We start from the raw sequence: 144,179 nt of genomic DNA on the forward strand, positions 1-144,179 counted from the left end.
TGAATGTACGTTAAGGCTTAAATCGCCTAAAAGTGCAAAAGAACTAATGCAGTTTGGCTTTATTTGTTAATCTGCCTGTGATTATAAAGCCCATGTCAAGAGTTTGAAAGTTAAATCAGGTTCTTTCGAACTGTTGCTTGTCGGGCAATTCAGACAGCATTCCTTTGTGGGGCAAAGCACTGTATACAGCCATATAGGTCAGAAAAAAATGTTTAGAAAACATTGAAAGAACTATATTCCCAAGTATCCTTTCAGCCCTAAAACACAGAAATGCCATCAAAAACTGTCTACATTGTATGGGAATAAAACCCTAACCCTAGCTTCGGGTTTTGCTAGTTAGGGTTACGGTTCACATATTTCTCAAAGACACTTTTCTCAATATTCCACTCATTTGACTGGAAGATTGGCTTCTCTGAATCAAGATATCAGTCTGAAAAGACAATACAGCACCGCCAAAACCAATAGAGTGTGTCAGGAATGGTCAACTTCATTTTTGAAAGGTATTCTTTCATTGGAAAGTTTGAGTTGAATGGGGTGCTAAATGAATGTACGTTAAGGCTTAAATCGCCTAAAAGTGCAAAAGAACTAATGCTGTTTGGCTTTATTTGTTAATCTGCCAGTGATTATAAAGCCCATGGCAAGAGTTTGAAAGTTAAATCAGGTTCTTTCGAACTGTTGCTTGTCGGGCAATTCAGACAGCATTCCTTTGTGGGGCCAAGCACTGTATACAGCCATATAGGTCAGAAAAAATGTTTAGAAAACATTGAAAGAACTATATTCCGAAGTATCCTTTCAGCCCTAAAACACAGAAATGCCATCAAAAACTGTCTACATTGTATGGGAATAAAACCCTAACCCTAGCTTCGGGTTTTGCTAGTTAGGGTTACGGTTCACATATTTCTCAAAGACACTTTTCTCAATATTCCACTCATTTGACTGGAAGATTGGCTTCTCTGAATCAAGATATCAGTCTGAAAAGACAATACAGCACTGCCAAAACCAAAAGAGTGTGTCAAGAATGGTCAAATTAATTTTTGAAAGGTATTCTTTCATTGGAAAGTTTGAGTTGAATGGGGTGCTAAATGAATGTACGTTAAGGCTTAAATCGCCTAAAAGTGCAAAAGAACTAATGCAGTTTGGCTTTATTTGTTAATCTGCCTGTGATTATAAAGCCCATGGCAAGAGTTTGAAAGTTAAATCAGGTTCTTTCGAACTGTTGCTTGTCGGGCAATTCAGACAGCATTCCTTTGTGGGGCAAAGCACTGTATACAGCCATATAGGTCAGAAACAAATGTTTAGAAAACATTGAAAGAACTATATTCCCAAGTATCCTTTCAGCCCTAAAACACAGCCATGCCATCAAAAACTGTCTACATTGTATGGGAATAAAACCCTAACCCTAGCTTCGGGTTTTGCTAGTTAGGGTTACGGTTCACATATTTCTAGAAGTCAATTTTCTCAATATTCCACTCATTTGACTGGAAGATTTGCTTCTCTAAATCAAGATATCAGTCTGAAAAGACAATACAACACTGCCAAAACCAAAAGAGTGTGTCAGGAATGGTCAAATTAATTTTTGAAAGGTATTCTTTCATTGGAAAGTTTGAGTTGAATGGGGTGCTAAATGAATGTACGTTAAGGCTTAAACCGCCTAAAAGTGCAAAAGAACTAATGCTGTTTGGCTTTATTTGTTAATCTGCGTGTGATTATAAAGCCCATGGCAAGAGTTTGAAAGATAAATCAGGTTCTTTCCAACTGTTGCTTGTCGGGCAATTCACACAGCATTCCTTTGTGGGGAAAAGCACTGTATACAGCCATATAGGTCAGAAAAAAATGTTTAGAAAACATTGAAAGAACTATATTCCCAAGTATCCTTTCAGCCCTAAAACACAGCCATGCCATCAAAAACTATCTACATTGTATGGGAATAAAACCCTAACCCTAGCTTCGGGTTTTGCTAGTTAGGGTTACGGTTCACATATTTCTCAAAGACACTTTTCTCAATATTCCACTCATTTGACTGGAAGATTGGCTTCTCTGAATCAAGATATCAGTCTGAAAAGACAATACAACACTGCCAAAACCAAAAGAGTGTGTCAGGAATGGTCCAATTAATTTTTGAAAGGTATTCTTTCATTGGAAAGTTTGAGTTGAATGGGGTGCTAAATGAATGTACGTTAAGGCTTAAATCGCCTAAAAGTGCAAAAGAACTAATGCAGTTTGGCTTTATTTGTTAATCTGCTGTGATTATAAAGCCCATGGCAAGAGTTTGAAAGTTAAATCAGGTTCTTTCGAACTGTTGCTTGTCGGGCAATTCAGACAGCATTCCTTTGTGGGGCAAAGCACTGTATACAGCCATATAGGTCAGAAACAAATGTTTAGAAAACATTGAAAGAACTATATTCCCAAGTATCCTTTCAGCCCTAAAACACAGCCATGCCATCAAAAACTGTCTACATTGTATGGGAATAAAACCCTAACCCTAGCTTCAGGTTTTGCTAGTTAGGATTACGGTTCACATATTTCTCAAAGACACTTTTCTCAATATTCCACTCATTGACTGGAAGATTGGCTTCTCTGAATCAAGATATCAGTCTGAAAAGACAATACAGCACTGCCAAAACCAAAAGAGTGAGTCAGGAATGGTCAAATTAATTTTTGAAAGGTATTCTTTCATTGGAAAGTTTGAGTTGAATGGGGTGCTAAATGAATGTACGTTAAGGCTTAAATCGCCTAAAAGTGCAAAAGAACTAATGCTGTTTGGCTTTATTTGTTAATCTGCCTGTGATTATAAAGCCCATGGCAAGAGTTTGAAAGTTAAATCAGGTTCTTTCGAATTGTTGCTTGTCGGGCAATTCAGACAGCATTCCTTTGTGGGGCAAACCACTGTATACAGCCATATAGGTCAGAAAAAAACATTTAGAAAACATTGAAAGAACTATATTCCCAAGTATCCTTTCAGCCCTAAAACACAGCCATGCCATCAAAAACTGTCTACATTGTATGGGAATAAAACCCTAACCCTAGCTTCGGGTTTTGCTAGTTAGGGTTACGGTTCACATATTTCTCAAAGACACTTTTCTCAATATTCCACTCATTTGACTGGAAGATTGGCTTCTCTGAATCAAGATATCAGTCTGAAAAGACAATACAGCACTGCCAAAACCAAAAGAGTGTGTCAGGAATGGTCAACTTCATTTTTGAAAGGTATTCTTACATTGGAAAGTTTGAGTTGAATGGGGTGCTAAATGAATGTACGTTAAGGCTTAAATCGCCTAAAAGTGCAACAGAACTAATGCTGTTTGGCTTTATTTGTTAATCTGCCTGTGATTATAAAGCCCATGGCAAGAGTTTGAAAGTTAAATCAGGTTCTTTCGAACTGTTGCTTGTCGGGCAATTCAGACAGCATTCCTTTGTGGGGCAAAGCACTGTATACAGCCATATAGGTCAGAAACAAATGTTTAGAAAACATTGAAAGAACTATATTCCCAAGTATCCTTTCAGCCCTAAAACACAGAAATGCCATCAAAAACTGTCTACATTGTATGGGAATAAAACCCTAACCCTAGCTTCGGGTTTTGCTAGTTAGGGTTACGGTTCACATATTTCTCAAAGACACTTTTCTCAATATTCCACTCATTTGACTGGAAGATTGGCTTCTCTGAATCAAGATATCAGTCTGAAAAGACAATACAGCACTGCCAAAACCAAAAGAGTGTGTCAAGAATGGTCAAATTAATTTTTGAAAGGTATTCTTTCATTGGAAAGTTTGAGTTGAATGGGGTGCTAAATGAATGCACGTTAAGGCTCAAATCGCCTAAAAGTGCAAAAGAACTAATGCTGTTTGGCTTTATTTGTTAATCTGCCTGTGATTATAAAGCCCATGGCAAGAGTTTGAAAGTTAAATCAGGTTCTTTCGAACTGTTGCTTGTCGGGCAATTCAGACAGCATTCCTTTGTGGGGCAAAGCACTGTATACAGCCATATAGGTCAGAAACAAATGTTTAGAAAACATTGAAAGAACTATATTCCCAAGTATCCTTTCAGCCCTAAAACACAGCCATGCCATCAAAAACTGTCTACATTGTATGGGAATAAAACCCTAACCCTAGCTTCGGGTTTTGCTAGTTAGGGTTACGGTTCACATATTTCTAGAAGTCAATTTTCTCAATATTCCACTCATTTGACTGGAAGATTTGCTTCTCTGAATCAAGATATCAGTCTGAAAAGACAAGACAACACTGCCAAAACCAAAAGAGTGTGTCAGGAATGGTCAAATTCATTTTTGAAAGGTATTCTTTCATTGGAAAGTTTGAGTTGAATGGGGTGCTAAATGAATGTACGTTAAGGCTTAAATCGCCTAAAAGTGCAAAAGAACTAATGCTGTTTGGCTTTATTTGTTAATCTGCCTGTGATTGTAAAGCCCATGGCAAGAGTTTGAAAGTCAAATCAGGTTCTTTCGAAATGTTGCTTATCGGGTAATTCAGATAGCATTCCTTTGTGGGGCAAAGCACTGTATACAGCCATATAGGTTAGAAAAAAATGTTTAGAAAACATTGAAAGAACTATATTCCCAAGTATCCTTTCAGCCCTAAAACACAGCCATGCCATCAAAAACTGTCTACATTGTATGGGAATAAAACCCTAACCCTAGCTTCGGGTTTTGCTAGTTAGGGTTACGGTTCACATATTTCTAGAAGTCAATTTTCTCAATATTCCACTCATTTGACTGGAAGATTTGCCTCTCTGAATCAAGATATCAGTCTGAAAAGACAATACAACACTGCCAAAACCAAAAGAGTGTGTCAGGAATGGTCAAATTAATTTTTGAAAGGTATTCTTTCATTGGAAAGTTTGAGTTGAATGGGGTGCTAAATGAATGTACGTTAAGGCTTAAACCACCTAAAAGTGCAAAAGAACTAATGTTGTTTGGCTTTATTTGTTAATCTGCCTGTGATTATAAAGCCCATGGCAAGAGTTTGAAAGTCAAATCAGGTTCTTTCGAACTGTTGCTTGTCGGGCAATTCAGACAGCATTCCTTTGTGGGGCAAAGCACTGTATACAGCCATATAGGTCAGAAAAAAATGTTTAGAAAACATTGAAAGAACTATAGTCCCAAGTATCCTTTCAGCCCTAAAACACAGCCATGCCATCAAAAACTGTCTACATTGTATGGGAATAAAACCCTAACCCTAGCTTCGGGTTTTGCTAGTTAGGGTTACGGTTCACATATTTCTCAAAGACACTTTTCTCAATATTCCACTCATTTGACTGGAAGACTGGCTTCTCTGAATCAAGATATCAGTCTGAAAAGACAATACAGCACTGCCAAAACCAAAAGAGTGTGTCAAGAATGGTCAAATTAATTGTTGAAAGGTATTCTTTCATTGGAAAGTTTGAGTTGAATGGGGTGCTAAATGAATGTTCGTTAAGGCTTAAACCGCCTAAAAGTGCAAAAGAACTAATGTTGTTTGGCTTTATTTGTTAATCTGCCTGTGATTATAAAGCCCATGGCAAGAGTTTGAAAGTTAAATCAGGTTCTTTCGAACTGTTGCTTGTCGGGCAATTCAGACAGCATTCCTTTGTGGGGCAAAGCACTGTATACAGCCATATAGGTCAGAAAAAAATGTTTAGAAAACATTGAAAGAACTATATTCCCAAGTATCCTTTCAGCCCTAAAACACAGCCATGCCATCAAAAACTGTCTACATTGTATGGGAATAAAACCCTAACCCTAGCTTCGGGTTTTGCTAGTTAGGGTTACGGTTCACATATTTCTCAAAGACACTTTTCTCAATATTCCACTCATTTGACTGGAAGATTGGCTTCTCTGAATCAAGATATCAGTCTGAAAAGACAATACAGCACTGCCAAAACCAAAAGAGTGTGTCAGGAATGGTCAACTTCATTTTAGAAAGGTATTCTTACATTGGAAAGTTTGAGTTGAATGGGGTGCTAAATGAATGTACGTTAAGGCTTAAACCGCCTAAAAGTGCAAAAGAACTAATGTTGTTTGGCTTTATTTGTTAATCTGCCTGTGACTATAAAGCCCATGGCAAGAGTTTAAAAGTTAAATCAGGTTCTTTCGAACTGTTGCTTGTCGGGCAATTCAGACAGCATTCCTTTGTGGGGCAAAGCACTGTATACAGCCATATAGGTCAGAAACAAATGTTTAGAAAACATTGAAAGAACTATATTCCCAAGTATCCTTTCAGCCCAAAAACACAGCCATGCCATCAAAAACTGTCTACATTGTATGGGAATAAAACCCTAACCCTAGCTTCGTGTTTTGCTAGTTAGGGTTACGGTTCACATATTTCTAGAAGTCAATTTTCTCAATATTCCACTCATTTGACTGGAAGATTTGCTTCTCTGAATCAAGATATCAGTCTGAAAAGACAATACAACACTGCCAACACCAAAAGAGTGTGTCAGGAATGGTCAAATTCATTTTTGAAAGGTATTCTTTCATTGGAAAGTTTGAGTTGAATGGGGTGCTAAATGAATGTACGTTAAGGCTTAAATCGCCTAAAAGTGCAAAAGAACTAATGCTGTTTGGCTTTATTTGTTAATCTGCCTGTGATTATAAAGCCCATGGCAAGAGTTTGAAAGTTAAATCAGGTTCTTTCGAACTGTTGCTTGTCGGGCAATTCAGACAGCATTCCTTTGTGGGGCAAAGCACTGTATACAGCCATATAGGTCAGAAACAAATGTTTAGAAAACATTGAAAGAACTATATTCCCAAGTATCCTTTCAGCCCTAAAACACAGAAATGCCATCAAAAACTGTCTACATTGTATGGGAATAAAACCCTAACCCTAGCTTCGGGTTTTGCTAGTTAGGGTTACGGTTCACATATTTCTCAAAGACACTTTTCTCAATATTCCACTCATTTGACTGGAAGATTGGCTTCTCTGAATCAAGATATCAGTCTGAAAAGACAATACAGCACTGCCAAAACCAAAAGAGTGTGTCAAGAATGGTCAAATTAATTTTTGAAAGGTATTCTTTCATTGGAAAGTTTGAGTTGAATGGGGTGCTAAATGAATGCACGTTAAGGCTCAAATCGCCTAAAAGTGCAAAAGAACTAATGCTGTTTGGCTTTATTTGTTAATCTGCCTGTGATTATAAAGCCCATGGCAAGAGTTTGAAAGTTAAATCAGGTTCTTTCGAACTGTTGCTTGTCGGGCAATTCAGACAGCATTCCTTTGTGGGGCAAAGCACTGTATACAGCCATATAGGTCAGAAACAAATGTTTAGAAAACATTGAAAGAACTATATTCCCAAGTATCCTTTCAGCCCTAAAACACAGCCATGCCATCAAAAACTGTCTACATTGTATGGGAATAAAACCCTAACCCTAGCTTCGGGTTTTGCTAGTTAGGGTTACGGTTCACATATTTCTAGAAGTCAATTTTCTCAATATTCCACTCATTTGACTGGAAGATTTGCTTCTCTGAATCAAGATATCAGTCTGAAAAGACAAGACAACACTGCCAAAACCAAAAGAGTGTGTCAGGAATGGTCAAATTCATTTTTGAAAGGTATTCTTTCATTGGAAAGTTTGAGTTGAATGGGGTGCTAAATGAATGTACGTTAAGGCTTAAATCGCCTAAAAGTGCAAAAGAACTAATGCTGTTTGGCTTTATTTGTTAATCTGCCTGTGATTGTAAAGCCCATGGCAAGAGTTTGAAAGTCAAATCAGGTTCTTTCGAAATGTTGCTTATCGGGTAATTCAGATAGCATTCCTTTGTGGGGCAAAGCACTGTATACAGCCATATAGGTTAGAAAAAAATGTTTAGAAAACATTGAAAGAACTATATTCCCAAGTATCCTTTCAGCCCTAAAACACAGCCATGCCATCAAAAACTGTCTACATTGTATGGGAAAAAAACCCTAACCCTAGCTTCGGGTTTTGCTAGTTAGGGTTACGGTTCACATATTTCTCAAAGACACTTTTCTCAATATTCCACTCATTTGACTGGAAGATTGGCTTCTCTGAATCAAGATATTAGTCTGAAAAGACAATACAGCACTGCCAAAACCAAAAGAGTGTCAGGAATGGTCAAATTAATTTCTGAAAGGTATTCTTTCATTGGAAAGTTTGAGTTGAATGGGGTGCTAAATGAATGTACGTTGAGGCTTAAATCGCCTAAAAGTGCAAAGGATCTAATGCAGTTTGGCTTTATTTGTTAATCTGCCTGTGATTATAAAGCCCATGGCAAGAGTTTGAAAGTCAAATCAGGTTCTTTAGAACTGTTGCTTGTCGGGCAATTCAGACAGCATTCCTTTGTGGGGCAAAGCACTGTATACAGCCATATAGGTCAGAAAAAAATGTTTAAAAAACATTGAAAGAACTATATTCCCAAGTATCACTTCAGCCCTAAAAGACAGCCATGCCATCAAAAACTGTCTACATTGTATGGGAATAAAACCTTAACCCTAGCTTCAGGTTTTGCTAGTTAGGGTTACGGTTCACATTTTTCTAGAAGTCAATTTTCTCAATATTCCACTCATTTGACTGGAAGATTGGCTTCTCTGAATCAAGATATTAGTCTGAAAAGACAATACAGCACTGCCAAAACCAAAAGAGTGTGTCAGGAATGGTCAAATTAATTTCTGAAAGGTATTCTTTCATTGGAAAGCTTGAGTTGAATGGGGTGCTAAATGAATGTACGTTGAGGCTTAAATCGCCTAAAAGTGCAAAAGATCTAATGCAGTTTGGCTTTATTTGTTAATCTGCCTGTGATTGTAGAGCCCATGGCAAGAGTTTGAAAGTTAAATCAGGTTCTTTCGAACTGTTGCTTGTCGGGCAATTCAGACAGCATTTCTTTGTGGGGCAAAGCACTGTATACAGCCATATAGGTCAGAAAAAAATGTTTAGAAAACATTGAAAGAACTATATTCCCAAGTATCCTTTCAGCCCTAAAACACAGCCATGCCATCAAAAACTGTCTACATTGTATGGGAATAAAACCCTAACCCTAGCTTCGGGTTTTGCTAGTTAGGGTTACGGTTCACACATTTCTCAAAGACACTTTTCTCAATATTCCACTCATTTGACTGGAAGATTGGCTTCTCTGAATCAAGATATCAGTCTGAAAAGACAATACAACACTGCCAAAACCAAAAGAGTGTGTCAGGAATGGTCAAATTAATTTTTGAAAGGTATTCTTTCATTGGAAAGTTTGAGTTGAATGGGGTGCTAAATGAATGTACGTTAAGGCTTAAATCGCCTAAAAGTGCAAAAGAACTAATGCAGTTTGGCTTTATTTGTTAATCTGCCTGTGATTATAAAAGCCCATGGCAAGAGTTTGAAAGTTAAATCAGGTTCTTTCGAACTGTTGCTTGTCGGGCAATTCAGACAACATTCCTTTGTGGGGTAAAGCACTGTATACAGCCATATAGGTCTGAAAAAAATGTTTAGAAAACATTGAAAGAACTATATTCCCAAGTATCCTTTCAGCCCTAAAACACAGCCATGCCATCAAAAACTGTCTACATTGTATGGGAATAAAACCCTAACCCTAGCTTCGGGTTTTGCTAGTTAGGGTTACAGTTCACATATTTCCAGAAGTCAATTTTCTCAATATTCCACTCATTTGACTGGAAGATTGGCTTCTCTGAATCAAGATATCAGTCTGAAAAGACAATACAGCACTGCCAAAACCAAAAGAGTGTCAGGAATGGTCAAATTAATTTCTGAAAGGTATTCTTTCATTGGAAAGTTTGAGTTGAATGGGGTGCTAAATGAATGTACGTTGAGGCTTAAATCGCCTAAAAGTGCTAAGGATCTAATGCAGTTTGGCTTTATTTGTTAATCTGCCTGTGATTATAAAGCCCATGGCAAGAGTTTGAAAGTCAAATCAGGTTCTTTCGAACTGTTGCTTGTCGGGCAATTCAGACAGCATTCCTTTGTGGGGCAAAGCACTGTATACAGCCATATAGGTCAGAAAAAAATGTTTAAAAAACATTGAAAGAACTATATTCTCAAGTATCACTTCAGGCCTAAAAGACAGCCATGCCATCAAAAACTGTCTACATTGTATGGGAATAAAACCTTAACCCTAGCTTCAGGTTTTGCTAGTTAGGGTTACGGTTCACATTTTTCTAGAAGTCAATTTTCTCAATATTCCACTCATTTGACTGGAAGATTGGCTTCTCTGAATCAAGATATCAGTCTGAAAAGACAAGACAACACTGCCAAAACCAAAAGAGTGTGTCAGGAATGGTCAAATTCATTTTTGAAAGGTATTCTTTCATTGGAAAGTTTGAGTTGAATGGGGTGCTAAATGAATGTACGTTGAGGCTTAAATCGCCTAAAAGTGCAAAAGATCTAATGCAGTTTGGCTTTATTTGTTAATCTGCCTGTGATTGTAGAGCCCATGGCAAGAGTTTGAAAGTTAAATCAGGTTCTTTCGAACTGTTGCTTGTCGGGCAATTCAGACAGCATTTCTTTGTGGGGCAAAGCACTGTATACAGCCATATAGGTCAGAAAAAAATGTTTAGAAAACATTGAAAGAACTATATTCCCAAGTATCCTTTCAGCCCTAAAACACAGCCATGCCATCAAAAACTGTCTACATTGTATGGGAATAAAACCCTAACCCTAGCTTCGGGTTTTGCTAGTTAGGGTTACGGTTCACATATTTCTCAAAGACACTCTTCTCAATATTCCACTCATTTGACTGGAAGATTGGCTTCTCTGAATCAAGATATTAGTCTGAAAAGACAATACAGCACTGCCAAAACCAAAAGAGTGTCAGGAATGGTCAAATTAATTTCTGAAATGTATTCTTTCATTGGAAAGTTTGAGTTGAATGGGGTGCTAAATGAATGTACGTTGAGGCTTAAATCGCCTAAAAGTGCAAAAGATCTAATGCAGTTTGGCTTTATTTGTTAATCTGCCTGTGATTGTAGAGCCCATGGCAAGAGTTTGAAAGTTAAATCAGGTTCTTTCGAACTGTTGCTTGTCGGGCAATTCAGACAGCATTCCTTTGTGGGGCAAAGCACTGTATACAGCCATATAGGTCAGAAAAAAATGTTTAGAAAACATTGAAAGAACTATATTCCCAAGTATCCTTTCAGCCCTAAAACACAGCCATGCCATCAAAAACTGTCTACATTGTATGGGAATAAAACCCTAACCCTAGCTTCGGGTTTTGCTACTTAGGGTTACGGTTCACATTTTTCTAGAAGTCAATTTTCTCAATATTCCACTCATTTGACTGGAAGACTGGCTTCTCTGAATCAACATATTAGTCTGAAAAGACAATACAGCACTGCCAAAACCAAAAGAGTGTGTCAGGAATGGTCAAATTAATTTCTGAAAGGTATTCTTTCATTGGAAAGTTTGAGTTGAATGGGGTGCTAAATGAATGTACGTTAAGGCTTAAATCGCCTAAAAGTGCAAAAGAACTAATGCAGTTTGGCTTTATTTGTTAATCTGCCTGTGATTGTAGAGCCCATGGCAAGAGTTTGAAAGTTAAATCAGGTTCTTTCAAACTGTTGCTTGTCAGGCAATTCAGACAGCATTCCTTTGTGGGGCAAAGCACTGTATACAGCCATATAGGTCAGAAAAAAATGTTTAGAAAACATTGAAAGAACTATATTCCCCAAGTATCCTTTCAGCCCTAAAACACAGCCATGCCAACAAAAACTGTCTACATTGTATGGGAATAAAACCCTAACCCTAGCTTCGGGTTTTGCTAGTTAGGGTTACGGTTCACATTTTTCTTGAAGTCAATTTCCTCAATATTCCACTCATTTGACTGGAAGATTGGCTTCTCTGAATCAAGATATTAGTCTGAAAAGACAATACAGCACTGCCAAAACCAAAAGAGTGTGTGAGGAATGGTCAAATTAATTTTTGAAAGGTATTCTTTCATTGGAAAGTTTGAGTTGAATGGGGTGCTAAATGAATGTACGTTAAGCCTTAAATCGCCTAAAAGTGCAAAAGAACTAATGCTGTTTGGCTTTATTTGTTAATCTGCCTGTGATTATAAAGCCCATGGCAAGAGTTTGAAAATTAAATCAGGTTCTTTCGAACTGTTGCTTGTCGGGCAATTCAGACAGCATTCCTTTGTGGGGCAAAGCACTGTATACAGCCATATAGGTCAGAAAAAAATGTTTAGAAAACATTGAAAGAACTATATTCCCAAGTATCCTTTCAGCCCTAAAACACAGTCATGCCATCAAACACTGTCTACATTGTATGGGAATAAAACCCTAACCCTAGCTTCGGGTTTTGCTAGTTAGGGTTACGGTTCACATTCTTCTAGAAGTCAATTTTCTCAATATTCCACTCATTTGACTGGAAGATTGGCTTCTCTGAATCAAGATATCAGTCTGAAAAGACAATACAGCACTGCCAAAACCAAAAGAGTGTGTCAGGAATGGTCAAATTAATTTCTGAAAGGTATTCTTTCATTGGAAAGTTTGAGTTGAATGGGGTGCTAAATGAATGTACGTTGAGGCTTAAATCGCCTAAAAGTGCAAAAGAACTAATGCAGTTTGGCTTTATTTGTTAATCTGCCTGTGATTATAAAGCCCATGGCAAGAGTTTGAAAGTTAAATCAGGTTCTTTCGAACTGTTGCTTGTCGGGCAATTCAGACAGCATTCCTTTGTGGGGCAAAGCACTGTATACAGCCATATAGGTCAGAAAAAAATGTTTAGAAAACATTGAAAGAACTATATTCCCAAGTATCCTTTCAGCCCTAAAACACAGCCATGCCATCAAACACTGTCTACATTGTATGGGAATAAAACCCTAACCCTAGCTTCGGGTTTTGCTAGTTAGGGTTACGGTTCACATTCTTCTAGAAGTCAATTTTCTCAATATTCCACTCATTTGACTGGAAGATTGGCTTCTCTGAATCAAGATATCAGTCTGAAAAGACAATACAGCACTGCCACAACCAAAAGAGTGTGTCAGGAATGGTCAAATTAATGTTTGAAAGGTATTCTTTCATTGGAAAGTTTGAGTTGAATGGGGTGCTAAATGAATGTACGTTGAGGCTTAAATCGCCTAAAAGTGCAAAAGATCTAATGCAGTTTGGCTTTATTTGTTAATCTGCCTGTGATTGTAGAGCCCATGGCAAGAGTTTGAAAGTTAAATCAGGTTCTTTCGAACTGTTGCTTGTCGGGCAATTCAGACAGCATTCCTTTTTGGGGCAAAGCACTGTATACAGCTATATAGGTCAGAAAAAAATGTTTAGAAAACATTGAAAGAACTATATTCCCGAATATCCTTTCAACCCTAAAACACAGCCATACCATCAAAAACTGTCTACATTGTATGGGAATAAAACCCTAACCCTAGCTTCGGGTTTTGCTAGTTAGGGTTACGGTTCACACATTTCTCCAAGACACTGTTCTCAATATTCCACTCATTTGACTGGAAGATTGGCTTCTCTGAATCAAGATATCAGTCTGAAAAGACAATACAACACTGCCAAAACCAAAAGAGTGTGTCAGGAATGGTCAAATTAATTTTTGAAAGGTATTCTTTCATTGGAAAGTTTGAGTTGAATGGGGTGCTAAATGAATGTACGTTAAGGCTTAAATCGCCTAAAAGTGCAAAAGAACTAATGCAGTTTGGCTTTATTTGTTAATCTGCCTGTGATTATAAAGCCCATGGCAAGAGTTTGAAAGTCAAATCAGGTTATTTCGAACTGTTGCTTGTCGGGCAATTCAGACAGCATTCCTTTGTGGGCCAAAGCAGTGTATACAGCCATATAGGTCAGAAAAAAATGTTTAGAAAACATTGAAAGAACTATATTCCCAAGTATCCTTTCAGCCCTAAAACACAGCCATGCCATCAAAAACTGTCTACATTGTATGGGAATAAAACCCTAACCCTAGCTTCGGGTTTTGCTAGTTAGGGTTACGGTTCACATATTTCTCAAAGACACTTTTCTCAATATTCCACTCATTTGACTGGAAGATTGGCTTCTCTGAATCAAGATATCAGTCTGAAAAGACAATACAACACTGCCAAAACCAAAAGAGTGTGTCAGGAATGGTCAAATTAATTTCTGAAAGGTATTCTTTCATTGGAAAGTTTGAGTTGAATGGGGTGCTAAATGAATGTACGTTGAGGCTTAAATCGCCTAAAACTGCAAAAGATCTAATGCAGTTTGGCTTTATTTGTTAATCTGCCTGTGATTGTAGAGCCCATGGCAAGAGTTTGAAAGTTAAATCAGGTTCTTTCGAACTGTTGCTTGTCGGGCAATTCAGACAGCATTCCTTTTTGGGGCAAAGCACTGTATACAGCCATATAGGTCAGAAAAAAATGTTTAGAAAACATTGAAAGAACTATGTTCCCAAGTATCCTTTCAGCGCTAAAACACAGCCATGCCATCAAACACTGTCTACATTGTATGGGAATAAAACCCTAACCCTAGCTTCGGCTTTTGCTAGTTAGGGTTACGGTTCACATTTTTCTACAAGTCAATTTTCTCAATATTCCACTCATTTGACTGGAAGATTGGCTTCTCTGAATCAAGATATTAGTCTGAAAAGACAATACAGCACTGCCACAACCAAAAGAGTGTGTCAGAAATGGTCAAATTAATGTTTGAAAGCTATTCTTTCATTGGAAAGTTTGAGTTGAATGGGGTGCTAAATGAATGTACGTTGAGGCTTAAATCGCCTAAAAGTGCAAAAGATCTAATGCAGTTTGGCTTTATTTGTTAATCTGCCTGTGATTGTAGAGCCCATGGCAAGAGTTTGAAAGTTAAATCAGGTTCTTTCGAACTGTTGCTTGTCGGGCAATTCAGACAGCATTCCTTTTTGGGGCAAAGCACTGTATACAGCTATATAGGTCAGAAAAAAATGTTTAGAAAACATTGAAAGAACTATATTCCAGAATATCCTTTCAACCCTAAAACACAGCCATACCATCAAAAACTGTCTACATTGTATGGGAATAAAACCCTAACCCTAGCTTCGGGTTTTGCTAGTTAGGGTTACGGTTCACATATTTCTCCAAGACACTTTTCTCAATATTCCACTCATTTGACTGGAAGATTGGCTTCTCTGAATCAAGATATCAGTCTGAAAAGACAATACAGCACTGCCAAAACCAAAAGAGTGTGTCAGGAATGGTCAAATTCATTTTTGAAAGGTATTCTTTCATTGAAAAGTTTGAGTTGAATGGGGTGCTAAATGAATGTACGTTAAGGCTTAAATTGCCTAAAAGTGCAAAAGAACTAATGCAGTTTGGCTGTATTTGTTAATCTGCCTGTGATTATAAAGCCCATGGCAAGAGTTTGAAAGTCAAATCAGGTTCTTTCGAACTGTTGCTTGTCGGGCAATTCAGACAGCATTCCTTTGTGGGGCAAAGCACTGTATACAGCCATATAGGTCAGAAAAAAATGTTTAGAAAACATTGAAAGAACTATATTCCCAAGTATCCTTTCAGCCCTAAAACACAGCCATGCCATCAAAAACTGTCTACATTGTATGGGAATAAAACCCTAACCCTAGCTTCAGGTTTTGCTAGTTAGGGTTACGGTTCACATATTTCTAGAAGTCAATTTTCTCAATATTCCACTCATTTGACTGGAAGATTGGCTTCTCTGAATCAAGATATTAGTCTGAAAAGACAATACAGCACTGCCAAAACCAAAAGAGTGTCAGAAATGGTCAAATTAATTTCTGAAATGTATTCTTTCATTGGAAAGTTTGAGTTGAATGGGGTGCTAAATGAATGTACGTTGAGGCTTAAATCGCCTAAAAGTGCAAAAGATCTAATGCAGTTTGGCTTTATTTGTTAATCTGCCTGTGATTGTAGAGCCCATGGCAAGAGTTTGAAAGTTAAATCAGGTTCTTTCGAACTGTTGCTTGTCGGGCAATTCAGACAGCATTCCTTTGTGGGGCAAAGCACTGTATACAGCCATATAGGTCAGAAAAAAATGTTTAGAAAACATTGAAAGAACTATATTCCCAAGTATCCTTTCAGCCCTAAAACACAGCCATGCCATCAAAAACTGTCTACATTGTATGGGAATAAAACCCTAACCCTAGCTTCGGGTTTTGCTAGTTAGGGTTACGGTTCACATATTTCTATAAGTCAATTTTCTCAATATTCCACTCATTTGACTGGAAGATTGGCTTCTCTGAATCAAGATATCAGTCTGAAAAGACAATACAGCACTGCCAAAACCAAAAGAGTGTGTCAGGAATGGTCAAATTAATTTCTGAAAGGTATTCTTTCATTGGAAAGTTTGAGTTGAATGGGGTGCTAAATGAATGTACGTTGAGGCTTAAATCGCCTAAAAGTGCAAAAGAACTAATGCAGTTTGGCTTTATTTGTTAATCTGCCTGTGATTATAAAGCCCATGGCAAGAGTTTGAAACTCAAATCAGGTTCTTTCGAACTGTTGCTTGTCGGGCAATTCAGACAGCATTCCTTTGTGGGGCAAAGCACTGTATACAGCCATATAGGTCAGAAAAAAATGTTTAGAAAACATTGAAAGAACTATATTCCCAAGTATCCTTTCAGCCCTAAAACACAGCCATGCCATCAAAAACTGTCTACATTGTATGGGAATAAAACCCTAACCCTAGCTTCGGATTTTGCTAGTTAGGGTTACGGTTCACATATTTCTCAAAGTCAATTTTCTCAATATTCCACTCATTTGACTGGAAGACTTGCTTCTCTGAATCAAGATATTAGTCTGAAAAGACAATACAGCACTGCCAAAACCAAAAGAGTGTGTCAGGAATGGTCAAATTAATTTCTGAAAGGTATTCTTTCATTGGAAAGTTTGAGTTGAATGGGGTGCTAAATTAATGTACGTTAAGGCTTAAATCGCCTAAAAGTGCAAAAGAACTAATGCAGTTTGGCTTTATTTGTTAATCTGCCTGTGATTATAAAGCCCATGGCAAGAGTTTGAAAGTTAAATCAGGTTCTTTCGAACTGTTGCTTGTCGGGCAATTCAGACAGCATTCCTTTGTGGGGCAAAGCACTGTATACAGCCATATAGGTCAGAAAAAAATGTTTAGAAAACATTGAAAGAACTATATTCCCAAGTATCCTTTCAGCCCTAAAACACAGCCATGCCATCAAACACTGTCTACATTGTATGGGAATAAAACCCTAACCCTAGCTTCGGGTTTTGCTAGTTAGGGTTACGGTTCACATTCTTCTAGAAGTCAATTTTCTCAATATTCCACTCATTTGACTGGAAGATTGGCTTCTCTGAATCAAGATATTAGTCTGAAAAGACAATACAGCACTGCCACAACCAAAAGAGTGTGTCAGGAATGGTCAAATTAATGTTTGAAAGGTATTCTTTCATTGGAAAGTTTGAGTTGAATGGGGTGCTAAATGAATGTACGTTGAGGCTTAAATCGCCTAAAAGTGCAAAAGATCTAATGCAGTTTGGCTTTATTTGTTAATCTGCCTGTGATTGTAGAGCCCATGGCAAGAGTTTGAAAGTTAAATCAGGTTCTTTCGAACTGTTGCTTGTCGGGCAATTCAGACAGCATTCCTTTTTGGGGCAAAGCACTGTATACAGCTATATAGGTCAGAAAAAAATGTTTAGAAAACATTGAAAGAACTATATTCCCGAATATCCTTTCAACCCTAAAACACAGCCATACCATCAAAAACTGTCTACATTGTATGGGAATAAAACCCTAACCCTAGCTTCGGGTTTTGCTAGTTAGGGTTACGGTTCACACATTTCTCCAAGACACTTTTCTCAATATTCCACTCATTTGACTGGAAGATTGGCTTCTCTGAATCAAGATATCAGTCTGAAAAGACAATACAACACTGCCAAAACCAAAAGAGTGTGTCAGGAATGGTCAAATTAATTTTTGAAAGGTATTCTTTCATTGGAAAGTTTGAGTTGAATGGGGTGCTAAATGAATGTACGTTAAGGCTTAAATCGCCTAAAAGTGCAAAAGAACTAATGCAGTTTGGCTTTATTTGTTAATCTGCCTGTGATTATAAAGCCCATGGCAAGAGTTTGAAAGTCAAATCAGGTTATTTCGAACTGTTGCTTGTCGGGCAATTCAGACAGCATTCCTTTGTGGGCCAAAGCAGTGTATACAGCCATATAGGTCAGAAAAAAATGTTTAGAAAACATTGAAAGAACTATATTCCCAAGTATCCTTTCAGCCCTAAAACACAGCCATGCCATCAAAAACTGTCTACATTGTATGGGAATAAAACCCTAACCCTAGCTTCGGGTTTTGCTAGTTAGGGTTACGGTTCACATATTTCTCAAAGACACTTTTCTCAATATTCCACTCATTTGACTGGAAGATTGGCTTCTCTGAATCAAGATATCAGTCTGAAAAGACAATACAACACTGCCAAAACAAAAAGAGTGTGTCAGGAATGGTCAAATTAATTTTTGAAAGGTATTCTTTCATTGGAAAGTTTGAGTTGAATGGGGTGCTAAATGAATGTACGTTAAGGCTTAAATCGCCTAAAAGTGCAAAAGAACTAATGCAGTTTGGCTTTATTTGTTAATCTGCCTGTGATTATAAAGCCCATGGCAAGAGTTTGAAAGTCAAATCAGGTTATTTCGAACTGTTGCTTGTCGGGCAATTCAGACAGCATTCCTTTGTGGGGCAAAGCACTGTATACAGCCATATAGGTCAGAAAAAAATGTTTAGAAAACACTGAAAGAACTATATTCCCAAGTATCCTTTCAGCCCTAAAACACAGCAATGCCAACAAAAACTGTCTACATTGTATGGGAATAAAACCCTAACCCTAGCTTCGGGTTTTGCTAGTTAGGGTTACGGTTCACATTTTTCTAGAAGTCAATTTTCTCAATATTCCACTCATTTGACTGGAAGATTGGCTTCTCTGAATCAAGATATTAGTCTGAAAAGACAATACAGCACTGCCAAAACCAAAAGAGTGTGTCAGGAATGGTCAAATTAATTTCTGAAAGGTATTCTTTCATTGGAAAGTTTGAGTTGAATGGGGTGCTAAATGAATGTACGTTGAGGCTTAAATCGCCTAAAACTGCAAAAGATCTAATGCAGTTTGGCTTTATTTGTTAATCTGCCTGTGATTGTAGAGCCCATGGCAAGAGTTTGAAAGTTAAATCAGGTTCTTTCGAACTGTTGCTTGTCGGGCAATTCAGACAGCATTCCTTTTTGGGGCAAAGCACTGTATACAGCCATATAGGTCAGAAAAAAATGTTTAGAAAACATTGAAAGAACTATGTTCCCAAGTATCCTTTCAGCGCTAAAACACAGCCATGCCATCAAACACTGTCTACATTGTATGGGAATAAAACCCTAACCCTAGCTTCGGCTTTTGCTAGTTAGGGTTACGGTTCACATTTTTCTACAAGTCAATTTTCTCAATATTCCACTCATTTGACTGGAAGATTGGCTTCTCTGAATCAAGATATTAGTCTGAAAAGACAATACAGCACTGCCAAAACCAAAAGAGTGTGTCAGGAATGGTCAAATTAATTTTTGAAAGGTATTCTTTCATTGGTAAGTTTGAGTTGAATGGGGTGCTAAATGAATGTACGTTAAGGCTTAAATCACCTAAAAGTGCAAAAGAACTAATGCTGTTTGGCTTTATTTGTTAATCTGCCTGTGATTGTAAAGCCCATGGCAAGAGTTTGAAAGTTAAATCAGGTTCTTTCGAACTGTTGCTTGTCGGGCAATACAGACAGCATTCCTTTGTGGGGCAAAGCACTGTATACAGCCATATAGGTCAGAAAAAATGTTTAGAAAACATTGAAAGAACTATATTCCCAAGTATCCTTTCAGCCCTAAAAGACAGCCATGCCATCAAAAACTGTCTACATTGTATGGGAATAAAACCCTAACCCTAGCTTCGGGTTTTGCTAGTTAGGGTTACGGTTCACATATTTCTCAAAGACACTTTTCTCAATATTCCACTCATTTGACTGGAAGATTGGCTTCTCTGAATCAAGATATCAGTCTGAAAAGACAATACAGCACTGCCAAAACCAAAAGAGTGTGTCAGGAATGGTCAAATTCATTTTTGAAAGGTATTCTTTCATTGAAAAGTTTGAGTTGAATGGGGTGCTAAATGAATGTACGTTAAGGCTTAAATTGCCTAAAAGTGCAAAAGAACTAATGCAGTTTGGCTGTATTTGTTAATCTGCCTGTGATTATAAAGCCCATGGCAAGAGTTTGAAAGTCAAATCAGGTTCTTTCGAACTGTTGCTTGTCGGGCAATTCAGACAGCATTCCTTTGTGGGGCAAAGCACTGTATACAGCCATATAGGTCAGAAAAAAATGTTTAGAAAACATTGAAAGAACTATATTCCCAAGTATCCTTTCAGCCCTAAAACACAGCCATGCCATCAAAAACTGTCTACATTGTATGGGAATAAAACCCTAACCCTAGCTTCAGGTTTTGCTAGTTAGGGTTACGGTTCACATATTTCTAGAAGTCAATTTTCTCAATATTCCACTCATTTGACTGGAAGATTGGCTTCTCTGAATCAAGATATTAGTCTGAAAAGACAATACAGCACTGCCAAAACCAAAAGAGTGTCAGGAATGGTCAAATTAATTTCTGAAATGTATTCTTTCATTGGAAAGTTTGAGTTGAATGGGGTGCTAAATGAATGTACGTTGAGGCTTAAATCGCCTAAAAGTGCAAAAGATCTAATGCAGTTTGGCTTTATTTGTTAATCTGCCTGTGATTGTAGAGCCCATGGCAAGAGTTTGAAAGTTAAATCAGGTTCTTTCGAACTGTTGCTTGTCGGGCAATTCAGACAGCATTCCTTTGTGGGGCAAAGCACTGTATACAGCCATATAGGTCAGAAAAAAATGTTTAGAAAACATTGAAAGAACTATATTCCCAAGTATCCTTTCAGCCCTAAAACACAGCCATGCCATCAAAAACTGTCTACATTGTATGGGAATAAAACCCTAACCCTAGCTTCAGGTTTTGCTAGTTAGGGTTACGGTTCACATATTTCTAGAAGTCAATTTTCTCAATATTCCACTCATTTGACTGGAAGATTGGCTTCTCTGAATCAAGATATTAGTCTGAAAAGACAATACAGCACTGCCAAAACCAAAAGAGTGTCAGAAATGGTCAAATTAATTTCTGAAATGTATTCTTTCATTGGAAAGTTTGAGTTGAATGGGGTGCTAAATGAATGTACGTTGAGGCTTAAATCGCCTAAAAGTGCAAAAGATCTAATGCAGTTTGGCTTTATTTGTTAATCTGCCTGTGATTGTAGAGCCCATGGCAAGAGTTTGAAAGTTAAATCAGGTTCTTTCGAACTGTTGCTTGTCGGGCAATTCAGACAGCATTCCTTTGTGGGGCAAAGCACTGTATACAGCCATATAGGTCAGAAAAAAATGTTTAGAAAACATTGAAAGAACTATATTCCCAAGTATCCTTTCAGCCCTAAAACACAGCCATGCCATCAAAAACTGTCTACATTGTATGGGAATAAAACCCTAACCCTAGCTTCGGGTTTTGCTAGTTAGGGTTACGGTTCACATATTTCTATAAGTCAATTTTCTCAATATTCCACTCATTTGACTGGAAGATTGGCTTCTCTGAATCAAGATATCAGTCTGAAAAGACAATACAGCACTGCCAAAACCAAAAGAGTGTGTCAGGAATGGTCAAATTAATTTCTGAAAGGTATTCTTTCATTGGAAAGTTTGAGTTGAATGGGGTGCTAAATGAATGTACGTTGAGGCTTAAATCGCCTAAAAGTGCAAAAGAACTAATGCAGTTTGGCTTTATTTGTTAATCTGCCTGTGATTATAAAGCCCATGGCAAGAGTTTGAAACTCAAATCAGGTTCTTTCGAACTGTTGCTTGTCGGGCAATTCAGACAGCATTCCTTTGTGGGGCAAAGCACTGTATACAGCCATATAGGTCAGAAAAAAATGTTTAGAAAACATTGAAAGAACTATATTCCCAAGTATCCTTTCAGCCCTAAAACACAGCCATGCCATCAAAAACTGTCTACATTGTATGGGAATAAAACCCTAACCCTAGCTTCGGATTTTGCTAGTTAGGGTTACGGTTCACATATTTCTCAAAGTCAATTTTCTCAATATTCCACTCATTTGACTGGAAGACTTGCTTCTCTGAATCAAGATATTAGTCTGAAAAGACAATACAGCACTGCCAAAACCAAAAGAGTGTGTCAGGAATGGTCAAATTAATTTCTGAAAGGTATTCTTTCATTGGAAAGTTTGAGTTGAATGGGGTGCTAAATTAATGTACGTTAAGGCTTAAATCGCCTAAAAGTGCAAAAGAACTAATGCAGTTTGGCTTTATTTGTTAATCTGCCTGTGATTATAAAGCCCATGGCAAGAGTTTGAAAGTTAAATCAGGTTCTTTCGAACTGTTGCTTGTCGGGCAATTCAGACAGCATTCCTTTGTGGGGCAAAGCACTGTATACAGCCATATAGGTCAGAAAAAAATGTTTAGAAAACATTGAAAGAACTATATTCCCAAGTATCCTTTCAGCCCTAAAACACAGCCATGCCATCAAACACTGTCTACATTGTATGGGAATAAAACCCTAACCCTAGCTTCGGGTTTTGCTAGTTAGGGTTACGGTTCACATTCTTCTAGAAGTCAATTTTCTCAATATTCCACTCATTTGACTGGAAGATTGGCTTCTCTGAATCAAGATATTAGTCTGAAAAGACAATACAGCACTGCCACAACCAAAAGAGTGTGTCAGGAATGGTCAAATTAATGTTTGAAAGGTATTCTTTCATTGGAAAGTTTGAGTTGAATGGGGTGCTAAATGAATGTACGTTGAGGCTTAAATCGCCTAAAAGTGCAAAAGATCTAATGCAGTTTGGCTTTATTTGTTAATCTGCCTGTGATTGTAGAGCCCATGGCAAGAGTTTGAAAGTTAAATCAGGTTCTTTCGAACTGTTGCTTGTCGGGCAATTCAGACAGCATTCCTTTTTGGGGCAAAGCACTGTATACAGCTATATAGGTCAGAAAAAAATGTTTAGAAAACATTGAAAGAACTATATTCCCGAATATCCTTTCAACCCTAAAACACAGCCATACCATCAAAAACTGTCTACATTGTATGGGAATAAAACCCTAACCCTAGCTTCGGGTTTTGCTAGTTAGGGTTACGGTTCACACATTTCTCCAAGACACTTTTCTCAATATTCCACTCATTTGACTGGAAGATTGGCTTCTCTGAATCAAGATATCAGTCTGAAAAGACAATACAACACTGCCAAAACCAAAAGAGTGTGTCAGGAATGGTCAAATTAATTTTTGAAAGGTATTCTTTCATTGGAAAGTTTGAGTTGAATGGGGTGCTAAATGAATGTACGTTAAGGCTTAAATCGCCTAAAAGTGCAAAAGAACTAATGCAGTTTGGCTTTATTTGTTAATCTGCCTGTGATTATAAAGCCCATGGCAAGAGTTTGAAAGTCAAATCAGGTTATTTCGAACTGTTGCTTGTCGGGCAATTCAGACAGCATTCCTTTGTGGGCCAAAGCAGTGTATACAGCCATATAGGTCAGAAAAAAATGTTTAGAAAACATTGAAAGAACTATATTCCCAAGTATCCTTTCAGCCCTAAAACACAGCCATGCCATCAAAAACTGTCTACATTGTATGGGAATAAAACCCTAACCCTAGCTTCGGGTTTTGCTAGTTAGGGTTACGGTTCACATATTTCTCAAAGACACTTTTCTCAATATTCCACTCATTTGACTGGAAGATTGGCTTCTCTGAATCAAGATATCAGTCTGAAAAGACAATACAACACTGCCAAAACCAAAAGAGTGTGTCAGGAATGGTCAAATTAATTTTTGAAAGGTATTCTTTCATTGGAAAGTTTGAGTTGAATGGGGTGCTAAATGAATGTACGTTAAGGCTTAAATCGCCTAAAAGTGCAAAAGAACTAATGCAGTTTGGCTTTATTTGTTAATCTGCCTGTGATTATAAAGCCCATGGCAAGAGTTTGAAAGTCAAATCAGGTTATTTCGAACTGTTGCTTGTCGGGCAATTCAGACAGCATTCCTTTGTGGGGCAAAGCACTGTATACAGCCATATAGGTCAGAAAAAAATGTTTAGAAAACACTGAAAGAACTATATTCCCAAGTATCCTTTCAGCCCTAAAACACAGCAATGCCAACAAAAACTGTCTACATTGTATGGGAATAAAACCCTAACCCTAGCTTCGGGTTTTGCTAGTTAGGGTTACGGTTCACATTTTTCTAGAAGTCAATTTTCTCAATATTCCACTCATTTGACTGGAAGATTGGCTTCTCTGAATCAAGATATTAGTCTGAAAAGACAATACAGCACTGCCAAAACCAAAAGAGTGTGTCAGGAATGGTCAAATTAATTTCTGAAAGGTATTCTTTCATTGGAAAGTTTGAGTTGAATGGGGTGCTAAATGAATGTACGTTGAGGCTTAAATCGCCTAAAACTGCAAAAGATCTAATGCAGTTTGGCTTTATTTGTTAATCTGCCTGTGATTGTAGAGCCCATGGCAAGAGTTTGAAAGTTAAATCAGGTTCTTTCGAACTGTTGCTTGTCGGGCAATTCAGACAGCATTCCTTTTTGGGGCAAAGCACTGTATACAGCCATATAGGTCAGAAAAAAATGTTTAGAAAACATTGAAAGAACTATGTTCCCAAGTATCCTTTCAGCGCTAAAACACAGCCATGCCATCAAACACTGTCTACATTGTATGGGAATAAAACCCTAACCCTAGCTTCGGCTTTTGCTAGTTAGGGTTACGGTTCACATTTTTCTACAAGTCAATTTTCTCAATATTCCACTCATTTGACTGGAAGATTGGCTTCTCTGAATCAAGATATTAGTCTGAAAAGACAATACAGCACTGCCAAAACCAAAAGAGTGTGTCAGGAATGGTCAAATTAATTTTTGAAAGGTATTCTTTCATTGGTAAGTTTGAGTTGAATGGGGTGCTAAATGAATGTACGTTAAGGCTTAAATCACCTAAAAGTGCAAAAGAACTAATGCTGTTTGGCTTTATTTGTTAATCTGCCTGTGATTGTAAAGCCCATGGCAAGAGTTTGAAAGTTAAATCAGGTTCTTTCGAACTGTTGCTTGTCGGGCAATACAGACAGCATTCCTTTGTGGGGCAAAGCACTGTATACAGCCATATAGGTCAGAAAAAATGTTTAGAAAACATTGAAAGAACTATATTCCCAAGTATCCTTTCAGCCCTAAAAGACAGCCATGCCATCAAAAACTGTCTACATTGTATGGGAATAAAACCCTAACCCTAGCTTCGGGTTTTGCTAGTTAGGGTTACGGTTCACATATTTCTCAAAGACACTTTTCTCAATATTCCACTCATTTGACTGGAAGATTGGCTTCTCTGAATCAAGATATCAGTCTGAAAAGACAATACAGCACTGCCAAAACCAAAAGAGTGTGTCAGGAATGGTCAAATTCATTTTTGAAAGGTATTCTTTCATTGAAAAGTTTGAGTTGAATGGGGTGCTAAATGAATGTACGTTAAGGCTTAAATTGCCTAAAAGTGCAAAAGAACTAATGCAGTTTGGCTGTATTTGTTAATCTGCCTGTGATTATAAAGCCCATGGCAAGAGTTTGAAAGTCAAATCAGGTTCTTTCGAACTGTTGCTTGTCGGGCAATTCAGACAGCATTCCTTTGTGGGGCAAAGCACTGTATACAGCCATATAGGTCAGAAAAAAATGTTTAGAAAACATTGAAAGAACTATATTCCCAAGTATCCTTTCAGCCCTAAAACACAGCCATGCCATCAAAAACTGTCTACATTGTATGGGAATAAAACCCTAACCCTAGCTTCAGGTTTTGCTAGTTAGGGTTACGGTTCACATATTTCTAGAAGTCAATTTTCTCAATATTCCACTCATTTGACTGGAAGATTGGCTTCTCTGAATCAAGATATTAGTCTGAAAAGACAATACAGCACTGCCAAAACCAAAAGAGTGTCAGGAATGGTCAAATTAATTTCTGAAATGTATTCTTTCATTGGAAAGTTTGAGTTGAATGGGGTGCTAAATGAATGTACGTTGAGGCTTAAATCGCCTAAAAGTGCAAAAGATCTAATGCAGTTTGGCTTTATTTGTTAATCTGCCTGTGATTGTAGAGCCCATGGCAAGAGTTTGAAAGTTAAATCAGGTTCTTTCGAACTGTTGCTTGTCGGGCAATTCAGACAGCATTCCTTTGTGGGGCAAAGCACTGTATACAGCCATATAGGTCAGAAAAAAATGTTTAGAAAACATTGAAAGAACTATATTCCCAAGTATCCTTTCAGCCCTAAAACACAGCCATGCCATCAAAAACTGTCTACATTGTATGGGAATAAAACCCTAACCCTAGCTTCGGGTTTTGCTAGTTAGGGTTACGGTTCACATATTTCTATAAGTCAATTTTCTCAATATTCCACTCATTTGACTGGAAGATTGGCTTCTCTGAATCAAGATATCAGTCTGAAAAGACAATACAGCACTGCCAAAACCAAAAGAGTGTGTCAGGAATGGTCAAATTAATTTCTGAAAGGTATTCTTTCATTGGAAAGTTTGAGTTGAATGGGGTGCTAAATGAATGTACGTTGAGGCTTAAATCGCCTAAAAGTGCAAAAGATCGAATGCAGTTTGGCTTTATTTGTTAATCTGCCTGTGATTGTAGAGCCCATGGCAAGAGTTTGAAAGTTAAATCAGGTTCTTTCGAACTGTTGCTTGTCGGGCAATTCAGACAGCATTCCTTTGTGGGCCAAAGCACTGTATACAGCCATATAGGTCAGAAAAAAATGTTTAGAAAACATTGAAAGAACTATATTCCCAAGTATCCTTTCAGCCCTAAAACACAGCCATGCCATCAAAAACTGTCTGCATTGTATGGGAATAAAGCCCTAACCCTAGCTTCGGGTTTTGCTAGTTAGGGTTACGGTTCACATATTTCTCAAAGTCAATTTTCTCAATATTCCACTCATTTGACTGGAAGATTTGCTTCTCTGAATCAAGATATCAGTCTGAAAAGACAATACAGCACTGCCAAAACCAAAAGAGTGTGTCAGGAATGGTCAAATTCATTTTTGAAAGGTATTCTTTCATTGGAAAGTTTGAGTTGAATGGGGTGCTAAATGAATGTACGTTAAGGCTTAAATCGCCTAAAAGTGCAAAAGAACTAATGCAGTTTGGCTTTATTTGTTAATCTGCCTGTGATTATAAAGCCCATGGCAAGAGTTTGAAACTCAAATCAGGTTCTTTCGAACTGTTGCTTGTCGGGCAATTCAGACAGCATTCCTTTGTGGGGCAAAGCACTGTATACAGCCATATAGGTCAGAAAAAAATGTTTAGAAAACATTGAAAGAACTATATTCCCAAGTATCCTTTCAGCCCTAAAACACAGCCATGCCATCAAAAACTGTCTACATTGTATGGGAATAAAACCCTAACCCTAGCTTCGGATTTTGCTAGTTAGGGTTACGGTTCACATATTTCTCAAAGTCAATTTTCTCAATATTCCACTCATTTGACTGGAAGACTTGCTTCTCTGAATCAAGATATTAGTCTGAAAAGACAATACAGCACTGCCAAAACCAAAAGAGTGTGTCAGGAATGGTCAAATTAATTTCTGAAAGGTATTCTTTCATTGGAAAGTTTGAGTTGAATGGGGTGCTAAATTAATGTACGTTAAGGCTTAAATCGCCTAAAAGTGCAAAAGAACTAATGCAGTTTGGCTTTATTTGTTAATCTGCCTGTGATTATAAAGCCCATGGCAAGAGTTTGAAAGTTAAATCAGGTTCTTTCGAACTGTTGCTTGTCGGGCAATTCAGACAGCATTCCTTTGTGGGGCAAAGCACTGTATACAGCCATATAGGTCAGAAAAAAATGTTTAGAAAACATTGAAAGAACTATATTGCCAAGTATCCTTTCAGCCCTAAAACACAGCCATGCTATCAAAAACTGTCTACATTGTATGGGAATAAAACCCTAACCCTAGCTTCGGGTTTTGCTAGTTAGGGTTACGGTTCACATATTTCTCAAAGTCAATTTTCTCAATATTCCACTCATTTGACTGGAAGATTTGCTTCTCTGAATCAAGATATCAGTCTGAAAAGACAATACAACACTGCCAAAACCAAAAGAGTGTGTCAGGAATGGTCAAATTCATTTTTGAAAGGTATTCTTTCATTGGAAAGTTTGAGTTGAATGGGGTGCTAAATGAATGTACGTTAAGGCTTAAATTGCCTAAAAGTGCAAAAGATCTAATGCAGTTTGGCTTTATTTGTTAATCTGCCTGTGATTATAAAGCCCATGGCAAGAGTTTGAAACTCAAATCAGGTTCTTTCGAACTGTTGCTTGTCGGGCAATTCAGACAGCATTCCTTTGTGGGCCAAAGCACTGTATACAGCCATATAGGTCAGAAAAAAATGTTTAGAAAACATTGAAAGAACTATATTCCCAAGTATCCTTTCAGCCCTAAAACACAGCCATGCCATCAAAAACTGTCTACATTGTATGGGAATAAAACCCTAACCCTAGCTTCGGGTTTTGCTAGTTAGGGTTACGGTTCACATATTTCTCAAAGTCAATTTTCTCAATATTCCACTCATTTGACTGGAAGATTTGCTTCTCTGAATCAAGATATTAGTCTGAAAAGACAATACAGCACTGCCAAAACCAAAAGAGTGTGTCAGGAATGGTCAAATTAATTTCTGAAAGGTATTCTTTCATTGGAAAGTTTGAGTTGAATGGGGTGCTAAATGAATGTACGTTGAGGCTTAAATCGCCTAAAAGTGCAAAAGATCTAATGCAGTTTGGCTTTATTTGTTAATCTGCCTGTGATTGTAGAGCCCATGGCAAGAGTTTGAAAGTTAAATCAGGTTCTTTCGAACTGTTGCTTGTCGGGCAATTCAGACAGCATTCCTTTGTGGGGCAAAGCACTATATACAGCCATATAGGTCAGAAAAAAATGTTTAGAAAACATTGAAAGAACTATATTCCCAAGTATCCTTTCAGCCCTAAAACACAGCCATGCCATCAAAAACTGTCTACATTGTATGGGAATAAAACCCTAACCCTACCTTCGGGTTTTGCTAGTTAGGGTTACGGTTCACATATTTCTAGAAGTCAATTTTCTCAATATTCCACTCATTTGACTGGAAGATTGGCTTCTCTGAATCAAGATATCAGTCTGAAAAGACAATACAACACTGCCAAAACCAAAAGAGTGTGTCAGGAATGGTCAAATTAATTTTTGAAAGGTATTCTTTCATTGGAAAGTTTGAGTTGAATGGGGTGCTAAATGAATGTACGTTGAGGCTGAAATCGCCTAAAAGTGCAAAAGATCTAATGCAGTTTGGCTTTATTTGTTAATCTGCCTGTGATTATAAAGCCCATGGCAAGAGTTTGAAAGTCAAATCAGGTTCTTTCGAACTGTTGCTTGTCGGGCAATTCAGACAGCATTCCTTTGTGGGGCAAAGCACTGTATACAGCCATATAGGTCAGAAAAAAATGTTTAGAAAACATTGAAAGAACTATATTCCCAAGTATCCTTTCAGCCCTAAAACACAGCCATGCCATCAAAAACTGTCTACATTGTATGGGAATAAAACCCTAACCCTAGCTTCGGGTTTTGCTATTTAGGGTTACGGTTCACATATTTCTCAAAGTCAATTTTCTCAATATTCCACTCATTTGACTGGAAGATTTGCTTCTCTGAATCAAGATATTAGTCTGAAAAGACAATACAGCACTGCCAAAACCAAAAGAGTGTGTCAGGAATGGTCAAATTAATTTCTGAAAGGTATTCTTTCATTGGAAAGTTTGAGTTGAATGGGGTGCTAAATGAATGTACGTTGAGGCTTAAATCGCCTAAAAGTGCAAAAGATCTAATGCAGTTTGGCTTTATTTGTTAATCTGCCTGTGATTGTAGAGCCCATGGCAAGAGTTTGAAAGTTAAATCAGGTTCTTTCGAACTGTTGCTTGTCGGGCAATTCAGACAGCATTCCTTTGTGGGGCAAAGCACTGTATACAGCCATATAGGTCAGAAAAAAATGTTTAGAAAACATTGAAAGAACTATATTCCTACAGATGCAGCCATTCAAAATGCATGAGGTATTTCGCGGTACACCGCGGTGGGCATGTGGCATCCAAACGCAGTATCACGCGGTGTAATGCGTCATTTCATGTCATACCGGAAAGTATCCGGAATCACCTTGTAAAACCGCCAGGAGGAGCCAATAAAGCTTAACCTGTCATGTACAGCATTTGCGCTTTTAAATTTAAACTGTGTATTACAGCATGTTAATCATTATTCATTAAAAAGTTGGGATATTTTATGAAAGCAAGATTGCTCAGTTGGGCAAAAGTACACAACCTACCTTTATCATAAATATTTTAATTATGCAGAAATATTTTATGCATCAAAGCCTTTACCGAAGATATTACTAATAGTATTAATAATGAATGACTTTGGACAAGCTGTGAACTCAAAGTATTATGCTTGTCCACATTCTTTCTAACCGTCATTTTAAACGAAAATACTTATTTTTTTCATTGACAAACACCGCATTTCGTTGATCTAACTAACGAGGACAGGACATTAGCTAGCCAATATGATAAAGGAATAAATGACTTTTTTGTTCATTTCTTTAGCACATTTGTACAAGCACTTGGAAACTGTCGAAGCCCTACTTTGTCAGGCATTTTCTTTTACTATAACGGACATAAAAACTCCCTTGCTTTTAACAGAGCGTTTCATAATTTCTAACGTAAATTATTTAAACTGCGACACTTATCATTCAACAAGAGCTCAAAATATCACAAGGATCCTCAAGAGATCAACAAAGACAACAGAAAAGGATGTGTATAAGATACTGTACATGGGAATCCAAGCTTTTTTATCTACGCTAAGAAGTAGTGTTTAAAATTTCTTCATCACACAGTCAAGTCAAAATTCCTGGATGTACTATATTAGAAAATATAGGACTTCTTCGAATGACCGGGGTAACGTTAGCTTGAAGTTCAAAAACGATTTTGGCACGCCTGTAGCATTTACACGAAATCTCTTAGAGTTGCGAGAATACTTGCTTTGTGTATAAAATACATTGTGAATGCTTTCTCAGCCTTTACTTTGTCGTTTTTATGACATTTTTTGACCAAGCACGAATATTCTTTTGTCCATATCTTCGCAATGGAAGCACAGAACGCCTTCAAACCAAATGCATTTTAAAGATCATGACTTGTGGATATTTCCACAGCCTCTACATCAAACTATCAGTGAGCTAATTATCTTTTTTTAAACCTCCTGTTTTTCATCGATGCGTAATTACGCACTAACTGGAACCTGGGGGACCGCTGTATACACAAGTTCACAACGCGAGAAATACTGTTCAATACGGCTTCGTGCGAAAAACCTGTATATGACCATAGGCAGCGGAATAGCACAGTCTCCAATTACTCAGACTGTAAGCACGGGAATAAAGCTTTGTTTGATTTCTGAAACCCTTCCTTTACGTCCAGTTTTCATTCAGGTAAGGGTCAACTATATTCACACTACTACTGACAGCAGGAAGATTAAAATATTCTTTACTCAGCAGCTTATTAAAAACAGCTCCCATGATGTTCAAACCGATTTTTTACACAGAACACTGACACAGCTTTGCATTCTGAATCTCTTTTTCTCATGCTTTTATTTAATGTGGCACGATGCACTGGGATAGGGGTATTCTGTTCACAAACCAATAGCATTTAAACCACAGCACCCACACTGCTGCAAGTAAGTGTTTTGCACACTAAGCAGGTCCTCTGACTTTTCCCAGCTTTGTTTTGGGTTGTGGAACCTTTCTTTATTTTTTTTATGATTTTTTGAAGATAACACTACAGGTAATACACTGGGATAGGTGGGTCGTCTTCATGGCTCAATAGCATTTCAAGTACAACAGCCACACTGCTGAAACCAAGTGTTTAACACACCAGACAGCCCCCCTAACCTTAGACAACCTTGCTGTGGCTGTGGCCCCTTTCTTTTTTTTATGATTTTTTTCCAATATGGCACCATTAAACAGGCGGTACATGGGGATAGGGGAGTGCTGTTCACGAGTCAATAGCTCTTCAAGCACAACAGCCACAGTGCTGCAACCAGGTGTTTTACACACCAGAAAGCTCCCCTAACCTTATACAACCTTGCTTTGAGTTGTGGAACATTTCTTTATTTATGATTTTTTGACTGTAATCAAGTGTTGTGCTCACTAGGCAGGCCTCCTGACCTTTCACAGTTATGCTTTCTTGTGTGAAACTAACTCTCTTTTTAGGATTTTTTTAACATGGCAACTTCCACCGAGATGGGGGGGGGGTTTCTTCAATATCTTTTTCATCTATACACACAAACAGATGTAACCAAGACACTCAGAACCAACAGAATCAACCTGAACTCATAGAAAAACAAGAATGCCCCCGAGACACCTGCACCCCCCTCCTGGACCACTCTGGTATCAACACCGCCAAACCCGTCCATACCAACTAACAAGACTCAGAATCGGTGCAACCCTCCAACCTGGACCAAGAGCAGGATGGGACAAGAACCTGAACCATACTACGTACACAGGTTTGTATTTTTTGGCTGAAGATGAAAATGTCTAACAGATTTGTTTTGGTTCTAGGAAACAATAATAATAGTTGTTAAAATCCAAACACACATAATGAGATCACTCTCCATCAGTATGTGTAACATTCTGGGTCTGGGCTCCTCTGTATTTGGGCTGAAGAGAGTTCAACAACATTATTAAGTGCACTTACAACAATCTGACAAGAGACATTGTTTAGGGGAGACTTGACCACCCACTGTCCCCCTGGTATTGTGAAGCTCATTGTCCCTTAGCTTACCAAAACTAGAATCCCCTGGAGTCCGAAGTGGATCGGTGTATGCAAAATATGAATTCCTAATGCAAGAAATTGTATATGGTCAATATAGTGATCATATCTTATCAGCAGATGGTAATCTCCAAGGAACAAGTAATAGGTTTATTCCATGCTGAAAAGAGAAGCCCCAAATGATTCACGAAGAAGACCCACCTATCCCAGTGTATTACCTGTAGTGTTATTTTCAAAAAATCATAAAATAAAGATAGGTTCCACAACCCAAAACAAAGCTGGGAAAAGTCAGAGGACCTGCTTAGTGTGCAAAACACTTACTTGCAGCATTGTGGGTGCTGTGGTTTAAATGCTATTGGTTTGTGAACAGAATACCCCTATCCCAGTGCATTGTGCCACATTAAATAAAAGCACGAGAAAAAGATTCAGAACGCAAAGCTGTGTCAGTGTTCTGTGTAAAAAGTCGGTTTGAACATCATGGGAGCTGTTTTTAATAAGCTGCTGAGTAAAGTATTTTAATCTTCCTGCTGTCAGTAGTAGTGTGAATATAGTTGACCCTTACCTGAATGAAAACTGGACGTAAAAAAAGGGTTTCAGAAATCAAACAAAGCTTTATTCTCGTGCTTACAGTCTGAGTAATTGGAGACTGCACTATTCTGCTTCCTATGTTCATATACGGGTTTTTCGCACGAAGCCGTATTGAACAGTATTTCTCGCGTTGTGAACTTGTCTACAGCGGTCCCCCGGGTTCCAGTTAGTGCGTAATTACGCATCGATGAAAAAAGATAATTAGCTCACTGACAGTTTGATGTAGAGGCTGTGGAAATTTCCACAAGTCATGGTCTTTAAAATGCATTTGGTTTGAAGGCGTTCTGTGCTTCCATTGCGAAGATATGGACAAAAGAATATTCGAGAGTGGTCTAAAAAGTGTCATAAAAATGACAAAGTGAAGGCTGAGAAACATTGTGAATGCTATTTTATACACAAAGCAAGTGTTTTTGTAACTCTAAGACTTCACAAAAGCGCTACAAGCGTGCCAAAAACGGTTTTCGAACTTCAAGCTAACTTTACCCCGGCCTTCGAATGTATGTCAGGCAATCGGACTTCAGGACCGGAATTATCTGTTTTATAATGGGGAATATAGTGTAAAATCCTGGGTTTCTGTTTAAGGCATTCATGTGAAGGGCAACAGAGCTTTCACTAGCCGATTATCATTATTATTAATAATGATATTAATTTAAGGGTCTAAATATCTAAAAATATGTATCTATATAGCAGATAGTATCACTGTATTCCACTTTCTTTGTAAACACGGAAAAACAGATTCACAACGCAACGCTATGTCACCGTGTACAAAAAACGGTTTGAACACCCTATATTGTAATAAGCTGCTGAACTAAGAATAGGAATGTTCCTGCTGTCGGAGGGGGGTGGAAAGTGCCCGCGGTCATTTAATTAGTATTACAATTCACACCGATTCCCTTGCAAAGATATGGACATAAGAATATTCGTGCGTGGTCAAAAAATGGCATTAAGCACTTAAAATTAATAGGGTTAATAATAGTAAACTGTAACAAGATCGGCTAAACTGGGAAGAAAATGCTTTCAGAGAAAGTGTTTCAGGTGTGAAGAACATAGATCTCCAATGCAATTTCAACCAAACCTGTTCCCACACACCCTGCCCCCACTGCCATTAGAATATACACAAAGTACTGAAATCGTTTGAGCTAATGTTCAGGTGACCCGAGAGAGAATGAGAGAAACACCAAGGGGTGCAGAACCAGGGAACTATTTACATGGAAAACGAGCGATCTCCCCAGACTGTCCGCCCGTTTCACTGTTACCTGGATACCTCTTTATTTAGAACTCACTCTCCCCCCTGCCTGTCTGGCTTCTTTTAATCCTTCTGTGCTCGGATTGCAGCGGGTAAGATGTTTTTCCAAGAAAAAAAGAAATCTCACCAGAGCCTCTTCTCTTCTTGTGTCTAATTTTTAGTTTAGAAGGATTCAAGCAGGATTTTAGATGAAAGGCAGTGATCTCAATCAAGCCCAAATCATAATTGAACCCCAAATCATAATTGAACCCATTCAGAGCCTACATTACATTTTAGCGTTTCATTCTGAGCAGAAGACCCTCACACCTGAAGAAGGCTTGCGTTCTCTCTTCTCTTTTAAGCATGTGTACAATGCTGTAATACAATTTAAAATAATTTAAAGTTTAAACAGTATCAACTAAACTCCATTAATATAAGTATCGAGTGGTATTAAATAAATTCAGCTTTTTAGTATAGATAAGATTGTAATCGTTTTTATTTTTTAAATACATTTTAGAAAAGTGTTATCTTTCCACGTTTGATCCCAAAATAAATCTAAATGGGGAGAAAGCTATGCTGAAAGTTTAAGAAAGAAGACAGACTTAAGACTTAGAAGACAAAGATAATTTATGTTGCATTTGTCTGATTGTGAATCAAAAAATATATTTAATTAAACATGCATTTGCGATTTAAATCAAAATGGGGGTAACAGGGACTCTCTCTCTCTCTCATCATCAACACTAGTTCAATTGTCTCTCTTCTCATATACTGTAGTTCGGCATTCAGGCAGATTGCCAGGCAAAATAAAAACTATCGAAACCTGTTAACAACCACTTTTTATGCCCGAAACACGGGTGATTTTTCTTACTCCTGATCAGTTTAGAAATCTGTGTACACTGTAAGACTTTTACTTCTTAATTAAAATTTTAAAATACACGTTTCGAATAGAAGCAACATATGTTGTCTTCCTGCTGTGTAGAACAGATCAGCAGGTCTTTTTTTCCCCCAATCAGAGGGGTGTCAGATGGTGTCAGCCAATCACCATTCTGAAGCAGTACCGTAATCTCTGGTATAGGGACACCCCAGAATTCTGTCGCATTTTCATTTTAGGAAATAATGAAACGCTCGGTTAAAAGCAAGGGAGATTGTCCGTTATAGTGGACATAAAAACAAGAGTTTGCTGCAGCGTTATTGGAAACCCAATTTTAACACAAATAGCTGGCATTATATCCTAGAAGACACAGACCAGTGCCAGTGGGAGCATAAAAGAAAATGCAGATGAACTAGGGATTGGAAAGTTTTAAAGTGCTTGTACAATCGATGGAAATGTTCAAATAAATGTCCAAAAGAAATAAAATCATTTATTCCTTTATCAAATTGGCTAGCTAATGTCCTCTCTTTGCTAGTTACCTGTGGCTGTGTTTCTGCGTTGCGTACCAACGAGTGACTATATTCTCAGACGGAGGAACGTAAATTTTCATGTTAAATAATTTTTAATTAAAATTCATTCTATACAGCAATCGCATATTTGGGGACCGTTTCATAAAACTTTGATGCTTAAAATGTTTAGGGAGAAATGGAAGACTGGTGTGTATTTTTTCTTTAAACTACCAAGACCAGCCATATACAGTACAGTCTACATACAGTAATATGTTTATGTTCCTAAATTAATATCGTTTATGACCTTCAGATGCGTTATGCTCCTCCTCTTTTTATGCTTAGCTACTAAAATTTCCCTTTAGTGGTAAAATTCCATATAAATATTCAATACTAAGCGGATTAAAACATGCACAGTAAAGAGATTAAATGATTAAATTTTTCCACGACCGACCAATGCACCACAAGTGCCCCTGTCGGTCATTTTGGCCAGCCAATCACGTACCGCAGTATGACGCATTATGATGTAATGATTTGCCCCCGCACTTTGAATGGCTGCATCTGTATGCAAGAAAAAAATGTGACGAGAACATTAAAATATCATTTCCTAAATTTCTCTTCTGTCCTAAAACACAGCCATGCGATCAAACACCCTCTATATTTACTAATAATACTAACCGTAGCTAAGGGTTTGGGTAGTTAGGACAAGGGTTCAGATTTTCTTAAATGCAACCCAACACTCATTGTTATGACTCCATGTGTCTAGGGGTAAAGAGGTGTAACATTTAGGATAATTCTTTTGGAAGCAGGCGGGTTCTGGTGAGGGACTAGGAAGCGTGATAAAATCATCACTTTTGCACCCACTTTTAAGTTGAATAAGTGACTGGTAAGACACGATAACACACAGGGGTAAGGAACTAGAGTGGTGCCAAAGAAAAGAAAATAAACAAAATGGAGCTGGCTAGGAAAGTGAGGAAAAGCTAATCTGACTACAAAAGAAAAGCCAAAACACACGGTCTTCGGCGTCTTCAACACCCTAGCTAACCTCCACTGACTACCCAAAACCACACAAGACAAATAGCACTCACCCGTACTAACCTAGTGTACTAATACAAAATCAATAAAGTGTGTAGAATGTACCCAACAACCTAAACTAACCTTATACACAAAAGTTTACACAAAAACAAGTGAACTAGGAATACAAATAAGGGAAAACGAGAGTAATCAAGAGGAACAGGGTACAAAAGAACACAAAGGTTGAACATGTAACACGTTAGGCACAACAAGGATAAACACAAAAACGAAATTACCAAGAAACTAACAGAAACCAACAAACCAACAAAGCCGAAGCAAAAGCAAAACGAAGCAATAACCAAAGCGAAATCAAGCAGGACCAAAGTCAACAAAAAACACACACAGACCACACACTTTGACGTAACACTCATTTAAGCAGAAAATACAACTCAGGGCATGGAAATATTAGTCTGAAAAGACTTAGCAGCCTTGCCACAAAAAATAAAATGTATCAACTGTGGTACAATTTCATTTTTTGACAAGCATTCTGCTATTGGAAGTTTTGTCGAATCGTACTCTCCATGAGCATGGCATCAGCATTAAATAGCTTAAGAGTCTGGAAAACCCAATAAATATTAGCTACACCTGTTAAAATGCCAGTGCATTCAATGCCAAAAGCAACTGATTAAGACATTTAACCACTTTCTTTCAATCTTTTGCTTTTTGGGGATTTAGACAACATCCCCATTTAGGGCAATGCAGTATATATAGGCATATATGCAAGAAAAAAGGTGAAGAGAACATTAAAATATCACTTTTCCTAAATATCCTTTCTGTCCTAAAACACAGCTATGCCATCAAACACCCTCCGTTTTCTAAAATTGTTTCAATTAATCATTCAGGTTTAACTGAGCTATAGAAAGAGACAAATATAGTTCATGTATCAAAGGAAGGTGTGCACATTATCTTTACTCTTTATACAAGCTGAAAACATGGGAAGTAATAAAAAAAAATAAGTGGCAATTATCACCTGTCATGAGTCAGCAACTGTCCTAACTTTCAGGCTCAGGTCTTCCCTTTGCAGGCAAGTCAGGGCATGCTCCAAGTCTTCCAGAAGAGCCAAAACAAAGGCTTTTAGCTGGTTCAAATGCACCTTAAATCTAAAACACTTCTCACTATTAGTCAAGGGCAATAAATAAAATCGTGTCAAATTGAGTAAATGGTCTTTTAATCAAAGTCATTGCCGAGTATTTAGTGTCAGGGAACCAACTCAGTAGAATAGGAGGATCCTTATGCATAACCACAAATCCTGCAGAATGTGGAGTAGCACAGGGACAAACCAAAACACATCAAGGGGGCTGGTCAATTGGAAAAGCAATGAGTCCAGTAACCAGGGAAATGCCAGAAAGATGATCCAAAAAAAACAAAGAACATAGCCAAAAAGGCAGGAGCAAAGATTAGGAACCAGGAGATTGATAAAAAAAGTTGAAACACACAAGAGAAAACTTTGGGAGGCTTCTCAATAACAAACAAAAGTTTGGCTGTGAGGGAACTTTAAATACTGAAGGGAAAGGGACGTGGTTGGATAATTGGTCTGGGAGTGAGAATTTATGGAACCTGGTGCATGTGGGAATGTGATGGGTTCAATTAGGAATGAGATTGTGAAACAGTGGGTTTGGGAATGTAACAGCATTTGCGAGGGAGAGTGTGGGGTGTGACATTTAGTATGTCCTCTTTTTGAGACCTTAAATATCGGTCTGACTGGGATTTATTAAATTCCAAAAATTGTCCGGGATTTTGTTTTGCTTGTTACTCAGACTGTGTAAACAAACATAGGTCTACATATTTTCATTCATTCCATGGATTAGCGGTAGATGTTTTGAACTTACACGCAGCGTGGCTTGAAAAGGGGTTTTTGTTTGTGTGTGTGTGGCTGTTTTTATGGCCATGAGAAATAGCAATGTTGAATTTGTTTAATTATATTTCAAAATGTTTCGTTAAAATTTATCATTTTTTGCAACCAATGAGGACTTCTCCTAAGTTATGATGTCTTCATTTTTTCCTCAGATGTTAAGACTTTTGTTGTGTTAAAATGAAAAAAAAAACTTTACGTTTAAAATAGGGCTATATTTTAGTTTTTTCCATGTTTGCCAATATGGAAGAGAAATAGCAACCCTGCAACTGTTCCATAGTTTAGTAAGAAGTTTAAAAATAACTAGAGAGTTTAAATTGATTTTTTGATAAGAAAAAGTAATAAAGATTCATTACATGTCATTATGTGTCATTTGTCGATTCATTAAAAAGATTAAAAATTTTAACAACCCAAAGCAAGGCTGGGAAAGGTCAGAGGACGTGCCTAGTGTGTAAAACACTTAGTTGCAGCATTGTGGGTATTGTGGTTTAAATGCTATTGGCTTGTGAACAGCATCCCACTGCATAGTGCCACATTAAATAAAACCAAGAAAAAAAGAGATTCACACCACAAGGCTGTGTCTGTCTGTCAGCAGTATTGTGTACAGTATATAGTTGACCCTTACCTGAATTAAAACAGGACATTAAGAAAGGGTTTCAGAAATCAATCAAAGCTTTATTCCCTGCTTACAGGCTAGATAACTGGAGACTACTTTGAGTTTGTTTAGATGCTGTTCTGACTTCCTGTGGTCATATGCGGGTTGTTTGCACGAACCCATATTGAGCAGTATTTCTCGCAGTGTGAATGTAGTATGTACACAGCGGTCCCGCAGTGTTCCAGTTAGTTACGCACTATGGTAACAGTCAGGTATACCTTAAAACTCTGGGCTTTATTCGATAAAATACATGTACATTCAATGCAAAATGCAAGAGTTTGATAAGTGTTATCAATTTCTTGCAAATGTTTGCTTTGAGGGCAATTTTGACAACATTCTCCCTCAGGGCAATGCAATGTATATAACTCTAGCTATGGATTTGCATTAGGGTTAGGGTTCAGATTACTTCAGAGTTTCCACAATCTTCCACTCATTTAAATGCAAAATATCCTTCACTCAATTAAAATATAAGTCTGAAGGGACCACGCATCCAAGCCAAACTGAAGAGAACATACTGTATCAACAATGGTAAGATTCTGTTTTTGGACAAGTATACTGTTATTGGAAATTTTGTGTTGAATGGTGTTTACACGAGAGATCTATTGAATCAGTCAAAAGAAAATAGCCAGATACTTTCTGGGATTGAAAGGAATGTCCTTTGCTGACGGGTTAAATTAACTCTCGGAAGGACCTATTTAAGTATTCAAAATCCTCAAAGGCATTGATAGACAGAGTTAACTCCATAGAAATCTTCATAATAAACAGTAAATCAAACTTGGGAGTAAAAGTAGAAACTAAAAAGGAAGTGCAACTTCAAAGAACTAATTTCTGCCTCTAACGACTCTAACGACTATAGCATTACAATACATACAGTACAGAAAAAGTGGGGAATAAATGTAAGTACAGCAATACCACTGCATTTATGTTTCCATGATGTGCTTGAACAAGTACTGAGCCAACATTCTAAGGCATATGAGCCACAGACAAAACATAAAGAATGGAGAAGCAAGGTCAATTATGATTTCAAAATAACAACTTTATTAAGCACTTGAAACCACCAAGAAACAGCAGAGAATAGTTTAAACACAAATAACGCAAGTTCTGTCTCTTTCTGATGTCTTCATTGTGATGTTTCATTCTCCACCATTAAGTCTCTTCTTCCACTTGGAAGTCTAACAGACACAAAAGTGAGAGAGTTAGTAAAGGTGGAAGTTGGCACCAGGATAGACAAATGGGCTGGGTGATCATGTACATGAAGCATACGGAATACAATACATTCATCAATCAGTCAAGCAACATCACTGGGAGCCTCAAGCTCCAGCCCATCTGCATTTAATTAAGGGTGTACCAGAACAGGCCTGCCGCATTCATTTTTCATCTTTCACACAATTCAGTAATTGCTTTAATTCATTCATTGATTATGAAATGAAATGTTTCCGTTTTAAAATTAGAGCTGTACTGTAAAATACAGGACCACAGACCACAGACAGTACCTTTTACTCAAAGTCGGTGCTTCAGGGAAGACAGCAACCGCTGTCCAAAGTGTCTGAAATGACAAATCTTTGCATGAGACTCATTGCACCATGGAGTTACAAAGTTGGCTCCTTGAAGGAAATCACCATCTTACCCGTCTAGGAAAAGAGCAAGCTTGTACCTGGTTTCCATGGAGGCGTCTTGTGCCCGCCGAGTGGCAGCAGGCAGGATGCGGTTGGTGAGGTTAGCAGTTGGTGAGGTTAGTGGCGAGGTTACGTGCGCCCATCCTCTCCACCAGGTCTGCCAGGTGATGTGCCATACACGCCCTCACTCTGGAGTTCAGGTGACTGTGCACACAGAACATTGTATTGTATATTACTGAGCTGTTACTTTGATTGAAACCATATCAGCTTGTCGCCTAACCATTGGCAATGTGGACCTCACTTTCCAATGCTTAACCAGACTGCTTTTAAAATGATAAACGTTTGTATTTCACCGTCTAATGTCGTTTTTACACTTTTGTTAAGTATGTTAGCATTGTATGGCGGCATGGTGGCGCAGTGGTTAGCATTGCTGCCACGCAGTGTCCAATGGGTTCAATTTCGGACCTGGGGTGCTATCTGCTTGTGTGTTCTCATGTGTTTCTGGTGTGAGAAGCATTTCAGCCCAGGGTTCTCTGGACCATTTCTCCTCTTCCCTTTAAGGGCAGGGGACAGCTCATCTAAAGGTCACAACAGACTGGGGAAACGTTCTGTGATCAGTTTGGTCACCACTGATTTGACTAAAGCAGATCGTGAAAGGCTTCTGCCTCGGGGCATCAGTAAAAAAGCTCTAGAAGAAGGAATAAAACCTGACCTTGAAAGAAAGTGGGGGAAGAAAGTGAGAAAGAAAATCAGTGCAGATGTGTGGGAGATGCTGATCTGACCTGCGATATGGGGGGTACTGTTCAGAGGCGGAAAAGAGACGTTATCCCTCTCCTCTGCAGATCCATCCCCCCTATCATGCGCAGGCGTTTCTTAACACTCCCCATGCTCCTTCACTGGTCCTGGACGTGCCCCATCTTGTGGGCTGTTACTGGTAGCTTTGCTTTCTCCTGTAATAACAGACAAGCACAAGTTAACCCTGGGGAATCCTGGCATGGCTCAGTTTTCAGACCAGCTGGACCAGTCTTGGTAAAAGTTTTTACTTTGAGTCCTTTGAAATATTTACTGTAGGACCCCATGACATAAATTGTTTCACAGCATTGAATAGTGATTCATAGTATTCATATACATTTACTTGTACTTGCTCCACCTAAAAAAACAGTACTGATGTGTTGTCAGTATCAATGTCAGTGCCAGTATTAGCAAATTAGAAACAGAAATTACAATTGTGTAGCCAGCAACAAAATCACCCTGAGAACAGGATAGTGATGGGATAAGATAGGATAGTGTTTAGAGTAATCAGCTGCTCAGATCTCAGCTAAAACTAAATTTCACAATAATATATAATCTGTAGCATAAACACCTTGGATTGTAAAAAAAGAATTCATACAAATTGACAGCACAGATCAGATTTAATTTACTTCAGTTTTCTAAACAGAGAAGAATAAAACATTTTGTAACTACTTGTCACCCTCAGGACTTGGTTGCTGTTGTTTGTATTTTTGGGGAAGTACAGTATAAAAACATTTTCACATACACATACAGTATATTCAGAGTCTAATCCCAATCATTAAAGACACAAACACAATTTAAAAAAATTTCCATAAATTCTATATATTTTTTCGACTGCATCTTATAATTATTATTATTGGATGCCATTAGAGTTGTGTTCATAACATTTATTTCACTAGGGACAACAACATCCAAGAACTGAATGTTTTGTGAATGCTAGCAATACCTACCTAGAAAAATTTGGTTTAACCCATTTGGTTAATAGGCAGCTTCCTGGCCATAAGACAAGCAGTCTTGAACCCCAGTCATTTGAGTGAACCGAGGGGTAGCTGCAAGGTGGAGATTGGGCATAGGAGGAATGCTTGAGATAAATGCGAAGGGAGGTGTTGGAGTTCAGTACACTGTATGTAGCTAGTTTTATAATGATGGTGATTAGGAACAGCTGTGTGAGATTGACTTGTCATTGTTATCCCTCCCGAACGTCAGTTAATAACTTCCATAGTTTACTATATCTGGCAAGCCTTTTTGCATTTTATTTTCAGTTTCCTAGATATTTTGCTGCTGTAACATAACTTACAGCCATATGACAGCAACTCCATAACGCTTCTGATAAAAGCTAAGTACTATACAATACATAGATGAAAGTGCCATGCAAGGGATTTGATAGGTGTTTTCTAAAAGCAAGCTAAAGGCTTTCACAAGTTATCCACCAGAGTCTACAAAAAATTTAAAAATGTTTTAATTTCTGAGATAAATAACTGCGCCTGATCATTGTAAGCAATCTGGCCGGTCCCAAAATGATCAAATCCCTCAAATACCAAATATACTATAGATGGAAAAAGAAACATATTAGTCCTGTATCATTGTTATTTCCTATATAGTGAACCCCTGAACACATTTTTGCTGTTTGTTATTATTGGGTCAATTCATTTCCAGGCTGTATTTTTTATATCTAAAATACTCTAATATTCTATTCCAGAATACTGTCTGTATAGGGCTTCAAATACTATAGTTATGAATATTAGGTCAGTACGTAGACAAGACTTGATCATAATATACTGTAGTTACACTTGTTTGCTATGGCATTACAGTATACAGAGTACATATGCTGATGGAGACATTATTACTAATCTTGATTGTTTTTGATGTCTTGATGTGAAGTGTTTATAAATAAATATACTGTAGGAGGTATTATAAAAAAAACTAGGACATTGGTGAAACACAAAAATGAAAGACCTACAGAGCATTTTCAAACTCAAAAGTTTTGTTTGTAAAAAACAAAAAAAAAGGCAAAGAGAAATAAAGGCCTCTTACTCACCTCCTCAACGTAGGGGTGACTGTTGTGTTGGACTGCCTGCCCACAGGGGCTCGACACTTGTGTTGCCAGTGCTGGTGCCTTGCCCAGGGCATGACATCAGGCTCCCCAACACTCCTATAGAGACAAAGTGACCAAAGCAATGGCCTTGAGACTTAGACCTGCACTGAGCTCATGAGAACATATGAACATATTTCAAAACCAATATTAATAACTGCATCACCTGTTTTATTTTTAAAGTGTTAGTGAGTTGGAATATATGATTTAATTACATGGTCTGACAGGCATCACTGAAATGGACGCAACAATATTAAAATAATAATGTGATAATAGCCAGATTCGACTGAAAGCAACTCACCAAACTGAGGCTCAAAAATTACACCAACAAATTGTTATGACTTTAAAAATATCACATCTCTGCCTATGTTACACATTTGTTGACACAGAGTCTACAAAAACGTTTTTTTTTCACTCTATCATCATGATCCAGAGTCACACTGACTACATTAGATTAATTAAAGCCTGCATTCCCATCTGATATTATCATTCCTCTGTGGGCTAACTATCACATAATGCATCACATAACGCATAATTTAACAAAGAATCAAGGCTTAATAGTTAATTTTCCTCTGTTTTTCCTCAGAAAATAATTATAGGAGAAGAAATCACGTAGGTTGTGTTAATGCATGGGAATTTGACCATTTGAAATGGGATGTCTGTGTTTTTAAATTATCCTTCAGAGCCAGTCCTTGTTATCATTAGTGACATCACGTCTGGGGATTCTGGACACCCTGCGGGGCACTCGGCCCGGGGGTGTGGCAGCAGAAGGGAACACCACTATCAGCCTGTCCTCCTCAGGCTCACCAGGCCCATTAGAATAGGTCAGCCACTGCCCCACTACACTCACATCCGAGGTCACCCCTGCAAAACAAACTCCACATTTCTCAACACCCTTCACCTATCAAATCCCACAGCAGCAGACACACTGACACTCATGCCGAAGTACAAATGCCAAAATCAACTGAGAAGAAATATAGGCACGTGTTTTTCTTTATTTCTTTATCTCTAAATAAGACCCAGTAGGCAGCAATAATGAACAGCTACTGTGTTTTCTGTGGAGAAAGACAGTTATTTCACCCAAAAAAATGACTAGGAAATGCAGTAATCTAGTCTAGAAAAGAAAAAACAGAAACAGACTGTGCCACATTCAAAACCCAAGCTGTAATGATTATTTACTGTTCAGTTTTGCCCAGTCTCATGGATGGCTTCTCAGCACACACTCATACACACAAGCAAACACATTCAAACAAATGACAGGCCAGCAGCTCCAGCTGTCAGCACCTTGGTTGGGGCTGTCCTCCACTCTGGAAGCTGCCATCAGCTTTCTGGAGGGGATTCCAGCCAAGCGAGGCCTTGCTAATAAAGGAGGGGAGTTATCAGACCGGCAAGGCACAGAGACATAGAGGAGAAAAGTGAAAAAAATAATAACAATCAGCACTGCTCTGACAGTTATCTTTACAGACCTGGAACAGAGCTATCAATTTTGTGATCCCCAACCCCACAGGCAAGAATGTTGTGATGTCCACCGCGCCCTCCACAAAGTTTTATCTGTACAAAACACATTGTAAATATAGGACACTTTCTGTCAGTGAGACATTAAAAAATCACCATGTTCACAGCCCTGCTATGAAGCATGTAAAGAAAAAGATGCCTGCATGATCCACAAGCAGACAACTTCATCATTCTGAATATGTTAACTAACTCACACCTGAAGAAGGCTCCACAGCCGAAACTTTGTGTTTTCTTTCTTCTCTTTTCAGCATGGAATAAACCTATTAGTTGTTCCTTTGAAGCCTACGCATGCTGACGCAGCTACCCACCTGAACTATGTTAACTGTTGCTTTTAGTATATTTTGGGGTTTTTTTGTTTCAGCTTTTTTTGTAGGTGTTGTTATTTGTAAAGGTGGGGTGTGTCTGTGGGCCATGAGCTGTTGTGGACTGACCCGGCTTCGATGCCATCGAGGAAGTTGTGTGGGGGTGAGCCGAGCAAGTCTTGCTCCTCTGCCACAGTGTACTGCAGGAACCTGAGGGAGTTCGGCCTCTGAAGAACACAAAAGACACAAGCCTTTAACATTCCTTCTCAGTTCCTTATCCAGCTGGGCTCTCACTGCCAGTGCATTCGCACAGCTTATTGTACTTTCTGTGCAAAGCAAAATAGAAAAGACTTGGGAATGAAACCTTGAAACCTTCTGAGGAAGTTAACCAAATAAAACTACACAAGCAAGCTCTTATCACTTCCTTTTTCTGCACATTTAAATGATGATATGTGGGTTAGAAAGGCCCTGGTGTGTTCTGACCTCCTCGTAGTCCACTGCCTCCTCTTCTCCATAAAGCTGCAGGTTACTTTCCATTGGACGCTCCAAGGGGCGCCCTGTCTGGCCAGCCTTTCCGGAGTCCCTGGGCATGCCCTGGGCCCTGTCGGGCAAGGGCTTGGTGCCTCGAGAGATCGGGGGCACGGGTTTGATTCCATTGAAGACACAGCGGCAGGTTGTGGAGCACATCTGAGAGGCTCTGAGGAGCTCTGGGAAGGTCCTTCCCTGGGCTTCACCTGAAGAACACAGACAGGGCTGACACATACTGTCTGGACATGACGTTCTGAGAGGAAACTATATTTACACTTGACCTTTAATAAGAATAAAGGGTGAGGACTGCTTGTCTACTTTGAAGGCTGTAGTGGTTAGTCAGGATGGCAGTCTTCCTAACAAGTTGCCATTGTGGCTAAAACACTACATCAAGTCCCCTGCTCTTTCACCACATGGAAGTCAAGATTGTGCCAACCAACCTGACTGTAACCACTACAGCCTTCATTATAGGCAATCAGTCCTCAGTCTGATACTTAACAGTAATCAATAGTACTACTATCACCAAAATTGGAATCAAAACTGCAGTTGTCAAAAATTGTCCAAACTAACATTATCAATGTTCCTCAATTTTTATGATTACTTAATAAAAACTGAACAAGATGAAAGAAAGGAGAAAGAGAAGGAGTGGATGTGTATCCTTGCCTGCAGTGTTCTGGGAGCTGGGGCAGAGGGATCTGCACAGAAGACTGCTCTCCTTCCTGCCGGACCAGGTGCTGGACACACCAGCATTGGGGTCCACATTCCTGCAAGCTGGCTGAGAGCACAGACCCCCAGCGGCTCCTGAGGCTGTGGGAAAGGTACGCTCTACACTGGGATGTTCGCAGAGAGGGCAGGAAGTCTTGGTAGGCACATCGACGCCACCATGGACGGGAGCTGTCAAAACCAGCCAAACCTAGCTCATTCCTTGATTTTCCCAAACATTGAAAGATGTAAAGGACTAATATTATTTACTAGCATAGCTTTATCATTACCAGCCCAAGCATCATTTGTATATCATTAGACATCAAGTATCAAGTATACCATTAGACAGCCCAAGCCTTAGCTGTTAACTAATGCATATGCGTGTAACTGTGTATCCAAAATCCATTGCGACTTTTAATGCTACGACTAAAGTTGTGTTGAGAAATCAAAAATAACATTTAACAGCTCGTGAGATATCAACTGCTTTTTTATCTGTAAGTCCATATAAGTCCAGTTACATCTATGAGCCAAAGACTCAACCAAAGCACAGGCAAATGTCAACTGAGGAAGCAGCACTCCCCGAATCAGTTTCAGCTGTGACACTTGGGCTCCTCATCAAGGATTTGCTTTTTGCTTTGAACATTTCACAGCCTCTCACTTCTATATGAAAAAAAATATTACCAAGATTTAATAACCTGCCTGAGAAATTGGGACTGCAGTTCCCCTTTCAGGCCTGACCCTCCTCTGTGAGCTCACCTCTCTCTCTGTCGGAAGGGTTGGTGGGGCTCAGGAACTGCATGTCCAAGTCCCCTCCACCATTGTTCTGTGACATCCTCAGGAGCCCTTTCTTCCCTGAAACCTGGGGCTGGTAAGGCTCTGGGATAACTGGGTGGGGGAAGCAGAGTTGCTTGTGTTAACAAAAAACTAGAACCACCTGTATTCTGCACAGGATTAATCAATGCATGTGTATTTGTAACTAACGCTCAACAGGCACCATTTGTACTTTATTACCACTGCCGGTTGCAGTCAAACCACATTTTCCCTCATTTATACTGACAAGGCTAGACCTGGTTGGCCTTCAGCAAGACAAATAAGCCAGTATCTTGAGTTTGTGGTATCAATCTTTGACCTATGTTTCTCACCAGAAGAAACACAGCACTGGCACTATCCAAAGGGTAAGGTTGATATTAGGTCAGATTTAATGTTTACTCAGAACACTTTAAAGAGATATCAAATATTTTTTTATCTTAAACTCGTGTTCCATCTATGATCCAAAGGCTCATAGAGAAATGGGCCTGAGAAATTGGGACTGCAGTTCACCTTTCAAGCCTGACCCTCCTCTGTGAGCTCACCTCTCTCTCTGTCGGAAGGGGTGGTGGGGCTCAGGAACTGCATGTCTGAGTGCTCTCCACCACTGTTCTCTGACATCCTCAGGAGCGCTTTCTTCCCTGAAACCTTGGGCTGGTAAGGCTCTGGGATAACTGGGTGGGGGAAGCAGAGTTGCTGGGGTTAACAAAAAACTAAAACCACCTGTATTCTGGCCAGAATCTACTTCAAATGAGTTTGCTTACTCTGAAGGAGCTCCTTGGGGTTTTCTCCGTGAATCTGGAGATATCATCACCTTGTGAGCATTTATCACCTGATGATCTACTGTCTTACAGAACCAAAACTTCACACCCAATACTCTAAAACTCTGCCAGGCCATCTGTTGGTGTGTTGGTACAGCTGGAACTATAATGTGTACAGTAATGTGAACCGGCATGGCCACACCTCAGAGTTCAATAAATCCTGGGTTGTGCTGCTACTGTATCTCTAGCGCGGCTTGATTTGTGCCCATTGTCTACAGATCAGTCCACAAGTCCTTGAGAGTTCACAATACAGCCCTCAAGGTCTTTGAAACCGATTAGTTGTTATTAGTTATAATAACATTTCTTTTTAGTGCTGCTGGAGAATCCTGGATCATGGATAAAAAGGTACGTTTATTTTCGTTTTGTACAGTTATGAAGGTGGGATGTCAGAAAGAAATAGTGTCAAGTCTATAATAAATCCCTCTTTACAGGCCATGAGAGAGTTTTTGTTACCAGTGAGCTTTTGCATGAAACTCTGGTACCAGTCCTTGTTATCATTAGTGACATCTTAACCAATGGTGCAGCCGACTCACATGTGGGGATTCTGGACACTCTGTGGGGCACTCGGCCTGGGGGTCTGGCAGCAGGTGGGGACACCACTATCTGCCTGTCCTCCTCAGGCTCAGCAGGCCCGTTAGAATAGGTCAGTTGCTGTTCCACTACACTCTCATCTGAGGTCACCCCTGCAAAACAAGGTCAAAATTTCTCAACACCCTTCAGAAATGTCACCCTTTTCACCAATCTCACAACACCACAGCCCACAGCAGCAGACACACTGACACTCGCACCAATCTCAACACAAGGAGGGTAAATGCAAGAACTGACTGAGAAGAAAAATAGGCAAGGTCTTTATCTTTATCTCTTTAACTCTAAATGAGTCCCAGCAGACAGGACATTTCAACCTCTACTGTGCTATACTGTTCAAACCTAGAGCTACTAGGTTACTTTCAGTTTTGCCCAGTCTCACGGCTGGTTTCTCAGCAAGCACACACTCATACACACAAGCAAACACATTCAAACAAATGACAGGCCAGCAGCTCCAGATGTCAGCACCTTGGGTGGGGCTGTACTCCACTCTGGAAGCAGCCATCAGCTTTCTGGAGGGGACTCCAGCCAAGAGAGGTCTTGCTACTAAAGGAGGGGAGTTATCAGACCTGCAGGCAAGACACAAATGGAGACAGTGGAGAAAAGTGAAAAAATGATAAACATTGCTCTGTCATCTTAACAGAGTTGGAGAAGTGTTGTCAACTCTGTTAACTCCCTTGCCAAGTTCACAGTCCTGCTTTGAAGCACATAAAACCACAAAAGATGCCAGCTTGAACAACAACAATTTAATTTTATTAACACTCTTCACTCCAGCCCCAACAAAAAAACAGAAAAGATGTTTATAAAAGTAGGAGGCTACCTGTGTTGTAGTAAGCAAAAACAAAGTTACAAGTTTGGAAAACGAGCTTCAGTGCACTGTTTATGAAAGCCACAACCGTCTTGAGCTGTAAGGCAGCATTTTAATCGCTCTGAATGTGTCTGCAATGCATACATTTCTGTGGGCCGTGTGTCATGGACAGACCTGGGTTGGGTGTTCGGCGGCACAGGCTTGATTCCATTGGAGAAACAGCGAGAACACACAAGCGTGGCTTTAGTTAGCACAGGGCAATTCTCATGGGCTTCACCTGAAGGACAAAGTAGGAAAGGCATTCATAAAAATAAAAAAAGCAACTATTTCACATTTGTTTTCTAACCACTTTATTTGATTTAGTGTTGCAGATAGCACACTAGGAAGTGAGCCAAGAGCCCCAGTGCTGCAAGACAGCAATGCTCACCACTGTACCACCAGCCAGAAGAAAAACTAAAAGACACTCCAGAAGCAGGGTTGAGAAACTGCTTTAATACTGATCAGTTTTTTAATTGATCAGTAAATATCAGTCTCTGAAGAGGAACAATCTTACTCTCTAGCTTGCTGCCAAGTTCAGAACAAGCTGCTGTTTTGAAATACAAGCAGCAGAGGACAGACGCATTGAAAAGGCAGGAATCAACACAACAGGTGACCACACAAACACCAATATTTAATGAGAATCAGTGCAGTTTGGCAAAAAGGGATAATCCCATCAAAGCTCTGTTAATTTAGTCTTGATTCCAATTTATCTTGATCACGTCCTCAGCTCTGACAGGGACAGCAGTGAATCTTTTTGTTCAGCAACTGCTAATCATGCAAGATCTCTCAATGTGCCTGGTGTTTCATGCATATACTGTACAGTAGCACCACACACGCACAACCCACTTCACCTCCTCCAGCCCTGCCAACATACTGCATGTTATTGACACAGACCACTCCCTACCAGGAGCACATGTCATTTTCCGCACACAAGGAGGGAAATGTACTTCACTTTCTTTTACCACACCATGGACAGAAATGTGTCACACCCTCTGCAGCTAGAGGGCGCTCCTACTCTATCCTGTCACTAGTTTCCTGCCTGGCTGGCCTTCCGGTCCCTCTCTTTCCCTTGGGCTATATATTTCCGGGTCTTGCACTCTGCCCTCGCTCAGCATTGATGTTCGGATGTCCTGAGACCCGCCTAGCACCAGGTCGCCCCACGTCCAATACCTGAGGGCACAGGTTTCTATACGGCACTCCTGAACTCTTTGCACTAATGAGCCCGGGCCTTTTTCCCGTTCCACCGCTACGCATATGGGTCTTTTTCCACTCTCCTGCTCTCCACGGTTAGTCCCTTTGGACGTCCGTGACAAAATGTTTGGAATGATTTTGGTGGAGTTAATGTGAACCTAAATTACTTTTTTCTCTGGGTTCAAAATTCGCTAAAGAATTCAAAATAGACTGTACACACAGTGATAACTACAGTTCTCAACTCATCACTCATCTTGAAATTAATAGTCTAGGAAGCATAAATCAGGTACTTACCAATGCGTTTGGCACGTTTTGCATTTTCCTGACTTATATTCACTGTTCTAGTGAACTGCAGCTCTTTCTCAGAGGAGCCACTCAGTTGGGGAGACCAGGGATCTCTGTCCATCTGAGAGGCAGGAACAATGAAGTTCTCAGTGCTTGCTAATGCTTAATGTATGATTTCCAGAAAACCGGCATAGTTTTTGTAGCAAATGCAAGTTTTACTCATTTACATATCTTATCTTTTCCATGTACTGTAATTGAACCTTAATAATATCCTTACATATTTTATGTAGAAAGACTGCAAGAGACATTTAAATCTGTAGATCATTTTTAGTAACCATGTTGACAGTTAGCTGATATAGTGATCATTTCTATTTAATTTAAGTACAGTTCTTGGGCTCATCAATCCCACTTTCATTTCTTTGGAGAACATGAACCTAAGGACTGCATGCAGAACAGTAGAAGCTTATGCAATATCCTTTTCTTCTACTGAGTCCAAACAGTAAACTCCTCTTTATTTCAATGAAATGTCAAATTTCGGACAGAGAGATCACTGGATCCAGTCTACTTACTTAACACAGTTTTCATTACAAACTATTCTGATTTACTACTTTAAAAATGACAAGTATTGAAACTGATGCTCAAGCAAAACTCCTTGAAGTGTTGTGATGCGCTATCAGTACTCAACTCAAGCATTACAACAGTAACATTGTACTGTATAGTGACAGATGCACTGGAATTTATAAATCACACATGAAAAAAATGGAATTACAAACAATCAGACCTTTATGGACTGTCCTAAATCTCTACTTAATGATTTTAGAAAACCAAAATGCAGCAAACTCTAGGGAGGTTGTTCTATAATTTACAACTTGAGACACGGGGCTGTACTTACTGCTAACAACTGCCATTTCACGAGGAATGACGGCAGCCGAAAGCTTGGGAGAAATTAGAATCATTTATTGAGATGTGGAGATTTGGTGTAACTCGCTTGGCTGAGGGCCGACCTCCCGGCCGTTGGACGGGGAGGATAGGACCCCCATGCAACCAATGGGGTAGCTGCAAAGGTGGAGAGGGGGTGGAGGAGGGATGCAGAAAACGAACGAGGAAGAGGAGAGGGTGACGTTTGATATATATCGAGACCGGTTGCTTACGTCAGGATTAGTGAGAATAGCAGCAGCTGTGTCGAATGAGCTCGGCTGCTTTCATTCCTCCCGAACTTTCATTAAAAACTCCATTTGCTGATTTGTACTTGCAGAGTTTATAATAAGCAGCATTTTTATAAAAGATGAGTGTTAATTCAAGTCAACTCCTTGACGATTATAAAAAAATATGAAACATACAGATTGTAATCTGAAGAACAAGAGAAGCCACCCCTAACTGTATATAGATCCCATTTCTAGCTGCTACTTCAAGGAGCACAGATTGGGCATTAATATAACTAGGAATCCTGTTGAAAGCACCCACAGCTCTCCAAAGCAACAAGCAGCCCAGCCATTTTATTGAAGCATCAATACCATGGCATGTAATTTTGAAGGTATTGTGAATAAAAATGAATGCAGTATTATAACAGTATTTTTTCAGTGCTGAAGTGAGTACACCACACACTTCTTGTTATACACCCAACCATTCTGTTTGTAATTTTATTGTTTAATGTTTATTGAACATTAAAGAATCAATATAAACACCTAGATACCTACCTGTATAGTACAATATTTTCCGGAGATTGATATCGCCCATGTGATATGTATACCAAGGCATTAAACATCTATCAAAAATAAGTATTGGAATCACTAGCATGATCAATTTTTATAGGATACAGGGTATGTTTCTATTTCCTCCATGAACCACTTTGGACTTGTCTACTATTGGCAGCTTAATTTCAAGATTTTTGAGTACGTATTTGAGCTGGAGATGGTGGGGAAAACAGTATATGTTGGAATATTTCAGAAATTCCAATAAAAACAAAAAGGCATGAAACAATTATTACAAGGTCTAATCAGTGTGATTAAATAATGACTATTTGAATGGAAGTGGTGATAACTGTGAAGCTGTATTTACAGTATAAAGTATACAGCATATAACTGAGAGAACATGTGGAACAAACATCAGAAGATTCAAGGCCCTCCAGAAATTGAGTCCGACACTCCTGATTTAAAGAATTGTGCAAGTTACAAATTTAGTCTACAGTTTTATTTTTTTAAAGAGATTCTCAATTATTAATCTTTATTTTACATAGCAGTTTTCAGAAAACATTGTTTCTTAGGAAAGTGCACATTCAGGAGAGATAATTTTACCAAATAAATCAATATACAGAAGACAATATGCAGAATACATCATAAGATCTACTGTATGTGACTGCCAGGGTCTTAAGGTCAGATCTGAAAACAGACTACAAGGTGAGACTACTAGAAAGCCTTATCATGCACTGTTCATAATCTGGTAGAGAGGACAAAAACTTGGCAATATCAGAAGAAAAGACAGTGTGATTAGGGAATTAATTTATTGGGACGATAAAACAAAAGAAGCAAAAAGGGTATTTTGAAGTCATAAAGAAATTCAGTAGAGATACGGATTGTGCATACAGAGTATGTATTTCATGACATGGGTGACGTTTTCTAGAAGAACTGGCACAAGAAGAACTAGACAGAACTGGCTGCTGTTTTGAACTACTAGATGTTTAGTATAGTGTTCTGTGACTGTCTTGTGGGAAATACTTATTTTCTTAATACGATATGTGGTTTTGGTGTAAAAAAAACGGCTCCTGGAAATGTACTCAGCAGTGCAGAAACAGATTTACAGTAGGTGAATGAAGTAAGCACACATCCAAAAGTAACAAGACCAGTGCTCGAATTCACACCCCACTCTTTACTCGTTATCGTTTTTGGATATGTTTGTATATGTTTCAATTTATAAAAATATGAATGAAGATACTGGTTCGCTTTAAAAAACGTTTCTGTTGCTCCGTTCCCCGGCCAATGATGCGCTTGCGACTCCATCTCTTACCGGCGGTCGCTTCGGTTCACCACGTGCTGGAAAGCGTCGCTACACCCCCATGCCCTCCCACGAGTTTTTACAAATCTTGAACTGTACAAATTTACATCTTTATATACACATCGATTTTTATCAAACGAATTAGATGCTTTCAGGATAGTAAAACGGGAGCTCATTTTGGCGCTCTCATGCTTCTTCCTAGGCATACCTTCTGCACAAAGTAGCGTGTAGAAGGGCACCGTTTGCACGACGTTTTACTGAAGCTGGTCTTAACGGAAAATCGAGAGATTTCCGCTGACACCCAATGTAAAAAACAGTATTTTTTACCACTTTGGTTACACAGTGTAGAAAACAGGAGTCTAATTTAGAAAATAGACTTCGCCTGATCTTTACCAGGTTGCAGGGTTGCAGATGCGCAGTAACCGCACAAAAATAAAACTCCGTCGCTGCCATGCAAGTTTTTTTCGGCACCCTACCCTGCCGTTCTTGTGTTACACACGTCATATCAAATAACTTTTAAAATCTTATACCAGACTATTTTTAACTAGTAGAAATATAGTGAAACCCTAATGTTATACCAGATAAAGTCTCAGTGAAAGCAACTTCTCTTAAAGGTTACTGTAACTACTCCTAAAATCTATAGGTACCTTTCTGCTTTGCTGCGGTATTCCTAATCCGGGAAGGTTTTGCTGCAATAGCTTGCCACTCTCTTGACCATTACTACCGGGCGTACAACACGGTTTTTTATATATGCCCTGGCGAAGAGCATTAGCTAAAGTAATAACCTATGAGAAACTACGATCATTTTAACCCCTTGAGCAATGCGTCACTCTCTCGGTAATAATGCGATTGTGAGTTCAGAGATGACACGCTGATTGCCGCGTGGCGCTTGACAGATTGAGCACGTGACCTACATGAGACGCGATCTGTGAAAATGACGTTCAGGTTAATTGAAAACAAATGCTCCGGAGAAAAAAATATTTTACCCGAAGATTTAACATTATTAATACAAATTAAAATACATTTCCAATCTGGGAATTTGGAAAATGCGATTCCAATTACAAGATCCGACCTCGTTCATCTTTTTTGTGGAGTTAAGAGTCGCGTTTTGAGACGAAGAAGGTGGAGGAGCTGCCACTGCGATGAATGTTTCAGTGAGGAGGAGTGGGAGATTTTTTTTCTTTTTTGTATTGCTTCTTGACTAAAAAAAAGTTGCAAATCTGTTATTTCGGCGTAGCACTATCAATGCTCCACCATCGTAATTATTCCCGTACTGCCCGTTCCACCGCTTCGGAAACGTTAGGTTTGAGCAACTTGCTCATCAACACATGACACTGCTCACTCATGTCTCCCACCGCAACAGAATGACGCGTGAGGACTCCTTAGGTTTTGAGGCGAGTACGGTTGCCAGCCGATCCTTGTGACCCAGAAAGTCCCGCATTTGAACATGAAAGTGTCTCCTGTTGGAAGAGGTACTGATGTTTGCAGCCCTAGCAACATTGCATGTTAAAATATGTCCCGTTCAATTCAGTTCAACCATGATCTAAGACTCCACTGTGGAAATAAGACTGAAAGAAAAAGGCGCTAGCTTTCTTGGGTTAGTTTTCAATGCTTGTGCATTTTAAATTTTTATTGTTTATGTAAAAAAATAATCAGCGCAAGTGTGTAAAATGTTATTTTGTTCAGTACATCTTAATTTATCCATAAAAATAACTTATCCTACTCTGTCAGTCAGAGGTTTTGCACATAATTTATCAAGAGGATTTTAGCTGGTAATTCCACACTTTTAAGTCAATTTATTGTGTTGCCAAAGTTCTATCCTGTAGCAAAATGGATGACAACACATGAAAGGAAATGCATGTCTTTTCAACCCCTTCTTAAAAGACAAAGCCCATTTTGCATTTTGTATGAGCCTGGTGCTTTCAAGAGGGAAACAGTTTCTTGTATGCCATGTTTCAAACATGTTTGGCTGAAGGCTTCATGCCACTCCTGTCATTCGGCTGAGAAGGGTGTTCTGATCATGGGCAGTCATGGCTTCGTAGCTGGACAGTTCCAGTGTGAAGGTGGCAGTGCCAGATGTCAGAGAGAGAAGGACTGTGGAGTAACCCTGTGAGAAAGATGAACAAAAGAAAAGTCATTTTTGTAAAGAAATGCTCACTCCCATCACACTTCATTGTTTCCTGGTGAATATTTTGTTTTAAATGTCTTTAAACAACAAAGCCCATGTTATAATGAAACCTGAAGGACCGAGAAACTTAAAAAAATGTTCTATAAAAAAATAAACCTTTACTCTCTCACAAAACCCCTGTCTTTTGGCCAGTCTATTCATCGATAAATTTGAATAGATTAAGACTGAATGCAGTAGTAAACATTATTTAACATAGCATTTGATATTTATTTGAGTAAATAAAATAAATAAAACTGGAAGAAACCAAACTGATTTTGTTGTTGGCATATTGGTTCAACAATATGTTAAAGCAGCATCAAATAGATTGTTTAAATATTAAAGAACTGGTACATAAAACCTAAGCGTGCTTTATGAAGCTTTCAATGATGATTGCATGGAAAAAATGTGGAATAAAACAGGCACATGTAGAGATCTAAGAGCTTGGTAGATATCTAAGTCAGTGATGCAGTATGTACCATCATTTCGGCCAGAGGTACAGAAGCCATCACCACTTTGTTGTCCAGACGACTCTGGATCTCATGAATACAGCCACGCCTCTGCGCCAGGTCTCCCAGCACAGCACCCAGGTGCTCCTCACTGGCTGTTATCTCAAGACTCATCAATGGCTCCAGCACCTGTCCTCCAGCCTCCTTGAGAGCCTTTGGGTAACAGAGCAGAAACAGGCTGTACTATAAGAACCTGATCACATTATAAAAAACAGCACAACACTTCTTTCAACCACTATGTATTGTGCAATGGGCTACTCAGAACATTTAACAATTGCATCTTTCACTTCTGTCTTGCAATAAGCAATGAATTTTCTTTCTACATATGTTTTCTTTCATCGGTTTATTCATTTTGAGGACTACTTTCTAGAAATCAGTCTTTCATCATGAGCGCTTGCTCCCAGTGCACCTAGTCAACAGCTCACATCCTGCTTTTTGTAAGGTTTCAGGTTTTGACCTCTGCGGATTTCAAACAGGTTGAAAAAATTGTGTTGCACTAGTCTTCATCTTTTCTTTCTGAGTAAATGTTACCTTGTGCATACAGCGAGACACACAGGCTGAGACCATGGCCATTGATGTCCCAGGCTGTATGCTGATAGAGTACACTGTAGTGACCACATCCTGCACCGGGAACCCCAGCAGTGGACCTGGAATTACATTGAATGGCATTAGAGAATCAGGAAATGGTTGCATATGTAGAAATCACATGGACAAACATGTAAAATTGCAGCTTTTTAGAAGCTTTTTTGGCAGTGCATCTACACATCATCATTTAACACTACCTAATTCAAGCTGAGTAGTTCAAAACCTCTCTTCAGCTGTGTATACACCATAAATATGAAATGCCATAAATACTCCTTACCTTAGTTAATTAGACAGCATAACATATGAAAGTATAATTTTAAAGGACTTATAAAATGTACAGAATGTACATCACTATTTCAAAAACGTCAGTAAAAATTGACACCGTAGCACCAGAACTTGATCTCCACTATTGACTCTTAAGAAGCTAAATGAAAAGTTGTTTAAAACAAAAGATATGTAAACAACCAAAGTTTATGCAAACTGTAGTGCTTAAAAATAATGCTTCAAGGTGAGTCTTCACATACATGACTTTATTATCGCAATATCAAATGGGATAAACCTTTTTTGGACATTGTGTCATACTATAGTACACATTCACTATATAGGAAACTATTCTTGGTATCAGAATCTGAAACTGACCCAAACAATGGTGCTTCAATAACCAGAGAAAACTGCCTGTCACTGACAGCCCAAGTTAATTTAAGAGCCCTGTTACCTTGGAGATAAGCACTTTGTATTCCATTCTCCACTGCCTCTTTCACGTCCAAAGGAAGCTGCTCTTCCACACTGTCCTCAAAGCTGATGGCAGGGGCAGCAGTGGAGCTACCCTCTGCGCAGGGGCTCACTCCCAGCTCCACTGTCACCAGGTGTCTCTTGTCCCCAATGCTCCTGTCCAGTGTGTCTGACAGAGGAGAACAACGACACTCAGGAATAGTTTCAGAACAGCAGGCTCTGCAGCAGATTACGGTTTGCTATATTGCAGGAATGGGTCAAGCTTCTGTAGAGGGTAGGGAAATGAAAAGAAACAGGAAAGCATTAGATACTAACAGACACAGAAAGAAGAAACAATCCATACTTTCATAAATATTGGCTGGAATGCACACCAGGCAGAAATGCCGACACGTGATTTGGGATACCTAAAAAAAACTGTAGTCATTTTGCAGAACACACATCCTATATCCTTGTGAAGAGGAATTGTGACATGTTATCAATGATGAGTCCTCTAAGAAACTGATGAACACTGATATACAGTACAAGCAATTGTTACCTGTCAAAGTGAAAATATTACTGGCGTATTGTGCCGAGGTGTGAATGTGATACCTGTGGTGGAAACAGACTGCAAGATGGTTTCCCTGTAGGCCACCTGTAGAGGTCCAAGGTGAGTCTCAATGCCATATTCTCTTCTTATTCGATCATGAATGATCTCAATGTGTAGCTCCCCCATTCCACACAGTACAGTCTTTAAAAGAATAAGGCAAATTAATTTGACAAAACAGTAGAAATTACTAAGGTGCTGAATTACAACAGTTAGCTGTACCAAGGTGCTATTACTTGTGTTGTAACAACTTTGGAGTCTGCAGGGCACTTATGTCCTGCTAATGCCTTGCTTGCTAATGCCTTAGCCCTTCCTTAACAACATCAAAAGACTTTGGTCTAAAATTAGTTTATGTTAACTAAATAACAAGGCAAGAACTTCTTTCACTTATGGTCATAACTGGATCTTAATCCCACATAGGCTCATACAGATAATAAATTAACCCTTCTGCACATCCAAACACACATGATACAAGGATAGCATACACCCAATATGGTGCCGTGGATCTGTGGCTAAGGATCTGCACCTGTGGCTGGAAGGTTGCCAGTTTGTATCTCACGGCCGTCAGAGGAATCCTACTCCAACTACTACTTGGGCCCCTGAGTAAGGCCCTTAACCCCAACTGCTCCAGGGGTGCTTTATAAATGGCTGACCCTGCGCTCTGGCCCCAAGCTTCTCTCCCTGTCTATGTCTCATGGAGAGCAAGTTGGGGTATGCAAAAAGACAAATTCCTAATACAAGAAACTGTATATGGCCAATAAAGTGATCTTATCTTATAAATGGCCAACCGTGACTGAGTTTCCTTGAGTGGAACATAAAACTGGCTTGTTAGATGCTTATGTTTTATCATTGAACATCTACATCAATAAACCATTCAGATTTAATTCAGCTGTAGAAAGACAGACAACTCCACAGTATATGTATCAAAGGAAGGTGTCCACATTATCTTTACTCTTTTTATATAAAAAACAAAAATAACTGGCAATTAATTATTATCACCTGTCCTGAGTCGGGATCTGTCTTGACTTTCAGGCTGGGGTCTTCCCTTTGCAGGCAAGTCAGGGCATGCTCCAAGTCTTCCACAACAGCCGAAACAAAGAAGAGGCTTTTAGCTGGGTTTGAATGCACCTTAAATCTAAACACTGCTCACTTCATTAGGGCAACATTACTCATATTTAGGTAAATTACTGACATACCCTAACCTTAAAGTTAGGATCCAATGAACAGTCAAACATTAAAAAGTAAATAATACAAAAGACAGCAGAAAAAACAACCTCCTATAACATGATTGAAACTAGACAAAGAAACAAAGACACTTCCACAAAATCTTATTACACAATATTTGAGTTTTGAATTTAACAAGACTTGACATAGAACAGTAAACAGTTACAGATTAATGACTTTTGTTTTACTTCTCACTCATCCATGTGATCTTTTCAACAAAATTATTCAAGATTGCCGTTCCTGACCACTCAAGAACTAAAGGAAAAATGCCCTAATCAGACTTTTTACATAACTGTATTAATGAGAGAACATTTAATCAAAATCATTGCTGAGTATTTTACCTACTGTATGCAACCAAATTTGCTCTTTAAATAATATTTCAAGCTATTGACTACTGAAAAGCATCTACCTGGCAGCTTGGCCATTGAAGGGGGCTCAATGGTGCAGAAGAAAACAGGCTCAGGGATCTCTACTCCCGCCAGAACGAGGGTCTCCTGCTCCCGGCCTGAACATTGCTCTTTGCCGTGAGTTTTGACAGCTCTGCGGGCGGCAGCTGCTGCAGAAGATTTTGAGGAGACAATGGTGTCCCCAGTGACAGTCTGCAAAAAACTTGTATTATTTAAAGGGGAACTGCAATCCCAATTTCTCAGACCGGTTACTAAATCTAGGTGACAAACCAAATTCATTGACTGAATCACAAAATGTTATAAATTCCGAATTAAGCACAAAATTGTGAACTTTGTGTAAGTACTGTACAGTAGCCATGTTGTTGAGAGATTGCAAGAATTGCGATGTGATGCGGCCCTTCCAGCTCACTAGTCACTGTAATGGCTAATGTAATAAGGTGTGCGAGTACAGGTTGTGTAGCAGACACTTCCCCGCAGAAATGTTTCAATGTGATCTGCATGCAGAGTTAACAAGTAAGTCTTTTCTGTCAGCAAAACAGCCCTGAATTCAAGAGTAATATTTCTATTGGACTAAAAGTATTCACAAGCCAGCTTGTTTACAGTGTAATTCACCTCACCGGACGTTTGGTTGCCCGGTTCTGAATCGCAGAATATGGCACTGTTCATACCTAGAAATGTAGTCAATTTTTTATTTAAAATGGAGGATTACATGTTACTGTTACATGTTTCATTATGGTCTGAAATGCATTTATTAATGCTGATTCTTTCTAACCCTGAATTATGAGAACAGCATTGTAGTTACGCTTGAAGGATATTCCAGAACCCCAGCCCCAGAGCAATTTGATTTGGGTATGTGGTTTCTTCTACTCTTGGAGGTGGAATACGGAAGGCTCACCTGCTTCAGGCCAACAGTGAGAGCGATATTTCCAGCAGTTAAAGAAGGAATCTCAACATGCTGGTCAGCAAATGGAAGCAAGAGCCGACTCATCCTCTCCCTAGATGGATGCAAGATATAACAAATAAAATCCACATTTGATTCTCCTGTAAGGATAAAAAGATAATAAAAGGGATCTCCCATCCCTATATCCCATCATCTCAATAGATTATATACATAAATAGGAACAGTTTTTAGTTCAAAAGTAATGATAATCACTTCTGACTTTTCAAGATATTTTCTTTTGTCTTTAAATGGGTAAGCACACCTCTAGTTTCAGAACCTTTATGGGAGAATTATTATTTCACTTTTCTTGAATAGATCCAATGTACAATCAAATCTCTTATCAGCTAATAATCTTGGAAGGTTTTTGCTGGTTCTAGAAAAACTTAGCGATTCCGTTTTCTTCACTTCGTTTTTATTATGTTGACCCTAACATTTGTATCCTTTGTACCAAAATAGTAGAAAAATACTGAAGAATCTATGTCTTACTTTAGGACAGAAAGCAGATCAGAGCTGGCACTCTGAACTTTAAAAAGAGGTTGTGTGGCAACACAGGTCAGTGAGAGTCAACCTATTAATGCTAAACAAATGCCCATTTTCTGAAGGCCAGTCAACCCACTGCACAATTAACTAAATGCATTTAATCTGAAACCACTTTGCATTACACTGACTGGTTACTGCTTATTCAATTTCACAAAATTATGCTTTTTATTAAAAATCCTGCGATTATTAATGATGTCTTTGATTAGTTTCTACTGCTTTTGAAGTCAGATCCATATACCTACATGGTATTTCTACTCATGTTGTAGACAGCAGACTGGGGCTTCATGGTTCCTGCATAGATGCGGACAAACACTAGAGGTCCACGCTGTTTATCATGGAGAACTTTAAAAGCAAGGGCACAAAGATCATCCTTATACCAGCTCCTAAAGAAAGTGAAACCAGGTGTTATTATTTTATACATTCATTTTACATCATGTGCTACCCTATACATAAGGGTTAAATATTTTTGTTCAACAGAGAAAAATATTAACACAGAAGTGTAAAAGTGTTTTCTATTTAAAACAATTATGTTTTACAAGCAGTACTATTTAGAGCTTTTTTGTCATTTCTGTTTCTGTGACTTTATCTACTGTTTTCCATAATTCAAAGGTAAGCGGTTCAGAGATTCCTTCTCCCTTTTGAATGCTAGAAGACTGGAAAGTAAACCCCAAACAAACCAGCAAAAACACCTGCATGACACAGCAATAATTACAACTGTTATGGAAGGTAAAATCACCGTGAGAGGATAAATCCTTTGATTGCAGTGGAAAAGATCAACAGAATTTTAAATGAACAGATAAAGATAGTTTAAAGACAGAAACTAAAGAAAGTGTTTAAATTAGGGTGACCAGATGTCCTCTTTTTCCCGGACATGTCCTCTTTTTTGAGACCTAAAATATTGGTCCGACCGGGATTTATAAAATTCCAAAAATTGTCTGGGATTTTGTTTTGCTCATTACTCAGACTGTGAAACAAACATAGGCCTACATATTTTTGTTCATTCCATGCATTACCAGTAGATGTTTTGAACTTACACGCAGTGTAGCTCAGAAAGGGTTTTTGTGTGTGTGGTTATTTTTATGGCCATGAGAAATAGCAATGTTTAACTTGTTTCATTATATTTCAAAATGTGTCGTTAAAATTTATCATTTTTGCAATCAATGAGGACTTCTCCTAAGTTATGATGTCTTCATTTTTCCCTCAGATGTTAAGACTTTTGATGTGTTAAAAAGGAAAAAAAAATCAGTTTAAAATAGGGCTTTATTTTAGTTCTTTCCTTATTTGCCAATATGAAAGAGAAATAGCAACCCTGCAAAGTTTAAAAGTTTATTAAGAAGTTTAAAAATAACTAGTTTAAATTGATTTTTTTATTAGAAAAAGTAATAAAGATTCATTACTTTGGAGGCATGTGTCAAGTATCGATTACCATCCCCGTCCTCTTTTTTGAAAACCAAAATATGGTCACCCTAATTTAAATGTTTCAAAAGACACATTAAAGTCATTAGCACCGTACTCACAGGAGGTCATGGTGTCTTTCATTGGGCGCAGGCAGGTATGTGTTGATGGCGTCCAGTAACGGCTGCACTCCCTTGTTCTTCAGTGCACTTCCGCACAGCACAGGAACAGCGCTCCGAGCCAGAGTCACCCGGCGAATCGCAGCTTGCAGCTTAAGACGGGACACTGCTGATGAGCATATTTTCCACAAACATCGAGCTTTCTATTACCTGTCCCCTAACCTCACAATAAGGAAATCCATCTATCCATCCATCCATTTTCTGACCTCTTCATCCAGTTAACGGTCACGGAGGAGCAGGGTACACCCTGGACAGGACACCAGTCCATCGCAGGGCACATACAGACACACACACTCACACCAGGGCCAATTCTCCCAGAAGACAACCTACCAGTATGTCTTTGGACTGCGGGAGGAAACCGAAATGCCTGGAGGAAACCCATGCAAACACGGGTGCAAATGCAGGGAATTGTAATTATTAATCAAGACACGAAGGTGCAATAAGTCATATTGATATACAGGAAATTCTGGTAAGAGGTTTACCTGACATCTCAGATTGTCTAGTCATTTTGTTTATGGTTCTACAAGATTGTAATATAATAGTGTCTGTGTATTTTCACTTGATCCTGGATAAACAACACAATCAACAGAAAGGTGATCACTTGGAACTTAATGTAGCCCATTACTAGTTAGACAAATTTAACTGTGACGTCTTACTTTCTCGAGAGGCATCAAGTCCAAATTGTCACTGAACTCTCCTAACACTAGTTCAGCAAATTCATCATCCAGATCAGCAACCTGCAAATATCAATCAGAAGTAAGAATTATATTTCTGTTAACCTTTACTTAATGACTGGGTCTGACAGATAATTTGAAACTAGGTCTAGGTAGTTATCACAGCTCTTAACCTAAAGAACATTACAAATGCAGTCATTAGGAAAGGCCTTTTCTGATTGTACTTACCTTAAACCTTTGTTTTACTAAGATTATTTGTTGAAATCAATTTTGCCAGCAGACTTTGTTTTTTAAAGCATATCCTATTAGAAAGGTAATTAAACACATTAAGGACTTTAAAATAGTTTCCTTCCCTGCCTTATGGAAGAACCTTTGTGTGCTTACTATAAAAGTTGGTATCATGCCAATAAAATTAAACTAGAAAACAGGAAGTCCCCACTTACAGCGTGAGAGAACTGAGACTAACCAAAGCAGAACTCACAATGGACCAAATACGTTAATTAGCCAAACAGCTTTTGACGAGACCCGCTGTGGGTTTAAACATGTTCCTGCAAAATGTCTGATACATTTCTGAAGCAAATATTTTAGTGTAATGAAACCAAAACAATTTTTGAGGCAATCCATGGAGCAGTTCTTATAACAGTAGTCTGATGTTTTTAAGAAATGGCAGTCAGTTTGCTTGATTTACAAAGGAATCTGAATTTATATTTTATTAATATCACCACTAACACATACTAAGTATGGAGTTAACTGACCAGATAGTTTTTTAATAGAAACAGTTTGTGTGGTGGGCCACATTTCAGAAAATGATTTATGACCCACTGCAGTCATACAAAACTATCTTAGCAACTTCACAGATGCAATATTGAAAAAGCTTTGGTTGTTCGGCATTAAAGTTTGAAATCAATTTAAGATGATGATTTTAAAAGAGTTTTTGAACATATGAGCAAGAAAGCTAGTTAGCAAAAGCTCCCAATTTTTCACAAATTTATCTGCTGAGTGTACCTACCTACAGTAGATTGAAATTGTTCAGCTTTAAATACAAGCAGTTTCAAAGGTGATAAGATAGAAATCCTTATAGTTAATGTACATTTCTCACATTTCAAGGCCAACAAAACCATGAAGTCAATTTTATTGTGTAAAAAAACATTATTTCCTAATCAGGCATGTCTGTGACATTTAAAGTTGTTTTTTTATCAATTGTTCTGAATGTTATTTTTTCTGATTGTCCTGGTTGAATAATCCCACCTTACCCTCCCAAATATACTCTACTGCCTGGGAAGTCCTGATCACAGTCGGTTAGTAACAGGCTCGAACCCAAGGTCAAAGAAATCAACCTGCGAGTTTGTGAGTACCTTTAACAGGTACAAATCACACTACAAGATATTCAGATGTAAATCAACTAAATAAAAAGAAAAATACAAGGTATACAATAGACTCCTTTAAGTCTATCTGTTTTGTGTTTATTATTTCTTAAGTGAAAAATGAAAATTAAGTTTTATAGAAAAAGACCTATTAACCTTGAATCTACTGTCCTTAACATCTGACAGAGCTGTACACGTGTGCATGCACATATTTGGTGACTTCTGGCTTTTCAATAGCTCACAGAAATCTTTGCTCTTATTCATAAGCATAGAATTTAAATGAATATAGTACAATTTAAAATATAGTACAATACTACTCTATGCCTAATTAATTTTATCTGTTGTGTTTGTGGCTAATTACACATTTGAAACAAGTTCAACAAGAAGGATGGTATACTGTACATGATGTATTTACTTTAAAACTTTACTTGTTCTATAAGGGCACTTCTTGCTTCTTTGACTTCTTTATGTAGATCAGGATCATCTGTGGAGCTGATGGGTCTCCTCTTAAACACCCGTCCGTCGTCTGTTCGAGAGTTTGTGTGCCACATCAGTCTTTCATTGGTAACCAAATCAACCATCCCTGTGAAACATTTACCACTTCCAATAGGCAGCTGTGATATAAAAAGAAGACATAACATCAGGGAGCTATCAAAGTTACACAGATAGCAAACAAGAAGAAAGTATAATCTTCTTTAGCAGATATTTATTTTGAGAAAAATGTCATAACTTGAATTCGGTTCAATTATTATTACTTTTCTACTCATGATCTGTCTGTAATTATATACCACAGTTTTACAATAAGGAATAAAAACAGGATGAAACACACAAGATGGAAAACATACCAGCATCTCTCCAGAAAATAAAAACATTTTGGAATTTTACATTTGTACTTTATTAAACTTACAGTTCTGATGTCATGAGACTTTTGCAATATTACCTGTAAAGGCATTGGATTTGCCTTCAGTTTCTTCTTGATGCTCTCAACTGAATAGGAAAAACTGAAAAATAGGTGCAGTACTTTAAATAAATTTAAAATTACATTTAAAGTTAACTTTAAATTAAAAGTTTAACATTTTACAATTTAACACTAATATTGACGCAACAGAAAATATGACAGTAAAGGCAATAAGTACAGTGTAATAAGTTCACAAGACATACATTCCTGAATTGTCTGCATACAACGAAAAGAGATTGCAGTAAATTTCAAGAAGATGTGTAAAAGAAGCCGGCAAAGGAAAATGCCGGCAATTAAATTTTGAATTCAGCCTCGGAGACAGTCTGAGAATCTTTAGGGCTCTGGGAATGTTCTAGAAGCTTTGAGAACACCTCTCAAGCCAGGCTTGTCACAACACTGTGAGTAAGCCAAATTGCAAATGGCGTGGAAAGAGTGTATAATACTTTCTTAATAGAGGTGGCAAGATTATTCAGTGAATACTAGGTAAAGGACTGATGGCAAAGACAACCTCACCAGCCTTTATAAACAGCAAATACTAAATTTTCCATTTAGCAAATTTTAAAGAAAGTGTGAATCACACTTCAAGACTTCAGATTAAAAACTTTGCAGCACAAATGTAATACAAGAGTAATGAAATCGAGAACTACTATGGGGAAATGAAATAGCTTTTATTAACACTTTGCTGATATGAAGGTGGAATCATTCTCCAGGTAGGCAAACTGCTCGTCTTAGTGGACTGCTATTAAGTGGACATTTTACCTCCAGAGAATAAAGAAACTAGGCACTCCAGAAGGTGATTTTCTTGCCTCTGAGGATTTTTTACCTGGCTCCAGGCTTGTCCATTTTGTTGAGAAAGCAGATCCGCGGTACATGATGCTTGTCAGCTTGACGCCACACTGTGAGAGTTTGAGCCTGGGAGCACAGAGAAAATAACAACTCACAACAAAATTCATCTGTCACACAGCTTCGTCTTTCATTACATAGAGCACTAGCTGTTGGCTTGTAAGAAAAAGTCAAAAACTTAACCAGCTAGCGCTCTAACCTTTTTTTTGCAATATTTGCAGATACGATCTAAACAAAGAAAGGGTGTAAGATGAAAAAATGAAACTTGAAAGTTTGCTGTTTGTTTTCACAACAGAAAGACTGAAGAGTTTTAAATTTCACTCAGCCTCTTATGTTTAACAGAAAGAGCCTTGTCCTCCTTCAATACCCTACCAAGTAAATAAGACTTACTTCTGAAAAGCAGATCTCAAACATTCATGAAAATTGTAAAGAAGTGAGCTATGATTTTATATTAAAATATACCAGTACTTCAAGGAAAGTAATAAAGTTTTAGGTACTGGAAACAACAACATTACTAACTTAAATGCAATGTCGTGATGCTTGATATTTTAATAACAAATCTTAGTCATCAATTTAAAGTGAAAATATGCTTTTAAATTAAACATTCATTAACCATTTGTGATGCTAGTTTTTACATTTATGTTTTCTGTCTTGCATACAAAAAAAAGAAATAAAATACGTGAGACTCTCAAACCAGGTCAGAATCCTACCCACCTCCACACCCGCTGAGGCATCAAATACTGCTACAGCTCCGTCTAACACTCGCAGAGCTCTCTCCACTTCCACTGTGAAATCTACATGGCCTGTCAAGGACAAGAACATGAATTTATTCCTTAAATCAACGGAAACATGCAATATGGTCTGCCTGCGAAAAAAGAGAGACTGCTACTCAATGAATAAAGGGACAGAGGTGCAACCAAAAAAAGATTAGCCATGAAAATAGTTCCCTACTCTCTAAAACCAAAGTTATCTTTTACTGTTTCATGTATAAAAACAAGCACAAATATAATCTAACATTTCAATCCTTAGAGCAGTGGTTCTCAAACTGTGGTACGCGTACCGGCAGTGGTACGTGGAGTGCCGCCAAGTGGTACGCCAAATGACCCTGGAACTGTGTCGTGTGCACTGAAAAATCGGGACGGGTTTTCTTATTTTGTATTTTAATACGTGTCGAATACGCAGCCTACGTACTACGATACAGTGCGCGCTAATACTTCAGTGAACACAAGAGATACTCTGTAATTCTATACCACTCTATAGGAATGCGTGCTACGGATGCAAGTGACCAATTGTATTTAAAAAAATATACTGTATCTCCAGCAAATAGGGAGAAAGGAGAATGTGCGTGATTTTGGAACTATGCCAACGTTCTAAACACAGGAATGCATAGAAATACGTGTTACGAACGCAGGTAATCTTGTGAGCACACAAAAGCGTGATACCAGAAAAATATTTAAGAACTGATCTTATTTGAGAAAAATACACCGAGCGTCTCTGTGTTTCGCTCCCATGCGCATGAAATAAAAACTTTAAATAAATACGGAAATAAAAACGGAAACGCGGAAAAATGCAAGCTTGCGTATTGCTAAAGCAGGTAAGCTACACTATTTTTGAAGAACCTTATTTACCTTGGCAAAAGAGCTGACACGTATTATGTGTGGAGAAAAAGCTGCTAAACAGCTCGACCTGCTGCCCCCTCCGAAAGACACGGTCACTCATAGAATTATTGAAATGAAGGATTATATCAAAAGTACACTGATAGAGCGCGTTAAGATGAGCAGATGTTTTTCACTGCAATTAGATGAGTCTGTAGTCGATTTGGCCAATTTGCTCGTTTACGTTAGATACGAGCTTAAGGGCATGTCCCATGAAGACTTTCTGTTCTGTAAACCGCTACCAACAGGAACTACAGGAGAGCACATATTTCAGCTTCTGAATGAATTTATCGAAGAGAATGGCCTCGACTGGATAAAATGGATCTGAGTTTGTACAGACGGTGCTAGAGTAATGACAAGCCGACATAACGGTGTAGTTGCACGAATTAGAGAGGTTGCTCCAGAAATTAATGTACGCATTACAACATCCACCGCGAGACCTTTGCCGTCAAGAAAATGCCTGACGATTTAATATCTGTTAGACTCTGTTGTGAATTGTATCAAGGCTCGAAAAATTAATTCACATCTGCTTTGCTCAACTAAACAGGCTCACCCCTCTCACTGAAATGGTGCTTTTTTATTAGTTGTTGTTAATGTTTTTTTTTCTGTAAAACACATTGAGAAGCCACCTTTAAAGGCGCTATATCAAATAAAGTTTATTATTATAATATTTATTATATGTATGTGTGAGTGTGTGTGCACGCACGCTCATGTTGGTCATTGAGAATTTCTGGGGTTCCTATGAGATCATGACTTGTAGGTGGTACTTGGATGCTTTGGTTGGATTAGGGGTGGTACTTGGTCCAAAAAGTTTGAGAACCACTGCCTTAGAGGATTCTCTCTCTCTGGTCTATTTTTTTTCCTTTGAGTACAGATTTCCAAGGAATATCATTAAAGCAGGGTGTGCTAGCAGCAGATGTACAGTCATCTTATCAAGCATAAGCATAAGCATAAGCATAAGCATAAGCATAAGCATAAAACAGAGCAGAAGCAAAAACATACATATCTGGTAGTTTGGCTGGCCAAGGCATGTGGCATAGACAGATGCAGATCAGTAGGCAGACAGTTTGAGTATCACTGGATTATACATATCTACTGCATATGAGACCTGCATATATACCGTAAATATTGCAAGGCTGATGTGTACCTAGAAAGTCTTAAATGTCCACTAGAGAGCACGTGCATTTTATTAAATATGCTTGTCTGCTAGATCTTAAATATTTATTGTCCTCTTATATATAAACTATTATGTTGTATATTGCTATGTAATGGTACTATACTGTTACTGTAAGTTCAACCACTGACAAATTCAGACTGTACTGTAAAAGTGTCTCTTCTCACATGACACACAGCATCCCGTCTGTACCTGGAGTGTCTATGAGATTAATCCTGTGCCCTTTCCAGTCGAAGGTCACAGCAGCAGATTGAATAGTGATGCCTCGCTCTCTCTCCTGCGCCATGAAGTCTGTCACCGTATCGCCATCGTCAACATCTAAGGTACATCGTTTTTAAACAAATAATTATGTTTCAGATTCAAAACTCCTTTAGACAATCACACATTTAGACTTCACACTGCCTTCAACTGAAATTATGGAAAAAAACAAGTGATTAACTGAATACAGCACATAAAATTAGATTTGTGAAAAAAGCCCATTCTATTTTTGACAAATTTCTAGAAGTACTAATTGTATAATTGGTAGATTTTATTACGTGAAAATATAAACATCACCTTTAGATGCATGTTTTTAGAACACTCAAATATTTACCAACAGTGTGAAAGACCATCACACGGTTTTCCAGCATTACAGGACCCAGAGTACAAAACACTTTTTTGGGGTTCCAGTTTAGCAACTTTGCACAGCACATTCATTTTTAGGACTAACACACTGTTGCTGTAGTTAAAAACAAGACATTCAGTGATGCAAGGTTTACTGAAAAGCAAAACCCTAAAATGACATCATCATCATGAGTATCTAAGCTTAGAGAAAGAGGAATTTCAGCTTCCATAGTCATTTATTCCTCAGGAATCCCAAGATTGCTTAATGAAAACTACCATGCTATTTATAATGAACATTAGAAGTAAATACATGTGTTAAAAACTAGATTCACCTCCAAGAGCCCGGGTATATCCTGCATAATACAGCATTCTTTCTGTTGTTGTAGTCTTTCCTGCATCAATGTGAGCCATGATGCCGATGTTGCGGATTCTGAAGACAGAAAAGCAAAAGAAACGTCCACTCTTTAAAATCAATTGTAAAACAAAAGGATAAGAGGAAAACAAAAATGTGAAATAACAAAACACTTTAGTGGAGCAGTTCAACAGACTGTGCCATATGTACAGAACTTCACATTAGAAAAAATGATTGGGGTAAATCAGAATATGGATAACAGCATAAAATATACTTCATTATATAATACTGTATTCCACAAGTATCACGCATGAAGCTCAAAGAAAGCCTTTAGAACCATTTGGTGTTTTCCGATATGCCCTTGATGTATAATAATAAATCATAATGTCTCATGTTGCATTGTTATTACAACAATAAAATGAGCTGATTTATAGCAGTAATATGTTTTATCAGTATTGAGCAGTGATGATCATAGAGTTATATACTATAATATATATTACAGATGGAGTGAAATCTCTCAGGCTACAAGGATCTGTGTAATACTTACTTAGATATATCTGGGCTGACCACTCCTCGTACTGACTTGACATCTTCTGTAATTTAGATTAAAAAACAGATTATAAGACACTTCTCTCTGGGGGATGCTTGTACAGTTTAACAATTTAATGTTTAATGACACACAGACACTTGAGTTAATGAAGATCTTTACCACATATAAAAATTCAGAACAAATGTGAAACCTTCTTTACAACTCTGTGATCTCTATGTGAGGGTATTGTGCTTTGAATGTAAATATTTCTATTATTCTTATTTCCTGTTATAATTACTCATCCTTACTGAAATTGGCCTTCAAGCACCCGAGCATTAGCAAGTGAATTTTTATAAAACTTGCCTTGTAAGAAACTGTAGTTCCTGTTTCCTTGTAATCTCCATCTAAACTCAGCTTGACATCTGGTCTTCCAGCATTGAGTGCACTAGAAACAGACACACAAACTTCAGCAAAAATAATCCAATGTCTTTTTATAGATTTCCATCGTATAAATACACAATGCACACATTTATCAATATCTTGTTTGAATCTTACCCCACTGCAGAGTTTGGAAGACCAACGCATGTGTGATACTGTCATCCTCATTAACATTGTAAAATTCTTTTCAGACGGGACTTCTGAAATAAAATGAAAACACCACAGGTAACACTGAAGATAACATTTCTCTTACATAGATCCTTTCAAAACATCATCTCAAGGCAGTTTACAACAACACAAAATAAGGGTAGTAACAATTGAGGCTCGTTCACATGCGGACAGAGGAATTTTGGTTTTTTTCTTAAATCCATAGGAAACTAATACAAACAAGCTAAAACAGGAGATATATGATCATGCATTTCAGTTTAGATCTGAGCAGTCTACAATTCTACAATTCTGAACATGCTACAACATCTTAAGAATATGTCTGGAGACACCAGCTAGCTTTGCACTACAATGATAAAGCCTGGGAAAAGCAAATGCATGTCTTAGCTTTTCTGCATCAGATTGGGAGAGACATGAATGGAACCAGGCAATGTTACAAAGATAAAAAAGACATGATCACAATACTGCAAATATGAGCACCAAATACAAGACTCTGATCAGAGGTGGACAGACTGATTCCTACAAAATTGCGGAGATTAAATAGTTGTGCAGCTGACAGACACATCTTCAGTCTTGTCAGTATTCAGATGCATTTTTGTTGCTCCATTTCTCACCAACATCTATGTGACAACGATACCTATAACCATGTAAAGTGCTTCCAAAAACACCTTAAATTAATTGATGTGTTTTACAACGTCTTATTTATATTGATTAATCTGATAATTCTGTTCAAGTAGATTAGAAGCCAGAAACATAATTGTATGGTTGTTGCTGAATTGCTTTTTTTCCAATTATACTTATTAAAAACTTAGAATTGTGTTACGAATTGTACAATACACTGCAAGAGAGTTGTGGTTACCTTAGTCTTTCCGTTTCCCCTGTATTTGCTCGTTTATAAATAATAAGGTAATATATACTTTGCGACAAAACCACTGAGAAACAAACATTTCACATCAACTGACTTTTCTTTTTTTCTCCACCTTTTATAGGTTTCTGTCGTGGCAAAAGTTATATTTTTGTGTCTGTAGGAATATACTGGGACTGAGAACGGTGTTTTGTTGTTCGAAGACCTTTAAACTAATTCAAGAACACTTTAATCTGTCTCGTTTTCAAGGAAACGCCATTAAAGCTAACCAATTATAGAAATACTGCACCCATGAACAGGTTGACCTTACCTGTACACTATTTCCAGCCTGAAGCTAGGCTAGACCATCGTCTAGACGTCCTGATGAAATGACATCAATTAAATATTAGTTGCTTTTTGGAAACAGCGAAAAGCTCATTTTTATACACAATTTTTAAAGTAGGCCAACTGAAACAAGTTTTAGTTTAAATGATCACCCAACTAAGAGACTATCCACATCTTACCAAAGACAGCTATACAACTACCGCAGCGACTTCCCAGCGTGACATTTCCTTCACATGCCCCTGCAAACCTGCAAGAGGTGTTTCTTGAAAATAAATTCTCCCGGGTAACTGTACTACTGTAAAAGAAAGTTCCGTAGAGAAACTCGAATTCTCTCATCAGTTCATTTTCTACAGAACGTGAAGAAGCCCCCCAAAGCCGAAAAGTTTTCTTTTATTTACCTTTCAGGAACCTGTTCTTTTGCAACTTCTGCACATAACTACCGGTCACATATTTTTGTGCTTTGGTTATACTATTACCACTGCAAGGTCAACTATCCCAACGATGATAAAGCACACCCAATTTCAAGAGAGAACATATATTTTCTTATTCTGGATTTAATTTACATTCTTGCAGAAGAAGAAAAGACAATTATAATATATTATCTTTTAATGTGTCGTATGATCTGAAGAATGCTTACAGAGGTTATTTTAAAAAAAGACAACAGAAAATCCACATAATTAAGTTGTAGAAGACGTAAACGTCCATGCGGTGATATTATTTTGTTGCTCCAGCTAACGTCTTTTCCGGTATTTTCGTATGTGACGTAGTATTTGTGGGCTGAACTTCCTTTTCCAGTGGGGGACGGTGGAGAAAGGAGTTGGGAAATTTAAGGTTTAAAAAAAGAGCAAAAAGAAAGGATACCTCCCTCCCGGATAGCACTGTTTACCTGGAATCTGTAAAACACAGTAGTCTTCATCATGGTAAGTTACCGAGCTCAGTATCAGAAATCGGCTGTTTGTCATTTTTGTTGAAAACACGTGGCGGTGACGGCTGGAAATGCTAGATTTTAACTTCAGAGTCGTCTGTTACAGGCCAGTGTGGTGTTTTTCAGTTTCTATACTTGTCCAAGTTTGTTTTAAACACGTTGTTGGTGTCTTATGATTATTCAGTTTCTAATAAGATATTTAGTCGTTATGATCTGTTTTGTTCCTTATGTTTTATTTTAATATGTTAGTATATAGAACCAATATTATAGAAGATTATTAATGTGAGTGATGCGTTACTATGGTTAATTTAGACATGAAGCATAATTCCAATCTTAATAACTGTATTTTAAAAGGTGATTAATTTATGTGTTAAATAAAATCTGATTGGGTATAATGTATGTTTTTTTTAACTTTGTCGGAAAACGTTAAGTTCATATGTGAGTAAGGAAATGAAAGTAATATAATTACGTGTAGTAAATGTATATAAATTGTTACAGGTGTGTAACTGAACACCGCTGGAGCTTATACTGTAAATATATTAAAATTCAGACTCTTAACTGTACATACATGCAAGTTGTGGTCAGAGCTCTGGACTTGGAACTGGAGTGTTGTGGGTTTTACCCTTGAGCAAGTAACTGCAATCAGACTGCTCCAATAAGATTTTCAGATGTATAAGTGAATAAAAACTCCTGTCAATTTAGATGAAAGCATCAGCCTAATAAGAAGAAGAAGAATATTGGACTGAAATTTGTAGTTTCTTAAATGTTCTTTTGTTTGTACTAGAAAATTAGTGCTCTGTTAATTTCACGATTTAAACAAGGATTAAATCATGCACAGATGACAGTGCGGGAGAGTAGAGATAGAGAAGGAAACAGTACTGTGCCATTATTGTATTGTTCTTAAATTAACATGTAAAAGTCCTAATTTAGAAAAAAAAATAATAATACAGCACTCAAATTCAAACAACTCCGGTTCTGATCCTGGAGGGCCAGCATGTCTGCTTTTCTAGGTCTCTTTAAAGCAGCACCTGAAGACCTGGGAGAAGCAGGTAAACTGATTAAGACAGTAATCAAGCTTTTTGAACTTGTTAATGAAAGTTGGAATGAAGGCCTGCTGACATATCACAGCCCTCCAGGTTCAGGACCTGAAAGCCTGATCTTTCTTTTTGCACTCTTGTGGTCTGAGCACAGGTTAAACAGTGTCAGAGTTTTCAAAGCGCTGTCTCGGATGTCCACTGCTGCTGCTTACTGTTGTCCTCCCTCGCCTTTCCCAGCCTCAGAACGAACACATTGAATTGCACCGCAAGCGGCACGGCTACCGCCTGGACTACCATGAGAAGAAGAGGAAGAAGGAGGGCCGGGAGGCCCACGAGCGGTCACAGAAGGCCAGGAAGATGATCGGCCTGAAGGCCAAACTTTACCACAAGCAGAGACACGCTGAAAAGATCCAGATGAAAAAGACGTGAGTACAGCAGTTAATGTAACTGTACCCCACGAGTTGAACAAGAGGTAGGAAATCGGAATTTTAGGGATAGTGTCGCAGTAATAATAATAATAATTGCTTACACTTATATAGCACTTTTCTGGACACTTCACTCAAAGCGCTTTACAGGTAATGGGGATCCCCTCCACCACCACCAATGTGCAGCATCCACCTGGATGATGCGATGGCAGCCATAGTGGGCCAGAACACTCACCACACACCAGCTATCAGTGGGGAGGAGAGCAGAGTAATGAAGCCAATTCATAGATGGGGATTATTAGGAGGCTATGATTGGTAAAGGCCAGGGGGCAGTTTGACCAGCACACCAGAGTTACACGTCTGCTCTTTCCGAGAAACGCCCTGCGATTTTTAATGACCACAGAGTCAGGACCACAGTTTTACATTTCATCCGAAGGGTAGCGCCTTTTTACAGTATAGTGTCCCCATCACTATACTGGGGCATTAGGACTCGCACCGACCGCAGGGTGAGTGCCCCCTACTGATCCCACTAACACTTCTTCCAGCAGCAACCTTAGCTTTCCCAGGAGGTCTGTAGTCCAGACCAGACCACACCTACTTAGTTTCAGTGGGTTGCCAGTTGTGAGTTGCAGGGTAATATAGCTGGTGGCTACAAATGAACAATGTCATCTTGTTTTGATAGCATCAAAATGCATGAGCAGAGACAGACGAAGCAGAAGAACGACGACAAGACGCCAACAGGAGCGGTGCCTGCTTACCTGCTGGATCGCGAAGGGCAATCTCGTGCCAAAGTCCTCTCCAACATGATCAAACAGAAGAGGAAGGAAAAGGCTGTAAGTACTGAAGCCTGGGATTCTATAGCATAGTAATGGCCGGACAGACTTTACTCAAAATCGAATGGATAAAAATGGTTTTTGCCTGCCTTTTTGCATCCAGTCAGGAAACTTAAAAGGAATGCAAGAAGAGAAAGTTAAAACCCTTTTGGCATGTGTTTTCCCTTACAGAAAACTAACACATATGTGGGAAAAGTTCTTAAGTTTTAGCTAATGCATCTGTGACAACGGTTATTAAATGATCCCCATTTTATTAAGACATGGGGAAAGTTTAAAAAGTGAACAAGTTACAAAGATCGTTTTCTAGTCAGTTTTCTAGCGTTTAGCTAGAATGATTTAGATCATTTAAGTTCGTTTTTTTCAAGTTTACTATCTTCCGTTGGTTACAATCCAAGTAGTCAATAAGACAGTTAATATCCCTTTCATACATCATTTCATCAACATTTTCACAGCAATATATAGAATGTTTCTTAAGGTGTTTTATAGTTTACTACTAAAAAATCTTCAGCTACAGTTACCTAGAATTGGTTAGAAATGTTACCATTATCCATTTAATTAGCAGTTCGTTAACAGAGAACTTGTGCTGAGAAAAGAATACAATATGCTAAGCCTACAGGAATTATCTGACACCTGATGTATTAAAGTAACTTGTAAGTGTCTTTTGTGTTCTTATGCACTATTAGTACAATCATCTTCTACTTTTCTTCCCCTTATCCTTTTACGTTACAGGTCATTAGACACATGAACATTTTTTTATATTTTGCCAGCACGGCAGATATTACCATTGAACAACAACTAAGAATTGAAAAGTAACGTTTTGAAGCAGAAACTACTGTGGACTTCCAGGTGTATCGAGTACCTGTTCCTTATCTATGAGTTGCTTGATTTAAGACATTGGTATTAATAGGTGTGTCCTGTATTAGAATAAAGATGATATGACCCATTGGAATAAAAGTGTTTTTTTCTGTAATGTGAATAACTAAAGCTTTGTTGTCCTCTAGGGTAAATGGGAAGTTCCACTACCCAAAGTACGAGCTCAGGGTGAGACAGAGGTGCTCAAGGTCATCCGCACAGGAAAGAGGCAAAAGAAAGCATGGAAGAGAATGGTCACCAAAGTGTGCTTCGTTGGAGATGGATTCACTCGCAAGCCACCCAAATACGAGAGATTCATCAGACCCATGGTAAGCAGCAAGGAACGTAGCAAGACCTGAAGTTAATTGCAGTTTAATCACCCCGTTCCCTTTACAAACGTATTCTCAGTTACATTTTTAAAATATTTTATATGGAACTAACACGGGTTAGCTGCTGGATAAGATCAGATTCCTTTTTAATTTTTATTTCACGCTCAGAGCCAACACCAACAACTGTGCTATGACAATGTAAATTAAGCTGTCTTATTATGTGTAGTTTTTCTCCGCAATAAACATTATAAGCAAATATCTTTTAAAGGGGGTTTAATATTTAGAGTGAGAAACTGCAAAGCTTTAAGCACATTTCAGTACTATGGGTGCTACTTATTACATTATTATAAGGGTTTACAAAAATATTTTTAAGAATAAGAATTATCTTTGTGTCCCGTTCTTTTTACCGTGTGTATACTGGATTTCAAAGAATGTGTTTATATTTCATATAGTGGCATGCTCTGTGTAATTGCTGATCAAGTCTACCATAACTAGTGGTAGCTGCCATGCACGTGTTGTAATCAGTTACTTTCTACACAGCCTGACCAATCTGTTCAGAAATGACAGTGCCATGTTCATTCTGCTAATGATACATTATCCTAATCATTGAAAAGAAGGTGTGAATTAAAGTACTTGACACAGCAGCAGTTAATACATTTAAATAAGGTTATTGACCTTGGGAGACGGCACTGTGGAGAGAGTTCTTTAAAGAGGGAAAAGCAGTGATTGCTTGTCAAATCTCAAGCCTTGATCTAGCGTCTCTTATTCATTAGAACAGTTCTATGCTTCTGTTATTATTCTTGTATCCTTTTTAATTTCTTGTTTTAGCAACAAAAATACTCTTGTCAAGAGCAATGTTAAAAGCATTCTACAGTTGGGTCTTAAAGCAAGGATATGGACTTTGGTGATTTTTATTAAGTATGTTGTGGTCTGCTTACAAAACAATACAAAATGTGAAATCTGGTAGGGAAGAAGATAATTTCGATAACTTCTAAATGCAGCCCCTGCTTCTATTAGTTTGCAATACTGCTGCACGGTCCTCGAATACTGTCATGAAGAGTCATTTGTTAGAAAGCTTCTGCGTTCTCCATATACAATGTGTTCTCTTAATTCATACTGGCAAGTTCTTGTGACAAAATTTCAACCACGCTGGATTAAGAGTTGCATGTCGACTTTGACATAATGCCTGTGATGTCTCTTTTCAGGGCTTACGTTTCAAGAAAGCACACGTAACGCATCCGGAGCTAAAAGCCACTTTTTGCCTTCCAATCCTTGGTGTGAAAAAGAACCCCTCGTCCCCCTTGTACACCTCTCTGGGAGTGATCACCAAGGGCACAGTAATTGAGGTCAACGTCAGCGAGCTTGGCCTGGTCACACAGGGAGGCAAAGTCATCTGGGGTAAGATCTGATTTTGGGTTAGCTCTTATGACTTTTTGTGAATTGTTTCTATCCAATTGCCTGTGAGTACTTTTTGAAGTACTTGTAAAATGAAAGCAAAAGGTCCGCAACATTTGCACTCACTTGAACACAGATGTTTTATGTAGGGGTTCAGATGGAGGAAGCAGTGTATATTAAAGTGTGTTTCTTTGAATGCCTTGTTGCAATACAGCTCTTACAGTGCAGGTCTACCTTTTCTTATCTGGATGTAATTTGTGGAGGATGGAGCTTAATATTTTTTTGTATTTCCTTTTAGGTAAATATGCCCAAGTAACAAACAACCCAGAAAATGATGGATGCATTAATGCAGTTTTGCTTGTGTAAAGACACTGCTTATGAACTGTACCATTTGGACAGAGACCAGGACTTGATGCCCATTCTAAGATTCCAGACAGACAGAAGCAGCTTTTAAAGGTTGACATCCAGATAGAAGAGTCAGCACTGAACAGTGACCAAGGGCACCCATTGCCACACTGGTTACTTGCAATGAAGACAAGAGAGCAAAATAAACGAATTATTTTTGCCTATGTTGTGATATTTAAGCGTCAGTTCAGATGGATGTATTCTGGAGCCACCTCTAGTTCTAAGTACAATGATGGAAGCATTACTAAATGAAACTACTAAAATGTGTTAATTTACATCCTTCTGAAATTTGTTGGATTGGTTGAATTGTGATGTGCATAAAAATGAATATTTCATGGGAAGCACCAACTGATTACAGATCATCATGTCACAGTACAGTACTATAGAAATATAATTACTGTAGAAAGTATAATCGTGTTAGGATAAAGGGAGAGAGTGTAACACAATATGTTCTTGCAAATTAATCAACTTATTTATAAAATGCTTTTCTAGACCCAAGGATGCAGTTTTACATAAGAACAGAAATTAAGACTTTTTAGCTCTTAAGTGGACACAGATTCATTTGCCTGTGGTGACAGCAGCACTTTATGTAGTCCATCCATCCATTTTCAAAACACTTTATCCAATTCAGTGTCATGGTGAAGCCAGAACACATCCAAGCAAGCAGCAGGGGAAATAGCAGACACATACAGCAGGGCCAGTTTTCCCAGAAGCTAATTATTGATTTACTAATATGCCTCTGGAAGGAAACAACAAAACAAGGAAAGAATACAAACTCCATACAGATAGCACCTCATGTCTGGAATTGAACCCAGGGCCCCAGCGCTGCCCTCTCCACCACTGTCAGCCTGCTTTAGTGATAAATCATAATTTCATTTAGCTCTCATATCAGGCTTTTTTAGCTATTTGTAACCCTTAGTGGTCAGATTCTCATTTAACAGAACTACAATGTTAATCAGTATTATATCAAAAGCAGATCTAATAGGGCAAACTAATGATATAATTGCTGTAGTTTAAGTAACTGTTGTGGCATTAAATGGGCATTGCAATGTAGAAATTAGTAGTCACCTGCAGTTTGAGGTCAAATAAACAATTTCCTGGCATACCAGTGCTGTTCTGTCAGAATAGATCTATTTGTGTTAAAAAATATTATATCCGCCCAGATATATCTCTTAACAATTTACAAGGACAAACTATACAATTTACTGAGCAACACAAACAAGGCATTCCACACAAAATGACAAACTGCAGTTTTCAACAAGAAGTATCTTTAATCGTAGTCATATATTAATGTTACAAATCACAGCATTGGAAAAAAGGGCTCAGTAAACACAAATAACTAATGCACATTGTTTTGTAAAGGTCTACCAATACCAAAATGTTAATGATAATCAGTAAAATTTCAGGTAAAAAACTAGAGCAGCATAACTCATTTTGTTTGCCATCTTAACATATCTTGGATCTTAACACAAGCACAAACCATGAACATTTACCATACAGACTAAAATTGTGACACAAAAAATCAGGAATGAAACTGCTGGCAGTTTTACAAATGATAATACTTTTAGGTTACACTAGTAAAACAATCTTTCCCATGGCTTTTGAGTTCTGTGCACCAGATGAGGCAAATGCATCAAAAGGTTTGGGTATAGGTGCCGGGACATAATTGGAAAACAAGAATACAAAAGACTAAATTGCTGCAGTAAACTTTCCCTTCAAAAGTGTTCCCTTGAAAACAACCGCCTAGTATAGTAAGAACCTTACACTGAGTGCTACTCATTTATACTACGAAATCAAGCCGGTGTTCAATTGGGTTGGTATTTTAGAAATGAAAGGTTGATCTCCAGACTTGAGCAGAATGAGTGCAGCTTTTCCATTCCCTGCACCAAGCTCCTCCTCGCCAGATTTCACTACGGAACCTGATGAAGCTAATCTCTACAAAGTTAAGTTTCATGACCTATAAAGTTGTTAAGCATAGCCAATGTATCTCTCAAAACCTAATTCACTTCCACCATACTATAACTGAGATTTGTGATTTAATGAAAAATGAGTAAGGACCATTTTTGAAACGTTTAGTGGTTTACTAAAAAAAATAGCTATAAGCTTTCTAAAGGTTAATTTACCCAACTTTTAGGGACAAAAAACATTTAGGGTTTTAGCAATGCTAATCTAAACTTGCATATTCCCTTTCGACAACATGGAAGACCAAAAATAAAAAACAGATCAGTTGTGAAAAGGTAGTGATCAGTTCAGAGAATCTGAAGTATCTCCGCATATGACGTTAGACAAAACCAGAGCCTGCTTTGGTAATAAACAGAAGTAAATCGACAGTGATTATGTTCATGTCTCTATGAGCAGATGTTTATGAACTTGTCTTCCCAAGGTGAATCACAGAAAAAAAAGATTGCACTTCTGTGCCACCGAATCGTTAAATATTTCAGAAATAATGCTCAAGGTGGCAGGGTACCAGATTTTTTATTTTTATTCTCGTATGGCCAAAAATGGAACAATAGACTTGAGTTACAAATCAAGCACTATATTTATTAAAAGTAGAATTAACTGATTATCCCATAATGCTTTGGTTAATGTGGAAAAATCCACAGACAACTTATATGAAAGATTGCCTTTTGCAAGGGTCTGAATTAATGAGCCTCCATACACACAAGGCACTGTGAAAATCCTGAGGTAATGGATAAGGGCAGTTAAGGTCAAGAGGTCAAGAACACAGAACTTCAGAGATGCAGTAAGCACAGTGGATTGTTGGTTGGGCATCTGTTTTTAAAAACACTATTCTAGTCCCATATTCCAGAATTTGTTGACAGCTTTTGCACGACATCTCTAAATCCTTCCTTCTCCCAGTGCAGCATTTTCTTCTAGCCAGCTGTCCCCTAATGTGTTTTCTGTGAATTAATGTTTGAAATGTTTTTCCCCAATAGCTTCCTAAATGCACCACTAGAGTCTGAAAATAGTTCAAGCAGGCAGGGTTTGTACAAAGAGGTTCCTGGGTCTAATACAAAAAAGTGTTCTTTGTGAAGCATTTTTGTTACATATACTAAATTCCTTAATGTACAGTAACTATTCAGTTTTATATTACTGTATTCAATTGGATGCAGACAAAAGTCAAAATGCATTTACTACATTTTGATATATGACTGTGAAGGTGAAGGAAATCAACAAATGGAGTACTGTATGTACAGTATTATACTAGTATCCTTAACATCAATTAGATTAATTATTATTGAATCTGGGCCATTTCAATAACTTTCTGGATTTGTTGTTAGCAAGATAGCTTTCTAGAAATCTATTTCATAAATATAATATATCTTATTAAATTGGGAGAACTCAATAGTTGGAAGTTTACTTTGTGTTTTTGTGTCACTAGGTTGAATGGTACACAAGCCTTGATGTTCTTGCTTTAAAATGGTACAACTTCAAAATACCACCGACATTTTAAAAACACATTTATAGGTTTACATTCTTGAACTCTTTTTAGGAAACTAAATACTGTGCTATTATCCAAACACCCTTTAAAAACAGAAGAAAAAACGAGTATAATCTGACCCAGTTTTTTTTTATCTAGATAATTACAAATCTAAGGAGAGCACGGGGGCACTGTAAGAAAATTAGAAACGGCAGTATTTTTTGGCACTGTATTTTGCCTTCAGTGGTAGTCTGGGTTATTGGGTCTATGAAATGCAATCGTTTTCAAAAATGAAATGTAGTATTGTGTGAAAGCAAGCACAGTTACAAATCAAGAGAATAGCATCTGCAGTTTCTAAAGCAGTGCTTCAAGTGATGTATGCTACACTACTGAACTCAGAGTCCTAGGTTCAAGTCAGGATTTAAAACCAGGAGTGGAAAGCACATCTATAATCCCACAGTTGAGGGAGTATGGAACAAACTACCCAGCCATGTTGATGAAGCCGACACCCCTTAGGTTTTTTACAAGAAACAGCTGGATGAGACACTTAGCTAGTTGATTAGTTAGGTAATAACTACCAAATGTGTTAGGTGGACAAAATGGCCTCCTCTCATTTGAAGCTTTTTTATGTTCTTATAAAATGCACGATCGAAGCCAATTTTAAGTTGACGTTGAGGTTATGATAAACTTCAAAGGTTATTATATGAATCACACTCTATAATCATTCAAGAATATCATCGGAAGTAGTTTACCTACGTGCATACATAGATACATGAACAAACACAAATGTCTCCTGAGCATAAGGACACACAATAAGCCCTTGTACTGTATAACACGTTGTTACTCAAGTGTGTCAGTGTAACTATAGCAAAACCATTACTATTACTGCTAACAAAACAGGACAGGACTACTAATTTATAAATACCCAATAAACAGAAGCTGATATGTTTTTGCATGAAACCCTTTCATGGAATTCAAAAGAAGAGGAACAAACCCCACTTCCTCTCAATCACCAGCTCTAGGGTATCAATATGAAATGTAATACGTCTGTCGCACTGACACCCCTCCTTCACCTCCATTTCCTCTGATAATGCAGCACCCTCTTGGTTGGTTGGTGAGGGGGTTCAGAATTTCTATTGCACATGGCCAGACAGTTGTCCTTTAAAACTAAGCAGAGTTTAAAGCCAAAATATCATTAAAGATTCAGACCACAACCACATTACTGGGGCTTTCTGTAACTTCGGAATTCCAGGTGTGGAATGTTTCTACTTTGCTGCTGATATTAACACATCTTCCAAGACCACCCCAGATATGATCAGAGGGTTTGCTGCAATCAAATCAGAGAGCCAATCTGTCTTGGTGAGACAGCATTGTTTCAGCACTACAAACTTTGGATCAACCCCAGTATGTGAATCCTGCCTCCACTATACCAAATGCAAACCCACAAAGATATACTGTAAATGTCAGGTAATCCTGAGATACTTTATTCACATTACACTTTTTAATTTAGATAGTACATCATAATAAAAACCTGTTACATCCATAACCAAAGATTCAGTACATCCATAACTTCGAATTTTTGCAACTGGATGAAATCCTTGTATTTGTATAATCTGTTTCACCAACAGTCATGTAGGAATACAGTACATTCTCTACTTATCCCCTCGTTTCATCGCTGTATATATATGCTTGTTTATCTGTGTTTACACATAAAGGTAGATTTCTATAAAAGGAGATTACTAGCTAATGGGTAACAAATATGAAAGCATTTTCAGGACTTGAGACAAAAGTAGTATAAATCAGGGAATGCAGAGAATGGTGATATGAGTTAATGTTTTTGTGCTTTGATACCTGGTATGCAGTTTTAATCTGTAAAAAATAAGTAATATAAAACTTTATTCAAAGGTGAAATGTCTTGAGTTGCATTGTGGATACATACCCTAGTCTCATTCCTGCCACAGAATGGCAGGAAGCATGGACAAATTCAGTTTAAAAAAACTAAATTCTTCCTGATCCTGTGTGCTGATATCCGTGTGTAAATGATGAGCTTGAAAATTTGCTTTTCCACATTTCTTATCCAAACCACTGGGTTTAATTTACTGTTAAAGACCAAGCTTTGTTTCAGTGTGGGGAAAGAAAATAACTTTAAACAAATGTAACTATCGACTATGACAAAACAGAACTGAATTGAGGAAAACAGAGCAGCAAACTACTATCCTGAAAGTCACAAATAATTAGGACACTGCCATTTCAACATCTACGAACTATGATACCAGGATTGATATAAAACTTCTCCAATGTAGTAGGGGCACATCCCTTAACTCTTTTGTTGGATTTTTTTCATAAAAATGTATACATATTTAAAAAAACTTTATTTCTATAGCATTATAAATGAAATAAAAAGATTAAAGATCTTGTACCCAGTACCATTAAAACCTTTACCCTAAAACCCCCTCTAAAAACATCTATTGCAAATATTACTTTTCAACTGCATCACATGTGTTTTCTTAAGTCTTACTCCGTTTTTTAGCTGGTCCCCTTGCCGTTTTAGCCTTCCTCCTCAATACCCTCCTGTCCACAACAGGGGGCTCACTATCCACATCGTCAGAACTCCTTTCGGCCACTTCTTCCTTTGCTGTTGGGGCAGTTTCCTTTTCCTTCTCTTCCTCCTGCTCCTCCTCTTTCTCGGCTGGCTCTGCAAGATGACTCTTATCTTGCTCCCCCTCTGGTGATTGGAAAGACACATCTTTTAGGCCCACTACCAGCAAAGTGTCATGACTGAGATCCATAGGAGCTGAAGGATCCTCTTCATCTGCCTCGACCTGCTGGTTATCCTCTTCTGACAGGCTGGGTTTCTCAGAAGGTTCTCTCTCTTCTTCTGGAGTAGCATCGCCAGCTTGGGCATCTTTTTCAGCACTTCTGGGTTTCTCTGGGGGCACTTCCTCAGTCGGCTCAGCCTCAGCCTCAAGGGGCACTTCAGGGACAGCCAGGTCTTGCTTTTGGGGAGTCTCCTTCTCTGTGGTTGTTTCAATCTGTTCTTCCAATGAAACAGCTTCTTCCTCAGTGGTGTCTTCGGTAGCTGCTGCAGAACTTTCGTCCATATCATCCTGCAGGATTTAAAAGCAGATAAATAAACACACAAGAAATAGTGGTTTAATATGAATAGGGAATTCAATGTAATTGTGTAGTTTAATCATAGCCAGTAACCCAATTAACAGAGAATCACCCAGAACACAGACAAGAGGATATACAGAACTGTTAAAGGACATACGCCATATATTAAGCTTTCAAACACGTATTTAGAAGAAAGTTAACTGAAAATCTTTGTTTTTTTTACTTAAGATATATGAATTACTTCTAAATAAACTCAGTAGTGAAAAGGTGTCCATTAAGCTTTGGAGTTACTAAGACTTGTGTCATTTAGAAATTTACTACTGAAAAAATTCCTGTTCCTTGTTAATCAGCATCCTTCTGATTTTATAGGCACACATCCATCACGGAGCACTGAGAACACTTTATAATTCTGGCCAAATTAACCCAAGTGAAAGGACCCTTCTGTTTATTAAGACCTTCCATGAAACAAAAAAATAGAAGTCTGCAGTTCTAAGACCCACAATCGAAACCACTATAACCTTGCGTTTTCAATGGAGTGAAAGAAGTGTCAAAGTGCTGTGCGTGTGTCGCACAACTTTTCGCCATGGATTAAGAACAGCTAAAAACTTGTCTAAAGCCAGGCTTCTGTTAAAATGTACAGGTCTCAAATCAAAATGGTTCTTCCCACTGGTGTGGGAGAGACTAAACAGGCTAGTCCAACACCTTTTCCTCGGTATCCTCCTGGGTCTGCTGCTCTGGGTTCACAGTGTCCTGTGTGGCTGCAGCCTCCTCCCCCAGACTGTTGGACTGCATATGGGGCGGGCCATCTGACAGCTCGCTGGTCGTTCCCTCTTCAGCCACCGAGGACGTCTGCGTCAAATCATCTGTCACTTCGCCATTTACTGGCTCCATATCAGAAGTCTTGAACAGCTCTCTTTCCTGCAACATTATTCCGTGTAAGAAAATAAAGCCCTTAAAACCCCGCCTTTCATACGCAATTGAGTTTCTCCCTGTGCACCATGTTACTTAATTAAAGGTGGAATAACTGTTGGGTAACAGTATCATTTCATATGTGTAAGAAAATTTACAGCAATAATGTACGAAATAAACTAAAATATGCTGCAGTTTTAGATAACGCACTTAGGCACTGCAAGAACTGGAAACACGGCATGAAAAGATCAAAAGAAAAACAAAAGAAATAAGCCATTTTATAAAAGAGCAATGAATATTTCTGAGTTATTATATTAATAAAATAATATTTTTCTCCTTATAATACCCTGTCAAGGTCTCATCCTAGAACATTCTAAAATGTATGTTTATACTGTATAACTATAAAGTCAAAATGTGTCAAATACATCCGCTTGATCCCTCAGAATTAATTCCCAGAACTGTAAGCTCAGGACACATCTATCTTCAAGTCTTCAAGAGTTGTGCACTGTTCACCCTTACCAATGTCTGCTCCTCTTCTGTGCCTTCCTCAGTCTGGCCTTGCTCTTCAGTCCCCTGGGCCTCCTCCACCTTCTCAGCAGGAGGCTCAGTCTCCTGTAGCTCAGGCTCTTCTTCAGCTCCCTCATCTCCTGCTGGTGCTTCAACAAGAGCTTCCTCTGTCTCCACCCTACAGTAAATCAGATGATAGAGGACACCACTGGAACCAAAATCTGCACAAAGCTTCAACTTGCTCTCTTCCTTAGAGTCAGCTCATCCATCTTAATACATGTTTTCAAAAGCATGACACTGCAAATATCTGCAAATAATATCCCTCTGCAGGTTAAATAACACACTTTTAATTTAAAAGGCACCACCTCAGAAGGTATTTCAATCCATCCCATCCATTTTCTTATCGCTTTGTCCAATACAGGGTCACAGGGGAGCCAGAGCCTAACCCGGAAGAAACGAGCGCAAGGATGGGTACACCCTGGGCACAATGTCAGGCCCGTCGCAGGGCAGACACAGACAGGGACACATTCGCACCAGGGTCAGGTTTCCCAGAAGCCAATGCACCCACCTCTATGTCTTGGCATTACAGGAAAAAACAGAGCAGCCAGAGGAAACAAACACAAACACAAAGAAGGTATTTCATTAGCCTGAAAATGATGGTAACAACACATACTGTAACATACATCGGAGAATGATTACCTGTTAACCTTTTCTGGAGCATCTTCCTCTTCCTCCACCTCTTCCCTCAGTCTCTTGCGTCTGTACTGATTGCTTCTGGTACGCGTCGACACAGGCGTGTCTTCAATGCCTGAAAACGGAGACGACAGAAACAAATTGAACACCTAATACCACATCAATTTATTTAAAATGCACTTCAGAGGATTTAGCTGCAGCACTTTCAACATGTTATGTTTTGTATGTCATGTAATTTGAAGAACGTTCAATTTACAAAACAAATACAACAGAACAAGTTGAAGTCTAAAACAAAGACTGTATCTTTGTAGGTAATGAACAAACAAAATTATGATTAATGCATTACTTGCCTTCTTCAACAGCTTCTGTTACATTACTGTGTTTGGTTAGTTTTTCTTTTTCTTCCTGCAAAAGTACCACCAAGTATTAAAAACTGCTGTACAAACCAGTTAAATGTAACAAAACTGTCATGTCATGGAAAAACAGGACTTTTTGATAAAACACACTTAAAGATAAAGGAATAACTTGCTTTTCGTGTATCTGTTTTTCACTTTGAGTTCATTATGGATGGCATTATTGAAAAGAAAGACAACTCTTAATTGTGAATGTTTCTTTATTTTACCTTAAAAGGACACAAAATAACCCAGAAAGCCTGGATTATAAAGAGCTTTCTTTGTCTGGTTTTAATTGAAGTCATTTAGTTGAAGTGACTTATTTTAGGATTGTTTCCCTACTGTTAAACGTCCCGCTGACCAGCTAGGTGTGTAAACAGTTTTAATGAGGTACCTTCAAAGGTGTCAAACATTCTTTTCAAAAGGCAAAGGAAATTACATACAGCAACTTTTTCTGAGTTTAAAGTGGGCTCTGCTTCTTCGTTTTCTTCCAACACTAGCGTTTCATTCTCTGCTGATGTCTGAAACTCCATCTGAGATTGGAAATTCTCTTAGAAACACCAAAAAGAGAAATAAATAACCACAAATGACAGTATCTTTGTTTCATAAAAATAACAATTGTCCTTAATCTAGATTGTAGTGGAGCCTTACTCTTCAAAGCCTGGACCTGTATTCTGCTGGTTACAGGGGACCTCTGGAACAGCCCTCCAATACCCTCAACCTCCCACAGCAAGTCTTGGTCTTCAGGGTACTTATTGAGATACTGCTCACACACTGAAGGAGTACAGACCAAAAAGGCACATTTACAATGATGTAACTGTAAGAGCTGGGTCACCAAAGCCTTAACACTACTTTCATATTTAATGTCTTAAATAGAACTTGTGTGTCCTAATTCATGCAGTGCTACATTTTTAGAAACTACACACATGCACATGTATTGGAAAACACACTGTGATAGGCTCTTTGGGTAAAAACAAGAGAACTTACTCTAAACAAATTAAAAAAATTAAACATGGATTTAGTTTTACTGAGATTTAAATGAGTTTTGAAAATCTAGATCAACTGAAAACTATCAAAGCATTCAGTGACCTACCTGCTATGCTGTACACATTCTGGCTCTGGGAATAGTATAATAAACACCTGAACAGCAATGTACAATATACTGGATTGTTTTTCCTGCTTTTCTATAATACATACAAATTCAAAATAATGCAAACTACACGTTTTATGTAATGAAATACATGTTGCATGGGGTGTCAAATGGCCTCTGACCAGTGAGCATACTGGAGAAGGGAGTACACACGCCACAAATCCAAAATCCAGGGTTTCATAGTACCCATGCTGATAAACAACTGGTCATTACAAAATGGGTGGGTATGAAATAGAAAATAATTCAAACTTCTAATCTTAAAAATAATAAAGATTTGTGCTGTGTTGGATATCATTTCTAGAATTTATAATTCTTTGTGCATGAGCAACTGAACAATGCTTCTTCCCTCTGTACCAAGTTCAAGGACAATTAGGAAAGTCGCTGCTCGACACATACTGTACCCTGTAAAGGCCTATAATGCATAAGATTTTAGACAAAACAGTCAAACTATTCATCAACATTTTTTGCCTTTGTTCTTCAATGTTGGTCATCCTTGATTTCCACTGTTAATAGTTTCACTTTTGATAGTTTTCTACAGAACAACACGTCGACAGGACAGGTATTGAATCAGGTACAGGGTGTGCAAGGTCTTCAGCTGATCTTTTGCATCTGTGAACGTTCCTACTGTGCCATGATTGGTAGCTGCTTAAAACAATCTCAAGAAAAAAAAGTACAGAACTAATGTAATTTTGTCAACTTCAACCCTTCAAATACAACAGGCTGCCAAACCGCTATGTACCATGGTACACAATAAGTTAATGACATCACCACCCGCCATCCCCGTTACGTAAATACCTCTACACATAGCAGACGAGAGGGGGTATTTCAAACCCAGTGACTCCTCATTAAAGCAGTCAACAAAGTCTTCCAGTATCTGGAGTCCGTATCCTTTTCCACGATGCCTCTTCCTGACAAATATTGAGTCGAGGACAGGAAGCTGGTACCGCTGAGTTAAGTAACTGCTACACAAACTGCCTGTAGCCGACACAACCAAGAGGCTCATGTTAGTGTTTCATTTATCCAAATATAACAAGTGTGCTAGTATTTAGAAAGCATCATACTGTATCTTTCTACCAATGTAAAAAAATCACATCTTTTACACCTTTAAAATATTCCTAACAACATTCCATATTTTAGAAGTAAGAAAAAGCATTCAGTTCAGTCAGAACTTGTGGTACTGTGCATGAATGTCTTTTTTTTTTACTCCACTAAGTTCTGTGCTTTTTTTCTTCCAATGTAACATTTTTAAAATATGTAACACCGATATTAAAAAGCCACACGATGTGTTCAAAACATTTATTTCTTTGCTACTTTGAGGATGATGCCCAAAACACACTGTTTTCAAACAAAAGTTTAAATCCTGTTCCATATTTCTCTAAGAACAAACAAGATTCTTGTACCAATCAACTCTTCTTAAATCAACTCTTTCACTCATGCACTGTCTCTTTCTGGCACATGAAAAGTGATAATCTTTTTTTTATAAAAAATGCTCTCCAGTCTCTTCAGGAATCTGAAATAGAATCTGAGCTATTTACAGATTTATCTTTAATGCATTTCAAATCTCCACTGATACAATAGATAAGGAAACACTCCTAAGTAATACTGGTTTCCATAAAACCAGCAATGTGAAAAACCTGCTACAGTTAAAAGGAACACTGCATAAGAGTCTCTTTTAAGTGTGGTGTCTTGCATTAAAGATTGAAAAACAGAGGAATATTCTTTCTGGCAAAGCACATGATCCAGTATGGATCTAATAAAAGCAAAAAAAACAGCACATTTGTAACATTCCAAAGTTTATTACATATTACATTTGCTTTTTAATAGCAGCCACTAATGTAAATTGGTCAGCATAATTTCTTCTATGCTATAATTCAGTTTTCCATATTACAACAATGCCATTGTCCAGCCTTCTCATTTCATGTTCAATCTTACATTAAAATATTTAAAGCAGGTTTGCCGCCCTCATGCAAAGTCGCAGCACATTTCATCTAGTCAACTGTCACAACTCAAAAGGGTACAATGATGTCAAGCCAGAAGGCATAAATGGAAATCAAATTCAAATAGATTTGTAACTGAAAACAAGAGGCACCTCTTTTCACAGAGGTTAAATTAATGTATGGACTAAAACTACCGTGTCACACTGTGGCTGCTGAGTCACTTGGTGGGCTGAAAATTCTAATGATGGGGATACTGGATAATCAAGCTTTTATCACGACAAGCAAATGGCTTGCCTTTTCTTATCCGTCATCATTGTTATATTCGCAGCATGCCTTCAGGCTACTGGTCATTCATTTTAAAGAGATTCAGAACACAAATTAAAGAAAACACCCAAAATGTAGCCTATTTTATCTTTCATAATTACTCCTTTTACAGTATATACAGTACGTATGCATAACATAAACTACCAAAGGAAAAAGTGGGAGGTGATCCCAAAATCCCTTCTGAAACCCCAAAATAAAAATGTTGGAGATGTGGTTTTAAGAAGATAGCCAAGCAGAAGGGCAACAACAATTTGAGCCAATGATGGTAAAATGCACAGATCTGCCCACACGCTACTCCAGATTGGGGCCATTAGAGTTGGAGAACAGTTGGAATAGTTGTGGGTTTGCATGCAGCAGCATGTCAAAAGTATGTCTCTGCTGTTGACTTTATCTTAAGTGATATGATTGCAGAGGACAGGTGTGTCTTTACTGTTTGCAGGACAGCTTGAACATGAAGAGGCTACCTGAATGGTAGTGACTCAAGCTTTAAAGTTGAAAATTGAAACCAGTTCTCTCCATGGTTTAGCAGGACAGGGTCTTTGATCGAGCTATGAATTCACTTGTTTATAAAATGCAAAACTTGCTCTTTCGAGATGTTCCAGTGGTTAGCCAGACTGGAGATTGGCAGACCAGCAGCTCAGCATGCTGCCGAGTTGTGGCTAAGTTAAATAATGTGACCATTGATAGTGTGAATGACTTTGCAGAAATACAAGGAACCTTGATCAGCCAGTATACCCCCTTCTCAGCATTTCTTGGAAAAAAAGGATTTACCTTCTGGTTTCACTGAATAAAATCCAATGGCCTCTCCATCTTTCCAAAGAATTTTGGCAAAACTGTTTTCACTGTGGCAAAGAAAAGGGGCTTCATTTTTGCTCATTTCGTGGGCTCTGTAAATTATGCGATTGAGGACATACAGAACTATCCTCTCCCCAAGGGATTTCACCTACAAAACAAAAAAAAAAACAGTTTTATCATGAGCAGAGTTTCAGTTCATCACATTTCCTGTCATTGGTTCTCTTGTAGATTTAGGAGGATATTAAAGGAAATTTGTTTTGCAGGGATAAAACAAAAATCACATATAATAAAAGCATTCTGTACATCACAGGCCCACAGTCTAGTAATACCTATTCCCTAAGCCAAATCTTTTGTCTGTGTATTGTTTTGTACACATATAAATCCTACTCTGTTGGGCCCTTGAGCAAGGCCCTTAACCCCAACTGCTCCAGGGGTGCTGTACAATGGCTGACCCTGCGCTCTGACCCCAAGCTTCTCTCCCTGTCTGTGTGTCTGTATGTCTCATGGAGAGCAAGCTGGTGTATGCGAAAAAGACTAATTCCTAATGCAAGAAATTGTATAATGCTAATAATGTGAAGTTATCTTATCTTACATTTATTTTTGAATATACATTTTGTTCTATAATTTGGAAGAAGAATTTTCATACCATAGATGTACAAAAGATCAGAGACAAAGAAAAATCTGCAAATTCGAGAGTAATTAATTATTCAGGAAGAGTTGGTCAGCATGTTCTAGTTTGTGTTCAATTAAGATTTTCTGACTGTTTTCCTGGTGTTATCTTGATCGTGAATGTACTATTTGGATATCTTGTGCACTGGCCTGTTTAGAGAACTGAATGGTCAATGCCACATAATAACATACTAAGATTGAAATTATGAACTCATCTAAAAAACTTAAAACTAGCAGTGTTCTGGCATCACATAATTAAATACCTTCCTAGAAAGGGACAGTGAATGTTATAATATTAGCTGCATGAATGCCTGTGCTTAGTTTCAGAGGAGTGGCACTTACCTCCAGGAGTCCATTTCGGGAAGGATTTGCAGTTTTGAGTATGTCCTCCACAGCCCACCACTGATGCATTAGGTACAGTGCTACAGCTTTGAGAAAAGAGAAGAAACAAACATGGCGATAAAACATTAATTAGCAAATTAATAAAGCATAGGCACTCCAGTAATTACATGGCAGGCATGCATTGACTGTTGATAATTTATCATTATTTAAACAATACAAAAACCAACACCTTTGCATCTTGGCGATTTGTGCAACCAGTGATCTGGGACTACCTGTGAATTGATCCTCTGGTGCAAACAGGGCCAGGACTTTGTGTTTTACATCAGCTCCATACAGCGGAACGATGCCCACAGTTGAAAGACTCAGAGGAATCTGTCAGAGACAAAAGTGAGAAATACAGTATGTCAGCCACGGCATCATGGGAAATTACAGACATGCTTTTCAGGCCTGGGTATGTATAAGTCAGTAACGAAGGGCTAAAGATCTCGCAGGCCCACACGGAGAAAGAAAGATGTTCTCAAAACTTGGTTCACACCACTACTTACAAACTTTGTAGACAGGTCAGAAACGACCTTGTCCATACAGTATTCTATGGAACAGAATTAGGAAGCAAAGACAGGGTGTATGTTTCTACAGATGTGACACACAGAACAGGAAATCTTAAAGGCTTCTGTGTAACAGCGAACCTTGATAAGCCTAGCTGAGCTACTAAGTAATCGAAGGGCCCACTGCCATCGGGTTGTCTTCCTGTGTTCCCTGGTTTCTCCAGAGCTATTTCAATTGATATTCTGAATTAGCTTTGAACAAAACAAGATGGTATGATGCTCCTGCAGTGTAGAAAATATTCATTCTAATGTACACAATGATTGTACAGAAAAAAATGCCATTGTTGAATTTCTCATCAGACAGCTCAGAATGTATTCTTTTGCACCTTCCTCTACTTGCTTGAGAAACAATCCTTAAGTGAAGACCACTGAGCCAGTCTAGCTGCTCGTGTCTTAGTAATCTATGAACAATCTTCAAAGCGATACACAGATGAATCTGCGGTAACAAAACTATATATAGTTCCTTTCTCATTACGAAATAAGAGATAACAGATCGACACCCAATGTTTTTTTGCAAATTTCTCTTGCAACAAGTTGCAGCAAGTGCATCACAAGCCTTATACAGGTATGTATGATAAAACCTAAATGACTGATGTAGCGGAGCTAGTGTGGTGACGTCAGCGCCCTCACTGGGCGTAGCAGGGTCCTCAGCTGCCTGAGCTGAGGGAGGTCTCCTTTAGCTCACGCAGTTGGTGCCCTGTTGCGTTACACTGGAGACCCGGGTGCGCGCCCCAGGTGTGGGGGACAGAACGGGTGGTGGGGGGCACAACCCTGCGCGGAACCGCGACAATCACATTGGTGCCGTGATTCGGGTGGGAGTGTGGGAGTGTCCTTCGCCGAGGCGCAGTTCAGCAGGGAAGGGTGTAGCGGAGCTAGTGTGGTGACGTCAGCACCCTCACTGCGCATATCAGGGTCCTCAGCTGCCTGGGCTGGGGGAGGTCTCCTTTAGCTCACGCGGTTGGAGCCATGTTGCATTATGCCAGAGACCTGGGTTCGTGCCCCAGGTGTGGGGGACGGAACGGGCGACGGGGGGCACAACCCCGCGTGGAAATGTGACTATCACGTTATTGCTGTGACCTGGGCGGGAATGTGGAGTGTCCTTCGCCGAGCCGAAGTTCAGCAGGGGAGGGTGTAGCGGAGCTAGTGTGGTGACGTCAGCGCCCTCACCGCGCGTAGCAGGGTCCTTAGCTGCCTGGGCTGAGGGAGGTCTCCTTTAGCTCACGCGGTTGGTGCCCTGTTGCGTTACGCCGGAGACCCAGGTTCGCGCCCCAGGTGTGGGGACGGAACGGGTGGCGGGGGGCACGACCGCCCGCGGAACCGTGACAATCACACTGAACTAAATTGCCTTTAGCTTAATAAAGGGAATATAGCTTGTGTTGGATGTGTATTTTATTCTACCTGTCTTTGGTTGGGCAGGGTGAAGTACTCAGGGCTGTCAGGGTTGCTGTAGAGAAGGTAAGACATATAATCTTCTGCTGAGCGCCCAAGGTCTTCATGACTGAAGGTAGCCAGGGCATCCACAGGGAATTCCATCCCTAGAAAACACAAAACCCAAGACTGTAGAAATTTGACTCTGGCCTGAGGTCATTCCTGTGACCTGGTCTGAGCACATTTTAAACACATTCCTGTTGTTGAATGTTGTGTCATTCCAGAAATAACTGAAAGATGGAGATAACATTATCAGGAACAGGCACTATGCCATATGTGGAAGTTTTAATATGTAGCCAATGGTCAGTCATAAACGCCAATTCATGGTCATAACATAGGGAGACCATAGCTGTATTCAAACTATAAAATCCTCACTGCTACCACTGTTGGAATTTAGAACAATGTGGTGGATACACCTTGTGTGTGTTTTCTTCAGTATTCTCCAGAAATAGCTCTTTTCCTCACAAATTAAAACATCCCAATCCTTTAATAAATTGTGCTATGACTTCTTGCATCTCTACAACTTGTACTTCCAACATTGGTCAAGGGTCTGGTATCCCAGCTAGGAGGTTGTAGGTTCAAATCACTAGGTTAGAGTGCACTTGAGCAAGGTACAGTACTTTACAAAAATTGCTCCAGTAAACACCCTGCTGTGTAAACGAGTTTCCAGGTTGTTGTTGTTGCTGTTGTAAATGAAAATTGGCTCTCAACTGGTCTATCTGATTACATAAACAATTAAAGAACAATGGATTATTTATAATTTCTATACATTTTACACAAAATACAATGGGACAACTGTCTAGTTTGTTTCTCAGGTCTGTAAGCTGTCGACCTGTCAAAGATAAACTTTCAAAACATTTTGTTCAACTTCCACAGTTTCAAACTCTAAACAATTTTCAAACCTAACTCTTCCACCTTACTATTCAACATACTAAATCTGTATTACTCAATCTTTATGCATTGGAAGAGGAATTTTTCTGGAGACAAAATTACTAAGAGCACCTGCGGATTTGCTACTATGTACAAAATATGATGCATTTGCTTCTGTGGTGACAGCAGCAAAATTTTAAAGATCAAGTACAATGAACAGAAATGGGTTTGCAATACATCAATATTTCAGTGGCAGAACTGAACCACAGATGTTGCTTTCTACATAATAGTTGCTCTATTAGTTAAAATCCACCTGAAGCTGTCAGAAAGAACAGCTATCTCCAAGGGATTATGGATACAGAAAGCTAGTGCATGAAAGTGATAAAAATGCCTATGAAAAAAAAACATTGTGTATTTAAAAGAAAAATAAAATGCCACAATTTCACAGACTTTATTCTATAAACCATCTTTATCTAATTATAATGCATACATTTAAAAAGTTTAAACTGCCTAATACATGTTGCAATGCTTAAACAAAGAGTTTGATATAAGCTCCTGTGAAAAAAAAGCCAAAAACAATAGATACCATAGTAAATTTCTTCTGGATCCACTAATCATAATTATTTTAACAGCCCACTCCATGTTTTTATAGCAGTCTCTTCCAATAGAGCTTTATTCATCTGAGGATTTTGGCAAGCACCGTTATTTTAATTGCTTAATTGGTCTGACTGGATAATGAAAGAGGCCACTGTATCCACATCCTGTAATGGGACTGAAAGCAAGGCTCACAGGTTGCCCTGCAACCAAACTTGGCGGAATAATTAAGAAAAGAAAATGTGAGTTGCCAATTACTTTATAGCATTCCTCTGAACACTGTTTCCCATAAGAAAAAAAAGATTTCACTTCCAGGCTGTTGGTACATTTCTATAAATTCAAAAACAAGAAATGTTAAGGACATAGGGTTGGAATTTTGAAAAATATTATCCCTCCATTTCCTAACCACTTTTTCCACTTCAGGGTTGCAGGGGAGCTGAAACTTGTCCTAGCAAGAAATGGATACAAGCCGGGATTCACCCAGAACGGGACGCGTCCATCATGGGGCTGACAGACACAACCACACACTCACACCAGGGTCAATTTTCCCAGAAGCCAGTTAACTTACTAGTATTTCTTTGGACTCTTGGAGACTGCGGCGACTGAGGAGAGCAAACCTTCTCCCGCCCATTCTTACCACTTTCTACAGAAGCACCATTGAGAGCACCTTGACCAACTGTATCATGTTTTGGTTTGTGAATTGCGACACTTCAGACCGCAAGGCCCTGCAACCAATGAATTGTCACCTATCACAAACGCTGCTTACACAGGGCCTTCAGTATAGTAGATGACCCCTCCCAACGCTCCCATAAACTCTTTGCCCTCCTACCACCTGGAAAAAGATATCGCAGTGTACGGGCTAGCTCCACCAGACTCTGTAACAGCTTCCTCCCGCAGGCTGTCAGGCTCCTCAACACCCTGGAATCTACTTGCACCCACCCCAATTCCAGAAACATGGTTGAAATCCCCCCAGTGTGTTGTGTATATTGTATTAAGTATTTGCCTTGTTATTTGAACTATCTGCACTTTGCACTATGCGCATCCTGTCTACAATGTCTATGTCAGTGCCCTGTCTGTCCTGTCTGTATTTGCACCATGGACCAGGAGGAATGATATTTTGTTCCACTGTTTACTTGTATATGGCTGGAATGACAAATAAAAGTGAACTTGAACTTGAAATCAGAGCACCCAGAAGAAACCCATATGAACACAGGGTGAACATATAAACACCACGCAGATAGCACCCAAAGTCTTGAATTGAACCTGGGAGCCCAGCACTTCAAGACTGCAATTGTAACCACTGCACCACTGTGACGCCCACAAACATTCCAGGGTTTGCAACTTTCTAGTCTATCATTTTGAGCAGGGAATAATATTAAATGTTATATTTAAATAATTTATTTGGAAAGGCTAACATTAAACTGACTTGCTCCTCCAAGGCAACTCAATAGACATCTTCAGAATCAATAGTGAGCAAGAAGTTAACGTAGTTAGTCATGTTCTTAATCCACTCTTTGTATACTTTGTACACTGGGTTCCTTCATGAAGTGGCTCAATGATGTGTTCTGGCTCAATAAGCAACCAGAAGCCAAATGGATTAGATGGGGATAAATGGCCTCTGAATTTCCTTATCAAAATCCCATTGTAGGCTGGTGAGATTCTTTACCTGTATTAGTTTTCTAGATTTTTTTTCCATTTTCCAAATTAATCAAAATTGAAATGAACAGAGACCACAGGGACAGACCGCCATATACTTTATGAACCTGACTGTGAACAAAATGATGGAGTGGATGTCACTGAAATGTTCTGAAACATGTATTGGTTCATTTGTAAATGAGGAAATTAATTACATGCTAACAGCGCTGGGATAAAAGTTATCGTGGCTTTATAGCAGATTCTCACATCAAGCAACACGTCCAGGAGATTGAAATGGATAAGAAAGAAGATGGGAAGCACTTTTTTAGAAATATGGTCAGACACAAAACTGGAAAAAACATTAAAGCCTTTGCATTTCTTTTTTGTTAGAAGATGACAGAGAAAATGTTTGTGTGAGACTTCAAAACAAAAGATGTGCCAAGAAAAACAAGATGTTACAATAGATCTGATGTACCCAAAACACAAGTCAGAGGAAAACAAGAAACTCAAGTCCACTCCAAAAGAAAACAAATTGAAACACTGTGTCAAATCAAATTAAATTTGAACATTTTCCAAATACATATAATGTTTGAAATTACATTTTCCTTCTCTTTAAATTTCTTCACTATGGAGTTTCATACTGTGTTGTGGTGAAAACTGGGTTCACTGAGTTTGGAGATTTTATCCCTCTTTGCTGGCAAAGGTGTCCTTTAAGAGAAAATGCACATGATTTTAAACAGATGGCAAAAACACAGCTTACAATTCCAGGAGTTTAAATAAAGTAGAGAAGCTGTTCTTTTCTAGAAAATACTTTCATTTCCCCTTTGAGATTTTTTTCTCCTTCAAGGTCTGAGGAACATGTTTCCCATTTCTAAGTCATTTTACTTCTTCAATTGCTATATCAATCAATTTTTTTCTGTGCATACTTCTTAAAGAGCTTAAAGAGATTAAAGAAGCACAGTTGAATTTTAAGCATTCTAATCTGCAAGTTATACAGTATGTGAAAACTTTCAAGGATATTGTTAAAGACCAAATGCAGAAGCTACAAGATCATTCATTATGTTCAAAACAAATGCAACAAAGATCTTCCCAAACTAAACATTTAAATTTTAGTGGCCATTTTTCATTACCATGTCAATCATTCACTTGCTGTAGGCTTGGCCTGACTCATGGCAAGAATGTTCCTTCTACGTACACAGAGAAATACCAGATACTTTTTTAATACTTCTGTAATTCTGTACCTTCCTCCAGGGTCTTTAGCCTCCCTTTGTAGAGACCCTTAACTTTATCATTCAAAAATAAGAAGAACTCTGGACACATTTTTTTCTGGACTCACATTTTTAATACTGTATGTGGTGTTTAAAACTCATGATGCAATCAACCACTGCTCTCCATAAAGTTAAAAAAGCATAAAGTTAACTTTAGCTGTCCTGGAACTGGAAAAGCAGTTGGCTCTCCATTTGCATTGCATAATCTTCACTTAGCAGTAAAGTGCTACCTTCCTTTAATTCAAATTTTTGAAGCAGTTCTGAAATCGGCTGACAATTTCAGTCTTGTTCCTAGACATGAAGAACCCTTACTTTGCGATTAATGAACAGTACTGTGTTTATAACCACAGCAGCTGTCACTTTGACTGCTAAACCCTAGAGGCATGCAACTCACCAAAGAAGCACATCAATTAACAAATGATACTGGAAAACACTATTACTACACTAAATATACACCACATACAAATTTTAAACAGAAAACAGAGACTCACTATTTTGCTTCTTGTGTAGCTGGCTTTGTTTTTAGACTGTACAGAGTACTGAAGCCTTCAACCTACACTCTACAGCACAATCAAATGCCAACCAGTGTGGACATATGGCAACAAAGTTTACATTATCAGAGGAATTTCTGCTGTCCATGATGATCCTTTTCTGCAGCTGACAGACACAAACACACACTCACACCAGGGCCTAAGTGGCTAACTGACTAAATGGCACATACTGTATGTGATGCAACCATACTTGTAATTGCTGGATCAGGCAGAGTTAAAAGTGATTTAATGGGGACAGATTGAGAATTGCTGTTTATTGACAGTTACTGTATTAGGTTTTCATTAATGTCCGCAAACCAGGCGGACATTACTTTTCAGAAAAATATGGCATGTTACTGGGACAAAAAAGAAACATTGATGTAAAGAAGAATTAGTTTCCTTTTTGCCAGCTATGTTCCTCGATATCCTGAATTGTCAACACATTTTCAAGTGACATCTGAATTATAAGAATAGATATGTGCTCTACTAACCTGTGTATACTGTGTGAGGCAATTTTTCTTAGTTATCCGATTCCACTCAATAGGTAGTGTGGCTTCAGATAAGAGGGTACTTCAGAAAAATTTAATATTGGTTTATTTTAAGGGTATGTGATGACAGATTATAAAGAGTGTAAAAATAAATGAATAATTTGAAAATGAAGAATTAGCTATCTCTCATCTCAGATAAAGTTCTCTTTCTGTGCTCTAGGAAGGCATTCATGGTTTCCAAAAACAAGTTTTTACACTGTTAGACAAATTCATCATGTTAGACTAGGAAAAACAGAATTAGATGAAGTGCAGCCACATGCATCACAGACTCAAAGTACAGTAATATCCTTTACCTTTATCCTCAATATCGTAAAGATACTGTCCATGACAGGCCAATAGAACTGCATCTTTTTAGTCCTAGAACAAAGCCTGAACCTAATCCAGGTATTCAAAATCAAATCATCAAATGCATAAGGTCAACCTAATAAACTCCTTCAGAATCAGTACTAAATCACAAACCTGAGGACACAAATGGAAACTGCAGTGGTGTTTCCCAACTGGCATGTTGTGGCACAGTGACAAGCCTTCGGACTTTAATGGATGTGCCATGGAATTTCACAAACATCTCTTATGAGAAAAATAGTAAATTTATTAATTTTTAAGTCAATATTGGTCCAAATAAGTAGCAGACAGATTAGTTGGAAGGAAATCTGGGATAAACTTGCATTACTCAAGGACAGGAGATGGAAACCCATTTTCGGCTTTAGAAATACAAGAATCTTTTACAGGGCCCTTTAGAACTTTTAAAGGCATTAATCTGTTCTTGTTTTAGTCTTGTTTAATGAGAGTTCAGCTCTGTGTTTTTCACAGCATGAAATATGTATCCTATAATAAGTCTAGTGGCAGTTTGGTAGAGTGCGATACTCACTGTTCTTCAACAAAGTAAACTGAAAAAAACTGCAAAACATTAATCAAATACTTTTATGGCTTCAATCTGGAAAGGTGACTTCTGAAAAATGGGAAATTTTGAATATGAAAACATTAACAGAAAAATTCTTAGGACCACTAAAAAAAACCTGTATAATTACAGAGCAGAAGAAAATAACGTCAAAGGCACAGTGTTTCCCAGAACGCAGCAATTTAATGGGCTAGTGAGCAGCTTAACTGGCCCATCAGTTCTTATCTCTAAGCCTCATCTCTTGTGTGACTCCACAGCTGTCACACGGAATCCATGTCACAACTGTGCTAGAGTGCAGTGTAGAGACATCAATGTGCTCAGAGCAGAGCCAGCACAAGGAATGCAGTCTCAATAACAGTACAGTACACAACACTGTAGAGCAGGCAGCATTAAAATATGAGGAAATCTATAATGCATTTCAGCAGCTTCTTGTGCAGAACAGTTCTCATTATAGTCTAAAGATTGTCTTGGGAAATATTCTATACCTTTTTTAAATTTGTGCATAAAAATATTCAAGACTGTATGTGTTCCATGTTTCTTACATACCTGGATAAGAAAGGGTTAACAGCATTAATCTCCTTAAGCTCAAATGTAATCTATAGAAAAACACAATTTAGGTAAATTATTACTTTACGACATGAATGGTACGAACCTACTGACATAACCTTTTTTGTATTCAAGAAACTGCAAGGGTTATTTGCTTAAATCCAAAACACATTTGCCAGACTGATATCAGGGAAGGCCTTTTACCAAGTGAAATAATAAATAGGTTTTAGCCACAATATGTGATTTTAATAAGGCTGCAAAGGTAAAAGTTTATTCCATGCTGAAAAGCAAAGATACACAATGTTTCAGCTGTGGAGTCCTTTTCAGGTGTCAAGAAGATTCCACAGCCAAAATGTTATCTCCTGTGTTTTCCTTTCAGCATGGAATAAATCTTTACTTCTTCCTTTGCAGCCTAAGCATGCGGACAGCTACCTACTCAAACTTTTGAATAGGACTAGACTATAATTGGAATCTGCATAGAACGGAATCTTCATACCTGTAGCACAATAGAGATATACAACCAAGGTTTCTTGATATTTGCTGTATAGGAATCAAATACTGTAACATATTCGGATATGTTGAATATGTTTCACATAGAAGGAAATATCAGAAGCTGTTTTTGTCTTGCCCTCAAAATAACTTGAATTACAAAAGTGCTATATGCAACAGTAACTAAACAATGTATCAAACAATATCTCACAACATACAGTGCTAATTCAATTCAGATGCTGCATGCATTCTTTAACACCCTAAAACAAAGCCCTACAACTATAGTTCTGAAAGGTAAAACTTCTCTTTAAATGGGAGATGAACACAGGAAAAGTAAATATAACAGCAAAATGTAGGCTACACTCAGAAAGGTCAAGAAACAGTGAACTTTAAGAATTGCCATCCTATAGCAAATGAAAGGAGGGCTCCGATTATGAGGCACAAATACAACAGACAATAAATTTAAGCTTTCTGTGGGAAGGAGCATCTCCTGAATTTAAAAAATGCAAAATATTGTAGATTGTTGCCCAACATCCTGTACATATGTATCAACTCTGGAATTACTCCTTGGCTAAGATGTAGACTAGAATACTTTAACATTCTGCTGAATGTTCTGCATTGTCAAATAGTTCATTAAGACTAAACTAGATAGTTTCAAAGTGTTTCATAAATCATTAAAAAGCAGTACTATAAAAAACATTATGGTAAACCAGACAAGTTCTGTATAAAGTACTGAATGGAAATAAGAATTAAGTGTAGGATTTTTCCAGGAGCAAGCAAAATTAATACCACAAGCAGCTGACTCCTGTTAGCAGTCCATGAGTGGATTCTTTTAAGTGGAATTACATGGTTTAATATAATTGACTAGGTATTCTCAATCCTAAACTCACCAGGTTAAGACTTAAGGATGGAAAGTAGAAAACAGACTCTGCAGCTGAAAGAAGAGGTGTTAGAATTGACTGGTGGGGAAACCGACACTCCCATCCATGTGCTGGCATGGCTGCTTCAACTCTGCGTTTCAGCTAGTGGACAGCACAGGAAATGAGAAAAAACCCGCAGGGGCAGGAGAGGCAGGGCAAGAAATGAAAGCATTCCAACACTCAGCTTTCACATTTTCACATCGTGATCCTGTAGCACAATTAACATTCGAAAACTGCTTCATTTTATGTTTAACAATATTCATAAACAGAATACCCTGCAAATAAAAAGTGGGACGTTCAGAGACAGTTCATTGAACTGAAAAAAACTTCTCCCCACTTTTTAATTATACAAGTTATCAGTTACAGGGCTCAATGGAGTATGTGTGTCGTTATCTTGTAAAGTAATACATAATTGCTTATAAGAAATATCTTCCAAGGTCTAACTAAAGTAATCAGTTTCACAGATAACTTGTAACTTGTTCATTAAGTTACAACCGATCACTATAACTATACTTTTAAAACTACCTTTCCCCTGGGTTTGCCAGTATAAAAGAGTATGTACTGATCAAATAAGTCAAAAAAAGTCAAAATAAACTGTCTCATAAATTTAGTGATTTAACACAGCTCTGGAGCCCGGGGTTCAATTCCTGACGTGCTGTCTGTATGGGGTTTGTACCCGATTTCTTACGGGTGCTCCAGTTTCCACCTAAAGTCCAAACACATGCTGGTACCTGTAGGTTAACCGGTTTCTGTAAAACAATTGGCCCTGATGTGAGTGTGTTTGGGTCTGAGTGTGTCCTGTAATGGACTGGAGTCCTGTCTAGGTCGTATCCCGGCTTGCGCCCAACGATTCCTGTGCTAGGCTCCAGGCTATCCTGATGATGTGAATACTTTGTAATACAAGAATAAAATAATAATTTTCCATCATAAGATAAGCATATACACTCACATAAGGAAACCCCTTTAAATGTTTAGCATTAGATGTCAAGAATTAGATGATATTTAAATCAGGTCCAAGGACAACTAGAATTTTTTTCAGTTTACCCAAAGAGCGAAAAGCCTTACCGAAACCTTGCCTCCTGTAGACAACATGAAAATAGGAATCACAAATTGCTTGAGCACAAAATCTAGACCATCACCCTGAAAACCAAATTGAGTTTTTAAAGTTTTACTATGTATAATAAAAGCATTGTGCGCCTTTGTGTAACCACTGTCACGGTGTACCTTATCTTACTCATATATAAAAAATGCCTACGTCAACATGAGCAAATTTCAGCATGCTAGAACACAGATTAAAACCTGGTGTTGCATGATGACCCAGTCAATGGGTGTAGGAAATAATTTCTGGCTATTTAATTAGATTGACATTCTCTTAAACATTTACAGATATTAAAACTCGTGCTGTCAAAACTACTACTCGTATCTTAGCTTTTATGAGTCATTTAAATACATGATATGCATAAATATTACACAGGCTACATATTTAATACAGGCTGTAGCACGCCACTCAAAATGGGATATACTGTACTGGAAAATTTCAGTTACAGTTCTGAGAACTGCCATCTCCTGAGGAAATTCTTCACACCTGAAAAATTAAAATAAACTGGTCAAACAACATTCTACAAAACCCTTTGTTGTAGCACGGTCCCCTGAAGCAAACTCTGAAACAGAATTATAAAAGTGTGTTCAAGAACACTCACGTTTTCTCCAACAGCTTATGTAACAGCCTTAGAGACATTTACAAGCAGCCACATGTTGGAGAACTTCAGAATCTGTTCTCCATTTAATGAGACTTTTTTTAGTTGCCACCAGAGGCCCAGAATTTAAACAAAACTAGAGGTGTGAACTGCCTGAAAACATATGTCCACATCCCAGATTCCCCTCGCAGCTGGGCAGGAGGGGCTGATTTTTTGGTTTTACTGCACGTGGTGCAATTCTTCAGGCAATGTCTTAAGGTGTGGTTGGACACAATGAGGCACCCTCACCAAAATAAACTTTAAAAACATAATTATGCATTGGTTTCAGTTAATGTCACTGCAACATCCTATGATTACCACCACTACAGTATTTGGATTAAATGAATCTAGCTTTAAAATGGAGGTTTAGCACTATTGTTCCAGTAATTCTAGAACTGAGGTATCTCTGTACTGTACCTTCTGTACCTCTACTGTACCAGTAAAGGTTTCTCTGTTTTTTCACCATTTACATTAATCAATTTGAGGTAACCTATTCACTGCAACCTAGCATTCACACCACTCATCCAAATCCACTTTGCTATTTGAAAAACAGAACACAAGCATCAGAGAGTTTTTCTTTTACTCAAGCAGACAAACACAGGCCTCATCATGCTCACATACAGTACACATTCTCATCTGGCATGCTCAAATCTGTAAACAACCCACTGCGACTTAAAGAAGCTACAGATTATGAAAAAGTAAACAAATATACAATTGAAATCTCACCAGGAAAACGTTCCAATTGGCACCAGTCAGCTTTATGACCATTTACACAGTTATTCTGAAGCCACATCAAAGATATGTGTTTGAGCTATAAAGGTGTAGGTAAAGAATCAAAAAAGGCCATTGGTTCTGCATTGATTTTATTAAACTTCAATGTGCTTGTGTTGGTGGGGGACACATATTACCCATCCATCCATTTTCTAAATCCTTCTTCATGTTCAGGGTCATGGGGGAACTGGGGCAACAGGTAGAAGGCAGGATTCACCCTGGATGGGATGCCAGTCCGTTGCAAGGCAGACACATACTCACAACAGGGACAATTTCCCTTGAAGCCAATTAACCTACGAGCATGTTTTGGACTATGGGAGGAAACCAGAGCACCCAGAGGAAACCCAAGCAAACACAGGGAGAACATACAAATCCCCAAAATTGAACCTGAGACCTAGTATGTACCCGTATGTTTTTGGACTCTGGAAAGAAACAATAGCACCTGGAGCTAATCCAAGCAAACATGAGGAGAACATACAAGCTCCACACAGACAGCACCCCAGGAATTGAACACAGGGCCTAGTGCTGTGGGGCAGCAATGCTTACCACCTTACCACCATGCTGCCCTTGAAACATACATTACATACATCAAAATGTGGACGAAACCTATGACTATGTCCCCAGTTCCAGATTAAGGTTTGTGATAATGACAGGGTTTTTCAGCATCTGCAGCATGAAGGACAATATCCTTCAATAACATGCATGGGATTAAATTCTAAACTGAAGGTAGAGAGACTTCTGTTTTTGCATTCTATGAGATGCAAATATCAAGGTAAAGTCAGTATTTATGGAATGATTTGCTAAACAGTGCAAACACAACCTTGAGTGAAAAGCAGTGTAATAATAGCCATACGTTTCATCCTGTGGTAAAAGATATTTACAGGTCATCCAATGGGCCTGACTCGACCATAAGGTAGATCTACAATCAAGAAAGGCCTGTCCTACAAGGATAGGAGGCTGGCGAGACAGCAGACGGCACAGGAAAATGAAACATAAAACCAAGACAGAAAAGAAAGTGAAATCAGAAGATCTGAATAATTTACACCATTGTTCTCTGACAGCACAGGCGTTGTATTGTATGTATTGTATTCAGATAGGAAACCATTATAACTGAATTTGTGAACCGTTACTAAACAATAAGCAGCAGATGTGTTCTAAACATCTTACGTGAATCACTAATGTAATGGAAATAAATGTGTTTACTACAGGGTTCTGCAAATTAACCTGATTTAGTTAAAGAGAGGGCTGAATCACAGTGATATTTGGCAAGTGGGCCTTGAGTTTGAGGAATACAAGAATCATAAATGTGAAAAAAGGTCTTAAAATATTGTAAAGAAGACTGTAAGGGACACCAAAGCAACGAAGAGGTAGAAAAAGTATTGGTGTAAAACGAGCCAGAATACTGAGGACAAAGCACAATGGAAAGGAAATACAGAAAGGGAACATGCTGTCAGCACAGAATTGCTTTAACTGTAGGTGCAGTACCTCAACAAAGCTGGTAAGCGCAAACCATTGGTAATCAAGAGAAGTCATTAATCCTGCCGCAGGGTGCAATAGGTCTGGTGTCATGTGAAATGCTGTGATGTTTAGAGACATATTCTGATGTAAAGATATGGAAAGCATGCAGATAATTTTTTCAGGAGATGCCTTCATTTGAATAAGGGTATTTGCAATAGGAATGCAGACATTCTTGCTCTCAATAAACTTGGAATAGCCAATGGCCTGGAATATCAAGATGATATGTCAGCAAGCAGCTCCGATGGTATCTCTGGAAGTATATTTTAATTTGCACAGCTTCTGAACTGCTCCAGTCTGCATGTTCTTTGCCTGGTTAAACACTACAGCTAGCAGAAGCACACCCCCTTGTCAGGAAGAATTACAAATGATGCAGAAACCCGTATGGAGCATTAGTAGATCCATCTGAACCTTACTTCCCTCAGGGGGAATGGGCTTTAAATATTGAAGGGATGTCTCTGCAAGATCAGAAATGTGGTCTGAATGCAAAAACAAAACAGTACAAAACAACAGTCCTTCCATCTTCTAACCACTTCATCCATTTCAGGGTCAAGGGGGAGTCGAAGCCTTTTCTGGCCAACAACTGGCACAAGGCAGGGTACACCCTGGACAGGATGCCAGTCCATCGCAGGGCACACACAGACACAGATATGCACACACTCACACAAAGGCCAATATTTCCAGAAGTCTATGTTTTCCAAATAACACGTCTACATAACTCTTTCAGTATGCTCTCAGTCCCAGAAATAGTAAATGCAGTTTTACTTTAAGAAGATACTTACAGTATATATGTGTAACTTTTAATACAGTATGTTCTTTTCTAAAGAGTAGTAGTAGCAAAGCAATACAGTAGGAGAGTAGCCTATAAAATATGTAATACTTGCATGCATGTAATGTTGTCACTTCAAAACACACATTTCTTTCAATTAACAAAGTAACTGAGCAGGAAACCATGTCATATGATCAAGTGCCATTAGGTCTATATTCTTTTCAGAGTTGAGCATTTTTTAAGTGCATCACTGGGTCTATGGAACTCACTGTCTAGGTCTGTTAGACAAACCACAACTGCTGATATATTGCCAGGAGGCTTAAAGATCTCTCTTTCAGCATCAACATAAACATTTTAATAGTCAGCATTACAGTGCGTCTGTCACAATTTGCTGTTTTTTTCCTCTCTTTTGACTTTGCTTACATTTTGTAAAAAGTAAACATGAAAAAGTTTTACGAAACAGTATATAAAAGAGGACAGATAGAAGAATCTGAAAGTAACTGAAACTGAAAAAATAATAACATAGTAATACTACAGTGTCTGTTGTGCTTGATATTTATGTTAAAATAAATTTAAAATGTTATCTTTTCATAACTAACCAGCTGAAACACTGACTTACAGTATGCACCATATGATGCAGAGTTCCCATTAGGTTTATAATGAACCAAGCCAAACATTTGAAAAATCTTTATGGATAATAATATTGCTACTCAACTAAAGAAGTAAGAGCATAACATACCAATCATATAATTTTCTTTATATTATTTTATATTATAATTAAGTCTTATGTGCACAATCGTACTTCTTACTGAAACTCCTATGCAAGTTAATGCGCTCATTTTAGATTGCTGCCAATTCAAAACAGTTCTTGTACAAACTTCAAGATTGGCAAGAAAACACTGCCAGTGCAAAAGCATTTATTGAAAGCCTTAAATCACAAGTCTTTAAAAAAAGCATTGTTGTTTTTGTAGATTTTGTGCCTTAGAGGAGACTAGCATCTCTCTGTAAAATTATTTTGTGATCAAGCAACCTATCAGGTTGCAGATACAGTCTATTATTCACTTGTGTAAAGAGAGTTTTTAATTAATCTTTTCATCACAGATTTTACACAAAGAAATTAAGTATATGCTGCCTACATCCCATTTTAATCAATTCACCAAAAATCTTTACCACTTGCTCATATGAATAAGTGTTCAGCAGCCTTGAAATACCGAATTCTTTCAATATAATTAACATATCTGTAAACAGAGAACACTAAGATGTGTGTCTGTGCCTGTAAAAACTGCCATTAGCTTTGGGCGTAAGGTTTAGATAGTACATTTTTTTAATCAAAAAAGTTTTAAGACGTTGCATAAAGTGATTTTGTTAATATCACAATCAACAAAAACAGCAAATAAAATTAGTTCATTGAAAAGGTTTACGTTCAAAGTTTCTGATTACTTTTCAGATACTGCATTGCAGTAGTAGTACTTGTAAATAAACTTTATAAATGTATAATAGTACTTTTTTTTTACAGTATAAAAGCCTTATAAGAAATGTGAAGACTCATCCAGGTGAAAGGAACCCATTCATTAGACGTGGAGGAAGTTGCCTTAATTTTAATACGGGCAATTTACTGCACCCCAATATGTTCATTTATATCACAACCAATGGTACCAGTATAAACTGTGTTAAATATTACAAAAAGTTTATATTAATGCATGATGTATATTTTTGATTGCCGCTTATGTTTTACACATTACACACCTCAACAGACATTACTCGCCACCTCAACTGATTCTCGCTTAAAACTTTGCAGAACAGAATCAACAAACTGAAAAAAAAAACGCAAATTCTATTTTGATTTTCCGTTGCTTAGGTATCATGCTGCACCTGAGCAAAACGGATACATTTTCTTTTTACCAAAATGTTTGCTCAAGTGAAAATCGGTCGGTTTCGGTTTTTCCATTTCGACTGGCTCACCTGACATTATCTGGCTTAATAGATTTCCATGCCTAGAAATTCCTACGCTTGCTCCTCTTACCACAAAGACCCCAGTATCAAAACTAAATAAATAGCATTTAAAATTGCAATCGCCGCAGTGTGGTATTTGACGTGTACGTGCATTCTCTGATGCAGGGTGGATTTAACCAGCAGTCTCTAATCCTACCCAACTGATGGTTTTCCAGACCCGTAGGGCCATGCTACAGTATTCACAATCGTTGATTAATTTACGCTTCATATTTAAACGCTTGAAAAAAAATGCAGTTTCGCTTTGAGGAGCTGAAGTAATCAATTCCTCACCTTTACCTTGAGGTAGTGTCGTCTTTTCCTTTTCCGGGGATGTTTTTGTTATTATTGATAATTCCGTAAACCTCTGTGGGTAATAGTGCTTGCCTGATACTAGCCTGCGCTGTATCTGACGCAAACTCACTGTGCTTTGCCCCGAGTTAAAGCAGCCAGCCTTGTAGACCGTGCACAATCCCCTTATGTAACTGCATTTTGTCAAAACATTTAGAACAGGATTTTTTACTTATTTGCTTAAAACGTGAGCAATCAGACAGAGCAGCTATACTATCTTAGTATGCTACCAATAATAAAGAAAACTAAAGAAAATTGCATTACTTTAAACTATGATGGAGCAAACTGCATTATAAAAATTACATTTTGATATTGTTTTCTAAAATTCAAATAGTGTTTACAAATAGTGTGTTGCTAGATTATGTATCTTTTCTTTTAGCAAAAGTATAAAAACAAATATTTGCATTGCGAGGAAATGTTACGATTTAAATGTTATTATTAAATCTTACATGAAAATTTCTCCATGTGCATTACCTAAATAATACATACTGTATATCGACTCTCTAATCATTTATACGGCAAAACGGTAACATTACTCACACAATTACTGTAGCACGTCACGCTTTGAAACAAAAACTACAGTACTTCAAAATATACATTTTTTAAATCTGTAAAGGGTCTTCGATTGTTTTTTTATTATCTGATAATAAAAATGAATATTTAACTATGAACGTACATGTACAGATTAGATACTGTAAATTAATTTATCGCTATAATTAATGCAATCCAGTACCTAAAATCAAAACAATTACTTGTACAACTACTGGTGTAAAGTGTTATACCAAAATATGTAGAATTGATCACGATACAGTAAGTTACACAATAAGAAGAACAATGCAAGATACAGCAAACACCGTACATACAGTACAGGCACGTAATCTATAGGTGTAACCCGGATGCGCGTTTGTTCTGTCACAGAGAGGCAAAAGAGTGAAAATCGGAAATACAAATCCAGCAATTGAGTGCAGCCAATTTACCTACATGTACAGTACCAATATGTCTTTAGACTATGGGAGTACCCAGGGTAATCCCAACTAAACACAGGGAGAATATACAAACTCCACGCAGATAGTACCCCAAGAGTTGGGCCCAAGACCCCAGTGCTGCGAGGCGGCAATGCTAACTACTTTGGAGAAAATTCGGTTCTGAAATGAATGCTCTGTGACAACTGGTTCCACCACAAGGGACAGGGCAGGAGAAGGAACCAACGAGGCACACTGGAGATGAAGACACGATTAGCTGGCCTGAAGAAGGGGAATCCAGAGGACAAGAATAAATAGTGAAAGAAATGGAGATAAATAGGAACAGAGTGATAAAGTGAAGTGTTACATCAGGGCTGAGATTCCTTAAGTTGTTCAAGCAAGTAGGGGAGCAGTAGTGTTGAGTGGTGAGTCACTAGGAGCTGATCTAGCAGGTATGAGAGAAGAGGCTGAATCTATAGGTGTTGCTCAGTAGGATTGTGCAAAGGAACCCAAGCCTCAAAGAAGGGGGTGGGGTCAAGAGTCACTTTGGAGTTCAGAGGAGCTGAGGGAGAGAATCAGAGTGAATGGAGTAAGCAGAAAAGCAAATGATTCTTCTGGAAAGTAATACATTATCCATTGCATCATATATAGCAGATATGATACAAGTGTATGAAATCAGGAGTGGGGGGGGACAAGAGTTTAAATCAGGAGTGAAAGGACGAACAACAGATGAAATCAGGAGTGAGAGGATGGATTACATTAAGTCACCAGTGAGAGGATGAACAAGAGTATGAATCATGAGTGAGAGGATGAACAGATGAAATGTTCATGATGAAATCATGAGTTACAGGATGAAATCAGGAGTGGGGGGAACAAGATCTTAAATCAGGAATGGGTGGTTGAACAAGAAATTAAATCAGGAGTGAGAGGATGAACAAGAGATGAAATCAGGAGTTAGACAATGAAAACAGGTGTGAGAGGATGAACAAGAGATGAAATCAGAAGTGAGTGGATGTAGAAGAGATTATATCAGGAGTGAGAAAAAAGGCAGGGGAAAAAGAAGGCAGAGAGCTGGAGATGATTTACTGTAGAAAGGGATAGTTAAGATTGAAGGGTCAAATGCAGTGTTAAGGAGCCTGTAGATATGGGTCACTTTGGAGCAGAAAATGGGGGAAATAATCTGGTAACAGAGAAGAAATTTGTGGGTTCTTAATAGAGGACTAAATAACAGACAGCAATACTGTAATACGGGGAGGAGGGAGAGAAGGGATCAGTAAGGAATTTCTATCATTTCTAATAATTCTGAGCAGAGTGAATGCACTCCAGGCTAACTAGATTAAAGGGCATCCATAGATGAAGAGTAAGGAGCAAGAGAGGATATATAAAGGGGAAAGGGCACAAGTGATAGATCATAGGGAACTCTACTCAGTCATCCCAAATTAAAGTAACAGAAGATAAGAGGGTGTAATCAACAGAGCCTCAGATAGATTAGTTAGTAATACAGAGAGAAGATGGCTAAGGAGGTGCACAGAATGAGAGCCTTAATGGAGGTCACGATTCCAGTGTTGGAGAAGTAAATGTAGGAGTGACAAAATGAAAACGATTTCATATACAACAAAGAGCTCTCACATTAGGTTATTTGAAAACCACTGATTTGCATTATAACAAAATATAGTAATAGAGGTGATTCTTGACCTTCAAGGAGCTTTTATCTCTACAGCACCAGAAAAACATTCACCTTACAGGCTCTCAGAAGCTTGAAAGGCATGTATAATAAGAACATTAGTTTAAATTTTAATTACTGCAGTATTTTTGCTAGCAATGAAAGTCTTATATCATCTTCCTCAGCAAGGACATATCTGTAAAAGAGACAGTCAAAAAATTCCTCTCTACTGGAAATGGAAGCTAACATATAATACTCTACAGTAAATTCTCAAAGAAAGATTAGATTGTACATCACCTTGTCATTTTCTATCAGTAAAAAGATTAAAACACTGCAGTCATTCTCAGTAGTATAATAGCTGAGTATTCAAGAAGGACCTTCATGGTTTTGTATTTTGTTGGCTGCAGTTGACCATGTTTCAGGTTTACACTCTACATATTAATTTTCACAACTGTAGGTGTTAATATCGATTTTTTTATCTTAAATATTTCTGTCGTTTAATGAAATATTTAAGTAAGAGTCTAATGCAAAAAAATGTATTTTACATAATAATTAAAAGTTCTTAATGTTCCAGGGTTTTGTTATGAATTTGCCTTCTCATTACAGTCTATTTTCTTCATAAGAGAGGTTATTAACGAGAGAAGGCCATTCAGCCCATCTGTTCAAACATTTGCTATTTTACTGACCATCCACAATAGTGCACTGCTGTTTTGCATGCATTCGACCTACTATGTATCATAATTGAGGTTTGTGCAAAATATTGTGAAAGCATCATTCTTCCACCTGAGAAATATCACTATACTATGTCCTATGTTGTTGCTATCTGTAGTTAAAAAGTTGGTCAACACTTTCGTCTCCTCTCAGATCCCTGGGGTATCTAAACTCCACACTTTACAAACTTCAGTATGTCCATAATTCAGTGCAGCCAGAATCCTGATCAGGTCTAGTGAAGTGATCACATTACCCCTAACGAGGCATCCTAGAACTGGCTTCTTATCAGGTTTCGAGTCAACTTCAAAATCCTCATGGTCACCTATGAGGCTCTACATGGCTTGACACTAGTACCTGTCTGGCTTGCTATAGTGCTACACACCACCTCGCAGAGCCTTCTCTTGCTATGCTCCAAAGCTCTGGAATTTTATACCTAAAGGTGTCAGAGAGTCCCTTCCCTGAGCATTTTCAAATTAAGACTCAAAGCCCTCTTTCAGAAGGGCGGCTTTGATTTAATTGTTTCTGTGTCTTTGCTTTCCTACTGAATTCCAAACCTTTGTTGTAATTGTGTAATTTTGCTGTCTCTTCTCTGTGTGCTATTTTTCACACTGTAGGTTTGTTTGACAAACTGCTTTTAAAGGCACTATATCAAATACGTTTTTTATTACTATTATTATAATCTCCACATAGGACACATTGTATGCTTAAATTTACACCAAAACCCACAATTGTCATTGTGGTAAACTGCTTATTTTTAAATGAAGCTTTATTGAATAAACTGAACTGTCAATTCATTGTGTAACAGGTTTTCCATTACGATGATACAATCGTTTTTTCTCCAGCACTTGGAGTGTCTGGAAGGTTTTACAGCATCAGTCTGAAGGAACATCAGTTTTAGACTGCACGGTCCTCTTGCTGCCACAAGATGGGGCACCCATCACCTTTTACAATTTTCATACCATTTTGCAGCGAGTTTTGAAAAGGGAAAATGTTTCAAACCAAAATGTAAAGTGCAGTTAAGAAAGTTTCCATTCATTGTACAGAAGGACTCAAATAATATAAGGGTGAACTGAACAGAACAGAAGCAGAAAGAAATGTTTGTCAAACTAGAGAGAACCTGTCAATGCACATATTTGATGAGGTCTGAAGTACAACTGTTTTACCCTCAAAACACGTTCTGTGCCATTTTTAATTATAGATAATTGTTTCATTGTTTATATTTGTTTTTTATTACCATCAAATATTTTTCCTAATTATCATGTGAACAATAATCTACAATTATAAAAACAGATATACACAAAATGATCCCATTTTGCCATTCCACCCCTCCCCCCAAAAAATGCAGGGTGTATACTGTATATATATAATACGTAACAATCAATACATCTGAAAAATATGCATATATAATAAACAGTATATGTTCATATATTACTTCATATTTATATTTCTTAAAGTGGAAGTATGCTTTATATTTGAGTTACTTATTTTATATTTGTAAATTATTCATTAAATTAAACAAACATTAATTATCAATTATTATTTCACAAAACATTACTTAATATCAATCCTTGTAATTTTTTCCCATCTATTTTCAAGAAGCTTATTCTAATTCCTTCTTCAGAGTGTTACCCATTCCATTTAATATTTAATAAACTTCACTGATTGTTTCACTCCATTGACTGATTTGAGGTGCTTGTGGTTTAACCCACAGTCTTGATATCTGCTCCATATTCTAAAAGGGTATTTATCTATTTCAGAAAACAATACCAGTGGGGTTCTCCAACAAGAAAGTTCTCTGGGCATTAATAGAGTTGACATTTCTAAATAGATTCCATAACTTTGATACTTTGATAGCTTCATCTCAGAATCCTTTCAAAATAGGGAGGCATAAAAATGGGTAGCTACAGTAGCTGATTGTTTCAAAAGTTTCAAATGGGCTACAAGTTTGAAAACATTGCTTACATTATGAGGCAACCCAGAGGTTATTCTGGCTTAGTATCACGTAAGCCATATAATTACCTTTTTTCTTAGCAACTGAACAAGAAAGGTGCACCACCAAAACTGTGTATTGAATAGACTATATGCAGGCAGCCCATTCAATGAAAGCCAGAATCTTAAACGTTTACAGCCTTTCACAGAGCAAAGCTGGAACTTAGGAGAGTCATAGTCTTCTTCCAGCAGACTAAAGCAGCATGCAGGTAGACTGAATAACTCAAATAAGTACATTTGAGCTTAAATAAGAAACGTAATTAGCAACAGAAATATGTTATTTTGCCTCTCTCCCTTTCATGTGAACACATTAACAAAGATTTTTTTGTCTTTCATCTTTGTGTACAGCTCCGTTCTACAGGCAATATATAGGAACATAAGAAACGTGTATCGACACAACTGCGTGATTTGTCAGAACCCAAGAGCAAGAGACCGGAGAATGATGGAACACTTGTCCAATAGGATTGTGAGCGCTCTGGGACAGAGGGATAATGAAAGGAGGCGGTTATGAAATAATTGATTACTGCTGGTGGGGCTTAATCAGCCCAGGCCAGTCAGTACTGGAAAAGAAAAAAAAATGGGCAGGTGTGCCTGGTCCTAGGAGAAGCTGGATGACTCCATCCCTGGCAAAATGAGGCTGCTAAATACAGCCCAGTGGTCGGAAAAAGAGAATCTGGGGTACGGAAAGAAACCGAATGGTGAGCCCCCCTGAAAAGGGAACCAAACGGGCTTTGAAGGGCAGGCCTCAGGAGTGTCAGGGGTGCAAGTCGGCAGATTTGAGGTTCGACACGTTGCATAAAGGACCACAACAGTGAAAAGAGTAAGTGTTGGCAGGTTTGGAGAGCAGGCTTGAAGCTGAGGCTTCCACACACTGCCAATTGTTCAGAAAAAGGGAGCCTCAGGTATGGGAGAAACAGAATGGCATGCCTCTTAAAAAAGGGGACCCAATGAGTTTGAAGGGCAGGCTTGAGACTGCAACTTGTCCTCAGAGTGAAACAAGGGCTGGGAGTGCAGGCTGATTCAGCAGAGAGTGTGAAAGCAGTACTGCCAGTGAGGATAACCCGGGGTGAAATGAATAATGACGAAGCTCTGTCAAAAGTGGCACCTCGGCATTAAATAGAAAACAGGGAATTGACTAATAAATTGGATAATTACTAACTAAGGCGGATTGCAAAAAGTGGATCCAGTCAGAGCACCCCTGGAAAACCATGAGCCCTCGTGAGAATGCAATAGTTTCCCAGGGCAACTGCTAGCTGAATGACACTGCAGGACACCTGTCATGACAAAAGGTTACAATATAGAGAGGGCTATGAGCCAGTCTGGCTGTTTTTCACTAGATAACTAATCCAAGGATTTCATCCAGCTGTTTCTGGAAAGAGTGTCAGCTTCAACAACATAGCTGGGCAGCTTGTCGCAGCTCCCACAATGCTTTGTGTAAAGAAATGTATCCTGTTCTCAGATTTACAATGAAAATAGGAAACTTCTCTCCTCCATAATTTCCATTAGCTTCTTCTAGTTTATGTTTTAGTGCTGATTTTGAAGGTGTCCATAGGAGAGACAGTATTAATGAGGATTAAGTGTTTTAAAATGAATAGGGTTGTTTCTTTTTCATTGGGGTTTTACAAGTCTGTTATTGTACAAATTTAACAGATTTTCCATCCTTCCATTTTCTTCATGCTTTATCCAATACAGGGTCATGGTGGAGCCAGAGCCTATCCCACACAAAAGGGAATACATCCTGGACGAGATGCCGGTCCATTTCTCACACACACAAGCATACACACTCACACCAGGGCCAATTGTCCCAGAAACCAATTAACCTACCAGTACATCTTTGGACTGTGGGAGGATACTGGAGCACCTTGAGAAACCCACACAAACACAGGGAGAACATACAAATTCAGTGCAAATACCCCCCCAATATCGGTCCTTAAGCGTTTGTATTTGTAATTATAATTACCCCTAATTGTACATACAACAACATAAATTTATTTAGCTTCAATTTAAGCCCTAAACCAGGCCTTTACTGCCTATACTGTACTTCCAGAGACATTACATAATGTTTGAAGGGATATCATTCCAGGTGGAAATTGCCTCTGGAGGTCTGTGGCAGTGAAGAGTGTTCCTGTACAAATGCACATAAAAAAGCAAGCAAAATATAAAATGTAGTAGTAGTTTGGAAAGGGGATAGCATCTCGAACGTCCTTCCATCCTTTTCTACAATGTTGTGTGAGCTGCTGCAGAAATAATTCGGACCACTAGAGGGTAACATTGGCTTTTTTTCTTATTTCTGGAAGAGACGTTTGTAAGGTGCACACTGTATTCAAGTTATGTAACTGGAATCTGTATCACTTGAAAGCAGGCCATATTAAAGAAAAGGCCATTTGTAATTGCATTTTTTTGCCACAATCTGCTCTTTAATTGATAATTCTCTGAAACCTTCTAATAATTAAGGAACATTACAGCGTAGTACAGATTGAAGTCCTTCCAGGTCCTTCATATTCACTCTGGTGGATGTTTTTTATGGGTGTATCAATTTCTATGGACAGATTATCAAAATTATGTTATTTTTTTCCCATATCCATTTTATAACTGCTATATCCCATATGGGGTCATGAGAGAGATGGAGTTTATCCCTGCAAGCTTTGGGCACAAAGCAGGATACACCCTAGATAGGATGCCAGTCCATCACAGGGCAGACACAGACACACTCACACCAGGGCCAATTTTCCCAGAAACCAATATAATCTACTGGCATCTCTTTGGATTGTGTCACGCCCAGTACACCTAGAGGGCGCTCTACTTCTCTCCTGTTCCTAGGTCCCTGTGATTATTCATGTCTTCCTGGTGTGTCTTGTTGTGTAACCTATTTACTTCCTGCTTCTGCTCTGCTCCTTGCTCAGCATTGAGGTTCGGATGTCCTGAAACCCACTTAGCACCAGGTCGCCCCACGTCCTCTACCTGAGGGCATAGGTTTCTATACAGCATTTCCTGAACAGCTGAGCCTGGGCTAACCCCCGTCTTGCTGCTACACATAGGGTCTTTTTCGCTCTCCTGCCATTCCACAGTTTGTCCCTTCCGACAACCGTGACAGAATGCTGATCCTGCTATAGACCCCGTCAGTGTTTTTTTTTTTATTTTTGTTTACTGGCTTTTGTTTTTTTTTCTTTACTCCTGGTTCTGGGCTTCTGGCTCCCCTGCCCTCCCTCTCTGTTGTGGGTTGTTTCTTTTACGTGTTGTTTGTTCCCTTGTTCCATCAGGGGTTATATTTGTGCGTGTTTTGTCTCTGTCCCGGACTCCCATACCCGCTGCTGCTGTCTCTGTCCTGGGCTCCCACGCCCCCTGATGGTGTCTCTGTCTCTGTCCCGGGTTCCCACGCCCCCTGCTGCTGTCTTTATCCCTGTCCCTGTCCCGGGCTCCCACAACCACTGATGCTCTCTTTGTCCCTGTCCCTGTCCCGGACTCCCATACCCACTGCTGCTGTCTCTGTCTCTGTCTCTGTCCCGGGCTCCCACACCCCCTGCTGCTGTCTCTGTCTCCGTCCCGGGCTCCCACGCCCCCTGCTGCTGTCTTTATCCCTGTCCCTGTCCCGGGCTCCCACAACCACTGATGCTGTCTTTGTCCCTGTCCCTGTCCCGGACTCCCATACCCACTGCTGCTGTCTCTGTCTCTGTCTCTGTCCCGGGCTCCCACACCCCCTGCTGCTGTCTCTGTCTCCGTCCCGGGCTCCCACGCCCCCTGCTGCTTCCGTGTTCCGGGCTCCCACACCCTCTGGTCTCCCTGGCTCCGGGCTCCCACGCCCCTTGGTCTGGCTTCCATGCCCTTATGTGTTATTTTTCCCCTGTTCCGTCAGGGTTTATTTTAGTTGTTCGTGACTTGTTGCTTGTTCGGTCTGGTTCTTTTACCCCCGAGGAGGGGGTAGCTCTCAGCCATGGACTCCTGGAGGTTTCCTTTCAGTTAAATGAGATTTTTCCTCCCCCCAGTGCTGTGCAGCTCTTTTTTGTGCGTCAGGAGCCACCCATAAAGGGGTGGGGTACTGTCGTGCCCAGTACACCTAGAGGGTGCTCTACTTCTCTCCTGTTTCTAGTTCCCTGTGATTATTCATGTCTTTCTTGTGTGTCTTGTTGTGTAGCCTATTTACTTTCTGCTTCTGCTCTGCTCCTCGCTCAGCATTGAGATTCGGATGTCCTGAAACCCGCCTAGCACCAGGTCGCCCCACGTCCACTACCTAAGGGCAAAGGTTTCTATACGGCATTTCCTGAACAGCTGAGCCCGGGCTAACTCCTGCCTTGCCACTACGCATAGGGTCTTTTTAGCTCTCCTGCCATTCCATGGTTCATCCCTTCCGACATCTGTGCGAAAACGTTTTTTGCGAAAACCGGAGCACCTGGAGGAAACCCACGGGGAGGACATACAAACTCCATGTAAATAGCACCCGAGGTCTGGAACTTAACAGCACCACTGTGCCGTGCTGCCTCTGTACAAAATGTGAAAGAAGTAATTTAAAAGCATATAGAATAGAAAGTGTATAATGTCACATTAGAAAAGATATTTATTTATGCAGCCATTAATAATTTTGATATGTGTTTAACTCTACTGTGATTAGCAGTAGTTACACACTGTTAACCAAAACCTCATGTACTCCTTCACTTTAAGCTGTTCCAGCTTTGGAAATCTTTTACATATTGTGACCTCATTTTGCTACAAGGGGGTTTCCCAGGGGAAACACATTGTGTGCTTTGTTGTAACTCCTGTCTTTCCTTTCAATGCGTGTAGGTGTGAAAACAGTGAAAAGCAGCCCAGAGCAGTTTCTCATAAACTTCAGACCCAAAGACGGAGAACTGACTAAGACAGAAAAGGAATATTATTACACTCACAAAGCCCCAAAAGAAAAGATGGCAATATAATGGAGAAGCGATTAAGAAACAAAAGACATGTTTGGATTTGTATCTCAGATGATTTTATCAGGCTACACAATTACCTACAAAGGCCATGTCTAGCATACTATACAATTCTGGATACTGTGTCGCACAATAAAACACTTAGATATCGTATGAAAGAGTAAGAAAAAGGGCTAGAAGGCTCCTTTCTCACTCTCCCCCACTTTCAAGCCTTGATTTGATTTAACCAAGTTCTACAAAATATCAAACAAAGCAGATGTTTTTAAACGTGACTTCCTACAAAAACAGATAAACAACAAAACATATCATTTTATCAAATGCAAGAGTCGAATGTAGCATTAGAAGTACAGTATGGTGGGTTTAGGAGGCAGGGAAAACAAGCAAGGTGTAGTTCATTGTGTTTAAACACAGCATGTCAAATTCCAGACAGCATCATGGTGCAGTGGATAGCATTGCTACCTCACAGCACTAGGGCTCTGGTTTCAGTTCTGGACCTGGGGTGTTATCTGAGGGGAGTTTGTATTTTCTCCCCATACAGCATGTTGTGGACATGCTGGTAGGTTAATTGTTTTCTAGGAAAATTGGCCCCAGTGTGAATTTGTGGATCTCTGTTTTTGTGCCTGTCTATGTTCCCTGCGATGGAGTGGAGTCCTTTCCAGGTGTATCCTGTCTCGAGCCCATTGCTTGCCAGGATAGGCTCTGGCCCCCCAGTGACCCTGTATTGGACAAGTTGAATCCTAGCAGACAGAGGCACACAGCATATCATGTCATTTCATGGAGCTCCACATGAAGTCCCTGTACCAAAGAAGCAGCACATTATATCACAGATGCACAGTTGTTTCCTTAGGACTGGATGAATATTGAATGTCTCCAGTTAAGAAACAAACTAGCTGAGAAAAAAAGAGGAAAGAAGAAGGAGAGGACTGGGAGCAGAATAGAAACTAGAATGACCAACCACCTCGCAGCTACAACTGTGAACAACAGCTGAGTACTAACGCTCAGTGGGTGTGCGGGAAGCTTCATGATTTCTTCACACTCCCTCTTCTATAGAACAAAATTGTTTTACAAAACAGTATCAGCAAAAACTGTTGTTGCCTGCCACCTCTGTCTCCTAATTTAGAGCCACAGAGTTAGTGAAGTGGAATATCTCTGAACTGCTAATCCTCCCACCCTTCTGGAAGCACCGTGTCTCCCTGTAGTATAACCCATGTTTATGAGACATTATAGCACAGTGTGTCACAGGCCAATGTGTACAGATCCTGGCACATGGTGGGATAGGTTCATTAGAGGGTGAGTCATTAAAACACTGTACACAGACCAGACAGAAGATACAGCTGTACCTCATGGTATTTTGTAGACTCTTAGCTACCTGAACTGCAGTTTGAAACAAAATATTATTGTCATTTTCCTAAACAACGACTTTTAAAAACCAGTGGGTCATTCATAAAATCTGAGAGATGGTGTATGAGCACAGTAAAGAGCTTAGCTGAAATTGTGTGTCTGTATCCCATATTCTGTGAGTTACACAATTAATTACCAGCAGATGGCAATATGTACCCCATTCCGGCTCTACGATCATAAAAGTTACTTTCCTTAGCAAGAAGGAAAGTTCTGTTTACACTCACCTACGGTTCATTCGTGCTGACATTATTGGAGTTTTGTCTTTGCTCACTACTGGACTTGAATTGTTTTGTCAAAACACTGTAGTTGTCCCCAAACTCCTTGAAACCTTTAGCATTGTAGCTTAGACTCTGCTAACATAAAGATCCATTACTGTGTACTAGTTTCTGTAGGAGTTTGCTTTTCTCCTCTCTCATGTTGGCAGTGTGTCCCAACTGCAGTATAAAGATAGCAGTTGAAAGTCAAACTGCAGATAAAAAACAAAGATCTTAATCAGAGCCAGAACTAGAAAAAAGAGCATTTAGAAACACAGCTGAAAGAAAACTTTCAAAATTTTTAATTAAGTACGATCTAATTTTTATGTCAAAAAGAATAAACATAATAACTGTTTATAATGACAGTTTATAATGTCATGAAGACAGAAAGAGCCTACACCAAACCCCTTTTGTATATAATAGTATTACAGTCACACAGGATGAGTATGCTGATTTGCGGTAGACCAATGCATGTTCTGAGGGACAATATTCTTTCATTGCCTGAAAACAGGTGAATTTGCCCAGTGGGCTCCTTGTAACCTTTTTTTGATATGTAAAATACACTGTACAGTACGTCTCATAGTGCTCGTGAAACTGTACAATCCAACAGCTAGAGAGATGTAATATTTCTATTTTTAATTGACAAACACAAAACATTCACATCGAGTGTATAAAGTGAATATAGATATTTTGTTTTATCTGATCTGGAAGCTCTCTCATTTCCTTATAAAGTAAGATCAGATAAACAGGAATGGACAAACGTCTTGCAAGTTGCCAAATTGCTTACAAAACCTTCCTAAAGCATTAGGTCCACACTCATGTACTCAATTTTGGGCCTAAAATAATTATTTCAAATACTGTAGGCCTTTTATTATGTAACCCAAACATCTTTGGTCATATTATCAATTAGATCATTAATTATTTGGCTTGGTCGTCTTGGCACCATGAAATGAGAGTTCTTATGGAAAAAGCACACCAGGGTAAAAGGTCACAGCAAATTAGGAATTTGCATCACGTCAGCTCCTTTGCCCTCAGCATTTACACTGCTCAAACTCAATGCTAAATACACTTATACAAACAGCACGTGGTTAGTTATATGAGCCAAAGGGTTTAATTATTAATTGAAAATGTACCTCACTGGGTTGATTAATTAATGAGCCTAGAATGCAATATTCGTTAATTACCTTATCCTGTCATTAGAGAGACAATGAAAGAAAATGGAGACAATAACACTCCAAACTGATAGCACTGTGCACTGTGCTGTGAAGATAGGACCTACATGTTTCCTGGGAGCTATCTTAAATATTCAAGCTAAAATACGAATTACCAATCATAGATTAGAATCATATCAAAAGCAGATGATTTTGGTTCTTTATTGTCTGTCCTGGATTCACATTTGGAGCACCATCATTGACTTTTTTCAGTGGCTTAGAACAAAATAAGCATAGGCAAATTAAATACGTTGTTCTTATTGAAAGGTAAATTATATAGACACAGGAATTTACATCTTGGTTGTAAAGTGATGCTTCCATGTCTTCCTTGTTTTGCTGTACAGTATCACTCTGTAGTCACTCTGCTTTCACAGTATACTGTATGTCCAAACTAAAATTTCTAAAGAGTGTCTGGTTTTTATTTCATTTAAAAGGTTTTTTAAAAGCACTATCTTGATTTGGCCACAAACTGTGAACAGTCTATATCCATCACAAATTAACAGCATATTTCGCCAATGCTACTATTTTTAACTGGTTATTTCTAGTAACAATTTTAACCAGTTTCTTTCTATTTCTGGTTATTAGTAATACAGTACAGTGTTTAATCCACCTGTACCGAAGGTGGATTTAGAAGATTCAACCTCAATCCTCACATACAGTGTAAATTTAAAAATAAGCACAGATCATTTTTATTTCTCAAGGATTTATAGTACATAAACATACTGTTACTGAGTAATCTGCATAAACTCTAATATGCAGCTGGTACCAAGGTAATAGTCTCATACAGTACCTTATGTATTTCATTATTGGAAATGGAGGGCAGGTGTTATTTAGCAACATAGGGGAACTGCCAAACAGGGTGAAGCAGGCATGTGTTATAGGAATTGGTGCTAATTCAGCCCTGGAAATTGTTGTTTTGCTCCCAACATTTGGAGACCATAAAATCTGGAGGAGGTTGCAGAAATCTTGTTTCTAAAGGCAACCATTCAATTTCTACCCATTTATTTTGACAATTCTTTCAATTTAGGACAATTTCAACTAATCTTGAATTCTCAAGAAAGGTTGTTGATCAGAACTTCATTGTCTTTTCATGTCAGCTTGATTAGCGCTCTCGGTTGGCACCACCATTCAGCTATCACTGCCAACATGACTTTCTTCTATCACCACCAATTGCATAAGTGTATTTTGTGTTTTGCTATCCAACTGGAAAATGTTCATCATCTTTAGGTGGGAGTCAGAGGGCCCTTTGTAAAGTTTTGTATCACCCTCTGTAAGAAAAGCTGCAAATTTTAGAGTCACCTCATTGTTGGCCTGCTGTTTCTTATATCTACTGTAAATAACTTTGGCAATTCACAGTAGCTTTGTGTATAATGATCTCCATTTAGTTTCCTTGTAGTGCTAAGGTTTTCCCTCAAAGCCCAGAGACATACTGGTAGCCTAATTGGCTTCTTTTAAAAATTGGCCGTGGTGTGATTGTGTGTATCTGTATTTGTCTGTGTGTGTGTTGCAATGGACAGACATCCTATCCAGGGTGTATCCTGCCTTGCGCCCATAGCTTGCCAGGCTAGGCTGGAATCGTGAACAACCGTGTCTTGATAAGGCAGTTAAAAAATGGGTTCTTGTTTGTTTATGTTTGCAGTGGCAGGATGTAAAAGGCCGTATTAAAATAAGGAACTTGTTATACACAAGTTTTTATAATGAGTTTCTTTCAACTTATTCTTAAGGCAGGCATATGCTTTGTGTTACATATGCAGGTACAGTAGGATTCAATTTGATTTTGGGATTGTGTGTCACTCACAATAAGCACAGGACATGTTTATTATATACGTCTTTATGTTGTTACCCTTGCAGGAGATAAAGTCACCCATCAAACAGACATACATAGCATGTTTTAACGTGTGTATAAAATCATCACACACCCTGTTATCCTAACCTTTTACGGTTCCAAAGCCTAGTAAACAATTTAATTTAAGTGATGCAGTATTTCACTACTGATTCTAAGCATACCATATTGGACACTCAAGAGGAAAATGGAAAAATGTTAAAATTATAAGAACAGTTACAAATGAGTTATGTGTTTCAAGGACAATACACACCTCATTTCCATGTATACTCATGATTCTATGTCTGTATTTTCATCTTCATTTTATATTTCATGGGAAATAACAACACCCGGGCATTAAAAGTATTTTAAAATGTTTAATGAGCTCTTAGTCATTGTAAGATCTGGTTCAGCTTGCTTGGCTGAGGGCCAGCCCCATGACTGTAGGACCTCCCTGCAGAGTGAGGAGTGACCAAGGGGGAGCTGCACTGGTGGAGATGGGGTGGAGGAGGGACTCATGTGAGTAAAGTGAAGGAGACAAGGCTGATATACAGTGCTTATAGGAAAAATATCAGGAATTATTAAAGGTAAGGGCAGCTGAGGTGAAATTGAACTTGGCTGCTGTCATCCCTCCTGAATATTCATAAACGGCCACGTAATAGCGACAGTATATTGTATAGTAATTGGTGCAAGTGAATTTATCAATACCCAATACTTACTCTGTTCTAGATTGATGTAATTTGGTTCTTTCATTCTGTCTGTACATGGCAATCCTTTTATACAAGGAAGTAATAAGTTACCCTTTCTTTAAACTCTTTCCAAGGCAGCCACATGCTTTGGGTTACATAAGCAATCTAAAACATTGTAAAATGTTAATATAACTTCCCTAAATTCAGAATTCTTGTGGTATTTTTATTGATTGAACAAAGGACTGTCAGATAAAACTAAACCCTGTTGCAGTCTGTTGCCTAAGCAACAGCCCAGTTCCTCTTTTGCTCCACCTTGACTCATTTGGACTATCTGTTTTTTACAGCTGGAATCTTATAAGGAAAGCGGCAAATTCTTTTGCAAATTAAAATTCAAAATTCTATTGTTCATCTTTAAGAGTATCAAGGAACTGTTGACTCCCTATACATCTACATGTTGTTTGTGCTCTTCCTTGCTTACTGTACTTTAACTGTGAATGAAATGCAAGTCAACTCAGAGGGAACTGGAATGATACTTTTGGAGTGTCATCAGTGAAAGAGTTAGCTAACTTAATGACTCTCCGTAAGCAGGGAAAATATCTTGTGAGAAGAAAATCAGAAGCGGTTTTGGTTGTTCATTATATCTGTCAAATTTCACATCAATTGATGAAGCAGTTGCTAAGACAGAGGCACTTTGAGGTGTGAGAAAAAAATGGTGGTCATGCAGCCTTCTGCCTACACATAACAGAAGTGAATCAGAGATGATTAATCGGTTTCTAAATAGCAGCAGCTAAGTCTTGTGGGCTGTGTATTGACAACAAATGTGAGAAAAATGAGAGAACAAAGAACATGTCTGGACAGCTACACGCCTTCCTGGTTTTAAAAAGAATCCAATTTTCATATGTATTCCTAAATTTAATACTTTTTGAACTAGAATTATACCTGTAAGGTTGAGATTTCAGAATACTAATTCGATAGTCAAATAATGTCTAATGCCATAACTAATACCAGGGGTTAGTAAATGATGTATATTTTTTGTAAAGAGTCGTAAAGAGTTTCCTTTGAAATAAAAAGGGTGGTATAGTTAGTTGATTAAGCCCGTTAAAACACATTATAACATAATGTGTGGTATATCTGTAAAATACTGTACCTTCTAAAGTCAACGTTCTTCCTAGATCTTGAATCTTTTGTATTACCTAACCAAAAGTCAGTGTGAATTACATAATCAAACTCAAAGCCAAGATGTCTGGGTTGGGCTCTTAGTAATTTAATCATGCAATTAGGCAGGAGCCTCTAATTGATGACCTTCAATTAATATGTACATCACAGAGCAGCCAGGTCGTGTTAGTGAAAGGTAAGCTGGCAGCTTGAGAAAAAACAGTCACTTCCTGCCAGAGCTTCCGAAAACAGCAGCGTTTGGAACAAACACCTTTCAAATGTGGTCAGCTAAGGCTGTTTGTCCAAATACCTCCAAAGACGTCTAGACCTGAATTCACTACAGTAGGAATAACAACATCCAAGAATTAAGCAGATTGAAAGGTTTATGTAGTTTTTAGTCACAATACATTTGGCTTTAAGGGATAATTTCCTGGCCAGAGGACGTGGAGGCTAGGACACCCATACAGAACAAGGAGTGACCAAGACGCAGCTGTACAGGTGGAGATGGGGTTGGGGTGGGAGGAAGACATATGCAATGAAGTGAAGGGGATTAGGTATGTTATTTATAATGTTGTAAGTAAGGAAATTACATCAGGAATGATGATGAATTACCGACAGCTGAGGCTGATTGAACTTGGCCTTCACTTCTAAAAGTCCAGTATACTGTAAATGTTATTAAAGCACATAAAACCCATTAGTTTGTGAGAGGAGTTTCTGCTCCTGACATAGCAGGTAACAAATTGTCTTTAATTAATTAAAGATCATTTGCCAAATTATACAAAACTACTCTGTTTTAGGTGAATTCTCAAGATTGTAATTGTTGATTTTCAAAACCTTGTTCTTGCACATGCATTATTGCCACAACGAGGCGAGCTCTGTAAATGTAATAAAAATAAAACTAATGTTGTCGATATCTGCTGAAAGCTCCATTTTGGTGTTCTGTATGTCAGTAATATCTCACCTTTGAAAAATGATCTTAAATAGACTGGTTTGGGAGAACATAAATGGAGTGTCATTACCACACTGTGGCAAAGCGGAGGAGCGTGTCAGCTGTAGTGGCCGCAGGTCACACCTCCCCTCCCCTGCCTGCCCTGTAGCACTTGCTAAGGAGGCATAGTACTTGTAGTCATTCTATATCAGGAACTTCTATTTAAGCCCTGTTCAGGTTCTCCTCAGCAAGCTTGGAATTGTGTTTACGGTCCTTGCCCTGCACTAGCAATGTTTTCCCTGCCTTCCTTCCTGTTACCAATCTGCCTGTTTCCCATTTTCTCCTCTTTCCCTGCTTGAAAGTACATTCCTGATGCCTATACATACCCTAACCCACCCGGACTCCGTCTGGGGAAGCTGTCTTTCACCGTGGAGAGCTGTGGGTTTTGGTGTGGTGGCTGCCTGCTGTCAGTGCACTTATTTCTGTTCCCGGGTGAAAAGAGAAGAAAGAAAGCACAACATTTCAGCCACAGAGCCTTCTTCAGGTGTGAGAGACCTGGCTCCCCGGCTGAAATGTTGTGTTTTCTTTCTTCTCTTTTCAGGATGTAATAAACCTATTACTTGTTCCTTTGCAGCCTACGCATGCTGACGCAGCTACCCACCTGAAAAAACTTCTGTTCTCCTGGCACTCACGTCCCCCTGTGGCCGTAAGGTGTTCCTTCTTTCTTTGTGCCCACATTGCACTGTGTTTTCCCCACAGTGGGCATGACACTTTCCCCCTTTGGTGTAGGCACTGGAGCTGAGGTCTGCTGCTGCGCTGGGCTGGCTGTCAGCTCGTGGTGCTGTGGCTGGCTGGCGGCATGCCAGCGCAGCCCTGCACCCCGGGGCCCTGCATAGCTGTAGGCCTTGGTGATCGTTCCTTTCCTCTCCAGCCCTGTTTCCAGCCTGCACTCCAGCCTGCTAGCTCACCGCCCAGGCATGCCCCCTCTGGATGCTGCTTCAGTCTGCCAACCTCTTTCTGCCCGTCCAATGTCCTGTCCTGCCTCTGAGACTCTGCACTGGATCGTGTCTCAGTAGGAGCGATACTCAGTCACATTTCTGGCCTGCCTTCCCGGTCCACCCTGACATCGAGCTCTTGGCTAGGTCTCTGGAAGAGCCGCCTGGTGAATAGCACGTGCTCTGCTCAGTCCAGTACTTGGTGTGCCTCCCAGAGGACCAACTCGTCCAGTCCCTAGCTTCCTTTCTTGCCATTGTCTTCGTAAAGCAGAGGACCTTCTTGAGTTCGTAGACAGCTACCCCTGGATTGTGGAGCCCTTGCTATTGGGTCCAGAACACCACCTGACCCGTCCCCACCATCCTGGTGGGCAGTGCAGAGTAATATATTGGAATGCAAGGTGAAGAGTTGATAAGATCAGTTGAAAAAGCATGTTTTATGTTAACAAGAAACCTGCTATTGCTGGTGAAAAAATCCCTTTCCATGTACAGTTCAGCAGGAAAAAACAAACCTGTCTCATACTGCAACAGATCGTATTATTATATAGTGTGGTGACAATGCAGTGAACTTTCTGTTTTCTGAAATCTAACTGAAAGGTTCAGGGACTTTCCTGCACAGCATAGTGCATAGAGCATAGTGTGTTATGAGCATGATTTCCTGATACTTTAAACCACAAAACAGTGTGAGGTTTCTTGATACATGTTGGAAAGAATTGCAGTATATTTAGACTACCTAGGGTGTTTTTCAATGTTTAATTAATGAAAGGTTTTATCACCTGTATTCTCTAGTCACTCAAATAGAACAGGACAGACAGAGCGAGGAAAAATACTTTGAAGGGTTAAGGTTCTCAATTCAAACCAAAAATGTGTCATATAAAACACATTTAAGTAGGATGATGATTGTTTCTAAATTACTAGAACTTAAACTTGTGAAAATAATAGATAGGATAAGGCATTTTATTATTACTTACTAGCAGCAGAATTTGTAGCTGGAGGTTTTCAAACTAATTTTCAAAAGCTATTTTCTAAACCATCTTTATATTTTACTTGGGTGTTTAGTAGGGTTTAGCGAACAGGAGAAGTTTAATTGAGGTTAACCACACACTTGATATACAGTATGCTGATTCACACATAATATCTTAGAAACATGAATCAATTCCAGGTTTCTCTAGACCTAACATGTTACATTTACATTTTATTAACTAGCATATCTGTTATGCAAATCCACCAGGAGGGGTAACTCATTTGTTTTCTCTTTTAAAAGGAAAAAAAAAAACATGATCAAGACTGCAGATAAAATAAAAGAAAAAAGAAATAGCTGCCTTTGTCACAATGAAGACAAAGTTAGAAATTGTATTACGACGTGCTTAACTATTAAATACTTCTTGTGATCAAGAAGTGGTTAGAAACTTCCTTTTTGTCAGGGAAGCATACAAAGTTTTACTGTCAGGGCAGTGTTCCATGCTTCACAAATTGCCAATCATCTCTCATTTAAATGGGGGGTAAGACTGTGAAAAAGTTACAGTAACAGTGCCCCTGGCTCATTTTTTCAATGTGTATTTAATCCAAAACAAAAACAGGATGATGTTATGATGTGATGCCCAGTCTTTACAAACATGTAAGCAATCTTCAATAGTCCGTCCTTCGCTTTGTTGATGTAACCTCTGTTATCGGAAAAGTTTCAGCAGAAGAGCACGAGACAGCCTTGTGCAGATTCAGCTTTTATGAACTCAATATACACAGCAACACAGCACTGGAACCTGAGAGGGTTTTCTAACTCCTTTATAGAGTATTGCTTCATACAGTATAGTACATGAAGGAGGTTGGTTTGTTTCAAACTCAGGCGTTTTATGTTGTGTTTTTTGACACTAATCACCTCTTTTCTTAAAATCCGTTTTAGGAGCCAACCAATTACTATAGCTCTTGCAAACTCAGTTCCAATTTCACTTCAACAGACATTGAGTTTATCTAAGACAGGCACAGGTAAGTTAACATATTCCAATTCCAGTAAATATTCTCACACACTTCACAAGTGCAAGTGCAGTTAAGCGCTAACTATAACCTTGGATATGTACTGATATTTGTGTCCCACTTCATCTCACTTACAACCCTGCATGCTCTCTGAAGTAGCAAATTTGTTTAGAACTAGCTCACTATTAAGCAACTGAACCTCATGAACTATGATGTTTCTTATTTTGATATCCAAACTTTAATATAATGTCCTGCCTAGACAATGGTTGAAATGATCAAACAGGTCAAAGAAACCACTGTATAACTCAATTATTGCCAAAATCAAAGATGATTTGAGACACTGGTCTCTGATTGTGTTAGCTTTTCATTCAAGAATTGAAACCAAAAAAATAAATATTGTACCAAGATTATTATATCTAGTTACCTTTTGAGATTCCCCCACAAAACAATTTATTGAAAGGGATAAGCAAATTTTTCATTTCATTTGGAAACCAAGAATAAGATATGCAACACTACAGCTAAATAAAGATAAGGGAGGTATGGTCATCTCCACTCTTAAAGAGTACTATTATGTGCCAGGGCTGAAGCTTCTGGTCAGCTGGAATGATGATAAAGTGACAACCAAATGGAAAGACCTACAAACAAATTTTAAAAATACTCCAGTCTATTTTTGGTGATTGGGCCAGGCCTCAATATAATCAATTGCATTCTCTTAATGCATTTACATTATAAATTTGGTTTAAAACTGCTAAAAAATTAAGGAAAACATATAAACAGATCAGGGTATTGATATGGTTTGCATGATACAGCATTTATGCTGGGTGTGCTTGACGATAGATTTAGATAAAATCTCACAAAAGAATGACCTCATACTGCACAATAATGGAAAAGAGAAATGTACCACGTTTTCAGGCCCTGAAAGACACATATGGGTTGGCAAACCAAGATTTTTTTCTGATACCTTCAGTTGCATCAATAAACTCTGAAAGAGATCAAGAAACATGATTCAATTGTTTAACTACAGTAAATCAAATTATATAGATTATTATCCAGGCTTACAATAAAGGTATTTGTAAAATGGTTTCAACACTGTCCCAAGATATAACGAGCTTTAGAAAACACACAACAGACTACATTACTTAAAAATGGGAAAGAGCACTGAACATTTCAACACAATTGAAGAATGGGAGATTATGTGTAAAACATAATGCACTTTCACAAATTCAAAAAGATGGCATGAGTTTTGATGGAATAACCTAACCTAAGCCTTTTTATAACCCCCAAAATAAAATTGTCTCAGCTTGGTTTGCCAGAACCATGTTAGAGAGATTGTGGTAAATGGGAATTAGGTTATGCAAATATATACAGTACAGTATTGGCACTGTCTGAGAATTCAATCATGTTGGGAAGAAGTGTGGTCTTTGATCCATGATATATTGTGTTCAGAAACACCAAAATCTTGATGAGCTCGAGGGAAGAGATAAATACCTGTTTAAATATTTTGGCAGCAAGCAAGAAAGCTATAACACTTTCTACAAAGAGATCTCCCAACTCCAAAACTGGATTGTTATGGTTTCAGAGATTTATGAGATTTGTGCAGATAGAGTATTAATTTTATGTTCTCTTTCCTCTGCTGTTCTTTCTCCCTAGCACTACCCCCCTGTCAAGTTGGAAAAAAATGTTTATCATTCTTAATGTTTAGTGATGACTGGCAACTTTATTTTTGATCATTTTTGTATGAACAAAGTACAAGTAATTAAAAAGAAATGATCAAACAGATCATAAAAACTAAATACACTGAATTTGGTAGACTGTGAATATTTCTGCCTTTTCTATTTTTTTTAACTAGCTTATTGGTACTACTACTATTGTAGTTCAGGTGGGTAGCTGCGTCAGCATGCGTAGGCTGCAAAGGAACAAGTAATAGGTTTATTCCATGCTGAAAAACAGAAGAAAGAAAACACAACGTTTCGCCCTCCTTCTTCTTCTCTACCTGAAGAAGGTTCCACCGCCGAAACGTTGTGTTTTCTTTCTTCTTTTTTTCAGCATGGAATAAACCTATTACTTGTTCCCCTACTACTATTGTTGTTATTGATAATATTATTGTTATAATTTTATCTTTTTAATCAGTGCTCTCTGCTAGAAGATACACAGTATAAGGATAAAATGTACTGTTGGTTGTAGCTCACCACACACAGTGGTTATTTTTAACATAGGTAAAAGATATAAAAGCGTCATTATATATATAATATAATTTTTATACTGTATATACTGAGAACACAGCTATAGCTGCCGTTACAAACATCTGGTCCTGGGATTAGACAATAATACAGGACTAACAGAGAGGGACATTTGATCCATACATGTACTGTAGCTTACTGCAAATAATATATAAGTGTGAAAGATAGAGTTAAAACATTAAAAGAACCCACAGTCCATTTGGCTATATGATTTTATCAGTGTATATTAATAAAAATATCTTCCCCTTTTTTGAACTATTGTCCTCCAAAATAATATAGATGTATGAAGGGTAGGTGTTCCTATACTGAATAATTCTTTTTTTCTGTACATTTGTGAAGTTTTTAAGCATTTATGATGACCATGCCATGCTGGTGTGATATGTTTAAATATTCTACTTGTAATACCAGAGACCCAGTCTGTTCACAGTTATTACCTTTCAATGAACCATAAATCCCAAAGCTGCAAGCTTACAGGTTCATTGTAAGCAAAGCTGCAGGCATCAGCACTGAAATTTGTAATTCTTTTCTGTCAAATAGTTATCTTAATGAACATGTTTGTACATTGTTTTATATTGTAACTCTCCAGGGTTCACGTGGGTATGTACCCTCACCTCTGCCGCCTCAGGTCGGCCCCCCACCATCGGGGACTTGAACCTAGGCCTCCAGTGTCACTCAAGAGGGACCCAGCCACTCAAGCCAAAGGGAAATCTCCCCTCAGCCCAGTGGCTGCGGTCCCTGCTATCCACAGGGAAGGGCAGTGACATCACCGCTCTGGTAAGCCAGCTCTCGCAAGCAATGGAGGCTGTATGTGTTACAATATATATTTTATATATGTATTTTCTGTACATATGCCACACACTATATGACTGAGTATTTAAAGAAAAAGGAATAAAGTAATGATAGAAAATAACAATCTACATTATTTACATTTTTTTTAGACAAATGTGATCGAGCAATGTGCTAGTAATATTGACAGTGCTGACTCTGGTGCTGACAGGGATGATGGTGAAAATCATGGGTTTGAGGGAATTCATGTGTTGATGGCCCCGGGTGATCTCTCAAGGCAGGGTTAGTACTGAAGGGGCAAGTGAGAAAATTGTATAATTTCTGTATTTCTACAAACAATGCAGTGTTGTTGCTTGAAGTTGGCTTCATGCCCGGAATGTAAATGCGGAACTAGTTGTAGTGATGCGTTGGTCAGGATCCTATGCAGACAGTATAATCCAGAAATATGTGAAATGGACACGGGGAGGAGACGACGAGGAACTGGGCAGGCTGACAAACAGGGAGGTGTGATGACTGTGCACTGAAGCTCGGGAGGGTGTGGCCAGGACGAACAAGTCCAGAGGAGTCCAGGGGGTATTCCAGGGAGAAGTCCAAAATTCCAGAGCGGGGTGACAGATCCAAAACAAAGACAAGACAAGGTTTAAAAACCGGAATGAGATCCGGTGCAGGGACGGGGAATTAAAATGGGTTAACGAGGCCAGGCGCTCCAAGCCCTTGGCCCAGATGGTCAGGACGCCGTGGTGAAGCCTATGCCATCGGGTCACTCCAGGACCCACTGGTAGGTGGGTTTCCGTGCGTCCATCTCCCAGTGCTGAGCCCAGAATAATAAGAGCGTCTGGCTTAAATAAGGAGGGGCAGGATAGGAGGCAGGTGCACATAATCAACAACAAAGTGAAAGAGCCGGAGCACCCTTAAGAGGAGGGTTTACGATCGTGACACAAGTCAAAGCTAAGAGACATGATCTAAGATATAAGATGCTTACTGCATGTTTATTATAAACTTTTTCGCTCAGACATTTATACAGGGAAGTTATGCTTATTTGTACATTTGAGCAGTTTGTCATGTATCACTAGGTAAGCTCATGGAGACACAGTTATATGGGCGGTGCGCTAAACAGTTTGCTTCACTAATCTTTGCATGAAGTTTATGTGATGTATATCCACATATACAGTAGATATACTTCTGTATTACTAACTATTAGGGGGAGTGTCACTTTAGCTTGTTTGTTCCATGGTAGAAAAGACAATTTTTGTTACTTATTTTGGAGTTCGGTGGTTGCAAGCCATTCTACCATATGCATATGAAATAAAGAGACTTCTACTACACAGACACCTGGACTTTGTCATTTGTATGACACAACAGTACCCATGGACTGGAGAATTGTAATGTAGTGCCCATCCATAGAAAGGATAACAAAACTGTATCACCTAGACATATACAGTATATTGGTGAAACAGTAATAAAGTTCACCTCTATGGAAATGGATGTCAGAAATTCTCAGCTCAACTAGCTACTAACTGCCAATAAGCCTAGATGAACCAAACAGCTTCCTCTAGTTTATAACATTTCTTACTGTGGTCTGTTCATAAGAACCTGGAAGTTTTTTTAATTACTTAAAACAATAAAGTCAGATTTCCAAAAAAAACTGTGTAGTTAAAGGGGTGCAATATTTTGGGGTTAGAAAGAATCAGCATTGATGAGTGCATTTAAAAAATGTGCATGGTAATGTGCAAGACCTCCAATTTCCATCACAGAATAGATCAAATTTCCACGCAAGCCTGTGTCATATTCTGCAATTCAGAATGAGGCAACAAAAAACCTCCAGTGACCCCGTGACATTGTAAACAAGCAAGCATGTGAATATATCTCTTTTAATCCCATAGAAATATTTCTCTTGAATCTGAGAAAGTTTTGCCGACAAAAACAATTAACTTGTTAACTCTGCATGCAGCGCACATTGGAGAATTTCTGTGGTGAAATGTCTGCTGCACAACCTGTACTTATTCGCTTGTACATCACATTACATCAGTCACTACAGTGGCTAGCGACCAGGAAGGGCCGCATCATGTCATAATTTGCACAAACTCTCGCTCTTGCCCATGGCAAAGACCAGGGTTTTTTGACAACATGGCAACTTACATTATTTTCACAAAGTTCAAGATTTTGTGCTTAATTCAGTATTTGTAAAATTTAGTGATACATTCAACTAATTTATTTTGTTACCAAAATTTAATAATGGGTCTAAGAAATTGGGACTCAAGTTTCCCTTTAACTACTCAACAAATAGTGAAATGAAATTAAGACGTTTCAGGGTTATGATACCTGAAACAATGAACAATAATACTAAAAACACACATACACATACAGTAAGAACAGTTTGAGAGTATGTGGATGGGAAACTGTGAAAGTACTGTTACAGAGTTTCCTTAAACAGGAACAGGAAATCTCACTTTCTCCCCCACACTTAAGCAATGAAAAATAAATGGCTATTTAAGAATACACTTAGCATAATACAGAAATTATTTAATCTTGGAAAACATTGTGGGGTTTTTGTATTTCCATGCAGAGACTGCACAACACCTCTATTAAAAAGAATATATTTTTTTATTTATGGTGTCTCACACATCTGGCCAAAGTTGATTGGACTTTTTTATATGATGATAACTCAGATCATACTGTATACTGTAACTGTAGCTTAGCAGTTAGTTGGCAGTGTAGTCCATAGCAATCTTCTCATTAAATAGGAATATTAAAATAGTTGTTTTGACTCAAATACAGCAGCATGTAAATGTTTGAAGGGACTAATAAGCACAGCACAGTCTTGCTTCTCCCTGTCAACAACATACACAATTAAATGAGCAGAAAAGCACTTTTACAAGGTCAGAGTGACCTGGCGAGACTTCTGTAGACCACAGGTTATTATGTAGTCCCATACATGTTTTTTGCTATTTTGTTTCCACACTAATGATTACTGCATTATTACCTGTTATCAATTACAGTTCTGGGTGCTATGCAACCTCTTTCTGCTTAACTGGGCTCAATTAATCTGGTGAGTCCGCAGACGTCTAATTAGAAACAGCTTTTTAACAATGAAACAATGAAAACAGAAGGTGAGTTAAAAAAAAGGGAAATAATGGAAAATGTAATAGAAAGCTATAAAAAAGACACAGAAGTTGTTTTATCCCCCTGTTCTGTAAATGGAGCTGTCAGTTAAAACATCATTTCCTTCTTTTATACTCTAGTTAAACTAGGCAGCAGGTAAAAACAGGGTGCATATAAATAAAATGCCTAATGCCAAATAAAAATAACATTCTGTAATTGCACAAAGATTATCCTAATTCCTGCCGAGCCTGTTTTAAAGATGACAGTTTATATCCCAAGCTTCAGAACAGTGAAACGTCTACATGTACTGTGCACACAGACAACTTCCTGCATGTTTGAAACATACTGTAGTTATTGTCATTCCTATCAAAGGTCTCCCTGTTTTAAAATGTCATGTGAACTTCTGTTAAATATAGATTTGATGGGATTTAAACAGGACTGTTCACAATGAGTTAGTCCAAAACCTGTCTGCGCTAACATTTATATAATTTGATTCTTTTTCATTGAACAAGCCTTGGTTTTCATTAGAAAGTGTTTCCTTAGAAACTCTCAGAGGGGATGTGGCTGAGTTATGCACTACTCTCATCTGCGTCTTCCTGAGTCACCACTGTCTGCTCAAGAAGAGTCTGAGAAATGCAAGTCAAAAGAAGGAAATCAGTTTCTTTGTCAAGTAGGAAGCAGGAAGAAAGTAAGAGGGATAGAAAGGAAGACCTTGAGATTAAGAGAAGGTATGTTTATCTTCGCTTAACCCAAACCATAAAGTTGGAAGACTACAAAAGGAACAAATAAGAGATGGTCATGATATTAAATGTTCTGATTTTAAACATACTGCTCATGCATAAACTATGGATAAGTGGAGTTTTTAATTTCCAATTTGCTTTCATGGTATGCATTAACTTTTACTGGATGGTAAATATAGAAAGTAAAACTAAAAACATGTAGTTTTCTTGGAAATACATGTGAAACAGTCTGGTCATTCATTCATTGCTAGGCCAGGAGGATATCCCATCTTCAGAAATGTACTAGAGAGTGTCCTGAAAATAACTTTTGTAAGGCTCCTTTTCATATTTCTAGAATGAAAGTATTTTAAATAAGCAAATAAATAATCATTTCAGCATGGAATAAACCCTTTACCTGTTCCTTTGCAGCCTATGCATGCTGACGCAGCTACAGTACCTACTTGAACATACAGTATATACTGTAGCTATAATAGGGTCTTGTCTATATTGTGTATACAGTATAGTATATACTAAATACTGTATTATGGTAGCAAGGTGGCGCAGTTGTGAGCATTGCTGCCTTGCAGTGTTGGCACAATGAGTTCAGTTCCTGGGGTGCTGTCTGTGTGGAGTTTATATGTTCTTTCCCTGTGAGGGTTTCCCCTGGGTACTCCTGTATTCTCTCTGGTAAGTTAATTGACTTCCTGGAAAACTGACCCTGTTGTGAGTGTGTGTCAAATAATCCTTTATTTTACCAGGAAAGAACAAAAACTCCTTAACATCTGGCCTGGAGGCTAACATTTCTGTTGAACAGAAGACGGAACAGATAAGGAAATAAAAGAACAATCAACTAAATGTAAACACCATTACAGGATATAGTAAAAGACAATGTGGCAGAGTTAACAAATATAGCAGAAATGATTGAATTTAACAAATTAAAAACTCCTTAGATATTGTGCATTGTTTCTGCATATTGTTCTAGTCACAGGCAGCAATAAATTGATATGACATGCATCCAAAGTTGATAATAGTGCTGCATCTACAGTAATATAATCAAATCTAAATTATCTCAATCTAATAAAAAATAAATAGCTTTTTCAGTATTAAAACAACAAAAATAAAGGATGAAGTCAAATGTATCCAGGATAATAATGTGACATTTCTAGATGGTGAAAGGAAAATGGCTGATGTATTAAATACTGTAAATACTTCACTCAGGTGTTTATCAAGGAAGAAATCACCAACACACCCCAGGCTAAGAAAGAACTAAGTTACATATTAAATAGTATTAGCTTAGGAAAGGTAGCAGTGTCACGCATACTAAAACTAAAAGCATTTAAAATAAATATGTCACCAGGACGTGATGGTATTCTACCAACTGTACTTAAGGAAGTTCAGCCACTCGATTTGGCTTTTTTTTCATAGCTCATTAACAGAACTGTTCCAATGGTGGCTGATGGTAATACACAATGACTGGGAAATTGCTCCTACATCACCCAGCCATAAGAACTACACTTTTTTTAATCTTGAACTAAACGTTCAATTCAATTAATAATTAAAACAAAAAATGTATTTTCTATAATTTAATCAGTATATAGCACTTTTCAGTGCAAAGGATTCTAGAGCTCCGTGGTGACGTACAGAAGACATTATGAGCCAGCTGCAACACTCCACAACAGATGAGGTAGAGAAGTGAGAAATGGTTTCACTTTCAAATTAACTGTAGGGGTATCTATAGGGGCCCAATCATACAAACCCGGTGAAATCAACCCATCAGGAGCCTCACCTGAAGGACAGCACCTTCTACATCATGTTAATTCTGGTCCAGAATGAAGAACACCACCTACTTGATCACAAACGCTGTACGTGCTGCATTTTCTTGGAAGAGACAATTCAATATCATAAACCTAATAAGATCACCTACAGCAACCTAAGACTCAAGAAACCCCAAGGAAGTAATAGTCCCTGCTTCCACAATAGCAAGTTCAAGACATAGGTTCACCAGTCCTTTGTTTGTTTCTTTGTAATAAACTACTGCCCTCCCAGATGCCTGTATTTGGAATAGTTCCTCTATTTAACTTCAAGGCAGATGAGGTAACACAACTATGTGTGTCATTACTTGCATAGAAGGAAAAGCATTAAGGATGTAACACAACAGAGACAAGTTTGCACACATGGCATTCTGTCACAGTGTCTAAAATATAAAAAAAAGAGAAATACCTTCAAAAGATAGTGCAGATGTTTTCAAGATGCCCCCAAATCCTGAAGGCTGTGCTGAATAAACAAGGAATACTTCAAAAACATTGAGTTTAATTATTTTAAACTTAGTCTGAATTAATTACCGATTTGATAAATTAGATAATCACAGCAGGTAGGAATTATCAACAACCTCAAAAATTATTTCAGGTTAATAAACAGGAGACATTGGCAGATACTAATGGGTAAACCTGCCACATTTGAGAACAATATGTGTCCTATTTTACATTGTTTGAATTTAACCAACTGCTTTGGCATGGGTACCAACTGATCTGATCCTAATCAACTACCAGGCTACTGTAAAATTTAATGTGTGAGGTTAACATTCCTTAAAGAGGCGAGAGGGTCAAAAATAGATGTTCTTGCATTTCTGTCAGCACTTTAAAATTCTGGTCTCTAGATTAATGTCAGTAAATTCCCTCGTGAAACACCAGTTTGATTAAGTAAAAAGACTGCAAACAGACAGGATTTACATATTGTTTTGATAAGAGTACTTAAATTGTATTTTTTTAAAATAGTTTGATTTTGGGCTACAGAAAGTATCGCCAAGATTATGAGCGACAGAGGAAATAATTTTGCTAGTAAATCTCTGACAGAGTTATTTGAAACCATATAATCTGTCACTCCACTGTTTAGATTACATCAATCTACTAAAATCTTTGGAAGAGAAAATTTACAGAGTTCCAGTTAAAATAAAGCTTGTCTACACCCTGTGAAATTTAGCATTATCCTTGACTTTAGAGCAGAGAATGTTCTTTAAGTTTAAGAATTGCAGGGGAGCCAGAACCTATCCTGGCAAACAGCAGGCGCAAGACAAGATATGTTCTGAATGGGATGCCAATCCATTGCAGGGCACACAAAGACACAAATACACACACGTTCACATTTGTTTTTTTCCCAAAAGTCAAATAACCTACCAGTATGTTTGTGGTGGAAACCAGAGCACCCAGAAGAAACTCACACAAGCACAAATAGAACATACAACCATAAACCCACACAGATAGCACTCTGGGGAACTGAACTGAATGTCTCAGCATTACAAGGCAGCAATGCATAATACCGTGCCACTGTGCTGCAGTAATGAATTATTTTTCATTAAAAAATATTAGTTTAATTCTAATATAGTCCTCACTTCCTTATTTTTTCTTTTAACAGGGCATATTTATTGGCTTCCTCAGTGATGACAACATGACTTCCTGTTCCTGTAACTGCCTGTTTGGGTCAAGGTTTCGCTTAGTGACCTTGAACAGGCAGAACAGAAAGGTCTAAAGAGCAAAGTGAAAGGTAAAGAAAGAAGCTTTCTTCCTCTGCTGTCCAACTGGAGCGACCGTTGAGAGATCAGGTCTAATGCATCGCACGGCCAGTGGCTTCACCACAGAGCTGCTGCCAGAGACTGAATTTCAAGGATGATGTTCCAGTTTGTAATACAGGATGTGGATAGAAAAGACTGATGACAACTGAGGCCCTGAGAAAGGTTCGTCTCATGACAAAACATATTTCAGCTACAATTCTAACCGCAAGGAGAAAAGAGAAGAAAGAAAAGAGATTATTTGCAGACAAACACACACTGTAAACACATTTGTTGAACGTAAAACATTTTTTGAACCATATTTGTGTAATTAGAAGGAATAGGAAACAGGGTATTAAAGATGCCCCTAAGTGATGTGAGCTAAAAAAATGTCATTTTAAAGGAAAAAATACCTTTGGTAAATTTCATTTTTTCAGCTTTTGAATTTGTAAAGATTAATGTAAATCCAACAGGACTAACTGAGAAATGATATTGTATTCTCATTAATTGTAAACTTAAAATGGAATTAGATCTTTATGAGAGTCTGAACAAAACATGAATATAACCTGATTCAAGGTATTACGAATAGTTATTTGATAAACAAAATGATCCAACAGCAAAAATCCTTCTGTGAATAAGTTTGAGAACTCTTAGATTCAGGAAATGGTTAAACTCCATTTCCTGTAGCTGTTAATCAGTCTCTTACATTGGGTTTAAGGAATTTAGACCCATTCTTTCTTACAAAACTACTTCAAGTTGGTGGCATTTGAGAGTTTCCTTGCATAAACAGCTCATTTCAGGTCCAGCCTTAACATTTCAATAAGGTCCAGAGTTATCCAAAATCTGGATGTTTTTCATTGGCTTTTCTCCTACAGATCCACTTGTGTGTTTAGCATCATTGTCTTGCTGTATGACCCACTTTGGGTTAAAAAAATTCAGAACAATTGTTCTCTTGTTATTGTTATGCCTAAGTTATAACATTATCATTATCTAGCAGTTTATCTGGATATTCCAATAGCAAACATTTCTTAGCTGCTTCAAAATGAGATTGCTATAACCTTCTCAAACGCAAAGGCACAGTCTAGTCCAGCAGTTTCCAATCAGTAGAAAGTTTTCAAAAGAAAAATATTATGTGGAATCAGATTTGATTCTAAAACTGTCATCGCTACAGCCTCACATCCTACCTTCAAAGCACCAAAACAGCACCATATCAGTAGGTTATTGATGAACAGACTATGCCTGATGCCAAAGCTACATTTGTTGATGTATTAAATGACAATTTCATATCATTTAAGGAGTGTGCTTTACAAAGATGTACTGGGTGCGAATTATTTCTTTGGTATCGTTGTCTTTTGCA

General features: G+C 38.4%; 3 protein-coding genes across 7 annotated transcripts; 1 reads left to right on the top strand and 2 right to left on the bottom strand.

Moving 5' to 3' along the window:
• Positions 1-56,262: 56,262 nt before the first annotated feature.
• gfm2 (GTP dependent ribosome recycling factor mitochondrial 2) lies at positions 56,263-74,585 on the bottom strand. 4 transcript variants are annotated; one of them, XM_088911870.1, is made up of 22 exons: positions 74,504-74,585; positions 73,853-73,902; positions 72,630-72,712; positions 72,438-72,519; positions 72,093-72,138; positions 71,526-71,623; positions 70,783-70,908; positions 68,476-68,564; positions 67,742-67,830; positions 66,901-66,961; positions 66,389-66,574; positions 64,579-64,659; positions 63,866-64,014; positions 62,591-62,731; positions 61,764-61,863; positions 60,871-61,060; positions 60,237-60,313; positions 59,243-59,381; positions 58,638-58,823; positions 57,869-57,984; positions 57,308-57,490; positions 56,263-56,771 (listed from the first exon to the last, which is right to left on the bottom strand). In XM_088911870.1, the coding sequence occupies exons 3-22, from the start codon at positions 72,684-72,686 to the stop codon at positions 56,643-56,645; spliced, it is 2,325 nt and encodes a 774-aa protein (XP_088767996.1). In that variant the 5' UTR covers positions 72,687-72,712; positions 73,853-73,902; positions 74,504-74,585; the 3' UTR covers positions 56,263-56,642. The 4 variants fall into 4 exon arrangements, with proteins under 4 accessions (XP_088767996.1, XP_088767994.1, XP_088767993.1 ...); XM_088911868.1 differs by having other exon boundaries at positions 74,265-74,576; XM_088911867.1 differs by lacking the exon at positions 74,504-74,585 and adding an exon at positions 74,046-74,131.
• Positions 74,586-74,645: 60 nt separating this feature from the next.
• On the top strand, positions 74,646-80,231 carry nsa2 (NSA2 ribosome biogenesis homolog (S. cerevisiae)). The gene is made up of 6 exons (XM_088910004.1): positions 74,646-74,786; positions 76,066-76,253; positions 76,936-77,086; positions 78,088-78,267; positions 79,473-79,665; positions 79,961-80,231. The coding sequence occupies exons 1-6, from the start codon at positions 74,784-74,786 to the stop codon at positions 80,026-80,028; spliced, it is 783 nt and encodes a 260-aa protein (XP_088766130.1). The 5' UTR covers positions 74,646-74,783; the 3' UTR covers positions 80,029-80,231.
• Positions 80,232-81,318: 1,087 nt separating this feature from the next.
• LOC148837680 (soluble lamin-associated protein of 75 kDa-like) lies at positions 81,319-111,836 on the bottom strand. 2 transcript variants are annotated; one of them, XM_088910002.1, is made up of 13 exons: positions 111,732-111,836; positions 96,324-96,460; positions 94,593-94,692; positions 94,321-94,406; positions 93,286-93,457; positions 91,049-91,228; positions 89,755-89,877; positions 89,547-89,653; positions 89,062-89,116; positions 88,718-88,826; positions 88,031-88,196; positions 87,305-87,520; positions 81,319-86,595 (listed from the first exon to the last, which is right to left on the bottom strand). In XM_088910002.1, the coding sequence occupies exons 2-13, from the start codon at positions 96,456-96,458 to the stop codon at positions 85,996-85,998; spliced, it is 2,049 nt and encodes a 682-aa protein (XP_088766128.1). In that variant the 5' UTR covers positions 96,459-96,460; positions 111,732-111,836; the 3' UTR covers positions 81,319-85,995. The 2 variants fall into 2 exon arrangements, with proteins under 2 accessions (XP_088766128.1, XP_088766127.1); XM_088910001.1 differs by having other exon boundaries at positions 111,726-111,836.
• Between the last annotated feature and the right edge of the window lie 32,343 nt (positions 111,837-144,179).

Source organism: Atractosteus spatula, chromosome 3 (genome assembly GCF_055471065.1).
Source record: "Atractosteus spatula isolate fAtrSpa1 chromosome 3, fAtrSpa1.hap1, whole genome shotgun sequence".
Classification (NCBI taxonomy): Eukaryota; Metazoa; Chordata; class Actinopteri; order Semionotiformes; family Lepisosteidae; genus Atractosteus; species Atractosteus spatula.

Coding starts and splice junctions, on each gene's coding strand:
- LOC148837680 (XM_088910002.1), bottom strand. CDS start 96,458: ATGGAATTCCCTGTGGATGCCCTGGCTACCTTCAGTCATGAAGACCTT. Junction 88,827..89,061: donor AACAGAAGCTGTTGAAGAAG/GCAAGTAATGCA, acceptor CTCCGTTTTCAG/GCATTGAAGACACGCCTGTG. Junction 88,197..88,717: donor GCTCCAGAAAAGGTTAACAG/GTAATCATTCTC, acceptor GATTTACTGTAG/GGTGGAGACAGAGGAAGCTC.
- nsa2 (XM_088910004.1), top strand. Junction 78,268..79,472: donor AGAGATTCATCAGACCCATG/GTAAGCAGCAAG, acceptor GTCTCTTTTCAG/GGCTTACGTTTCAAGAAAGC. Junction 79,666..79,960: donor GGGAGGCAAAGTCATCTGGG/GTAAGATCTGAT, acceptor ATTTCCTTTTAG/GTAAATATGCCCAAGTAACA.
- gfm2 (XM_088911870.1), bottom strand. CDS start 72,686: ATGTTAATGAGGATGACAGTATCACACATGCGTTGGTCTTCCAAACTC. Junction 59,382..60,236: donor CAGATCCCGACTCAGGACAG/GTGATAATAATT, acceptor ATTCTTTTAAAG/ACTGTACTGTGTGGAATGGG. Junction 57,491..57,868: donor TGTCTCGCTGTATGCACAAG/GTAACATTTACT, acceptor TGTTACCCAAAG/GCTCTCAAGGAGGCTGGAGG.